This window comes from Mirounga leonina, unplaced genomic scaffold, assembly GCF_011800145.1.
Source record: "Mirounga leonina isolate KUSES-001 unplaced genomic scaffold, KU_Mleo_1.0 Mir_53, whole genome shotgun sequence".
NCBI lineage: Eukaryota > Metazoa > Chordata > Mammalia > Carnivora > Phocidae > Mirounga > Mirounga leonina.
Window position 1 is genome coordinate 32,297,081 of NW_023270807.1, and position 144,179 is coordinate 32,441,259.

A 144,179-nucleotide genomic window follows, 5' to 3' on the forward strand; every position below is an offset into this window, starting at 1 on the left:
ATGAAAAAAAAACAAAGATTTAAATATCCATCAGCAGGGGCGCCTGGGTGGCTCAGTTGGTTAAGCGACTGCCTTCGGCTCAGGTCATGATCCTGGAGTCCCGGGATCGAGTCCCACATCGGGCTCCCTGCTCAGCGGGGAGTCTGCTTCTCCCTCTCCCGCTCCCCCCTCTTGTGCTCTCTCACTCTCTCTCTCTCAAATAAATAAATAAAATCTTTAAAAAAAAAATAAAAATTAAAAAAAAAAAATAAATAAATATCCATCAGCAGAAAAATCAATAAATCCTGATAAGTCAGAATAGAATTTTGTATGGCGGCTTAAATAAACAAACTAGATTTACATTTATCAGCAAGGATTTATCATGAAAATATGTCAGGTAAAAAAAAAGGCAGTTTACAAAATTATGTGTGCAGTATGATTTCCTTTATGTCAACTTCAAACACATTTAGTTGACTCCCACCAAACTTAAAATGTTGTTTACCTCTCTCTACAAAGATTGTGAAGGAAATAGGTGGCGATTTGTGTATGTGTATGTGTTTGCACGTGCAAGTGCAAGTGCACATTTATGTACAAAAAGAAAAGAGTGATATAGGAAGGCACAAAAGGGCTTTAACTGGATAGGTAATATTTTATTTCTTAAAACTAAAAAAAAAAAATGAAGCAAATATTGCAAAATAATAGGTTAAGAATGTACAATACCAAGAGTGAACTCTAATATAAACTATAGACTCTGGGACTCATTTTCCCATAGACTCATTGAAGGTTCACTAATTTTAACAAGTATCCCACTGTAGTGCAGGATGTTGATAGTGGGGGTGGGCTATGTGTGTGAGGTGGCAGGGAGTGTATGAGAACTCCGTATTTTCTGCTCAGTTTTGCTCTGAACCTAAAACTGCTCTAAAAATTAAAGCTTATTAATTAAAAATATAGTAAGTCTAGGTGGTGGTTACATTTTAAGTTATTCTTTGGACTTCATTTGAAAATATTTGAAAAATTCAGTAATGATAACAGAATGTATTGTAACAGTTCTAGATCATTTCAAAACTTTTATTTCATGTGCATGCATTACTGTCATATTAAATATAAATGTAACTAAACTTGAGGATAAACCTTTACTTCTCAAAAAGCTGAGGATGAGTTCTAAGCATTACTTCTTGAGAATAGGACACGTGAATGATCAATACACACATATTTATCATTCTATGTACATATATGCATATTTTGATTTCAGGTATATATTTTTTGTTATTGTAATTTTAAATATTGAAGTTTAAAGTTTTTTAAGTCAAGTATGAGTGGTGGACATGGCAAGTATTTGGGACTTTTGTAAGGAAAATGTATAATTTCTTAAACTTTTTATTGATCTACTCTACAGCCCTCCTCGAATTTTGCAGTTTGTCCCCAAACTTGAATCATTGTTTCTTTCTTGCCAGCTGAACAAGTACCTCAGGATAAAGTTAAAATTACATGTAATTGTTAGAAAAAGCAGGTTTCCTTTTTGTTCATGCCAGAAATGTCACTCAGCTATTAGGAAGATTTCAAGATATTCCAGTTCAGAAGTTTTCATACTTGGCTGCATATTAAAATCATATGGAAGTCTTTAGAAATCCTAATGCCCAGGCACATCTCATAGCAATTAAATCAGAATCGCTAGGAGTGGGACCCAAGGTTTTTTGGGGACTTTTTTTAACTTCTTAGTTATGCAACCAAAGATCTCTTTATATTATGACAACTCAAAACCATACTTTTTTTCTTTCCTTTTAAAGATACCTACTATGAGACTTTACTGTTAGATTCCTAGAGCAGCCATGCTGTGACTTAAAATTGGTTTGGTATTCACAGCTTTAAACCTTAAATAAGGATTCCTGGGTCATGAGTGTGACCCATCATTTTGTCAGAGTTGTCTTATGGATACTGCTTGAGTTATGTCTTCTCTTTGTTGCTAATGGCAACAGCACCAACTGTTTCAAGTTTAGGCCAAAAATAATGTCACAAAAATAGATTATTTTGAAAAAGTGCAAAAATACATACCTACAGGGGCTTTTAAGAACTACCAATTCCTAGATAAAACTGGAAAAAAATTCAGTTAAAAAACACCACTTACTTAAATATCTGGATAATTATTTATAAACATAATATTCAAATTTGTCATTGAACTTTTTATCATTTTGTGGATATCAGGCTTTACGTTTCCTATCATTGATTTATATTTTTGTTCATGTATAAAACAATAAAACCTGAAGAGGAGATGATTAAATACTTTAAAAGGCAAACTATCCCTGGTGTATAATGTATTTCCTGGAAGCCTAGTTACTACTGTTGGATATAATTCAGTTTCCGGAACTGCTGAGTGACTAGAATCTCTAACTTGATGCATATAGTGTTGTATGTTCTTTAGTATAAACACAGGTGCCATGATATGTACTGAAGTATAAAATCTCATCTGCAGTATAATGAGATGCTTTACATATGACCTATTATTTGAGAAAGTGGTCTTGTATCATCACAAGGGTTTGAAAGGTGGGCCGGACATGTGCTGTGGTAGAACATGCAACCACTGATGGAGTGTAAATTATGCTGGAGAGCTATCCTGTCTTCATTCATCTATTCATTGTTTACTAAAATTATATCTTTTGAGTACCTATGTCATACCATATTCTGTATCCTCAGATTATCTATTTTGCAACATTACTGCCCTATCTCTGGAAGGAGGCATTGGATCTCCTTGGCTTCAACTAAGAGAAAATTTGACATGGGCTAATGGAAAATCTTTGTACCTATTTCCATGTTGGCATGAATTTATTTGACAGGTCAATTAGCTTCTAATCAGGAAAACAAAGGTCAGGGAATTGGAGGGGGAAAAGCACAGAGTTCCTTCATCACTCTGTTTTACATATTTACAGATTCTTCCTTTTTGTGAAAACTCTTCCCCTATTCTAATGTGCCCCACAATCATGTTATCATTTTTTGCTTCTATTTTCTTAGTGTTTTATTTTTTAATTCTTAAAAAATATTTTGTTTATTTGAGGGAGAGAGAGTATATACAAGCAAGGGAGAGTATGAGGCGTTGGGGGGAGGGGAGAGAGGCAGAGGATGAGGGACAAACAGACTCCCCAGGGAGCAGGGAGCCTGCCCATCCCAGGACCCCAGGATCATGACTTGAGCTGAAGGCAGACACTTAATTGGCTGAGCCACCCAGGCGCCCCATGCTGTCAGTGTTTTAAAAGAAATATTCTATCATGGTGTTTTCATTTCCTCATTAACAGTTTACTTTCAAGAATTAATTTATTGATTTTATAAGAATGACATATGGTCATTATAAAAAGAAATGTAAGCAATATAAAAAGATTAAAAAAAATCTCATTCCCAACTTTCCACTTCCCTCAACTCACCATCATAAACATTTGAGGAGTATCACACAGGAAATCTCTCCATGCATAAAGCAATAGAAAGAGAAATTTTAAAATGTTAGAAAAACAGGATCATACTATTTATGCTTTTTTAAATTAAAGGTATTCAACTTTTTATTTTTATCAATTTTATTGAAGAATATTCCATGTACCATAAACTGCATTCAATCAACATGTGGCTCAATGAGTTTTGACAGTTGTATACATTCATGAAACCATCAAAAATTGATAGAGCAATTCATCACCTCTGAAAGATTTCTTACGCTTTTTTGCATTCCACTCCTCCCTCTGTCTCCATTCCCAAGCATCCTCTGCTTTGTTTTTATCACTACAGATTTATTTGCATTTTATATAAATGGAATCATAAAGTATATACTGTTCTGTGTCATTCATGAAGAGATTTTTCTAAATATAATGATGTATAAATATCAATTAGATCAATGTGGTAGTGTTTTATAAAGTCTATATCTGCAACTTTTTAGTCATGTTTCTATAAATTGTTCAGATAGGAATGTAAAATTCTCCCTTATTATTCTGTCAATTTTTGCTTCATGTATTTTGAGGCTCTGTTATTAGGTGACACACATTTGTGAATGCTATGTTGTCCTGATGAATGGAATATTTTCTTATTATAAAATGTTCCTCTTTATATTAAATAGCATTCTTTGTCATGAAGTTTACTTTTGAATTTCTCTCTGGTATTATTTCTCTTCAGCCTGATGGATTTCTTTTAGTATTTCTTATAGTACAGATCTAGAGGCAGTCAGTCAGTTAGGTGTCACATTCTTGATCTCAGCTCAGATCTTGACCTCAGGGTTGTAAGTTCAAGCCCATTTTTTGGGCTCCATGCTGAGGGGTGGAGCCTACTTTTTAAAAAATCAATTATAAGATTTGAAAATGTCTTTGTTTTGCCTTCATTCTTTTTTTAAAAACGATTTATTTATTATTTGAGAGAGAGAGAGGGTGGGAGGGGCAGAGGGAGAGAGAGAGAAAGAGAGAGAGAGAGTCCCAAGCCAACTCCTTACCGAGTGAGTAGCCTGATGTGGGGCTCAGTCTCATGACCCTGGGATTATGACCTGAGCTGAAATCAAGAGTCAGAGACTTAACCAACTGAGCCACCAGGCTCCCCTACCTTCATTCTTGATGAATATTTTTTGTGGATTGAGAATTCTGGATCATCAGTTTATTTTCTTTCTGTGCACTAAGGATATTGTTTATTGTCTTCTAGACTCTGGGGCTTCTGATGAGAAGCGTAGCGGCCATTTGAATCAATAATTTTCTATATGTAACGTGTCATTTTTCTCTGATGATTTTCAGTATTTTCTTGTTATCTTTAGTTTTTAGTAGTCTGACCCTGACGTGCTTAGGCATGGTCTTTTTCTAACTAATTAATTCTGTTTGGAGTTTTCTGAACTGCATAAATATGTAAATTTATGGATTTCACCTTTTTTTTTTATGCTTTGAGGTATTATTTCTACAATGTTTTTCCTAGCTTCATTCTCTCTCTCTTCTCTTTCTGGGCCTCTAACTACCCATATGTAGACCTTTGGAATGGTTCCACAGATCCCAAAAGCTTTGTTCTTGCTTAGTATAATCTTGCTGTCTGTATTTTTTCCTCTCTCTTTTCTCTTTCTCCTCCTCTTTTTTCCTACTCCTCCACCACCTTCCTTCTTCTCTCTTTCTTCTCCTTCTACTCCTCCTCTTACTTCTCCTCCTTCTTCTTGATTGAATGATTCTTACTGATCTATCTTCATGTTCACTGACTCTTTCCTCTGGTTTTTCCATTCTAATATTAGATTCCTCGAGAAAAAATTTCAGATACTGTGTTTTTTAGTTTTGAAATTTCCATTTAGATCTTTTTACTACTTCTAATTTCTGCTTAATTTTCCTATCTTTTCATTTATGAGAATATGTTCCTTTACCCCACTGAGCAAAATTATAATAGCTCTTTTGCAGTTCTTACCTGATAATTCCAACATCTGTGTCATTTCTGAGTTGACATTTCTTGATTGTCTTTTTCCTTAGGAAGGGGTCATACTTTCTTGTATGGTGAATAATTTTGTATAATATCATGGTTGATTGTGAATATTATATTGTGCAGACTCTAGATTCTGTTATATTTCTTCAAGTATGTTGAAGTTGTTGTTTTAGTAGGCAACTAACTTGGTTAAACTCAAATTGCACACTTTCATGCCTATAGTGGTTGACAATTCAGATATCACTTCAGTCTTAGTTGCAAGCTGCTTTCTGTTTGTTCCATGAATGTGTAGTAAAGAGATCAGCCAGACTTGAGCTGAACTTAGGCATAGAATTTCAGGTTATGCCTCTTTGGCTCTCCCTTTTCTTAGTTTTCTTTGTACTCTCTCTTGCTTTGAGGCCTTTTCTCCTGGTGTAAGAAAGATGAGAAATGTTTCTATAGGTGGTTTAGCTGTTTTTCTGGTTACTTAAGTTTGATTGTCCAATCATTGTTGACTTTGCCTTTTTAAAAAATCTATTATCTTCTGTTTCACAATTATAAATTCTCATTTTTTCTTTTTTTCCTTCTGCTATCTCTCATAGTGATCTCTTTGACTGAGTGCATTGCGGGGTCTCCAGGGTTAGATGAGAAAACTTAGAGAGTGATTTGTATATGCAAATGTGTATGGAAATACACTAAAGGATTTTCACTGGTACCAGATAGTCTTTCAGAAAAGGTTTTCTATATTGCATGGCTTGCTTTAATTCAGACTATGCATGTGTGTGTCTCAGGCCTGCTTTCTGTATTTCCCATTGATAAATATTTTCTACCCATGGCTCTGGGAAGTTGGCAATCTGTCTTTGCTGCTTTCCTAGTCTAGCACTTTTCCTGTCTAATGCTTTCCTAGGGCCTGGTGTGTGCAGGTTTTCTCATATCTGTTTTACCTAAAGGGCATCCCTTTCTGTTCTAGGCTGCATATCACAAGTTCAATTCCAGCTCCCAGTGACCTTCCTAGGGCAAGTGTTAGTGCCCATCCAATTCTTTTGTTAAGCCTTCAGATTCACCTCCCTATTGCCACTCTGACCTTTTAGTTCAGCTCATCTATGGATTTAATTTTACAGTTGTGGGGCATTTCTTAGTGGCTAAAATGGGAGGGGGGTATTTCACTCAGCATCTTAGGCAAGCATATTAACTTGAAGTCTCTTTTCTATTCTTTCCCATATTGCTGTTAATTAATAAAGAGACTTAGTCATCCCTTTATGAACTTTCCTATATCTAATATTTATTTTTGTTTCCCTTACTCTCCTATAGTCCCCAATCCAGGCTCTTGTCATATAACACTGGATCATTGCATTCAGGTTCTAATTCCTCACTCTATTGCCATTGTATCTCTACCCCAATCCATCTTAGATACTGCTGTCATAATATTTATCATAAAAATTGCCTTTGATCATGTCACTGCTCTCCACAGAAGTCTTTAGTGGCTCTTTGACATCAAGTCCAAAGTCTTGCCAGCATAATATGACTCAAACATCTTTTTTAAAAAAATATTTTATTTATTTATTTAAGAGAGAGAGAGTGCGTGAGCATGCGAGCATGAGAGTTGGGGGGGGGGTGGGCAGAGACAGAGAATCTCAAGCAGACTCCCTGCTGAGCATGGAGCCAATGCTAAGCTTGATCTCATGACCCTGAGATCATAACCTGTGACTGAAACGTCTTTTTAAATTTGTCACTGCTCTTAGCACAAATTCTGGATTTTGGGTGGAGTTTCTCTACTCATTGTCCCCTGCGTTATGCAACTTCTTCTCATTACCACTTTACCTTTGTTCATAACATATCTCAAATGTGGAAAAATGTGGAATGCCTTGCCCCAGCCAATCAGCATACTTTTTCAAATAATATTCTTTCTTTTAAATAAAGTTGAAGGCTCTCTCCTTTCATGGATTTTTTCTGTGATTCTAGTCCATGTAAATTCTAATTCTATTAGTTGCTTCTGCAAATCTTTTAATGCTTGTCTGGGTTATTCATTCGCTCTCTTTCTCACCCTCTCTCTCTGTGTGTGTCTCTTTCTGTCTCCCTCTCAGTATGTAACATCCTTGAAGGCCAGAAAGGAGATAAGAAACTTTATTGTATGATGAAAATTTTATTCATAAAGTTTATTCTCAATAGTTACGAAGTGCCATGCACATAAGTATTTTTTTATCTAGAAAATGAGAAGATAAATTTTGATGTGGGAAAAAGGTACAAAAAGGGACAAGAGGTACAATCATAATTGTCACTAAAATCAAGAAGAAATTTGGGACACTATCTTGAGAATAAAAGCTGCTGAAAACCACAGCCACTTGATTTTTACCTACTTGATTAGCCATTGTGGTTGGGGCATACCTCGGTCACTCCATGAAGTGAAGTGAAGGCATTTTTATTTAAAATAAAACATAACAAAACAAACAACAAAAACCCAGGTCAATTTTAAATCATAAATTATAATTGGTTTTAAACAGTGATTGCTTTTGCTATTGTTATTTTCAACTTCTGTTACACAAAAGATCAAACAAATAAATATGTCTGTTATTGGAAGTGCATTATTTAAATGACACATTTATAAATTTTATCCACCAATTTCTAATCCTTGATAAAACATATAGTTTCTTGCTTTGCTGCAGGCTGTGTAAAAAGTAGCCCTGGATTCTGACTGACCTTAAGCTTAGCATCAGTGCACAGAATGATGTGACAAAATAAAAAACATTTGACTGCACTGAGGAATTCATATGTAGATTTGGGGCCACAGCCTCATGTACCCCACTAAGGACTGTGATCCCATAAGGAGCTTTAAAAAATGGTTATTGACAAATTATAGAATCTTGAGGAGAAAGACAGTTTGACAAATGTGTTGATAATATTCTCATTGCAGAAATGGTGAAAGGAATTTAGAGAGAATTTTCTTTTTTGTAGAAGAGGAATAAAGTGACAATATGTTGTCAAAGATGCAAAACAAAGGTCTCTATGAGATCTTTATAGAGAGGTAGATTTCAGCTCCATGTGGCAACTCTATGGCAGACATTGTGATGCTTGCCAAATATTCAGTTCTTCCCCTATATTTCCTGGTCCCCTTGAATTTAGACAGTGCTTGTATCTTATTCTGGCCAATGAAATATGAGCAGAAGAGATGGGTGTGACTTCTAGTGTGAGATAGTAAGTGCCCTTGATTCTCCAGTTTCTCTCCACCCCATCAAAGAAATGTTCCATAATCGGACCAGCCACAAAACTCCACAGCCTTGTCAGCCTGTGTCCAAGAATAGCCGTGCAAGCAGACACCCCAGAAACCACTAGCATCGCATCCCTTGCTCTCCAGGAAGGACTTGTAGCAACATCCGTGTTGTTCTTTTAAGCCACTGGGATTTGTTACCACAAATTGATATAAACCATGGTTCTCAACTATTTTTCATCAAGGAGGCCTTGAAGACATTTTTTTTTTCTAATCACTGCCCACACCCAACAATGAAATTTTCTTAGTGGTATATATATACATATAAGAATAGTAAGATTTTTGAGGGTACCCTTTAAGAATCAGTTTTCTCTGTTAGGGGAAAATATAGTCCCCATTGAGTATGCAAGATATAACCCTGTATCTTGCATGGTTCAGCAATGGAGTGGACACCTTTGAGATGGGCTTCCCCTAGTAGGAAATGTTCATCCAGAGGCCAGAAGAACATCTGCCAAAGATGCTTAAATGGATGTTTTTTAGTGCAGGAGACTGAACGAGGTAAATTCTTGTGTTCTTTAAAACTCTTATGTGACTTCGTCTTTGTTCCTAGAACATTTTCCTCTGGCTTCTCTCATTATAAGCTTCATAGTTCTTAATATTTCTACATTTTATGTCTTCTTTTTTTCTGTGCTTTGCAATTCTAGTTTTTTTTTTTATGAGGCTTAGTCCCTCACAGTCTGTTTTTCCCTTTATGTGCCTAACTAATTCAGTCTCAAGGTTCACTTTTAGCTCTATTTATATAAATTCCGAATGTATCTCTAGGACTGACCTCTCATTTGAACTCTAATTCCGGATCTTCAGCTGTTCAAGATGTCTCTGCTTAGGTGTCCAGTTATTGCACAATGCCCTCACAGGAGCTCCAATGTCTCTCCCCACTCATTGAGATTTACTGAAGCCATGATCCGTGTGATTTAGCCTGAGTGTGGCATTATGAGTCCAAAAACACACTTCACCGGTCGAAAGTATTTCTCTAATGGTTGCAATAATTTTCTTTTGGTCACTAAACATAATGAAATATGTAGCACTGCACATAAATGCTTTTTAAAACCCCTTGTTTTGTTTTTTTTCCTCTCATCTACTTTGCCTCCACTCCATGCAGTAACACCCAAGTATTTCTTTCCCCAAAAAGTCCTTCAGCAGCTCTAGGTCACACACTAATCTCTCCTCTCCTACTTCTGCATCACAAAAGTCTAAATTGCTCTTTAGCAATAAACTATCCCTCCCTGGAGAATGTGGAAGGGAGAGAGCCTGAGCATTCAGAACTAGAAACCTCTTAATCAAGGAGAGGTGGGGGGTGCGCTGGGCACACGTATATATAAATCTTGCCATTTAACATTACCTATTTCTGTTACCTACTGTGGACAGATTCTGGTCCTATAATCTAAAAGTCTTTTTAAACTCTATTTTTGATTACACTCCTCGTGGACGCCTGTTGTGGCCTCTGACCAGTGCACAGACTCCCTTGTCTGCCTCCCCCCATCACACTGGTGGACTGTTGGTAGCCCATTTTATATGATATAATCACATAGGCCCTGGTCACAGACAATTAGACTCAGACTCAAACTGGACCAATCAGAATCTGCTTCCAGGGAATAGTAAAATATGGTCTCTCTTGCCAGCTGGATCTATAACTTGTAAGCTCAAAAACTATTTGTACTGGCCGATGTTAAGAGGAAACACTCATTCATCTGTAGAACCTCCATACCTCCATACCTCTGCAGGAAGGGCCAAATAGGAAGCCCCATACACTTGGGGTATGTAATATTGTGATCTACAATATGAAATTTATATTTGTTTTTCATACTCATTTCTGGCACAGAGCTTCTAAGATTCTTGGAATTTCTTAAGTGCTGAGAGCAATAAAGGTGCTTTGACATTCCTAACAAACCCCTTTTAACTATAACTGAATTTAGGTTGATGAGATAACTTTTGAAAAGCACCTAAAGATGGTGGCTGGTTGCCAGGGGAACCAACCATGTGATTGGAAGGTTGGAACTTCAGCCCCATTCCCTGATCTCCCAGAGGGGAGGGAGCTAGAGGTTAAATCATGGAGAATGGTCAAATGATTTAATCAATTGTACCTATGTAATGAAGCCTCTGTAAAAAACAGAAGGAAAGGATTCAGAGGACTTCTGAATTGGTGAACATGTGGAGATTTGGGGAGAGTGTCACGCCTAGACAGGGCATGGAAGATCTGTACCCTTTTCTCCATACCTTGTTCTATGCATCTGTTCTACCTGGCTGTTGCTGAGTTTTTACAGTAAACTGCTAATCTTAGTTTTCTCTTTTCAGTAAAATGGCTATAATAATGACTTCCTTCTAGCGTTGTTCTAAGAATTACTAAGTAATGTTGAAAAAACATGCTGAATAAAGACTACCTGAAGTCGAATCTGAATAGCCTAAAATAACCATTTTGATAATCCCTATTAAGTTTGAAAACTGTGCCTAAATGCAATCTCATGCAGAAGCCTAAAATGCATAAAAGTGGAGCTGTTTTTGTTGAAATGAGGGACAGGGTGAGAAGAGAGAATTCCAGGAGCACAACTAGCTCAGACTGGAGGTGCCAGCACAGAGTTTCTAGGGCTTGGCCCAGAACAGTTTGAAACCACTGAGCTACAAGCCATTTTATCCTTGATCTTTTCTATGTATGACCTACCTATCAATTGAAATCATTTACCTAAAAAATATACTTTAGTGCTTCATAAACATGTTTTCACAAGAGGAGGGCTTAACATTTATTCCTTGGCTATCATCCGTGGTTACTAAGTGAAAGCTGGTCATGTGTTAGGTTTTTGGTATTTTTGAAAAACTTTTATAGACGGTAATATATTTAAGTTTTCCTTCCATAAACTTTGAAACAATGTCTTTAGAGATTAGTACTTGGAAACGTTTGTCTCTTTTGAATGGTTGTACTTCCTTTAGTTGGATGATCATTATATAATATATTATGCTTTGTTTTTTGCCTTGCCGGCAAAATTTATACTATCTGCTCTTGGCCTTTTTTTTCATGCTATGACTGTCTTAATATCTCCTTTCTGGGATTATGATATTTTATCCTGATAATTTTAATAGCATATATGTTGTTGTGAACACCTTCAGTTCCTTTTGGCAATAGAAGATATCCGGATAAAAATTACTATGATCTAAATAATAATGTGTAACTAATTGTAGACCAACTATAACTCAATTTTGTTAGATATTTACATTTTTAACTATTTGCAGATGTTTAAATTCCCAGCAAGTGAAACTACTGCTTACATTCTTCTTTTACTGCCTTCTGGGGTGAGGCACTCATTGAGTCAATTGTATACCCTTAGAAACTACAGAAATCTCAGTGTCCTTGTCAAAAGTGCTACACCTGGTCAGTCAACAAAGTGACCTTTTGATGAGAGAAGAGAATGGGAACGGGTTAGATCTATTCTGTTCACTTTGGAGTGATGTTATTTTATTTTAGAATATTTGAAAAACAGGTTCTAATTTTGTAATGCCTAATGTTCATTTCAGAAAAAGAGCAAATGTTAACTTTTAGGACAAAGTGCCAATAAGCAACACCCAAATACGTTGTTTTATTATTGAATCATTTAGAAACTGTACTTCTCCTGACAGTTTGCTGCTAACATACAGTACACCGTAACACAAATTAGTAGTAGTCTAAGTTTATATGAATCTATCTTTTGATAGATTTATGTAAAATGATACATTTTAAAAAATAAGATTATATGACAGATAGCTTTAATTTAATTCGATTGCCATGTAACCATTACTCTAAACACATTTCCCCCTCCAAAAACATTCATAACAAAACCAAAAAAAGAAGTCTAAAACTTTTAAAAATATGGGCACTGAGTTTTGAATTTTAAGTCCAAAAGAAAAAAAAAATAAACAAAAATTAAGTTTGCCAAATAGAGGCATCTAGGAGAAAATTTCAACACGTGAAAACAGATTAGACGATAAAAACTGACATTAGTAATGGATTGTAACCCAGCAGCATATTGTGGCACGATAAAAATAATGAACTTAACACTTCCCTGAATAAATAAAGAAAAAATATTTTGCTTTAAATGGGAAAGCAGAGGAGAAAACTTGACCTTTTGTATTTATTTGAGTAAATGTATATTTGGCACATTTCCAAAAAGACTTTGGATGGAAGAAAAGAACTACAAAAAGGCCTATGTTTAAATATCATGGTTGTGACATCCACTGACAAACACCAGGCCGTTCAGCCTGTCACTCTCCCAGCTGAGAACAACAAAGCAGAGACCTGAAGGAAGAGTGGCATGTCCGTAGGAACGCACAATTTTCTGGCTTTTGTCACTGTGTCACACATTGTATTTCTTTTAAAATTTGCTTTTATATTTTATACAAACCTCTCATGGATCTGGGGCCGGTGACAAGCAGTCTAGAAAATAAAAAATAAAAACAAAGACAGTGGTGAAATTCTAAAATGTATCCTTTAATCAATCATATTAGGTGACGGGAGACATGTCAGTGTAGGCAGCATGCTAATGGTGCTGTTAGGGAGACAGAGCAGAGCCCAAGACTCTAACCTTTAATCAGCTACACTTGCACGTTTTTGATCTGTCTCAAGTCAGAGCTGAATTTTTACAGTTTACTTCTATCTCAATATTTCTAACCGTCATCAACTAGAAAAAGAGTGAGAAACAATAGGAAAAGGGTTGCAAAAAAAATTGCAGCATCAAAAACTGTGTTTGGCCATTTTGGCAAGTGTTTTTCCAAATATTCTAAGCAAGATTGTCTGACCCAGAGCAGTATAACTTTGTTACCGAACATCAAAGGGTAGAAGTGTCTGCTCTGGTAATAACATCAACCATCACTGAAACGCTTTTCAGATTTAATCCTTCTAGTGCTCCTTCTCTAGCATAAAAACACAGATCCATCTAATGAGTACGAGCCTCAGAACGTCTCTGGAATTTTTTGGAAAGAGGAGATCTCTTGCTGCCGGGTTTGCTGAACTGTTGGATGTAAGCCTGGATCTGCTGGTCAATGTTTTAGCCAGTTCATGGGAGAAACCTATCTGCATATCTAGCATAGAGTGCTGTGTACACAGTCAGTGCTTAATAGATACCTGACTGAATTTTCTTGGACTTTGACCTAGGAAACTGAATTAGCCCTCTATGACCTAAGGGCCTCAGTTAAACAAATCTCTTGCAATAACCCACTATTTTGGCAAGTGACAGAGCAGACTCAGACTTACTTAGGGCATTTACTCTGGTGTTTCTGAAAACCTCGGAGAGTTGCAGCCAGAGACCAGATCCAGGTCGTCAGATGCTGTGATCAGCAACCTCTGTTTCTGTATCTTTCAGTTCTGCTTTCCCGTGTTTCCCTCTAATCGGATAGGCTCCGGACGAGCTCTCTCACAGGGGGCACCCAGCAGCAAAACCACACGGGGGAGGCCTGGGGCAAGAAGCTGGCCTCTGGGTGCCGCTGACCACCACGCACTGTAGGTGCTGGACCGCAGAGCTGCCACAAGGGCCGCAGGAGTTGAGGCCCTGGCTGGGAGGGCAGGGTGGCTGTGGGAAGCTGCTTGCCGCTGAGTGCTGCTGACTGCCGTGGCCCGGGGAAGCTGACCCCTGGAGGTGCTGTGCGCACCGCCTACGCCTGCCGCTGGAGAAGCCACCAACGCAGCGGGAACCTGCTGAGCGAGTCTTCCGGACCCGGGAAGCAAAACTGGTTCTCCTGAAACGTCTCTCCAGCAGCCTCTCCTAAAGCCTCAGGGTCAGCTGTCAGAGGGAATCATTTAAAGGGCCCCTATTCATGTCCACAGAGCAGGAAAACAAGGTGCATCTGGAGCCGAGAGGCAAGAAATAGGTAACCAGCACTGAGGCGCTGCAAAGCCGCATTTTGACTTCGGTGCTGTAACATTATCTAAAGTGTGCACATCTTTCGTTTTGTTTTCCAAGTTTCTTTTCTTGTGCGATAGTGAGAGTAAGCATGTGTTCCCGCTCCTCGGGCAGTGTATCAGTGATTCCAAGCATCCTCTGACTAGCGGGTAAGGAAGAACTAGTGAGAGGCAGCATGGGTGGATTTCAGAGACAGGGATCAAGATTCAGACAATTTTTATTTTATATAGTAGTTTGCTCAACCATCCAAGGGAAGTGATTCGTACTTTGCCATTAGAAAAACTGATCCTCAAAAGGTTAATAACCTTTGCCATGTATTTACCTCAGCACATGGTGATGGTTTATTATTATATATTTAGTTTGGGAACATTAAAACAATGATTCATAAACTTCTAAAAATGTGTTTTAAGGATGACTTATAAGCTTATCTTAAGTGCACAACTGATTAATTTTCATAACCTGAACCCACTTGTGTAACTAATTCTCAGGGTTTCATAAACAATTAAGGTGCCAGAAACTACTCTGAGAATCTGAAGCAAGTTGAGGTTTCTTGTTCTTGAATGTGCACAGACACAAAAAGTTTGACTTGAAATGGTATTTTTTTACAGAACCTCAGGCAAGATCCCCTACACAAAACACAAAATGAGTTTCTCCTTCCTATTGGAATAGAACAATTTCTCACTACATTTAGTTTATTAGTTCAAAGAAGAGGAAAAAAAGATAGTAAAGTGTAAATCTCCCATGGCTTTTTAGAATCACTAAATAACTTATGTGTGTTTTACATCTTAATTGACAATGTATATTAAATAATAAATTGGTACTAATTATATTGCCTTGATTAAAAAAGTAATGGCTTTTATTGATGTTTTTAAATGATAAATATATATTTTCGGTTGAACACAAATTTCTCTTGGAAGATGGTTGAAGAAGTACCTTAATTTTTCTCTACTGGATTTTTTTCCCTCTTTTTCAATTCCAGTTTAAACAACAATGTATTAATCATGATATTCTTTGGAAGAGGCTAATCACAGGTAGAAATGGTAACATTCTTGAGACTACATTTATGTTTTAAATTCTTCAATTACTTGGATGCAATCGGACATTTCCAATTCAAGAAAGCATAGTTCGTTCATTAATCATAAACACAGATGCTATTAACTGGAAGTCATTACTTTGACCACCAGATGGAGCCAGTATTGTTTCAGAAATGCAGTGAGTGAATCCTGACATTTTCACTTTTTCCCACTATTTCTCAATGTAGAAGTTTAAAATTTGCTTTTGAACTTGATCAGGGACTTCAGAACTACTATTATTGATTGAATATATTCTTGTTAACTAATAGCTGTTCCCATTATTTCCTATAAGCAAATACCTAAATTTCTTATGTGAAAAATGAAGGGATTGTTTTAGGTGACTTTTATGTCTCTTCCCAATTTAGAATTCTCTTATACATGCTGGAAATGTTTTAAAAGTACCCATTCAAAGTGCATTATGCTACTTAGAAGGCATTCTTTGATATTTTGTTGTTTTTGATATTCATAATTTTGACAGTCAGAACTATGTTACATGTGAGAATTTAAGGCATACTTTAGGGAATAAAATGGAGTGAAATAGAGGTGAGATACAAAAGACTCTTAATGCTATCCATTATGAAAGTCCATCGAATGTCAATACAATGGAGATGTCTCCATAATGTCGAGAGACTCAGTCCAAGAGAATACAAGTTATATATTATATAGATGTTGGTTTCTGCTGCACCTTTGCTCTTCTTTCCTACCTTTTGTGCATAAGAAATATCTGTATTCCAAGACATTGATTCGTATAGTTTTTTTTTTTTTTTCAAGTTTCAACTTCACTAATCTTCTGTTCACATGCTCTGGCCAAATCAACATTGGTGCCAAATATGAAGTTGCTGGTGAAAAGGAAAACTGGAACTGAGAGAAGAAGAAATTCCCCCAGAGTAGCAGAAAAGAGTTAATCAAAATGAGGCCAAGGTATCATCTTAGGAAGATTGTGTGTGTGCTGGTGACCAGGTGGTGAAAGAGCTCAGCAACCTTTCAAAGCCAGTAACTCCGGGAAACGGAATTCACACAATTAGCCTAAGCGTGTAGTGTGAGAATGGATTTGACAACACATGAAAGGCAAGAACATGAAGTTGTAATTGATTTCACTGATAAAAGGCCAGAAGGGAAGCTACAGGTGAACAATAGGAGAAGTTGAATGTTTGATGTTATGTAAACTTAATGGGCATAGTTTGGAAACAGCGTGTGGTTTCTAGGTTACTGTCAATTACAATTTAAAAATAAGGAATGGTGGCTGTTGCTAAGATGGTATCTAAATTGAATTGGTGATGATTAGGCTAATGGAATATAAAATCTGTTTGGGGGGGCACATTCTCTAAATGTGAAATTGGGATATAAGCAAGGATGAAAAGGAATAAGGAATAAGAATACAAACTCAGGGTTGGTTCTACGAGTTCTAATCCTTATACTGTTCCGTCCAAGCTGGGTTAATTCAACTCAAGGCTTGTGTTATCTCGTCTGGAAAATGAAATAAAAGCAATAGTATTGCAAATGGTTGTTGTTAGGATTAACTGAGATAATATGTAACCATAGCGCTCATTTTGTGATACCTGCTTATTAAGCTAATGACTATAATATCTCTAGGCTATTTGTTCCAGGAAATATTTGGATGATACTGAACAGCAGAGGACACCTCAGAGAAGGAAACAGGTTTTGCCAAAGGACTAAGTGCCTCTTAGTATGGCAGGAAAAAGTGTTCTGTTCAGGGAATAGAAGTCCTCCGGGGAAATACTAAGAGGAGAATAGCTGCTGCCCTCCAGGACCTGTATTTACTAAATGAATTGTCTGTGGGTCCACATTCCTATTCTTGTTTACTAGCAGGGATCCTTCAGAAATGTTGCTGAAAAATCTGGAAGGAGTGGACGAGAGTCCTTCCCACTGTACCTCTCTAAAGCTTTGTAACTTGAGAAACGGTCTAATTCTTAAAAGGGCATTTCACTGGTAAGGACATTTTATTTACAGAGGAAAAAGAGATATGCAAATGTAATAATCTGCCAGAAATATAATTCTGCTAAAAGCAAAATGTCTGAAAATTCTTGACTTTTCCATGAGGACATTTTCATTGTTCAGCAGATCGAAGAAATCATTCAATGATTGGAAACTTCAGATTTAATTTATGAACAGATGTGGTGCTATGGATAGCAAGCAATTAGATGACAAGGGATGGTCTTGGCACTGTGGGACCCCAGCAACTCCAGCAGTGAAGAAGGACATGTGAGCCTGGCCCAGGTAAAAGGCCCCTTACTACATTGGGATATAGGCTGATGGAAAATAATTTCTCAGGGGCTTAAGACTATGGAGTATGTCAATCTGGTTTGAAGTCATTCTTTTAAGAAATGTAAGGCAGCAGCAATTTATGGTGTTTTATTGGAAAAATTAAAGTAAACTTATATCTTAAAAAATATATTTTTTCTAACACCATATGAAAAGTGGCTAAAAGAAGCAGCAGTGCGTGTATATACCATGACACACTCCTGTGCTTAAATCTGGTCTTACACTTGTTTCCACAGAGAAACACCAAGGTTCCTAGGAGAGCATGATTCTATCATGAGCAATGCAAAATTCAAAATGAATAAAGAAGCTCTTATTCTTGCTGGAAAGCAAGCAACCTTTTTCAAGGATGATGGGGGTAGTGCTAAAGAATAAGGGACAACTTAATGACACTCCTTTTGGCCAAGGTGTAACAACTTGATCAGAATTAGAGGAAATCTGTATTTTTTTAAAAATATCCTTGAAAATTCAAGAAAAGTTGATATAGAGGGCATAATAACTCCAATAGAAAAGAAAGGAAAATACGGCGGTGTGTGTTTATTTTATTGATTTTAATAAGGAAAGGAATACTTATAGATGGGTATATAGGTGTGCTATTAAATTTATCTGTATAAAGTATAGATATGCACTTCTTTGTAGTAAAAGCTTTTTTTAAATTTTAATTCCAGTATAGTGAACATACAGTATTATAACACATAAGTGTTATATTCGTTTCACCATATAATTGTGGGTTTATTTCTGGGTTTTATATTCTCTTCTATTGATCTATGTATCTGTTTTTATGCCAGCAGTATACTGTTTCAATTACTACAGCTCCGTAATATAACTTAAAGGCTCCGGGTTTGTTTTTTTTCTTCAAAATTTCTTTGGCTATTTGGGACCTTTTGTGGTTCCCTACAAATTTTAGGATTGTTTGTTCTAGTTCTATGAAAAATGCTGTTGGTATTTTGATAGGGATTGCATTAAATCTGTAGATTGCTTTGGGTAGTATGGACATTTTAACAATATTTGTTCTTCCAATCTAGAGCATGGACTGTCTTTCAATTTCTTTGTATCATTTTCAATATCTCTCATCAGCGTTTTATAGTTTTCAGCATATAGGTCATTCACCTCTTTTGTTAAGTGTATTCTTAGGTTTTTTATTATTTTTGGTGCAATAGTGAATGGGATTTTTTTCTTAATTTCTCTTTCTACTGTTTCATTATTAGTGCATTGAAATGCAATGCATTTCTGTATATTGATTTTATATCCTGTGATCCTACTAAATGCAGTTCTAGTAATTTTTTGGTAGAGACTTTCAAGTTTTCTATATATAATATCATGTCATCTGCAAATACGGGAAGTTTTACTTCTTCCTCACCAATTTGGATGCCTTTTATTCTTTCGGTTGTCTGCTGTGGCCAGGACTTCCAGTACTATATTGAATAAAAGTGATGAGAGTGGACGTCTTTGTCTTGTTCCTGACCTTACAGGAAAAGCTCTCAGTTATTCCCCATTGAGTATGAGGTTCTATATGGCCTTTATTATAAGTTTTTCATATATAACCTTTATTATGTTGAGGTATGTTCCTTCTAAACCCACTTTGTTGAGGATTTTTTTCATGAATGGATCTTATACTTTGTCAAATGTTTTTTCTGCATCTATTGAAATGATCATTTGGTTTTTATCCTTTCTCTTATTGATGTGATGTATCACATTGATTGACTTATGAATACTGAACCACCCTTGATCCCTGGAATGAATCCCACTTTATTGCAGTGAATGACTTTTTTAATGTATTGTTGGACTCAGTTTGCTAATATTTTGTAGAGGATTTTTGCGTCTATGTTCATCAGAGATATTGGCCTGTAGTTCTCTTTTTCTGTGGTGTCTTTATCTGGTTTTGGTATCAGGGTAATGCTAGCCTCATAGAATGAATTTGGAAGCTTTTCTTCCTTTTTTATTTTTTGACATAGTTTGAGCAGAATAGGTATTAACTCTTCTTTCAGTGTGTGGTGGAATTTCTCTGTGAAGCTATCTGGTCCTAGACTTTCATTTTTTGGGAGTTTTATGATTACTGATTCAATTTCATTGCTGGTAATTATTCTGTTCAAGTTTTCTTTTTCTTCCTGATTCAGTTTGGGAGGTTATATGTTTCTGGAAATTAATCCATTTCTTCTAGGATGTCCAATTTTTGGCATATAATTTTTCTCATAAAAATCCCTTACAATCGTTTGTATTTCTATGGTGTCAGTTGTTATTTCTCCTCTTTCATTTGTTATTTTGTTTGAGTCCTCTCTCTTTTTTTTAAGAGTCAGGGTAGGGTTTTATGGGGACAGGAGAAAAAAAAAGAGGGAAGCAAACCGTAAGAGACTCTTAACTATAAGAACAAACTGAGTGTTGATGGAAGGAGGTGAGAGGGGGATGGGCTAAATGGGTGATGGGCATTAAGGAGGGCACTTGTTGTGATGAGCGCTGGGTGTTCTATGTAAGTGATGGATCACTAAATTCTGTACCTGAAACCAGTTTTACAATATATGTTAACTAACTGGGAATTAAATAAAAAATTGAAATATAATTAAAAAAAAGAGTCTGAGTAGGGGTTTATCAATTTTATGGATTTTTTCACTTTATTTTATTTTTTTTATTATGTTATGTTAGTCACCATACAGTACATCATTAGTTTTTTTCCTTAATGAGTTCTTTTTTTTATGTTATGTTAATCACCATACATTACATCATTAGTTTTTGATGTAGTGTTCCATGATTCATTGTTTGCGTATAACACCCAGTGCTCCATGCAGAACGTGCCCTCTTTAACACCCATCACCAGGCTAATCCATCCCCCCACCCCCTCCCCTCTAGAACCCTCAGTTTGTTTTTCAGAGTCCCTCTCTCATGGTTCGTCTCCTCCACCGATTCCCCCCCTTCATTCTTCTCCTCCTGCTATCTGCTTCCTTTTTTTTTTTTTTTTAAACATATAATGTATTATTTGTTTCAGAGGTACAGGTCTGTGATTCAACAGTCTTAATCTTTTCAAAAAACCAGCTTCTGGTTTCATTGATGTTCTATTTTTTATTTTTTTATTTTTTTATTTTTTAGTTTCTATATCATATATTTCTGCTCAAATCTTTACTATTTCCAAACTTCTGCTGGTTTGGGGTACTGTTTGTTCTTCTTTTTCTAGCTCCTTTAGGTGTGTAAAGTTAGGTTGTTAATTTGAGATTTTTCTTGCTTCATGAGGTAGGTCTATAAACCTTCTTAGAACCACTTTTGCTGCAAAACAAAGATTTTGGACCACTGTGTTTCATTTTCATTTGTTTCTATGTATTTTTTTTTATTTCCTGTTTGATTTTTTTCGTTGACCCATTCATTGTTTAGTAGCATGTTATTTAACCTCCATGTATCTGTGGTCTTTCCAGATTTTTTCTTGTGGTTGATTTCTAGTTTCATAGTATGTGGTCAAAAAAATGCATGGTATGACTTTGATCTTTCTGAATTTGTTGAGACTTGTTTTGTGGCCTAATGTGAGATCTATTCTGGAGAATGTTCCATGTGCCCTTGAACAGAATGTGTATTCTGCTATTTTAGGATGGAATGTTCTGAATGTATCTGTTAGATTCATCTGGTCCAGTGTATCTCTCAAAGCCACTGTTTCCTTGTTGATTTTTTTGTTTGGGTGATCTGTCCATTGATGTAAGTGGGGTGTTAAAGTCCCCTATTATTATTGTATTACTATCAATTACTTCCTTTATGTTTGTGATTAGCTGCTTTATGTATTTGGGTGCTCCCATGTTGGGCACATAGATATTTACAATTGTTAGATCTTCTTGGTGGATTTTGTCTCCTTTATTACTGTATAGTGTCCTTCTTTGTCTCTTGTTACAGTCTTGTTTTAAAGTATATTTGTCCAATGTAAGTATTGCTACTCTGATTTTCTTTTGGTATCCATTTGCATGAGAAATTTTTCTCCATCCCCTCACTTTCAATCTGCATGTGTCTTTAGGTCTGAAATGGGTCTCTTGTAGACAGTATATAGATGGGTCTTACTTTTTTATCCATTCTGTCATCCTATGTCTTTTGATTGAAGCATTTAATACAATTATATTCAGAGTAATTATTGACAGATATGTACTTATTGCCATTTTGTTACTTGCGGTTGTATTTGTAGTTTTTCTCTGATCCTTTCTTCTCTTGCTCTCTTTCACTGTTTGCTGACTTTCTTCTGTGATATACTTGGATTCCTTTCTCTTTATTCTTTGCAAATGTATTACCAGTGTGATTAGTGGGTATTATTAGATTTTGTATATAACATCTTATGCATGTAGCAGTCTATATTAAATTGATGGTCACTTAAGTTTGAACTCATTCTTTACTCCTCCCTTCCCCACATTTTAGGTATATGGTGTCATATTTTACATCCTTTTATTTTGTGAATCACTTGACTGATTTTTATAGATATAGTTATTTTTACTACTTTTGTGTTTCCTACTTTCATACTCTTATTTATGATCTTTCCTTTCTCAGAATCCCCTTTAACATTTCTTGCAGGGCTGGTTTACTGGTCATGAACTCCTTTAATTTTTGTTTGTCTGAGAAACTCTTTATCTCTCCTTCTATTCTGAATGATAGCTTTACTGGACAGAGTATTCTTGACTGCAGATTTTTTCATTTCAACACTGGAATATATCATGCCACTCTCTTCTGGCCTGCAAACTTTCTGCTGAAAAATCAGCTGATAGCCTTATGGGATTTCCCTTGTATGTAACTGTCTTCATTTCTCTTGCTACTTAAAAAAAAAATAGCTCTTTATCACTACTTTTTGTCATTTTAATTTCTATGTGTCTTGGTGTGAACCTCCTCGGGTTGATTTTGTTGGGGGTTCTCTGTGCCTTTGGATCTGGATATCTGTTTCCTTCCCCAGATTTGGGAAGTTTTTACCTATTATTTCTTAAAATAAATTTCCTGTCCCCTTTTCTTTCTCTTCTCCTTCTGGGATGATGTGAATGTTTTTATGTTTGATAGAGTTGCTGAGCCCCCTAAGTCTATTCTCATTTTACATTTTTTTCCTCTCACCTGCTTGGCTTGATTACTTTCCATACTCTGTCTTCCAGGTCACTAATTTGTTCCTCTCCTTCCTGTACCCTGCTGTGTATTCCATCTAGTGTATTTTCACTTTCATTTATTGTGTTCTTCATCTCTGATTGGTTCTTTTTTATTTCTTTTTTAAGGATCTCACTGATGTTCTCCATTCTTTTCTCGAGTCCACTGAGTATCTTTATATCATTACTTCAAATTTTATATCAGGCACATTACTTTTATCCATTTTGCTTAGGTCTCTTGCTGTGGTTTTGTCCTGTTCTTTCATTTCAGACATATTCCTCTGTCTCCTCATTTTGTTTAACTTTTTGTATCTGTTTCTGTGTATTAGGAAAGTCAGCTAAATCTCCTGCTCTTGAAAGCAATGGTTTTATGAAGAACTGGGTGATGGGTATTAAGGAGGGCATGTGTGGTGATGAGCACTGGGTATTATATGCAAGTGATGAACTGTTGAACACTACACCAAAAACTAATGATGTACTATATGCTGGCTAATTGAATATAATAATAAAAAAAAACAAAAAACAAAACAAACAAAAAAAAGAAGAGGTCTTTTTTTTGTTTGCTGTGCAGTGTCCCCTGTTCCCCAGAACCTGGTGCTTCAGGTGGTGTCTCCTCTGTGAGTTCAGTTGTGTGCAGAGATTCTCTTTGCCTGTTGTGGGTAGTGTTTGGTCCTCAGCTGGGGTGGGGTAAAGTTTTAACAAGGGACCCACTGGTCTGCTTGTGAAATGAGACCTGCTGCTGCCACTGCCTCCAGGATCGGGACCATGCAGAACACGCAATTTTAACAAGGTGTGTCTCGGCTTCTGCAGTGCCTGCCACCATTGCTGCCACCAGGACCAAGGCCCCACAAAATGTGTGTGTGGGTAGATGTGTTGGCAAGGTTTATGCAGGTATTCTGTGGGGGGGCATGCACAGTGCAGGGACTGAGGCAAGCATGACTGGAAATTCCACATCTGCCAATGCTGGGTGTGTGCGGGGGGGTGAGGCTTGGTGTAAGCAAGTTTGGTAGTGAATGTTGGCTCTGCACTGGTTCCTGCAGGTGGCTGTGTGTTTATGCTGGGGGTGGCGGAGGGAAATGGGACCTGCCAGCTCCTTTCCTCCTGGGAGAATCTCCCTCTGGGCATGCTCTGAGATGAGTAAATGGCTCTCCCTCCCATATGGCCCAGGTGTTTTTCAAACTACTGCTTCTATAGTGTATCTCTGTGGGCTGTCTGTTGTGCTGTCTCTTTAGGGGCAGGACTTGGCTTCCTTTTGCCCTCTGGGCTCTGCCAGAGCTGATTTCTCCCTACAGATTTTTAAAATTCCAGACTTTATGTCCCTCTGGTTGTAAGAACTCACAATATTTGACCCATCTCATTTTCAAAGCCAGATGTTATGGGGATTCATCTTCCCTGTGTAGGCTGTCCCGTGTGGTAGTGTGTTTCTTGCCCTTCTCCAGGCCTGCAGCTTCCTCCCACTCCCTACTGTGTCTCTGCTCTTCCTACCCTCTTCAGTGTGACCTCTTCTCCACCCTTAGTTGTGGAGTTTGTTCTGTCAGTTTTGGAGTCATTTTCTGGGTTACTTACACTGATATGAGTATTATCTAGTTATATCCATGGGACGAGGTCAGGCCAAATTAGGGTCCTCTTACTTTGCCATCTTCCCAGCCTATTTAGATATGCACTTTTATTCTGTGTAAGTAGGAAGTGAGTAAGCCAAATACACTTGGGAAATGTAGGCACAGGACCAAGCATCTAGTGCTGGTGAGTATACTAAGCAACCAGGTAGAATGGGGTTTAGCATGTATCAGAAGGGGGGTATCATGTAATTACCAAGTAGAAAAGAATAAACATTGGGGGTACTAGGATAATGGATTAACTAACAAGACATATGGGAATCAATAATAGGGCAAACTCTATATTTTGGAAGATGAGGCCTAAATAGTTCCTCTAATAATATGATATATAACAAAGTGTATGTGAGCTTCTGATAACGCTAACAGACCAGGTCTATACAGCATGATGATATAAATTATAATGAGATGGGTTGCATTAACCATGCAAGAGTTTAAAATCCATAAAAAGGGGTAAGATGCCAGGTTGCAAAAAATGTAGGTGAAAGCATGAAGTTAAAAAGTCTTAGTAACCTAAAAAATCAAGTTTAAGTATAAAAAGCAAAACAAACAAAAAAGCTCAGACAGATGACTACTAGTTCACATGTAACTCACTTTGGAGAAGCAATTAGATTCTTCAACTTCTGCCAAAAATCAATTGGTTGGTTATCCAAATCCTGGAACCTCAACTGATCTGAGACATTAATTGGAGGAAGGGGGAAGTAGGTTAGGTTTCAAAAAATATATAATAACAACAGAAGGTACATAAATAATAATAAGAAAAATACAAAACAATGGAGAAATACTAGAAAAAATAAATCCAGGTCTTAATTCTTACAAAATTGGTGTTAAGTAAAAAAGTAAATTTTATACTCATTAGATTTGTACATATTTTGTTGTTTTTGGAGTTTAAAAATATTCAAAAGAAGTAGTCATAGTAAATTTATAACTATTGTTTACATCATTTAAGAGCTTTTAAAACAAACAGGGTTCTGCAGGGGAGATGAGTTACCCTGGTGATGGGTATTAAAGAGGGCACGTTCTGCATGGAGCACTGGGTGTTACATGCAAACAATGAATCATGGAACACTACATCAAAAACTAATTATGTAATGTATGGTGATTAACATAACATAATAATTTTAAAAAGACTTTAATCAACATTTAACTGTTTAACAAAATTTAATTTTCATAATTTTCTTAATTGGGTATAAGTTTAATATGTTGAACATTCAGTAAAAATGATAGTGGGTATTCCTTTCAAAGCACAAAATATCCTCCTAGATAATAACTAAATTAATCATTAAGTTACATTAATAAAATCATTAATTCAGTAATTTAATTCCAACACTAGGGAATGAAGACTATCAGGAGCAAAGTTGGTTTGTAGTGATCAGTGACCACCTGGTGTTCACAACAAGGGCTCAGATCTGAGGTGGACTTAGGGGGTGGGATCACAGGCAGAGACACTCAGCCCAGTGTTGTAATTTCTGCCATTGTTGGTCAGGATTGGTGAGAAGTGGTGTAAGATGGCAGCTTCCTTTCTAAAAAATCATTTCAAGCTCTTCCTGAAGATGTGTAACAATGAGGGGAGACTTTCTACCCTTTCATGTTTTGTTTATTTCTTGGTTTTTACATTTCTGAACGTGAAACATGGTTCTTATGGATAATATGTATAGGTTGGACTGGGGTGAGAGTTGAAGAGGCAAAGGCTAGTGCTCAGCCAGGGCCCTGTCACTATCTGCAGGACAAGTCTGCGTGACAGGATTTCAAGGTCCATTCCTGAAGCTGCCCTGTATTCTACACAAGCAGCTTTTCAATTCAAATTCTAAATTTAATGCTTGATCTGTCATCCTGACAAACACAGCATCATTACTCACTTTTCTGCCTTGGATTGCAAAGATTTTCAGCAGCTTGAATCAAGTAACATGGAAATTCTTTCCGTTTCTTCACTATTATAATAACCTTATTTTCGTGAGAAAACCTTCAACTTCTCTTTTCTGAGCCCTCTGAGAAGGCAGACGAATGACTTTTTTTGTTCTTAATCCCCACAGCCTTATTTCCAAAATTTGCCCCACAAAACTAGTCTCAGAGTATTAAAATTATTTTCCAATAAAATGGATATGTGGTCAAATAGTTTTGGAAACTACCAGCTAAACTAATAGTGCTTTGAAGGATTGTGTTGAGGGCTAAATGAGATTACACAATGTAAAGTGACTAATACAGTGCCTGTTACATTGTAAGTGTTCAGTAACTAGTAGGTCTTCTTAGGATTTTAATACAATCATAATCCAAAATGTTCTTTTTTGATATGTTAAATGTCCTTGAAAAAAATCAGACTTTCTCAGATTTTCACACTATAGAGCACAACCAATGTCTCTAAATCTAGTTTACTGGAATTAAAGTAATGCAGTTGCCAAACTCTCCAAGATGTTTAGGTGAGTCCTAATTTTAAATGTTTACGTAATTTGATTAAAGAAAAACACTTGGTAAAGTCAGGATATGCCGAAGTGACTAATTGTCCACTCAGGGGGCTTCAGAAGTGGCAGACTTTGGGGGGATACTCTACAGTACAAGTGTACACCACTAAGAATTGATAGATTTCTCAGGTTTGTACTCACAGTAGGAGGGCTCAGAAAGACTCAAGCATGAAACTGGAATAACAACACTGTGTTGGCTAGATTACTAGATCCTTGGGAGTTTTTGGCTGGGGCAGTAGGCTGGAATACTAGATTCTTGGAGGTTTTCAGCTAGACCAGTCTTCCTCTGGAGGTAAAAATGATAGCACAGTAAATCATATTCTAAAGTTGGTTTGATGAGAGGGAATCATAAAAGGGAAGTGGCTCAGTTAATTTTTGACAAGTGAAGCAAGAATATGCAATGGGAAACAGATAGTCTTTTCAACAAATGGTGTTGGGAAAACTGGGCAGTTACATGCAAAAGAAGGAAACTGGACCACTTCCTTACACCACACACAGAAATAAACTCAAAATGGATTAAGGACCTAAATATGAGACCTGAAGCCATAAAAATCCTAGAAGAGAGCACAGGCAGTAACTTCTCTAACACTGGCTGTAACATCTTTCTAGATAAGTCTCCTAAAGTAAGGGAAACAAAAGCAAAAATAAACTGTTGGGACTACGTCAAAATAAAAAGCTTCTGCACAGCTAAGGAAACAACCCACAAAACTAAACAACAACCTACTGAATTGGAGAAGATATTTGCAAATGACATATTTGATAAAGGGTTAGTATCCAAGATATATAAAGAACTTATACAGCTCAAAACCCAAAAAACTAATAATCCAATTAAAAATAGAAGAGGGCACGTATTGAATGGAGCACTCTGTGTTATACGCAAACAATGAATCATGGAACACTACATCAAAAACTAATGATGGGGGCGCCGGGGTGGCTCAGTTGGTTGAGCGACTGCCTTCGGCTCAGGTCATGATCCTGGAGTCCCGGGATCGAGTCCCACATCGGGCTCCCTGCTTGGCGGGGAGTCTGCTTCTCCCTCTGACCCTCCTCCCTGTCATGCTCTCTGTCTCTCATTCTCTCTCTCTCAAATAAATAAATAAAATCTTTAAAAAAAATAAAATTAAAAAAACTAATGATGTAATGTATGGTGATTAACATAACATAATAAAATTAAAACTAATGATGTAATGTATGGTAATTAACATAATAAAATAAAATATAAACAAAACAAAACAAAACTCTTGAAAGTCTTAATTTAAAAATTGCTTTTAGCATTAAAAAAAAAATAGAAGACATGAAAAGATATTTCTCCAAAGAAGACATATGGATGGCCAACAGACACATAAAAAGATGCTCAACATCACTCATCATCAGAGAAATGCAAATCAAAACCACAATGAGATATCACCTCACACCTGTCAGAATGGCTAGAACACAAGAAACAACAAGTATTGGCAAGGATGTGGAAAAATAGGAACCCTCGTACACTGTTGGTGGGAATGCAAACTGGTGCAGCCACTGTGGAAGACATAATGGAGAGTTCCTCAAAAAATTAAAAATAGAACTGCCCTTCAATCCAGTAATCATACTACTGGGTATTTACCCAAAGAATATAAAAACACTAATTTGAAAGGATATATGCACCCATATGTTTACTACAGTATGATTTTCAATAGCCAAATTACGGAAGGAACTTAAGTGTTCATCAATAAACAAATGGATAAAGAAGAGGTGGTATATATTTACAAAAGAATATTACTCAGCCATAAAAATGAATGAAATCTTGCCATTTGCAACAACATGGATGAATCTAGAGAGTATAAAGCTAGGTGAAATAAGCCAGTCAAAGAAAGACAAATACCATATGATTTCACTCATAGGTGGAATTTAAGAAACAAAACAAATGAATGAAGGGGAGATAAAAAGAGACAAACCAAAAAAACAGACTCCTAACTGTAGAAAAATAGATGGTTACAAGAGGGAAGGTCTGTTGGGGGGGGGGGTGGAGGGTGGGAGAAATAGGTGAAGGGGATTAAGAGTACACTTATCTTGATGAGGACTGAGTAATACATGTAATTGTTGAATCACTATATTGTACACCTACACTATATTGTACATCTAGACTATATTGTACACCTAACACTCTATGTTAACTACATTGGAATTAAAAAATAAAAATAAAAACTTAAAGGGAAGTGGCTTATAATGGCCACTTGTTTGATGTCCCCCATGTATGACATGTTTTGCAAACAGTATCTCACTTAATGGTCTCATAATGATCCTGCTTAGTAGATGCCATTTGAGTCCCATTTTATAGAGGATGATACTGAGAAATAAAGTAAATTACCAAAGGAGACATGACTAGGATGGGGTGGAGGTGGGGTTTGAATTCAGTTGTTCAGGCCAAAAGCCTTGTAGTGCTTCTTGACAGCTAGCTGTCTCACACTCCACACCCAGTCTTTCAAGAAGACTTATTTGTTCCACCTTCAAAATATATCCAAAGTATGACTTATTTTCTTTTAAAGATTTTATTTATTTATTAGAGAGAGAGCAAACCCGAAGAAGGGACGGGGCGGGAGGGGGGACAGAGGGAGAAGCAGACTCCACACTGAGCAGGGAGCCTGGCGTGGGGCTCGATCCCAGGATCCTAGAATCATGACCTGAGCTGAAGGCAGACGCTTAACCAACTGAACCAACCCAGAAATCCCTCCAAAGTATGACTTCTTACCACCTTCATTGCTACCATCCCAGACCCTGCCACCATCATCTCACACTTGCTCTGGTTGTCCTTACTGTGGCCTACAGTGATCTCCTTTTGACCTTATCTCTCTTTCCCTTGTGTTCACTTAACTCCTGCCATCCTGGTCCCTTAAAATTCCTCAGATGTGTCAGGAATGTTTCTATCTTCAGGCCATTGCTCTAGCTGTTCCCCTGCCTGACATGGTTTCCCCCAGGTATCCATTTGGATACTCCCTCATCACCTTCAGTTCATTGCTCGAATATCACTTCTGAAGGAGGTCTCCCTGACCATGCAAATTAATATCATACCCTTTTCTTCCTCTAGAGTCCTCTCAATTCCTTATATCTTATATTTTCTTTTTTGTAGCACTTACTGGGTTTCTAACATACTATATGATTTACTTATTTATTATGTTTAATGCTTATTGCCCTGTGACATTGGGCAGGGATCTTTGTGTGTTTGTTCATTGACACATCGTAAGTGTCTACAATTATTGAGAACACAGTAGATGCTAAATAAATATTTGCATTATGAATGGTTTATCTGACTCTGAAGCCCATGATCCTTCCATTGTATGAACATCATCTCAAAATTGAGAATCCAGTAGGTCAGATTATCAATTCAGGGATACCCATTACCCAGAGACTTCTTAAAAATATAATGCTAAGGTTTTCCTTCCTAATTTTGCTTCTATGGCTGATTAGTTCTTTTCTGACATATTCTTCCTTTATATAGAGAAAAATCTTTTAATATGCAACAGCCAATGCTGGTATACCAGGAGCTAGTATTGTTAAGGGGATTTTGTATATTTCTGTTTTCTGTTGAGAGTGATCTTAGAATTCCAGTTTTTGAGGAGAGGGACACATTTCATGGCACCCTATAAACTACCAATATATTAGTGCCCATAAACCATTGAAATATACCAAATTTCCAATATTGTACTCAAACTAAGGTTTCCTGACACAGAAGTAGCATTACATTTCTTTGTCAAAACTTTTGTCCAGGTTTTCAGTATTATAAATATAGTTATTATGCATGTTGATGACTCTTGTTTCTAGGGTCATTTCTTTTCCTTGCACATTTTGAGCAGATGAGAAAACTACTGGTACCCAAAACTTTAAGCTATAAGAAAGTGGTTGTCTGCTCCAATCAGCTAGTGGCTCATTCAAGCAAAGAAGCAGGGACAAGGGAAGAAGAGGATTTTCTCCCCCATGTTAATAGAAGTAAAGATCCAACTGATTTGCTCTAGGAAGCTACAAGAGAAGGAACAGTCAGAAGTCTGACTAATCTCAACATAGCTAGCAGAAGTTACTCTTCAACTATGTTTTTATTTTCCCTACTGTCTGCTTTGAGGATAAGGGAGGCAAAAGTCAGAAAAGCTATTAGGAAATAATGAAAATATTTAGGTAATTTCAGTAAAATAACTGATACTTCTTTTTTCCTGCCCTATATATTCCTTTTTCTGGAGAAGAGCACGAGGATGTCACCCAGGTTGTCCTTCTCTTCCCATATGTGGTAGACAGATGTCATGAGCTGGTTAATCAGAGTATTCTCCTAGACACAGAAATTGGTTCAGTTGTGGGTATATAACTCTAGTAAAGATAGCATCCATTTGGTGGGCTGATACAGACACTGTGGAAAGAGGGGTGTGACCTTTTCTCTGGAGTGTTACTTATAAGGAGGATATACTATTGGTGGCCACCTTCTCTGATGCATGGAAGAGACCTACCTAAGAATTAAGTTATCACTGAGGAAAGCAAAGCGAAGAGGGCAGAGAGAAGGAAAATATTATTATTTGAACTTCCAGATCTGGCTGTGACCCAAAACCCAGCCCCTTAGATTTCCCAATTACCAGAGCCAAATAAATCCTCCCTCCACCTTTTTTTCAAGCTGGTTTGATTTGAGTTTTATTTCTCTTGCAGGTGAAAGAATCCTGACGGTGTTCCACAGTAGAATCACCTCATCATTTTGCATCTTACTCATTTACAACTAGAATCCATGTACAAAACAATGACTTGATGCTCTGGAATAGTAAAAGAAAATCAGTTATGTTCAGGTGTCTTTTTTCCCTCTTCCTCCTTCCGTTCTTGCCTCTCTCCTCCGCCTTTGTCTTTATTTCAAAAAGGCTTTAAACTAGCTGTATCCGTTACATAAAAAGGCAGAAAAGTAGATATAAGAAGATACTCAGTGTCAGTGGTTATAACAACAAATTCTCTGATTATTCATTAATTGTCAAGAAAATTTTAAAAAGCAGCATTCCCGTTTCCCAAATGCCCTACAATCTAGTTAACAGATTTTACTAGCAAATGGGGAAAGTCATTCCATAAAATCTTTTTGCCACTTTGCCACTTACTAGTTGTCTTATGTGATCAAATATTTAACCTTTCTGAGACTTAGTTTCCTTATCTGTAAATGAAAATTATGATATCTACCTGTAATGATCCCAAAGACTAATAATATAATAAGACAATGTGTATAAACTGCCTCATCCAGAGTAGACAATAAATGGTAGATATTTTTACATTATCACTATCACATTAATTTTGCGTGCTATTTTTAGAATCTGGAAGGATGATGTAAAAAGGTGTCCTTATTCAGTCTTTAAGAATAGCTAAGAAAAATAGGACATTGCTAAGTAAGCAGGAAAATCTGTGTCTCCATTTCGTGCCTACATTACCAATAATGTGAAATAGCTACAAAGTTAAGTCTCTTCTTTGGTAACTCCATGTTCTCTATCTTTCTACCAATGATTTCCTATATTCTCCTGTTTTAAAGATTCTATCTGAATGATAAAACCAGTGAGGTGTATCAGCAGAAGTTATAACGTCCTAAGGGAGAGAATATTTTTTACTTACATGCAGATTCAACATGCCTTTTCCATAACAGAGCATACCAAGCTTTACTGGGTTAGCTGCACATGTGACTGCAGATACTGCCTCTGAAGCTAGATTTTTACCAACCATGATAATGGCATCTATTTCTGTTGCACCATTGCCATTCATATATATATATGTATATATATGCCTACACACACACACACACACACATATACTCAATGGCTTAGAATTCTAAGTATGCCAAGTATGCAACGAGGAAGGGTGGGAGGATGTTGAAGGAAGATTAAGATGGAAACATGGCATGAGTCTGTTTTATCAGTTTTTCTTAGGCAAAGCTCTTTGGGGGTGTTTTTTTTCTTCCAGTGATTGATTAAATGTTCATGCCTATGGCAATGGGGATCCTTAAAAATAACTGAATATTGTAAAATACAGTTTTTCATAACCATGCAGCATAGCCTTGAATTAATCTTTTATTTTTCTCATAATAGGTATCAGTACAAAAATGTCTTACATCAGCACAGTGCTCAAGGCTTTACAAAGTGCTTTCATGTGCATTATCTCATTTTATCCTCCTAACAAAATAGTGATGGAGGTAGAGTTTACATGCATCTCCAATTCTCTTTTAAGATTGTACAATTTGAAATCGGAGGGGGAGACAAACTATGAGAGACTATGGACTCTGAGAAACAAACTGAGGGTTCTAGAGGGGAGGGGGTGGGGGGATGGGTTAGCCTGGTGGGGGGTATTAAAGAGGGCACATACTGAATGGAGCACTGGGTGTTATACGCAAACAATGAATCATGGAACACTACATCAAAAACTAATGATGTAATGTATGGTAATTAACATAACATAATAAAAAAAAGAGGAAAAAAAAGATTGTACAATTTGAGGCTTAAAGTGATTACGTATTTTGCCAAAGGTCACAAAACTAGTAAGTGACATATCTGGGATAAATTTTTTGGCCTCAGTGCAGTGCCTTTTTGGTTATACCAGATTTCAAGGGTTGTTTTATTTGTTCAGTGCTCATTTATCTATGTTATTTGTTTTAAAGCTTTGAATTTGAATATCTTTGTGTTAAGAAAGTTTTATTTCTTGGATGAATGCAAGAGAACTCCTTTGTTTCCATCCAAGTGAAGGAGAAAATCAATTTACATTCCTACCAAATCTGGCTCCTATAAGATACTGTTCACCTCATCATCTTTTAATAAGCAGAGAGTGGCTATTTGGGAAGTATCATAGCTGGCTTATAGCACACTCACTCCACTGCCTTATCAACTAAAGTCCTCATTTAAATTATACATCATGGGGGCAAGAGACTGTGCAGCAAGTCCAGCACATTCTTGGGGTGTGTGTTTTAAAGCATTTGTGAATTGGAAAATCCTATGAAAGTTTTCCTGCCCTTAATTATTGAAGACTGATAAAATGGGTGAGAGAGAATATGTGCCACATATGCATTATTTCTTTATTCATCTATTCTTTCTTCTCCTATTGGGTAGTGAGAAAAACTGAATGAAAAGATACTGTGCTGAACTAGAAAACATGTCTGGAAAAAATTGTTTGGACTAAGGGTGCTGGGCTGAAGATAAGAGAAGTACTAAAATTTTTCTTAACCCAGGTTCTGTGCACTATACCTTCCCTGTGCACTCTGCCCCCATCCTTTTTTCCATCCTGCTTTTCAGTAAAGGGCCTTCTGTTTTGATATTGGCCTAATCTCTCTAGCTCCAGCCACACAATATTATTAGCTGCTATCCAAGATTAAATCCAGCCTTTTATCCCAAGACCAAATAGTCTGAGGAGACAACAAACTCACTTGAAACAAGTGAAGGACATTCTACTCATTCCCAATTCACTTGAATGTGCTTGCTCCAGCTCTATTATTGTTAACCTGGTTCATGTGGAAATCACAAGTCCCAAAAAAGAAATGAAAATGCAAGAGATGTGTGAGACTCAGTGAGAAAATCTAACATTTGCATGATTTAAATTTCAGAAGGGGGAAGGGAGAGGATGAGGCAGAAGGAATATCTACAGATAATAACAACAGTGAATCCTCCAAAGGAAGCACTACCATTTTCAGGCAAATTCATGTTATATTAAAATAGCTAAAAATTAAAGACAGAGTTGAAGAAAATAAAGGATCAGGGAATGACTGATAAACAGAACTGGTTTCTATTAAGAAGCATACCGTGTTCTTTTTTTAAAATATTTATTTATTTATTTGAGAAAGAGAGAGAGTGGGGGGGGGGGAGGGGAGAGTGAGAGAGTCTTCAAGCAGACTCCGCACTGAGCATGGAGACTGAAGCAGGGCTCAATCTCAAGACCCTGAAATCATGACCTGAGCTGAAATCAAGAGTCTCATGCTTAACAACTGAGCCATCCAGGTGCCCTGGAACATACCCGGTTCTTAGAGTTGTGGGCCAGACAACATGTCCTGGGCAGGACTGCATAATTGTTATGGACCAGTGACTGCTATGTGCCTCTGTTCCTCTCTTTTTGGAATCCAAGTATCTGGTTGAAGTTATGCTTTCCCTATCTCACCAGTGTATGTTGGAGGTATGAGCAAAAATAATAACTATTTAGTTCACGAATCCATTGTTTAAGAGGGGCTGCTCCCAAAGAGGTGCACTTGAGAAATTTCACCAGTGAAGTCTCCTTTGCATCAGGATGTCATGCAAATGACTAGATTCTGGACTTTGAGCTTTACACAGTAATTGGATGAGATTTTTGGGGTTCTTGGAAGGAGTGAGTACGTCTTGCATGTGGGAAAAATGTGAATACATGGAACCAAAAGAAGGACTGGGAGAGATTTTTACAATAATGTTCCCCAGTGAACCAAACCTTCCAGCATCCAGACACTTATGTATATTTCCCTCCCAGTTGGCTCTGAAATTAGTTGTATGGCTTCTGGCCAGTGGAATATCAGCCAACATGATGCTAGCAGAGGCCCTATGAGAGCTTATCCACTGAAGCTTGCCCTCTTGTAATCTTTGCTGATGGAGCCGAGGTGGAAACTCATGGAAAGATTGGCTCAGCAATCCCACCTGTCACAGCCAAGCCCATCCTCAGTTCCTCACTAGTTGAATGCACCACATAAATAATGTCAGACCAGACCAGTAGAAGAATCAATCAGTCAACTTAGAGGAACTTAAGAAAAAATAAACTATTGTGGTTTAAGTCATTAAGTGTTAGGGTGGTTAATCAGCAATATGCTATATTCAATTAAAAAAAAACTCACTCAAAAAATGCTCTTAGTGGAAGAAATTGTCATAGTTTGTCAGGAATGAAATCTTTTTCAACTATATATTAAGCAAAAGGTATCACAAATCTACATTCATGACTGAAACTTGATAATTGTACAAAACTCTCAGGAACTAGGTCAGTTCGGTAGATTTCAGAGATGTTGCCTTTCCATGATTAGTGACTCTAAGTACTCTAAGAAATCTGAGTTATCACTTAATATGGAAAAAGAAAAACTTCTAGAAAATGCTTTATTGTTACCTCAATTGTTTAGATTTTTTTTTTGTCCCTACCAATAATCACTAATATCCCTCATAATGGGGTCCAGGGGTAACAATCAAGACTGGTTAGATTAATAAACATTTCTATAAAATGTACAGATGGTTTCTCTTTAATAAATTATGGAATTGCATTTTTAAGTTACCAAACCAAGAAAATTATGGCCAAGGAACAGTTAAGATTACTCTAAGACTATTTGCAGCATTTTTTCAAATTAATTGTATATGTTTTCTTAAAAAAAAAAAAGGATACAGGTCTTGTTTAACTTAGATTCCTTGGATTTTAATACTTTCTCAGTTAGTACTAAACATATAGTTAGTAAGAACAGTCTTGTGACAAATGTAAATCCAACCTTAAATGATATATACAGCTGAATCCTATTAACTCTTTTTTTATCATATTTTAAAGCAATGTATATAACCCTAAGTGATTTCACTGCACATTTTACTGCTTTAGTCAAGAGAAAGGTAAGTCTTTCTCTGTTTTAAAATGAATGTTCATTGTCTTTGAGGAGAAATTATCTTTAAAAATAATTGGGCTGAGAAAAACTTCTGGTTTCAGCTTTGACCTGTACGCAGGGTGGAAGTTATTGTTCATGACTTTAAAAAGTTGGACAGATGAAAATGAATGCCTTTCTTGAATTCATCATAAAATTGAAGTGGCAGAGCAAGAAATCTATTTTAATCACGAAGACTCAAATAAGTTAAAAGTAAAGAGATGGAGGAAGGTAAAGCAAGCCAGCACTCATCAAAAGAAAGCTGGAAGAGCTACATTAATATCATACAAAGTTGATTTCAGAACAAAGAAGATCATTAGTGATACGTAGGAGCATTACATAATGTTAACATGAGTCCATTCTCTAAGAAGATATAATAATTCTAAATTACTATGAACCTAACAACAAACCATCAAAATACATAAGGCAACTACTAACACAACTGAGAGAAAAAATGGACATGTATACTATTATAGTTGGTAAAACATCTGTAGAAGTATACACAAATTAATTAAGTGGTTGTCACTCAGGAGGGGAACTGTGCATCTGATGAATAGAGGAAAGGAAAGAAACTTACTTTTTATTTTATGACTTTTTTACCCTTTTAAATTCTGTACCATGTGCATCTATTATGTATTCAAAAATGAATAAATAAAAAATAAGGAAGAAGTCTTTTGAATTAGGCCTGGATTCAAATAGTGCCGCACTATTAACTATTAGTTAATTAGTGCCTCAGTTTTCTCATCTGTGAAATGTGGACAGTAGTATAACTCTTCTATAATTGGTGTGAGGACTAATTGAGATATATGTCTGAAGGTGTGATTACAGTGCCAGATACTTGATAGGCCACTAATAGCTCCTATTTTTGCCTTCAGTATAACTCATGTAAAGCTTGGCTGTGGTTGTTCATCTTGCAAAGTCTGAGTAAGACCTCTGGGCTCTGAAGTTGTCTGGATTTGCTAATTTCTACAGCATATGGTAATTCCTTTACTTTCTATAACTTCTTATGTCGCCAACTGATGTCACTGCATTAGGCAACTAGAACACAAATTACTTTGAGTCATCTTAATTCTTGGTGGGCTTCATTACCCCAGTTCACTGAGACCCTATTGCCACTGCTACCTGCCTGGCACAACTCTTAGTAGTGAACAGCAAATGCCCCTTCCTCGGGTTCTTTTGCTTGCTCAAGCTTTGCAGGACAAAGTTTATAACAAAACTGAGTAGAAGCAAAGAGTGTAGGCAGAAAAGAAAGGGCAAAAAAAAAAAATTGGACAGATTTCCATCAATTCCAAAATCATTTGATTGATGGTTTAGGTGTTGCAGGTCAATATTTGTTTAGATTTGATGTTGTAGTAACTTAATCAATATGTAAATCACTTTTCAGTCTCCTCACTTTTTCCTTTATAAGAAATATAAGAGAGTTATTGAGAGTTAAAATAGTTAGCTGTAATATTCATAGTCACTATCAAAAGGCACAGTGCAGATTTGACCGTGAGAAGGAATGACATCATTTTGATTAAACTTTCAAAGCCTCTTGACATTTTGATGCTAAGAATTCATAAAAGGTCAAAGGATCAAAAATTAATTCTAAATAAAGGTTGATTCATGCATTTTAAGGTAGGTCAGCCTTATATAACATGTACTGTGATGCTGCTAGTGTTGTGGAATGCAATGCCTTAAAAGGAAAGACCTTTGTGTTCTGTTAATTCAGAACCATTCATAAGGTGCTATCTCCTGCTTTTCCCCCCCACTCCCTGTGTCTTCATATTGTCCTTGGATTGTCCAAATTGGCAATTTATTGAGGTTTGTGTTTATATTTGGCAATCTTCTTACTCCAACATATTTAAAGTAACCATACTTCCAGTTAAAAATCAGGAGGAAGTTACACTTTTGACCAAGATATAATAACAGGATCTAGGTTTACTCTCTGGCATGAAACTACAACAAGAAAAAATGTACAAAACATATTGAGACAATGATTTTCAAGACTTTGAAGACTAGGTAATAAAGCACAGGAATCCCTGAGAGAGAGAGCAAATGAACAAGGTCATATGATTACCCCCATATTAGGGCCTTGAGAATGTTTCCAGGTTGCAGTGCAGGCAGGGAAACCCAAGCAGAACCCAGTGAACTCCCTGGGTTGAGGAGACAGTGCTGAGAGTCCAGGAAAAGGTTATTAGAGTTTGCTGGGCAGAATATTGGACAGGAGAGGTCTGTACAGAGAAAGAACTCCAAAGAGCTGTAGAAGGTGCCCCTTGGGAATTAGGAGAGTCCTGATCAGTGTATTCAAGTGAGCAAACTACTTGAGGCCCAGAAAATAACCTCCTAAAAGGAGGTTATATACACTTAGGGCCAGGAATAGTACCGGTTTCTACCCGCCAGACTGGAAAATTTCATAATTATTATGGCATTGGGTAGAGTACACAAAGGCCTTCCTTCAGTTTTGGGAATAATTAGCCTTAGACCAAACACTACTCCAGTCCTTCCTAAAAATCTTGAAAGCTAGATTTGAAAGGGTCAAACTGCTTGCAAGTAACTTTACTGCATCCTAGAACAAAAGCCAAAAATATCTACAAAAATATTCAGTGCTCAACAAGGTAAAAATCACAACATCTTGCATCAAATAAAAATTACAATGCATGCAAAGAAGCATGAAATTATGATCCATAATGAGGGTTAGGTATGGATTTCTTAGATAATACACCAAAATAATGAAAATTAGATTTCATCAAAATTAAAGACTTCTGCTTTTTCAAAGACACTGCTAAGAGATCAAAAGGAAAAGCCACAGATATATAGAGAAAATATTTGCAGATCTGCTGAAAGGTTTGTATTCAGATTATATAAAGAACTCTCAAAATTCAATATTAGGAAAACAACCAATTAAACAATTGGCAAAATGCTTGAACACACATTTCAGCAAATAAGATATAAGGCTGGCAAGAAAGCACAAAAATATAATGTTCAACATCAACGGGACTGGGAATTCTGTGCTGAGTAGGTGAAAAACAGAACAAACAAGATTGAATATTAATACTAATGTGGCCTCATTCTTATCCATGCATGATTGAGGCCTAGGCATATTCAAGTTACAGGAGAATCAAGTGACAAAATAAATGTAAAAGAATTAGTACTAGCCTAACTGTACTAGGTAGTCATTTTCTTGCTTGCTTGCTCTCTTACACATATATAAGAGCAAGATATATGTAATTGTATACATATATTCTCATATTATGATATTCTAATCAGCATTTTTTCCAGGAGAAATAAAATATGGCATAAAAGGTATTAAAGTGCTGGAAAGTCACAGGAAAAAAATGTATTCACTTCTAAATTAGTTAGATTTTTATCACATTTTGTCATATTTTATCATATAAGCTCCATGAAGAGCAAGCCTTTTAGTAAGTTTAATACATGTATCTGATATTCCTTCAATAATTAATAATAAAAGAAGCCTTGCTAAATTTAGTATAATGTCCAGATAGATTTATTACTTTCAAATGTGAATAAGAATATTCAATTCTTTAATTACTTTTCTCAAGTAGGCTGTAGAAACTACATTAATGTGGAACAAAATGGTTTTCAATCTGTATTACACAGAGCCTGAGGGTTCCTCAAAAAGATGTCTCAAGGGCAGGAGGTCTCAGAGGGTTGATGGAAGCAAAAGATACCTTCCAACTTTTTCTGTGATTGCAAGTAAGATTTCATTTGAAAATATGATTCTGCTATTGGAATAAATAAAGGGAACCAAAAGGAGGAGGAATTAGGGGATTCCTTATCAAATTTTTGATTTTTGGCAATCAAGACACTTGGTGTGATGGTTAGTTTTATGTGTCAACTTGACTGAGCCTAGGGATGACCAGATAGATGGATAAACATGATTTTTAGGTATGTGTGAGGGTGTTGCTGGAAGAGATTAGCATTTGAATCAGTAGTCTTGATTAAAGCAGATTACAGTCCCGAGTGTGGTTAAGCATCATCCAATCTGGTGAGGACCTGAATAGAACAAAAAGGCAGAGGAAAGTTAAAATCACTCTATGCCTGATTGCTGGGACATTAATCTGCTCTTGCTTTTGGCACTTCTGGTTCTCAGGCCTTCAGACTTGGACTGGAATCTATACCATTGACTCTTGTGCTCTCAGGCTTTTGAACTAGACCACCACCCTTCCTGGGTCTCCAGCATGCAGAGGGCAGATTGTGGGACTTCTCAGGATCCATAATCACTTGAATCAGCACTTTATAACAAATGTGTACATGTATGTATCTCCTATTGGTTCTGTTTCTCTGGAGAACCCTGACTAATACACTGGGGATATTACCTAGTTATGTGGTTTGGAACAAATTATTTACTTTTTGAATTTGGACCCTCAAAGACTATGAATAATATAGCTTATTTAGCAACCACTAAATAACTCTAGAATAGGTCAAAAGATCCTTCTGTGTTCACCTTTAAAAAAAAAATGTTGATTATCTGAATTTCAAGCCCTAGTTATGTTCAAATGATTACTATTAAAATATTTTCTCTTGGGGCGCCTGGGTGGCTCAGTCGGTTAAGTGTCTGCCTTCGGCTCGGGTCATGATATCAGGGTCCTGGGATTGAGCCCCACATCAGGCTGCCTGCTCAGTGGGAGTCTGCTTCTCCCTCCCCCTCTGCCACTCCCCCTACTTGTGTTCTCTCTCTCAAATAAATAAATAAAACTAAAAAAAAAAAATTTCTCTTAGTTAGATCAAATGTTTGTTTTAAAAATTATGCTGATATCATTACCTTCCTATCAATAAAAGTTACCATTTATCAAAGCATTATTTTGTTTAATTGAATCTTTCCAACAAACATAAGAGTTGGTATTATCTTCATTTTACTAATGAAGGACAATGGAGCTCAGAGATGTCCAAAGACTTGCCAAAATTGCATGGTTCTTCAAGCCTTTGTAGGCCCCAAGTCCTACCTTTCTATCTCACAGGCAGCCTTGTTTTAGGATAGCTTTGAACGAGTGATGGAGATTATTTGTGGTTCAATACCTGAGTATCAGGGATACTTTTGGGTTCTATTATTTAATGAATCATTGTCTACTTGAGTCAGAGTCTAGATAAGACTATGTAAATGGTAATCATGTGATCAAGATTTTTGAGCAGCCTGAATTGCAAGTACTTTCCTCCTTTTGTTCATTAAAGCAGTTTTTCATTAAATATAGCTTACCCAGCTAAGTGAGTGGCAGAGCTAGGATTCAATCCTGATAGGTTTATTCTAACAACTATGCTATTCTACCTCCAAAATACTTTTCAGTGACTTTCAACATACCCTGCAATTAACACTTTAATTTCAAAATAATAATCCAGTTATAAAAATCTAACCTAAAAGAATCTTTAAGACAACGAGCTTCTTCTTCCTCTTTCCCTTTCAGCACTCAACTCATTTAAATGCTTCATCATTAATCCAAACAGAGATTCTGTGTCTGAACTGTTTCAAAAATACCCAGTGTCTGTATTAATACACTCTATAAATTAGTGGTGTCTAGATTAATGAGGTATATTTATATGTACACATAGAGTTATGTAAAAAAATGTGCATCAATAAAATACATTTATACAGTTTATTAGGCATTCCCATTCTTGGATTATTTAGTGGTTGCTACATAAACTACATTAAATGATGACTTTAATTATTGACAATTTGAAACAATGGGAAAACATACACCTCTATTTGAATCATAGTTCAAAGTTACAATGCTCAATTACTGTTTAATGATTGTTACTTTAATTTTGCTTCTGAGGTGGAAAGTTATTTTTCCTGACTGTAAACCAATATTACAGCTGGGTCTAAACTATCACAGATCCCTTGAGCCTAAATATTTAATATTTTAGCCTGGTTAAATGCAGAGAGGCTGAGCTACAGACTGCCAGCCTAAGGCTGCAGTTTGGATTTTCTTTCTTTCTTTTTTTCTCCTATAAATTAAATATTACAGCAAGTGCCTGTTAACATTGGTGATTACTGGTTATGAGATCTTTGTTTTCAGGGAGAAAAAAGCTCTGCACACCACTAGGTATATGGCAAACAAGATTGCTAGATTGCTATAATGAAATATTTTTTAATTGGGTTGTATTTATAATATCCAAAACTGACATAGGAAGAACCGGAGTACAGGATTTAATTAATTAATTAATTAATTAATTATTATTTTTTAAAGATTTTATTTATTTGAGAGAGAGAGAGAGATAGCACAAGTGGGAAGGAGGAGGAGAAGCAGACTCCCTGCTAAGCAGGGAGCCTGATGTGAGGCTTGATCCCAGGACTCTAGGATCATGACCTGAGCCGAAGTCAGACACCTAACTGACTGAGCCATCCAGGCACCCCTAGAGTACAGGATTTTACCCTCAAAATTCAGGATTGTATTAGTTACTAGTCTACTAGAATTCCTATTCCTATTCATGTCCAAAACAATTGTAAATTTATATTGTTATGGCAGCTCTCCTTTGAAGAGCCCAAGGCACTTTGTACAGAATAATTCTCCCCATGCCTCTGGGAAAAGGGGAGGAACTTACCAAAAACTCCTCTCACCCTTATCTTATCCTACAGTCTCAGTGATCTAAATACAGTTGGCCTTTGAACATGCAGAGTTAGAGGCACTGACCCTAACACAGTAAAAAGTCTGAGTATAACCTGACTTTACTAATGGCCCTCTGTTGACTGGAAGCCTTACCAATAATAAAAACAGTTGATTAACATATATTTTGTATGCTATATGTATTATATACTGTATTTTTACAATAAAGTAAGCTAGAGAAAAGAAAATGTTATTAAGAAAATCATAAGGAGAGAAAATATATTTATAATACTATACTATAAAAAAATCTGTATGGGGCGCCTGGGTGGCTCAGTTGGTTAAGCGACTGCCTTCGGCTCAGGTCATGATCCTGGAGTCCCGGGATCGAGTCCCGCATCGGGCTCTCTGCTTGGCAGGGGGTCTGCTTCTCCCTCTGACCCTCCTCCTCTCATGCTCTCTGTCTCTCATTCTCTCTCTCTCTCAAATAAATAAATAAAATCTTAAAAAAAAAAAATCTGTATATAAGTGGATCCACACAGTTCAAATCTGTGTTGTTCAGGGGTCAAGTACTATCTTGGAAGGATTTTATTTTCAACCCTGTTGGGCAATGGTTATACCTCATATCAAATTAATATTATGATATAATTCCATGAGATTGACAGATTAAAATTAATATATAGATTACTTATTAATATTACTAAATACTATTGGGGAAGAAGTTTTGCATGATAGTTCAAAAGTCTGGGTTCTTTTGCATGATAGTTCAGAAGTTTTGCATGATAGTTCAAAAGTCTGGGTTCTTTTTTCAGACTGCCTGAAATTGAATTTAGATATTAGGATGAGACAACTTTGATGGATTAATTACAATGAATATAAATGATCTCTCTCCCTCTCTCTCTCTTCCGCCCTCACTTCTTCTCCCTTCCTTTATAAGGAACGCTATAAGGAACACCCCATTCTACGTCACAGTGGAGTTGGTAAAGCATTCCAGTGATGATGAGGCTACCCAATTTCTAATTGTAGCTCTGCATCTCAACTCACTGCATGATTTTGGCTCCATCTGTAAGATAAGGGAACAAACTGAACACAGCTTTTCTCTACCCATTCTGAACCTGTGCTACCAGTTCTGCTATCCCCTTACACAGATGCTGTAAATATTGCACTTGCATTCCCACAGATTCCTCTTGGTACAAGACAGCATTCGGATATTGCATTGAGATCAGAATCATGGAGTACCTCCTGCTCTGCACTGTACTCCTCTGTTTGTACTTTGGTTTCATCAGTTTGTGATGACAATTATGACAATAACACTACTACCTACTTATTGCAAGGCATGGCACGGTGGATCTTAAACAGCCAGACCAATCAGGACCATAACCTATTCATCCTCAACAACTGCCTTTGATGAGCATTCAAGAAAGTAGGTCACTAAGTATACATAGAGTTATGTGACTAATCACAAGTGGCTACTGTAACAAAATATGTATATAATGTGGTAATTTGCAGCATGCTAAGTGTATATTGTAGGGGCCTGGTGCAGTGGAAAGAAGACTGGGAATCAGAGGATCAAGATAGAGTTTCTACTTTTTTTAAATTTATTTTTAATTTTTAATTTTTTTTAATTTTTTTATTGTTATGTTAATCCCCATACATTACATCATTAGATTTAGATGTAGTGTTCCATAATTCATTGTTTGCGTATAACACCCAGTGCTCCATGCAGAACGTGCACTCTTTAATACCCATCACCAGGCCAACCCAACCTCCCACCCCCCTCCCCTCTAGAACCCTCAGTCCGTTTTTCAGAGTCCATCCTCTCATGGTTTGTCTACCCCTCCAATTTCTCCCCCTTCATTCTTCCCCTCCTGCTACCTTCTTCTTTTTTTTTTTCGATAGAGTTTCTACTTAGCCACCAATTCTTGTATTGAATATGGTCAATTCACTTCACCCCTCTGGGCTTCAGAAGAACAGAAGAAAAACCATGTCAAAAACTGGCTGCAGTTTGAGCAGTAATAGTCATGACTACATATTTCATTCATCTAACCCAGTAGTTGTTAGCCCTGTCTGCACACTAAAATCAGCTGCAAAGTGGCGACTATAGTTAATAATACTGTACTGCTTATTTGAAAGTGGCCAAGAGAGATCTTAGAAATTCTCATCAAAAGAAAAAGATTCTATTAACTATTTATGGTGATGGATATTAACTCAATTTATTGTAGTGATCATTTCACAATTAAAAAAAATCAGCTGCAAAGGTTCTAAGACATACCAACACTGGACCCTTTCCTTAGAGATTCCAATTCAATTGGACTGGGGTTGGGGCCAATCACTGATGGGCTTGAAAGGCTCCCCAGGTGATTCTAATATGCAACCATGTTTAAGAATCCTTGCTTTAAGAGGTCAGTGGAATCCCTCTCCCACTGGATTGTCCCTCAGAGTTGCAGCCTCACTGTGCTCACTTCTGCAACACATATGCAGAGTTGCAGCCTCGCTACGGTCAGTTCCAGTAGCTTGGTACCTTTGTCATTTTTTCTGCTAAAAAGTTTGACTATTACCCCTGAGCATAATTGCTCTTTTCATTTGGGAAGATGATTTATGTTTCCTTTTAATATGAAAATAATAATGATAAAAAAAAGACTCGATACCTAATTTGGGTTGAAGAGGTAAAGACCAATAAAGAGAAAATTACTCTACAGGATAAAGGAATAGGATGCTGAATTTCCGGATGAGGTCCATGTGACTGGTTGGAGGCCTAGACTGGGACATGAAGAGTTGTGGAAAAGATCTTTGGAGGAGACACTGGGTCTAGCAGATGGGAGCAGGTAAGAGCCTACAGAATAAAAGACCAATGAAGGACAAGGAACAGGATCATCACTGCAAGGAAAATATGTCAAGGAACTGAGACTAGTGTGGGAGGGACTGAGGAGTAGGGGGTGGTAGCAGTTATGGTGGTGGTTAAGAATTGGATTTAAAAGTAGGAGTTCAGAGTAAAAGAATATAAATAAACCATTACCAATAGGTAGCTTCTCTCCTAATTATAAGAAGGAAAGAGATAGATGATAGATAGAGAGATAGATAGATAGATAGATAGATAGATAGATAGATAGATAGATAATAGATGATAGACAGACAGGCCGGCACTGGGACCTATATGGTTGTCTGGGATAAACTTAAATTATTTTCTTTGGGAATGAATGGCAAAGGGAAAACACTATTTTTGCAATTTAAGGGGGCTGAACTAGAATCTTTTCCAGTTGTAGAAAATCTTGTAATTTAAATTAAATTTACTTTAATATACATTAGTTTTGTAATTTGAGTCTGGAGTATACTGTCTTCCAGTGGTAGAAAATTTTGTAATGTAGTTCAATGCATTTCCATCCTAAGTTTGAACAAAAACTTCTATTTCTGGACCTATCTGTGTAGTTCCAGAATATTAATATATACATATATATGAATACATATAAAATCAATATTATAAATAAAACATGGTCCTTAAGAATGAATTATTATTAATGTTGTGTTAGACGGCAGGACCAATATTTCAGAACAGTGTCTTATAATGAATAAAATACATTATACACATTACACAATAAAATACATTGCACCACAGAGTAAGCACACAAAATAGAAACACAGTCATACAGAGGATAGAATGCTGAACAGGAATTCCAGTAGCTATATTTTGTAGTTTTGTTTTCCCTTTTGCCATTAACCTGGGATAAATGATTTAATGTTGTGTCTCAGTCTTCCATTTGTGGAGGAAAACCAATTATCAGTCCTGTTTAAATTGCCACATGAGAGTTGTTGCCATACAACTTGGGCATAGGTAAACCATATTCTTAGTAAACCTGAAAACAACCTGAACCTTTAAGCAGTTGAACCTGGGGATAATTATTTGCCTTATCCAAGAGATATTTTATTCTTTTGTTTAACTCCGGATTAGTCAGTGGACACATATATGAAGAAAAATATTGCGGACAAGTATAGTATAGTAAACGTAAATATGCTACAAGACATAGCAGAAGATGCATGCTTCAACACAGATACCAAGTTCTAGAGGAACCGGGAGGGAGAAGTCTCAAGGGACACTTACTATTTCAGTGGCAATATAACCTGAGTTGGCATTATAACCTAATGGCGAAGTAACCTGAGTTGGTAAATTAAAGGAATGATTCACCAATATCAAAAACTGCAAAAAGTTGGGTAATATTGCACTTCTTGAAGGATGCCTCTTGAGATTCTATGAGTTCTATGTTGGGTGAACATAAATGATTTACCTCCCAAACAGGGATAGTTTTGAGAATGAGATGAGGTCTATTAATGATTATTCTGTATAGTAAATGTAAACTAGGATTATCTTGGGCAATCTAGGATATAGTGTTAAGTCTGAAACTGGGCAGAGTTTGAGATATTACCCTACCTAAAAGTTAACAAGTTATATATTTAGTTATATATATTAAATTATATATTTATATATTAAACTATATGTATAGCTATAGTTATATAATTATATACATACTAATTGGTAGAAACACAAGATCTCTGGCTGGATCAGAAAATAGATCTCTTATTTCCTCACAGAGCATCTTGTGTCAGTTCCCCACATGCCCACATGACAGCTCTGGGAGAACCAGGTGGACCTGCATAGGTACCACAGGAGAGGAAAACACTGTGAAGCTCAAGCTTATATAGGATATAGGGCAGCTAGCATGTCTTCCCATCATCCTCTCTGGGAAGAGAAAGAGACAAAGTGGGGGTGAAGGGGCTTTGCTCTGGAACGTAAACAAATGATCTCTGAGGAGGGGAAGGTTTCTACCTCATTACCTTCACCACGCTGGAATGTAAGCAAATAACTCCAGGGAGACAAATTTCTCTAGCTCTCTGGAGGGCTCTATATTTAGGGTTGCTATTCAATCATCCTTTAACCCAGGTGCCAGTGCTCTTTGCTCAGAAACATTACAATATTCATGGAACATTTTCTAACAATAATTATGTTGCCTTAGTTGAATAGCACTGGTGTGCATGACTGTCTTTTCAAAACCAGGCAGTTAAGGTTAAATGCTAGGTTTTCAGTGTGACCTAATACTTTCCTAAACTTCTAAGATACCCTGTTTGGTGTTATATATATGTGTGTTCATATTTGAATTACACATCCAGAGTTTATCCAGTTGAATTCTCCCAAAGAATTCTGGGATGAGAAATACAGACATTAGCTCTATTTTGGGTTGCAAACTACAGAAATCTAACTTAAGCTAGCTTGGGGGAAAAAAGAATTTGCTATAGGGCCACTGGATGCCTCAGAAAACTCAAGGGAAGGAACAGCTGAACTAAGGGATTCTGACTCTGCATCTTTTCCTAGTTCTCTCTGTACCTCTGCCTTATTCCTCTCTCTCATTGCAGATGAGCTTTCTGTGCATCTCTGTCCACACAGTTTCATATGTAAAATATAGGGTGTTTTTGTTTCAAAATACTAACAGAGATCTTAATTGATAATTTACATATCTCCTTGTGTTAGTCTTTGGTTGCAAGAAACAGAGACACCATTGAGTTACTCTGAGACACTCATGTAGTAACAAAAGAGACCCACAGGGGGTCTTAAGGAACACTTGTGGATTCCCAAATAAGCAGGATTCAACACTGTGTTAGAATCTAGAATTAAGTGAACTTTTGTCAATAGAAAGTAAGATTTTGTTGATCTTTGCCTTTACCATGATTTAGAAACTCACCCTCCTCTTGGAACTGCTACTGTGCTAGCCAGCAATAGCTACATCAGTACTAGGCCGTGTTCATGAAAATCATGCCCTCCCCTGGGCACCCCTGGCCTCCCTCCATATGCTTCTCAGTTTCTGTTTCTGGTAAGAACTTTCAAGTCTCCTTTCAGTGACATCTTTAGAATTTGTGTTTAGATGGGGTTTAAGGGTAGCAATCATGTTTGAAGGAGACTTTAAAATGGAGTTTTCATTATTAAGAAAATGTCCATTTTAAGAAATTGAGGTAGGAGTGATGAAGATTATGGGGTAGGGTGAAGCTCTTTCTAACACCAGTTGTCAGAGCTAGAAATGCTCAAATTTCCGAAAGAGAAAATAGAAAGTGACTGTCATCTTTGTTGGGACAGAGCTTTCACACTGCCCTAAAGTCATGTGCTCTCCCTGGCCTAATCAGGGGTGTCAAGGAAGTCATGGCCATGCGTCATGGTCCATAGAAAGAGTTGTTTGGACCATATGACCTAAGGCTCATGTATCATCACCACCAGTGTTCCTCTGATTAAAACAGAGGTAAGCTAACCTGCAAGAGTACCGAGTCATTGACTTGGGCCCATTGGTTTGGAGGGTCCACAATCTTGGGTAATTTCTTTCTTCTCTTTTAGCTTTAGTTTTCTTGCCTTTAAAATGGGGATAATGCCCCTAATTGAGAACTGTAGTGACAAAATAGTGACAATCAAATGAGACAGTGGAGATAGCAGAATTTTGTGATTGGTAAAGCTGTATAACAGTAAGAAGTTAATGCCTGTAATGCTGTAAAACGTTTTTTAAAAAGATTTTATTTATTTATTTGACAGAGAGAGAGCACAAGTAGAGGGAGGGGCAGGCAGAGGGAGAGGGAGAAGCAGACTCCCTGCTGAGCAGGGATCCTGACATGGGGAACATAGAGCTCAATCCCAGGACCCTCGGAACATGACCTGCACCAAAGACAGATGCTTAACTGACTAAGCCACTCAGGCACCCCTGTAATGCTGTAAAACATTTAAAAGACTTGGGTAATATTAATAATTAAATGGCCAACAATTCCTGAATGCTTCTGTTCTAAAAACTTTATGCATGTTATTTTAATTAATCATCATAATTACTCTATAGGGCATGTATTATTATTGTTCCTATTTTCAGACGACCAATCTAATACATGCAGAGGTTGAATAACTTGTTCAAGGTCATACAGTCAATAAGTAAAGCTAAGATATAAACCCAGATGATCTAATTCCAAAACCAGTACTCTGTTCTCTCTAAGTCTGCAATATTGTAATAAAACTCCATGATAATAGACAATATAAAAAGTATAAATTCATCCATTGGGTACAGAAATCAGCTTTCTGTACTGTCCCAAAGAGCTAGTGATAACCTTAAAAACTTAATGAGTTTCTATATGAGAAAAGCCTCTACTTTACACACATCTGATATTGGCCAAAGTTTTGCCACTTATTGGTTTAAAACATTGCCTTCATTTGTTTTACTTCTGTTTCCACACTTTGGTTAGGAGAGTCTCTTTATTCTCTTAGAAGTACCCATTAAGTGTTAGTCAACTCTTTGACCAACAAATTAAATCCCTTGATCTTTTGTAAAGAAAATAGCTCAGTATTTGCCATTTCTGTTTGTTAAGAAATTCAGTTCCTTTCAAACATATGACAAAGGAAACATTGATTTTTCTGAATTCCACGATTTTCTAATTTCCTAGTTAATACTTTGATGTTTACATATAGATTTTCTGAAAATACTAGAAAATTCTATTGCTCAAAACTGTTCCCATTATAATTATGTAGATTTTTATACTGAAAGGTTTGATGGGTAGTTCTTATTTTTTTCTTTTTTAAAGATTTATTTGTCTATTTTAGAGAGAGAGTATGTGTGTGTGTACAAGCAGGGGAGGGGCAGAGAGAGAGGGAGAGAGAGAGAGCATCCCAAGCAGACTCCCCACTGAGCATAGAACCCTACACCAGGCTTGATCCCACAACCCTGAGATTACGACCTGAGCCAAAACCAAGAGTCAGATGCTTAACCAACTGAGCCACCCAGGCACCCCTTATTTTGTTCTTTTTACTTTCACTTATTTTAGTTTTAAAAAATTAACATGCATTTCATATTAATAGCTATTTTTAAAGGGTCTAAATATTTCACATGATTCTCACTTTCCACAAAAATATAGTACAAAAGCAGGGAGAAGAAACAGGCATAATAATGGACTAATAGTGTTATTATTTTAACAGCTAACAATCATCAAGGATTTTCTATGTTCTAGGAACTGTTTTAAGTGCTTTACATGTGTAATTCATTTAATCTACACAACTCTACAGCATTGGTGTGGCAGAGATTACTGGGTTTCTCACCAGTTTTTATTCTCCTGTTTTGATATAGTAATAGAAGTTTCAACAAAAGGCATATGGCATCTCTTGATACTAGATGTGGCCACTGAGTAGGTTCTGGCTGATGGGATGTGAGTGGAAGTGACTTGGGGGAAATTCTGGATCATACTTTTAATGGAAATGAGGGCCTACTCCTTTTTCTCTTACTCCTCTCCTGCTGGCTACAGTGTGGACATCTAGCCAGGTGGGAGCTGGAGTAGCCATCATGGTCCATGAGAAGGAAGCCACATTTTAAGAAGAGCAGAATACAACAGAGGAGCCTAATCCCACATCTCACAGCCTTCTCAACAGCCCTACACTCCATCAGAGAGAAGTAAACTTCTATTTCATTTAGGTGGCTGTTATTTTTTCACTATCCTAACTAATGCAGTTGGTATCAATACCATTCTCACTTTAACACCGGGTAAACTGAGGTACACAGAGGTTAAATGATGAGTAGTAGAACCAGGATTTGTATGACAGTCTGGCTTCAGAGTTTTCCCTCTTAATCACAACATTCTACTGCCTCTGATAAAGTTAATTTGTACTTAGTTAATTTTAACACATGTGATTTTCTGCCATCTGTGATTTAGGAGGTCAAGGAGTTTTTCTTTCTTTCTATATTTTGGAACAGGTAAGGGGTATGGTTGAAATTGTCTGGATATGGCTAGATTTATGCAGGGAAGGTTAGTAAGGCTGACCATGGAAAGCAGAAGAAAGGGCAGAAGATTGTGATAGGGAGGTAATTAAATGGGGAAGTGAGGTTTGATTAAACCATTAAAGAGGTTTGATTCAGGCACAGCTGACATGGTGAGCAAATAGTATGATGAAGAGGAAGGAGATAAAATGAACGTTTTCATGTCCGTGGCTTCTCTGGCTCCATGTCAGTTGAGTCAAGGTTGCCTAGCATCTTGAAGTTGGTCTGATTAGCTGCAAGTTCCATGGAACAAAAAAGATGATCTCCTCCAAGGGCTAGAAGAGCATATGTTGCTCTCAAAACTTGAGTTTCAAGGTGACCTTCTCCATAGCAGTCTCTTAAGTTTTAATGCCTTCCTGGCTTCCTGGAAACCACCAGGAGCAGCATTTCATAGAACAGCATTTAAAGCTACAATTTTACTCTCCTGTCTATCCTGGATTCTCCTCTGTCAGCTTTTTGACAGCAAGGGTAAGATAACCCATGGGATTAGAAAGGTATGATATCTAAAATTAGAAGATTCTGGAACTATTTCAAACTGACCCCTTGCTTTCCATAGAGGTTGGCAGAACAGAAATATTTCCTTTCGTCATATGACTTTTGAGCATGTTTCTTCACTTCTCTGGATTTCATTCTCCTTAAGTGTGAATGGAAGTCTTGGAAAGAGAGTGGAAGTCATTCACAGGAATAGCCCTCCATGGTTTGCTCTTCTCAAAAGCTTTGTGTTCTCAAAACACTGAAAAAGAAGTCCTAGACCATGAATTTCCTGGAATACTTCCTTAACTCTTCACTGCCCCAGTTACTTAGATAATTGGGAGTCTTATGCATTCATGCCTTTGTCTAAGAATCCGTAAAAGAGGAAATGGATGTCTCATTAGGCAAGATGACTTGTATTTGCTTACACTGTGACTAAGGCAAAAAGATAATTTAGGAAAGTGGAATTGTTCTAGGGAGAACAATAAGAAGCTGCATCTGGGCTCCACATTTCTGCCATCCAGGCAAGCCTTCTCATTGAAAGAAGAATTTCCTAACTTCTAACTTCATGAACATTGTTCCCAGAGAGGAGTGGTATTGACCCTCACTAACAGAATTCAATACAATTCAGCATATGTTTGATGCAAATCATTATCAAGTTGATAGGGCTTTATGCGTGGCAAATTGCTTTCACAGTGCAAGGCCCCCTACCCAATGTAGGTGAGACACATGAATAAAATATGATCCCTGCTCAGAAGGGTTCCATAATCCATGGTAGAAAATAGACACATGCATAAATAATTCTAACTCAAGATAGACCCTGATATGTACTTTATTAGAGATACAAAGGAAATGCTAGGAGAACAGTGCAGAGGGAGAGATTACTTCCAATAGGGTTGTAAATGAAGGTTTTTTGCAAAAGTGAGAATTTGTCAGACCTATTGCTAATAGCAAATGTAATTTGTCACCTACTCTACATAGATTATTTCTTTTATGTTTAATTCTCACAATAATCCAAAGAGGAAGTAGAACATGAAGGAAAAAGCTGGAACATACAGGAAATTTATTGGGTTAAAGGTACATGTAGCAGGAGTTGATGCTGCTATTTACCTAGAGCAAACCAGAGTTGCCCATGTGAGAAGCATCTAGATTTTAAATCACTGCCAGTAATTGGAGAGTGTGCCCTATGGCTTTTGATTTGGGGCTCATAAAGCAGATTTTACGCATGTCTCTTAGACTGTATTTTAAGTCTGGTGATACTAACGTGCCTTTCAGATTTGGAAAAGATCCTTCTCAGGATTTTCATATAATGTGGTAGCCAACAAGGGGAAAAATGGAAATTTCATTTTATTGTGTTGAACCCCATGAGATTGTCATCTTTATAGGAATATTGACATTTTCATGTAATTCGACCTAAATGTACATAGATAACATTAGGCAGCTATTATTTGACTTTAGGACAGAAGGTGACATGATCAGATTTGGGTTTTGAATGGGTAAGCATGGGAATTTTAGAGGGTGTACTGGCCTGAAGGCAGGAAAGACCTAATACAGTGATATTGGTGAGAGATGATAAAGCCTGAATGAGTCTCCTGCATTAGGTGTGGGCTTCTTCAGGGCAGATACCATGTTTCTTGTAAATGTCTACTAAGAATGGAATACGTGCCCAAAAGAGAATTATTAAGTGAATAATGAGACGGTAAGAGTAGAGAGGAAAGAAAAGACATAAGAGATATTCTCCTTGTAGGATCTACTTGAATGTAGAGATAGGAACAGGATGAAACAAAATAAGAATGCTTTTAAGTTGTCAAGGAAATGTCAAGAAGAAAGGAAGAATCAGCAAATAATGTCAGTGGTTCACCTTCTGCTAGTGATTTCTCCAGGCTTCTTCCATTGGCTGACATCTCTGACAGGGAAAATTTAGAATTTTGAAATGTTATGTTAAACCAACACTTCAAAGATATTGGGGGATGGAGTTCTGAATGCTTCATTTCCAGGTGTAGTTTCCAAGTGCAGAGTTCCTGGCTGTCCCCACTTGCCCTCTCACTTCTGGCCTCTCTGACCTTGGAAGCTCCTTGTCTTCCAGTGTCTTTTCCTAGTGGCGACTGCATGGCAAGGTAACCAGGTCTAATAATGTTGTCCTTTAAAATCTAGCACTGGAATTAACTAGAGAAGTCAATGCAGTGTATCCCAAAGTTTGTTCCTATTCCAAAAGACATTAATAAGTGTAAAATATATATTTTTAAATTTTTATGTACAAATAAACTTAGGAAATATTGAGTTAAATAAAATTTAAAGAACTTTTTCCTTTCTTAAACACTGCTTCTCTCAGATTTTTGCAAAGTGCGTGGTGAATCTCCAAAATGGGATGAGACTCTGAAATGTTCCCTAAACTTCATTTACCACTAAACCTTTTTCTTAATGAACATTTCATGTGTCTAGTGTTTTATGGCATACACTTAAGGAAATGTTGATCTAAGACTGTTTATCTGATGTATTTATTACTCTTTTAGTTCGGGGATGTTCCCTTATTGTTGGCTAAATTTTTAATATTAATTTTGGGTAATTACAGCAGAAATCCACCAAAGGTTTATAATTAGGTATCAGTATAATTATAATATTTTTTTAAAGCCTAACTCTAGGAAAAAACTTTAAAAGGAATCATTCCACATTATCAGCAGTAGTCATTTTAGTATAGTGGGAATATATAATTTTTTCCCTTTATTTCTTTCCCAAATACTATTTAAGAATATGTCTTTAATATAAATAGGAAAAAAAATTAAAAGGAAGAAGAATAGAAGAGAGTGAAAGGAAGACAATAAGACTCAAATTTATGAGGATATTTTTCTTACATAGGTTTCTTCCATTTCATTTTTTATGACTGAATATATTGCAGTTCTTACCTTGATCCTTCAGATTGCATATTGCAGTTATTAGTAGGCACTGTCAGGTGGTAGAAAGGACCTGGGATTTGGAGACTTAGAGGATTTAGGCTTTAATCCTAGCTCTCCTGCTTAAAAAAGAAAAACAAAAAACAAAACTTTGGTAAGATGTATTTCTGTGCATGCCACTGTGTTCTTCTAGTTTTTCACTATAGTTCTGTGATTTTTTTTTTTTTTAAGATTTTTATTTATTTATTCATGAGAGACAGAGAGAAACAGAGGGAGAAGCAGGCTCCCAAGGAGCGGGAAGCCCGATGCGGGACTCGATCCCAGGACTCTGGGATCATGACCTGAGCCGAAGGCAGACGCTTAACCATCTGAGCCAACCAGGTGCTCATAGTTCTGTGATCTTAATAAGCTACTTAACCTGAGCTTCAGGTAGCTCATCTGTTAACTCTCAAAGGATTTTATAATACCACCCTGCTAAACATAAAATCTAATATTTATGTGAAGTAGCTTTTTAAAATATATTTTCTTCTTTTTTAAAAAACTATTTTCATTACAAAAAATACATTTTTATTGTTGTATGTGTTTGTAACTTACAAAACACAGAGAATTCATCATAAAATCATAAACAGCATCTATGACCTTACCACCCAGCAATATCTACTTTGTTAAATCTGCTTCACATTTGCTTGTCTGTATCTTACTACACTGTAAGAAAGGTAAAAGCAGGGACTCCACCTGCTTGTATCCTACTGTGTGTTCCAAGCACATGGCAAGGTGAGGAGGTACTTAATAAATTTGTTGAATGGATACGATGAAAGCATGGCCTCTTTATCATCTTTCTCAAACTTCTCTTATATGTGACTTACGCTGGATCTGTTCCATGTCTGAAGAACAGGCCTTCTCAAACTTTATACCCTTCTCTTTTTTTCAGAGCCTGGCTGCTCTTTGCCACCTGGTCCCTCAACCACCTGGGGAGGCTTCTGTGATAGCCTTCCACCACTCCAGTGCACGCTTGTAGCGTGATAGAATTTTAGATACGGGTGGATCCAGGGAATTTCCTGTTCTGCAGTTTCCAAGAGGGAATTCTGAGGCATCAAGAAAGAGGTAGGTGAGAGTGATAGTGATGGTTCTTAGTGGAGAGTGGACTCATTTTAAAACTCCTCTAGCCCCTACACCAAAATATAACATTTAGAACTTGATTGTACACTCTTCAGATATTCCTATCCACATGTAGAGAATTCAGCTTGAGGAGGACTTTAATTTAAATCCCTGCTCCAATTTCTGAGGTATGTCTTTGCTTCTACAAGGAGTGGCTTAGGTTTTGTAGGCTTTCCTCTCTGCTGACACTACCAGGAAGAGAGCCCTCAGGGGTCATCTTCACAGCTGTGACATTGGCGTCCATTGATTTCAGTTTTCCTCTCTGAATAATCTGGCCTGCTTCCTTCACATTCCTTTCAGTTTTAATGTTTTTTAAAATATGAAATGTTCTATTATATAAACAATGAGTATCATCTATGTGTGTTTTTATGAGCATAATCTTAACAGGAGCCAGGGAAGCTGAAGGAGGCCAAACAACACCCATGTTACAAAGCAACTTGTGAAGCCTAATTACCTAGTGTTCTAATAACTCTTATTAGTGCTTGAAACTACTGTGTCCATTTAAAGGAATTGGTGTGGTTTTGGCATAAATCAATGTTATTTTGGTGCTCAGCTCCACAAAAAATTTCCCCTTAAAATTGATAATAAGTTTTCACATTCAAGAGGTTTAGTATGGAAAGACAGGAGAGTCTGTCATGTCTTCATGCCTAATTTTCTGTTGTCTATTATGAAGCCAACAGTCAGTTTAGTGATCTTCATCACAGGATTCTCAAGCCCCCAGCATGGCTGGTCACATGAAAACACACAATGTGGACAGTCTGGGTTCTAAACAAATGCAAGAATTCTGGGAAAATTTTAGAAACATTTCTGCATTGCAAACGGCTCCAATCACATAACCTCTCATTTCTAAAGCATTCTTGCCTCCTTTTGTACAGCAATCATACTTGTATGAATTTTTGTGCAACTTGTGTGTTTTTATTTTTCAATATGGTGCATTTTCATGCAATGTGTAGATCGTTACTGTAGTCAAGGTGTCAGGAAACAAGTAAGCGGTATATATGGTGGACCACACATCTTCAAACACATTATACCCTTCCCATTATTTCCCCTCAATCCTAGGGATGGCCAAAATTAATTTGCATATGTAATGCATGCTTTAAAAACAAATAATAAAAAAGAAACATGGAGAAAATCTGGCGACATCTTTAAAAGGGGCTTTTAAGGCAGCAAACAGCAATTGCAACACAACGGTGGCCATGCACACATCAACCTACACACCTGCCGACTTGCTGTCCAGGAGCACCGGTGGCCCGGGCGCCCTCTGCGCTCTGCGCGCAGCCGCATGACATTGCAGGCACCCAGGCCAGCGCGCCCCTCCGCTCACCGAGGAACCTGCGCCCTCCTTGCTGGTGCGGTCCACCTGCGGACCCCGGGGCCCAAGAGCACTTCTCAGGCCGGGGTTCGCCGCAGAGGCGGTTCCGAAGGCAGGAGAGGAAAAGGGGAAAGGCCCGTGACTCCACTTGGATTCGCCGCTGGCATAGCGGCGGGACGGATTCCAATCTCTACTGCAGACCCGAGAACCCTAATCCTGGCAGATCTCCCAGGGTGGGGCCAGAGGGGTGTTCTTGTCCCTGAAGCACCCAGGGCCAGCAGGAGTCAGGTGCAGTGGGAGCCCGCAAGCCTGTTCCTCGCCCCGCAGCACAGCTCAGTTCCACACAGTTCTAATCCCACTTTCAAGACCTGCTACTGGCATCTGTTTATTATCATTCACTAATTTTTTGTTTCAAACCAGCAGTATTATTTTCCCACTATTGCCACTCCTAAATAAATAACCTTTTATTGTGGAGCATTGCACCAGATTTTGGGATCAAACCTCCCCAACCTACCTACCTACCCCCTCAGTCTCTTATTTATGGTGTCCTATAGTCCAAGGTGCTAAAAATTTCTCAAAAACACTGCTGGCTCTTTATGCAGTGTAAAGTATTGCTTATCATTTAGCCTTTTCTTTCCAATTGTATGCAGCATGAATCACACTGAGAGCACAGCTTGGAAGTTACAACCTTGTTAATTAACATATTTTCCTCATCTCTTCTGTGAGTCACAATCACGTGAAACCTGCTGAGAGTTAGAAATAATGTACACAGCACATACCTTTTCTAAATGGAGATGAAAATAACTAACTAACTAACTAACTAACTAACTAACTAACTAACTAAATAAATGGAGATGAATTCTTCTCCCTCCATCCCAGTTTCTACCGGGGATTAGTGAGTAATACTTTAAAAGTATGCAGCTATTAGAGATGGGGGCATACCAATGGAAAAAGTTGCTGATTTGATTCGGTTCAGTGCTCCGTCAATTCAGCTAATTAATAAAATAATAGTAATAATAATAATAATACAAAGTGCAGAAATATAATGACTGGTGCCTTTTCCTGCCAGGGAGCAAGGCATAAGTGAGGTGTGGCCAAAGATGAAAGGACACAGGTAGAAGATGGAGAGCCAGGGTTCCATATTGGAAGGAAGGGCCTAGAGTTTCCAGCTCTCTTCCCTTTTCCTGAAAGGGAAGTCAGCTGAAGATGTCTCACTGCCTGCCCCATCTTTGGGGTGGGCACTGGGGAGCTCCCCTTCCAAGGTTGTGGGATTCCAAAGAACTTCCTACCAGGATTAACTCCACCTAGCAGTTTCTTCACAGCTCAGTGCCTCTCACCTCTCCAGCTGGCCACATCGCTCCGCCCACCCCTCCCTGGTCCACAGCCAGGAGGGGTGCTGAAGCAGCAATGTCTTCCCAAGTTTCCTGGAGCTGAAAGGTGTCAGTATTCCAGCTTCTCCTGTCTCCAAACAAGTGTCTGGGCCTTTAAAATGTTTAAAATTTTGAAATATCTCCCCAACCCCAGCCTTACCATGAAAATATAGGAAATGGGGAAGTTACACTATTTTTATATAAAATTTACCTGGAATCTGATACAGTGCTTTGGACTTTGGTCCAAAGTGCTTTGGTCAGCTTCTAGTAGAAATATGAATATGACTTCTAAATAAATGCTATTTAAATTTAGTCATATGAATATTGAGAAGTGGCATAATGATGCAGTTGTTCAGAGCATGGAGTTTGAGATAGGCTGCTGGGTCTAAGCCCAAGTGTAGCCATTTTTCATCACATGTCTGAGAAAATCGGTTAGCCTTTCTTTGCCTCAATTTCTTCAAATGCAAAATTACATTAGTAATAGTAATAATAATAGTTATTATACCCAGCTCATAGAGGATCAAATGAATTAATATATGTAAACTACTTAGAAGCATGCCTGACATGTATAGGGGTTCCATAAATGTTAGCCTTTTTATGATCCTGGAACCTTGTGTGTGATGAAGACAGAGGACTGGGGAGGGTAACTGGAAGGAACTTGGAATTCTGCATCCCTAGGCTGGCCTTATCACTTATTAGCTGTGTAGGTATGGAAAAGTTACAAACCATTTTAAGTCCAATTTTGTACATTTGTAAAATGGCAGTAATAGAAGTATGTATTTCATAAAATTGTGGTGAGAAGTAAATAAAATATTGTATATAAAGCCCTGATACCTAATGAGCTATCCATAACTATTACTTCTTTTATTTCTCTGGCTCTACTTACAAGCTGCATTACTTTGGGCATAGTTCATTCATGGAGTGGGGAAAGGGAGGTAAACTAATACCCATTGTTAGAGTTGCTGTGTAGCTTCAGTTAAAGAATGACAGGCACTTAGAACAAGGCTGGGCAGATAGTAAATGCTCAGAAACGTTAGCTTACTTTATTCTATCCAGAGATATTTAGATCTGGACCCTGGATTAGTGGAAAAGACAGAAGGAAAACAGAGAAGAGGTGCCCAGTGGTGAAGAAAGGAGCACCCAGACTTCATTCAGGTTCTCTGGGAAGCTCTCTCCTCAGAGTCCACTATTTATTCCAGCCCACCTCCCAGGCTTTGCCATATATCTTAGTCCATTTGGGCTACTGTAACAAAAATACCATCGACTAGAGCCATCCACACATTTAATGCAATCCCTATCAAAATTTTTCATCAACGTTTTTCAAAGGAATGGAACAAATAATCCTAAAATTTATATGGAACCAGAAAAGACCCCAAATAGCCAGAAGAATGTTGAAAAAGAAAAGCAAAGCTGGTGGCATCACAATTCCAGACTTCAAGCTCTATTACAAAGCTGTCATCATCAAGACAGTATGGTACTGGCACAAAAACAGACACATAGATCAATGGAACAGAATAGAGAACCCAGAAATGGACCCTCAACTCTATGATCAACTAATCTTCGACAAAGCAGGACAGAATGTCCAATGGAAAAAAAGACAGTCTCTTCAACAAATGGTGTTGGGAAAATTGGACAGCCACATGCAGAAGAATGAAACTGGACCATTTCCTTACACCACACACAAAAATAGACTCCAAATGGTTGAAAGACCTAAATGTGAGACAAGAATTCATCAAAATCCTTGAGGAGAACACAGGCAGCAACCTCTTTGACCTCAGCTGCAGCAACTTCTTCCTAGAAACATCATGAAAGGCAAAGGAAGTAAGGGCAAAAATAAACTGTTGGGACTTCATCAAGATAAAAAGCTTTTGCACAGCAAAGGAAACAGTCAACAAAACCAAAAGACAGAATGGGAGAAGATATTTGCAAATGACATATCAGATAAAGGGCTAGTATCCAAAATCTATAAAGAACTTATCAAATTTAACACCCAAAGAACAGATAATCCAATCAGGAAATGGGCAGAAGACCTGAGAGGCATTTCTGCAAAGAAGACATCCAAATGGCCAATAGACACATGAAAAAGTGCTCCACAGCACTCGGCATCAGGGAAATCCAAATCAAAAACTCAATGAGATACCACCTCACACCAGTCAGAATGGCTACAATTAACCTTAGCTCAGGAAATGACAGATGTTGGCGAGGATGTGGAGAAAGGGGAACCCCTCCTATACTGTTGGTGGGAATGCAAGCTGGTGCAGCCACTCTGGAAAACAGTATGGAGGCTCCTCAAAAAGTTGAAAATAGAGCTACCCTACAACCCAACAATTGCACTGCTGGGTATTTACCCCAAAGATACAAATGTAGGGATCCCAAGGGGCAATGCACCCCAATGTTTATAGCAGCAATGTCCACAATAGCCAAACTATAGAAAGAGCCTAGATGTCCATCGACAGATGAATGGATAAAGAAGATGTGGTATATACATACAATGGAATATTATGCAGCCAACAAAAAATGAAATCTTGCCATTTGCAACCATGTGGATAGAACTTTTTTTTTTTTTTTTTTTTTTTTAATGAAGCTGCTTGTTCTTTATTTGGAAATAGAAGCAAAGCTCTAAAAAACCAGGTCATGATCACGGCCAGTGGCATTGGTTTAGCCACAATGTAAAAGTTTTGAGGCCGTGCCTTAGGTTTTCCCAGAATGCCTTAGTGATGCCATCCAAGATCATTAAGCACTTGTTTGTTCCTAGACTGAGGCTTTTATCCGCCCAGGCACGGCCTCTGCAACTGATGGGTGCTCTGACCACAGACATTCTAGTGCCTATGACAAGGAACTACAGCTTGTAACGGAATTTTCAGCTTGCTGGCAACTTCCCAGAGGCAGAAATATCCTTGGCAGGAAACCATCTCTTCTGTCACCTTGGCCATGAGGGCCTGCTTCAGGCCTTGAGTCAATATCCATAGCAGTGGACACTTCCCCTGTAGTCATTCCCCGCCCTGAGGAGACAAGAGAAGAAGGGGGCATTTCTTAGGAGGCCCATTGGTGCCCCACTATGTCCACCTGTGGCCTGGAGGTGCCAGTTCTCGGTCTTCTGGTGCCCTGGTGGTGGGCCTTAGGTCTGGATGCCTACACAACACCCTGGGCACCGGAGGTCAGCCTCCCTGGCAGCTTGGATGCTATAACCAACACAGGCCACATGGAACCAGACATCACAACCATCACATTATGCTAAGTGAAATAAGTCAATCAGAGAAAGAAAAGTATCATATGATCTCACTGATATGAGGAATTTGAGAAACAAGACAGAGGATCATAGGGAAAGGAAGGGAAAATGAAACAAGACGAAACCAGAGAGGGAGACAAACAATAAGAGATTCTTAATCTCAGGAAACAAACTGTGGGTCCTGGAGTGGAGGAGGGTAGGAGGGACAGGGTGGCTGGGTGATGGACATTGGGGAGGGTATGTGCTATGGTGAGCACTGTGAATTGTGTAAGACTGTTGAATCACAGATCTGTACCCCTGAAACAAATAATACATTATATGTTAATTAAAATTAAATAAATAAATAAATAAATAAATAAATAATCACCAAAGCTTATAATCAAAATTAAAAAAAAAAAAAAAAACAAGCAAACAGCAAAAAAAAATACCATCGACTAGGTGGTTTAAACAACAAACATTTATTTCTGATAGTTCTGGAGGCTGGGAAGGTCAGATTTGGTGTCTGGAGAGAACCCACTTCCTAGTTCACAAATGGCTATTATTGGCCAATGTTTTAAGGTTAAAACAGGGTATGTTTTGGCCATAGGTGTCTGAGAAAAAAAAATCTTCCAACAAATTTAGTTTCTGGGGAAAAAAATCTGTTTTTTTTTTAAGGATGAGGAAGGATGGAAATGAGGACTAATTCCCTAGACTGCCTGTAGGATATGAAGACCTGCTTCCTAAGCAGAGGCAGGCTGCTGAGCATTTTAGATCCACTGATTACACAATCTGTTGTAACATAAGCAGATATCAATTTTAAGCTCAAAATGGATTTTCCTAGTGGGTCATGTGTAAAAGCTCTTTCCAAATGAAAAATAAAAATCTGATTGTAGTTAACTCTCAACTATTTTAGCTGAATAGAACTACGAAAGAGATTGATTCAGGTAGAGAAGTTAACTGGTTTTCCTTTTCTTTTCTTTTTTTTTTTTTTTTTGTCACCAAAAGCAAAAATAAGTATATGTGGTTTAGTTACCTGATTAATCCAGGGAGAGGTCTCAGTTATGCTGGTGATTGTACTTGCATTAAAATGGTTGAGAGACACTTTTTTATGTTAAAATTATGGTTTTACTTTCATGGAAAATAACCCTGTACACACTGAATTTGTTTGTTTGTAGGCAAGATTTTAATTAGCACTATAGTAAGAGAGATTCCTGGAGGGGGCCTGGCAGAGAGTGCTGGGACCTTCAATACATTCATACATTTACTTACCAGATTCATTTATGACATACTGCAAAAATAATAGGAATCGTGCAGATTATTTGGAACCAGCACTATGGCTAATTTCCAAAGAGAGGAGTAAAAAGCTTTGAGTTCCTGGAACATTTGTGTGACTGCTAATTTGAATTCCAGAGATACTTTTGCAAAAGGTAAAAGGGCTTTCCCCATCCGCACCCCATCCTGCAGCTTCTATTCACTGACAGAATTTTGAAGTAACATTAAATAATTTATAATTTTCAGCCACATTTAATTAATTTTCCACCTCATTACTGTTTACAAATGCTACCGCATATTGAATAATGACTGTTTGTTTGCTGGATACACTATTATGGTCAGAATAAAAGCTGCACATTTGCAAATATAAGGAAGTGTTGTTTAAGGAACCAAAAAAGGGGGAAGCTTCACTTATTCTATAGACTGTAATTGCATAATTAAGAATTTTCATAACAATTTAAAACAGAAGTTCTTAACCTGGAGTCTCTGAATTATAGGTCAATTCTTAGGCTGCAGGGTCTCTGAATCTATTGATATTGTAGGCAGAATTTCAAATAAGTGTGCATATATGCTTTTTACCAATTTTTTCTCACTTTTGTCAGATTCCCAATAGTGTTCAAAATTCAAAAAACCAATTAAGAATTATGCTAAATTGTAAATAAAAAATCAATGAAGATACAGATAATTTTTGAAAGCTGCCTTAGAATTAATTTTCTCCCAAATGATAACTTAAGGATGTTGGAGTGCAACTCTCCAAATGAATATATTTAAGTGCTTATTACCAGCAAAGAATCTTTTTTACTGTTCACTGCCTTGGTATAGACTTGTTCTACTGTTTAAGGCATGGTTTTTGTCCTATTGAATAATGACAGCTATTTGTAAAATTGATGATGTGAAAAAATAGAACAAACTTGCTATTTCACAGGGAATCAAACATTTTGGTTGTCAAAACATTATCTTATAAAACTTAATAAACATGGATAAGCAAATTTCCAGCAATTTAATACCATGTTTCTCTGTCGCTTTTGTTTAGCACTTTAGTTTCCCAATTGCTTTCATACGCATTATCTTGTTTGATCTTCACAACTATATTTTGATGCATATGTGGCAGGAATTATAATTGTTGTTGTTATAGGTAAGCGAAGTGAAGTTGTTGCATAAATTGACCACAGCTAATAGGAGCGAGATTTGTTGCAGGTCTTTTGACTTATAAAAATGTGTGTGTGTGTGTGTGTGTTATTGCACTGCAACATGTTGCTTTTCTATATGTAACAATGACAGGTATTATTCTTACCCTAATGATTCAGGTTATGTTGATTATTCCTGTGACTATTGCTATCACTGTACAGTTCAAAATAAAACCTCTCACACATTAAGCCTTCTAATAATTTGGATTCTAAATAAGGTGATATAGGCTGTCACAATATTATTTTCTAATAATACAAGTGGTTGTAGATCACAGTTCATTGTACATAATGTGGCATGTTTCAGGGTCATTTTTAGTCATATCAATAAAATCACTAACTTTATCACCTAGTCCCTAACTTACATAGCTAACACTTTTCTATGTTTTGTTTCTTTGTCACATATAATAAGAAAGGATATTAATTTCTGCAAAACAGCAGCATAAAATAAATGTTTATGGGATAGAGATGTGGGAAAATTGTTCAGACGATATACATATGCCTGTTTTGTGTTATAAAATTATAAGTTTAGTTCAAAATCATTGACTGAGTACCTAAATTGCCAGGCACAGTGATAGATTCTATGGATAAAATGGTAAATATGATGAACTCTGTCCCACCTCTCAAGGAACTTGTGTCTAATGGAGATTTGGATTGTGTCAATCCACATTTTAAAAATATGCACTATATATGTGTAAAGTAGTGGAAGCCAGGATATCTGGAGATTGGTATAAATCTCTTTCCACCAACTAACTTCATGTTATGGATAGAAGCCACAGAAAGTCCAGGTTTGGTCTTTCTAGTTATCAGCACTGCAAAGATGGAAACGTCCCCCCTCTTGAAGATAGCAAGTTCTTTGCTATGAAAGGTCTTCCAGCAGAGATTTGAGGAGCTCTTGGGAGGATTGGAGAGCAGCATTTAAACATCAGTGAGTAGTCATCCTAAAAAAAAGGCAAAGTTTTCTTCCAAGCCTGAGGTCTTGTGACTTAACAAATGCTTTAACTCAATGTGCCTTAAATTTCTTCACCTTTTGAAATGAACTAAAATATTTTATCTATCTACATCATAGGATGGCTTTCTAGATACTTTGACAAATATATAGAGGTGTAAAATTGCTGAAGGTGAGTAATCTGTCTTGCAAATTTTTTGCTTACTTATAGTTTTGTTTTTTAAAAAAGAAAATCAATTAGTTTATATACTTCTGCAAACTAAAAAAAGGCTTGAGTTGGCTTTTTCTTGATAAAATTTCTTGTTACTACTGAAAAAAATCATTAATACAAACTCATTAAATTTACTTTTGTTATTAGTTTATTTAAGGTAATCTGGAGGGAAAATAAAAATAGATATTCATATAGTCCTTTTAGGACAGACTTATTGGGGCGCCTGGGTGGCTCAGTCGGTTTAGGGTCTGCCTTTGGCTCAGGTCATGATCCCAGGGTCCTGGGATCAAGCCCCAGATCGGGCTCCCTGCTCGGCGGGAGGCCTGCTTCTCCCTCTCCCACTCCCCCTGCTTGTGTTCCCTCTCTCACTGTCTCTCTCTCTGTCACATAAATAAATAAAATTTTTTAAAAAAGACAGATTTATTATGGCCTATTATAATTTATATACAATAAAATCCCCCTTTATGACAATTAAATGAAGCAAATTTACAGAATTGTACATTCATAAACCAAATCTAATTTTAGAACTTTCTACCACCCAAAATATCCCTCAAATCTATTTGCAGTTACTCCTTATTCCAAACCCCAGGCCAAGAGAACCACTGATTTACTACTTACTGTTTTTATAGATTGATTCTTCCTGGAAGTTTCAGATGAATAGAGTCATATGCTCTAGTCTTGAGAGTATGGCTAGAGAATCACCTATGTTAGAACATACATTCATATTTTACTCCTTTTTATTGTTGAATAATATCCCATGTATGGATGTGCACATTTTTTTTGTCCATTCATCACTTGCTAGATATTTGCATTGTTTGCAGTTTTTGACTGTTATGAATACCAGTGCTGTGAACATTCATGTGCAGATCTTTTGTGGACATTTCTTGTAGGTAAGTAGATATCTAACAATATAATTACTGGAATGTATGATGAGTTTATGTTTAATATTTTAAGAAACTTCCCTATATTCCAAAGTGGCTATACATTTTACATTCTCACCAACAATGCATGAGGGTATTGGTTTCTCCACACCCTTACCAGCACTTGGCCTTGTCAGTCTTTTTGATTATAGCAATTCTAGTTGACATGTAGTTATATCTCATTGTGGTTTTAATTTCCATTTCCCTAATGACCAATGATATTGAACATCTTTTCAGTACTTATTAGCCGTATATATATTTTTTGATAAAATATTTATTCAGATCTTTTGCCCATTTTTTAATTGGGCTGTTTATGTTTTTACTATTAAACTGAATAACTTATTTATATATTCTGGATTTAATTTTCTTAACAAGGCCATTGAGCAGAAGTTTTTTATTTTGATGAAGTCCAATTTATTACTTTCAGTTTGGGGAATTATGCTTTTGTTGTCTTTATTCAATCCTTACCTAACCTTGAGTATCACTGATTTCTTGTGTTTTTTTCTCTTAGACATCTTATAGTTTTAGGGTTTACATCTAAGTCTGTGATCTATTTTGAGTTAATTTTTGCATTTAATATCCAGTAAGATTTAAGTGTTTTTTTCCTGGTTTTATTTTTTGTTTTTGTTTTTGTTTTTCTTTTACATATGGAAATCCAATTGTTCTAGCACTATTTGTTGCAAAAAAATCTGTGCTATCTCTACTCAATTGCTCCTGCACCTTTGTTAAAAATCAGTTGTCTGTAAATGTTTGAATCAATTTCTGGTCAATCTATCATGTTTCATTGATCTATTTGTCTGTCTTTATGCTAACCCCACACTGCTTTACTGTAGCTGTATAGGAAGTTTTGAAATTGGGTAATGGAAGTCCTCCTATATTGTTCTTCTTTGTCAAATTTGCTTTGGCTATTCTATGTCAAATTTGCATTTCTGTACAAATTTTAATATCAACTTGCCAATTTCTAACAAGTTTTCTGGGATTTTTGATCAGGATTGTGTTGTCTATAAATTAATTTGGGGACAATTGGCTTCTTATTATTGAGTTTTCTGATTAATGAACATAGTATATTCTATATTTATTTAGGTCTTTAATTTCTCTCATCATTGTTTTATTGCTTTCAGTGTACCAGTCTTTCACATTTTTTGTCAAATTTATCCCTAAAAATTTCATATTTTTAGATACTATTGTTAATGGCATTAGTTTTAAGTATTAATTTCTGATAGTATTGTGCTAAAAGGTGCAAGTAATATTTTTTTATGTATTCCTGTTGAATCCTGTAATTTGCATAAGCTCACTTACTACTTTTAGTAGTTTTTTGGAGATTTCATCAGGTTTTCTACATAGATGATCATGCCTGTGAATAAAGAAATGTTAATTATTCCTTTCCAGTGTGGATGCCTTATATTTCTTTGTATTTCCTTATTGCACTGGCTAAACCCTCCAGTAAAATGTTGAATAAAAGTGGTTAGAGCAGATGTCCTTGTCTTATTTTTAATCTAAGGAGGAAAGTACTTAGTCTTTCACTGTGGTAGCTATAGGCTTTTCATTGATGTTCTTTATCAGATTAAGAGAGTTCCCTTCTATCTCTACTTTGCTGAGAGTTTTTGTCAGGAATGACTGTGAAATTTTGTGAGATGCTTTTTCTGCATCTATTAAAATGATCATTGTGGTTTTCTTTTTCTTTTCTGTTTTTTCTAGTTTGTTAATATGGTGAATTATATTGATTGATTTTGAGATGTTAGTCCAACTTTACAGTCTTTAGGATAAACCAGTTGGTCATAATGTATTATGCTTTTTAGATATTGTCAGATTCAGTTTGCTAAAATTTTGATAGAAAATTTTTATTTATGTTTATGAAGGATGCTAGTATATATATATTTTTTACAATTGTTTGGTTTTGGTAGCAGGATGTAGTATGAGTTGGGAAGTATTCTCTCTTCTTTAATTTTCCTGAAATAGTTTGTGTAGAATTGATATTATTTCTTTTTAATAATTGGTAATATTCACTGGTATGCCATTTGGGCCTGGAGTTTTCATTGTGGGAAGATTTTAAACTATAAATTCAATTACTTTAATAAAAATATGTAATTATCCATGTTATTTTTTACTTCTTGGTTGATTGTTGATGGTTAGTATCATTCAAAGAATTTGTCGATTTCATCTAAGTTGTAGATTTTATTGCCATAAAGTTGTTTATGTTATTTATGTATTAATGTTCACACATCATCATTTTAATATCTATAGAGTCTATTGTTACTAACCCTTTATTGATCCTGATATTGATAATTGTGTCTACTGTCTTTTTTTCCCCTCATCGTTCTGGCTAGAGGTTTATTAATTTTACTGATTTTTCTCAAAGATCCAGCTTTAGGTTTTATTGATTATTCTCTGTTGACTTTTTGTTTTCTATTTCATTGTTGATAACATTGATAACATTCATTTCATTACACAGTTTTCAATTAGCCCTGGCAGCTTTCTTTTCTCTGCTTTTCTCCTTTATAACTCGATCGCAGTGCTGGCTAAGAAGTTCCATTCCTTCTGGCAAAGATGCCTCTGTGCAAAGGTTTTTGGGGATGACTAGCCTAAAGATGGTTCCTTCCAGCTGCAGTTTAAAATGTTGAGCTGAAAAGAGAGCCTAATTCATTTGATTTCTGATCTCTATGATAGCATATCCCTCCCTAAGCAGTGGGAGAGTCAAGGTCAGCTGCAGCTAATCATCGTAGGATTTGAACTTCAAAAAAATGGAAATAGAAGATTTTCACAGAGAGCCCTTATATCCTTTTGCTTCCTTTCCAAGACTTACAAGAGCTTTTTTTTTTTTTTTCTATCTCAGGGCAGAATGAAATCATTATTCAGCCTTATCCTAAGGGGGTAAGAATCTAGCTAAATATCCATTTAAAAAATATTTCCTTTTCTTAAATGTATATTCCTCAATGGATTTTGTGAAGATTACTGAGCTCCTGTTTTTGTTTTTGTTTTTCATTTTTCCTTTTTCGTAAAATAGACTAGGCTCCTTAGAGGAAAGTAATTCAATAAAATACTTGTCTAAAGTGTGAGGTTTAGAAGACATCTGTTTAAGAAGGTTAGACAAAGAGAAAAGGGAGGAAATGACTTACACATCAAGGATACTACATTTAAGCATGCCCACTCATTTTGTGGATGAAGACATACTGGCAAATCTATTAGGCCTGCAGAGAAGGCTTTGGGCTCTGGGTCATGTTGCCTGGATTCAAATCCTGGTTCTTCCCTTTACTGGCTGAGCAATCTTGGCCAAGTTACATAACTTTTCTTTGTCTCTATTTCCCCATTGGTAAGTGGGAGTAGTGGTAGCACCTCTTTTATAGGTTTGATATGAAGATAATTCAAGTTAATATTTATAAAGCACTTAGAATAGTTCCTGGTATCCAGAAAGTACTATATAAATATCATATAAAATATGCATTTTAAAATATATTTACTGGGAAATATAACCGTTTGCTGACCCAAGAATCACTCCATGTTCGGAATTGTCATTTTATGCAAATGTTATGAAGGTTGAGCTCTATTGGGAAATGTAGTTCAAATACCTGTAAAAGGACTTGCATAGAAAAGTTTCTTGTCTCCTACTACAATACATTAACAAAGCATTTTTTCATGAAAAATGTATTGAGGGCTTCCTGGATATTAAGCACAATGTAAGGTTCTAGGAATTTAAAGATGAAAAAAGCCTGAGTTTCACTTAAGGAGCATTGTAGTTAGCAGACCAATATGTGGATCATTTTAAAACAGTGTGCAGATGCAGTAGCAAGAATATCTCTAAGAAGTGCCAGATAAAAGTTTCTAACCCAGGTGTATGTGTATATGTAGAGGCAAGGGTTTGGAAAGTAGGTCAACGAAAACCTGCTGGAGTTGGTGAGTGTAAGTCAATCAAGCCATTAGGAGGGAAAAGGTGTTCCTGGCAGAGGGAGAGAAACAGCACTGTGGTTCAGGGTACAAAGTAAGTCATATGTTCAGCACTGCTGGAGCTTAGTAAGAAAGCTGCAGCTCTGCAATTTTGGGAACATTACCCTCTTTTGCTAACAGTTTTTACCAGTGATCTCTTTAGATAGGGCAGTGTTGTCTTTAAAGAGCTAATAAGCAAGTAAAGGACAGTGGTTGCCAGGGTGGAGGCTGGGTCCTGCAGGTTGACCATATCCTGTTGGGTCATTCTAGGTTCTGGAACTGTACTCAAGCTCTGAAGTTCAAGACACAATTTTATTACATCTCTGACAGCTGAACTGAATCTCAGGGTTGATACATAATAACTAGATTCATAAGAAGCTGATTTTCAACCAGATGTCATATTATGAATACACACAGAACTCTAAATCTTACACATAGTAAGATTTAGCCATCCTACCACATGGTCAAAGTGCTTCCAGTCCCCACTGTGTTGGGAAAATCCATTTAGGAAATCAGATTAGAGATCAGAATGCTGACTGGTCAGCATCATAACCGAACAAAGATCATAGACATTCTTGGGGGACATTTCAAACACCCTAGATTAGTGGAGTACCCACTCTTTCTTCGATCTGCAAACATCTCTACCTCAATGACATATATTGTTCCATGAGTGTGGGAAAAAGCAACTTTTTCTGAAGACAACTGAATAAAATTTCATAATTTATTGCTTCATGGCTTCCTAGTTTTAGAAGTGTGCAAGATAATGGACTTATTTTAACATGACCTTATCTCTATTACAAAATCATTGACTTGGCAACAGCTTTTTCAAATTATGTATGTTGTGTTGTATTAAAGAAACACTGTGGTCTTCTTGACTTGATGTGGGGAGGAAGAGTTTCCTTTGTTTCTTGACAAAAAAATATAAAACCTCTCCCATTGTAAGTTACCACTGCCATGTTGATATTATTCATCATCTGTTGACTTTTTGTTAAATTTCAAAGGATAATTTTTTCTTCACCTCATCTCTCAATTCAGAGGCTTTTTTTTTTCTTGGTAGATGACTGCTTACTAATTATAGTTTTTACATGTACTTCTAGAGCCAGGCAATGAAGGGACTGCTTAAACATGCATCTCTGGGTAAATAGAGAGTATTAGGATGAAAGCTGAATGACAAAAACCAAAATACTATGAGAAATTTACTACACTTCATTTGCAAACTTTTGAAGTAGAAGAGAAAAACTGAATATACTATATTTTCATTTTTTTTCTTTTTTTAATGTGCAAGTATTTATTTTAATTACTCCTATATGAAGGTCCTTATTTTTGGACAACAGCAAGGCATTTTATTATCCACTCCTTCCACTCCTTAAAGGTTTCCACAGGTTTTGGTAAATTCACATTATCCTCATGACTGTAGTTTGTACTGACTCCAGGGGTGTCAGCAAATTCATCATCAATCTACTTCACCAGCACTTTGTACACTGCAACTTGTATAAACAGATAGGGCAAAGGTTGAGGGGTGCCAGTCAGCTTCTTCCAAGTGTCTGGAGTCTTGCATTAGTCATGCAAGCCCCTGGCAGTGTTGAAGTCCAAATATGTGCCAATCTCATGGGTTAAAGTCTTAGAGGAGTGAAATAGCAGAACACTAGTCACTTCAGGAGTATAATAGTTATCAAAAACTGAATAGTCACTTGAAGATACTTTCTACAGCTTGTTTACTTTGTCTTCATAGCATAAACAATCACTGCCATACCTGGCAAAACTGAATATCCCCATACCACCTGTCAAAGAGGCCTGTCCAGTGACAAAATTCCAGGAGTCTCCTGGGTAAAGGTCAATCATTGTTATTCCCATAATACAGAAGGCATCTCCAGGTTTCTTCCTTTTTAAGAACTTGGGGATGTGCCCTGCATGAATATGTAGGTTTTGTGTGTTATCATTGACTCTAAGGGAATCCCTCCTTATAGAGACAGGAACCATTTCTAGGAGTTTTACTGTCAAACCATAGAAGAATGCTTCACAGTCGCCCTTGAGCCATTTAATATATTCTTCACTGATAATTCTGATGTTTCCTAGAGATCCAATGCACTGTATATAAATACTACATTTCCCTGGAGAGGGTGCCTTTCTGAAGGATCACTGAAAAATTGTTCAAAGTCTTGGGAGCCTCAGGACGGGAGATGATCCAACTGCGAATACAAGTTAATGGTCCAAAATGATCATTGTCTGGCTTGAAGGTTTCATTCAGCAAGCCAGCATCTAACTTATACTGTGAAACAAGCATTGGGTTTTTTGAGATGAGAACTGTTTTTAGTGTCTGTTCAGAGTGCCTGACTGTTTGCATAACGACAGGTCTCTTCCGTTCACATCATGTTTCTGTGTAGAGCTGTCATCCTTCCTTCTGAATGTGTCAAACAGCTGTTCCACCACTAGGCTTTAGAGAGGAAGGCACCCATTGAAGTTTTTGCCATACAAGGACGGACATGCCTGGACCTGGTTGAGAAAGTGCTTTGCAGAGTGCCTTCACCCTTGCAGGGCCTCCATGCCACCCCCCTCTTACATTGGCCTCTGTGTGCCTTATATTTTCATTTCTTTTTCTTTCTTGATATGTCACTTAGGACAAGTTAATACCTTGATCTCATCAACATTTTGAAGTCAATCTCTTGCCATATGAATTCATTGAATATTTTACATCGTTTGAATTTTGTACCACTTTATTTTATTTTTATTTATTTTTTTATTAATTTTATTTTATTATGTTATTCACCATACAATACATCATTAGTTTTTGATGTAGTGTTCCATGATTCATTGTTTGCGTATAACACCCAATGCTCCATGCAATACGTGCCCTCCTTAATACCCATCACTGGGCTAATCCATCCCCCTTTGCAGCACTTTAATTAATAAGTCAGTAACGGTTCCCTGAATCTTGCAGTGTGATACCTACTATATGGGACAAATAATTATCTATAAAAAAACATAGTCTGAGACAAGATACAATGCATGGAAAAATATCAAATATATTTTTTATTAAAAATCAACATGTGGGGTGTCTGTATGGCTCAGTAGGTTAAGCAGCTACCTTTGGCTCAGGTCATGATCCTGGGGTCCTGGGATGGAGCCCTGCATCTGGCTCCCTGCTCAGTGGGGAGTCTGCTTCTCCCTCTCACTCTGCTCCTCCCCGCCCCACTCGCTCTTACTTTCTCTCCCTCTCTCTCAAATAAATAAAATCTAAAAAAATCAACGTGTAAAAGTTGTTTTACTAGAGAATAAAATCATGAATTTTGAAAAAGAATTATAACAAGGATTTAGAGCTGTTAAGATTTATTGATTCAGGTGGGACTTGTGATGACTCTTAAAGAATGGGTAGATTAATCAAGTGGTGACACAGGAGACATTTTAGAAAAGGAAAAGTATGAGAAAAAGCAGAGATGAGAATGAGGGATATATGTATGTGTTGTTGTTGTTGAAGAGCAACCTATAATAAGAAGTAGTCCTATTGGTAGGGAGAGTGTTCCTGTTATAAAATATAGGTAAATATGTTTGAATTGGTAAAAACAGCTATCACATATAAAGTCCTTATAATGCTAAATGTCCTGCATCAATTATCTCATTTAATTCTTAATCAAAAACCTGTGAAGTGGGTACTACTATTTTCATCTCAATTGTAGAGATGAGGAAGCTGAGGCTTAGTTCCTAAGGTCACACAACCAATGAATAATGGAGTCAGGATTGGTATGGAGAAAGATTGGCTACTGAGTCTAAGCTACTTCCACAAGAGAATCAGGACACATATTTCAGGGTCTTAATTATAAGAAAGACAAATTCTGACTTGCCTTAAGGTGACAGAGCTCATTATAGTTCTCAGTGATTTGGGATGAGCTCATGAAATCAGTGGGAAGAAGGGGATGAATGTGAGGACAAGTCAACAATAGAAAGTATCACCATTTCTTATCTGTCCCTGCATTTTTGGCTTTACTACTGACACATGTTTTGGATATGTAAAAAGTTGAACAGCATAGACTGCCCTCACCCCAACAGCACTCATTTTTCCCTCGAGATCTTTCTGGCTTAGCTTTAGGAACTAGACTGGGCCCTATTTGTGGGCATTTTAAGAGGTTTAGGTAATTTGGCCAGCTGAGAGATTATTTTGTAAACCAAGAAAGGAAGTGAATAATACCCACTATATCTGGAATGGATGTAATTTGCTCCTGAAACATGTATCATACTTACCTTAGGTCTTATGTGAACTGGCTATAATTCAAGATATGCCATCATTTTTATGAACACATACCATAACTTCGAACATGTTTCCTATCTGCTTAGTATGACAGTATGATCTGACATCTGACTTTCTGTTTTCTTCTTCCACTTATACCTTAGCACTTAATGAAATCTCACTACACTGATGGTCTTTTTGGATGATTCATGCTTTTAATTTTTCTCAAAGATTCAAATATGCTTTGACATTGGTAGTTCCATAAATCAATAAAAGAAGTAGACAAATTAGTCCAAGCAACAATTTTGACTGCAGCAGACAGAAATAGTTTACTAACTTTCTAGTCAACCCAATTCAGAAAAACATATTCTTGTTTAAAAAGGAAAATGACATATATACTCCTTCTCTTTAGTTACTACAGTCTCTGAAATTTTCTGTAACAAGAACAACAAAATAAGCATGCTTTTGGTATATATATATATATATATATATATATATATATATATATATATATATAGCTAAACCTTAAAACTCTATGAGCAGTATTATTGCCAAGAGTAATTAAGTTATTCAGATTTTGACCATATGGAATATAGTTATAATAACTGTTTTAATGTTCTTTTTCTATGAATTCTTTCATCTATGACATTTCAGAGGCTGTTTCTATTGATTAATTTTTTTTTCCTTCAGAATGGGTCCTATTTCCCCACTTATTTGCATATCTTTAATTTTTGATTGAATTCCAGACATGAATTTTATGTCGTTGAGTACCACTATTTTGTTTTCTTTTAAATATTCTTGAGCTTTACTTCAGGTTGCAGTTAAATTACTTAAAAAAAGTTTGATCTTTTATGATGTTCCTTTTAAGCTTAGTTAAGTGAGATCAGAGTCGCCTTTAAATGTAGGTCTGAATATTCCTCACTGCTAAGGAAATACTTTTCTAAATACTCTATGTAATGCCTTTTGCATTATGAGTTTTTTTTTCTATTCTAGCTGGTGAGATTATGAACTATTTTCAGCTTTGTGTGAACTCGAGATTGTTCTCCCTGCTCCTTTCTGTGGCTCTCTTTCTGCTTCAGGTGGTCTCTTCATACACGGGTGCCCATCAGCACCTAGCTGAAAAGTCAAGGAAAACCCTCAGTAAATCTTCAGATATCTCTTTCTCTCCTCTCTATCTCTCTCTTTCTCTCTCTTCCTCCCACCCTCCCCCTCTCCCTCCCCTTTCACCCTTTCCCTCCTCCTCCTTTCCCTCTCTGCAGGTCTTCTCTCTTTGTGCACTTTTTCCTATCCAGTATTTTTCCCTGCAAATTCTATCCACTGTGTCTTCTCAATTTCTTACCTCTGTCTCCTAGTCTCAGGAGGCCCTCAGACTCACTGCACTGTGGCCTGGATACACTCTGATGGCAGTAAACTGGGGAAATCCCATGGCTCACCTTGTTCCTTTCCCATCTCTCAGAGATCACTTTTTTGTCCTATTTGTTGTTCAAATATTTGTTGTTCAGTCTAAAAGCTGTCCCATATATTTAGACTGGTCTTTTAGTTGTCTAAGGATGGAGAATAAATCTCGTCCTGGTTACCTGTCTTGGTTGGAAGCAAAAATCCAGTTATTCAGATTTTAGATCTGCCAAACTATAATATAAAAATCTGAAAACTTATGGAGTGTACAGTAAATTATGAGAGACTTCATTGTGCTCAAAAGTGTATCTGGAATCATTTAGATGTTTTATAAGCCCTGTGAGCAGAAATGTGGATCTCTTCTAGGTCCTATTATGTCTCTGCATTGCAAAAATTGATACTCCAAAATTCTGTTGAACTACAAATCAAATTTTTGCAAAGAGGAATGAGCCAAAAACAAACAAACAAACAAAACTATTAACTACATTTGGAACCAAAACAGTGGTGATATATATGTTTATATACATGCAAACATGTACACATTTTGTTTTGAGTGGTGTTCTAACTGACAACTGACAATAAAATGTTTGGGTATAATAGATCTTATGATTAGTTGGATTCTTGTTTAAATTAACATTAATTTGATATGTCTTGTTCTATGCCTTGTGTTGAAAGTCTTTCTAATATTTTATTTATTTACCTGGTAAATAAAGAAAATTCAGGGGCACCTGGATGGCTCAGTCGGTTAAGCCTCTGACTCTTGATTTCAGCTCAGGTCATCATCTCAGGATCATGAGATTGAGCCCTGTGTCAGGCTCTATGCTCAGTGTGGAGTCTGCCTGAGATTCTTTCTCTCCCTCTTCCTCTGCCCCTTCCAACCCCATGCACATGCTCTCTCTCTTTTGCTCAAATAAATAAATAAATGAATATTTTAAGAAAAGAAGAAAATTCAGTGTAATTTAGTATTTCTCATGTATCTATGATTCTGGCAGTATTTTCAGGTCATGGTGTTGAATATTAATAACCACTTTGTCCTACTGTAGATGTAGCCAATATAGTTTAACAGGAGCTCAACTGTCAATGCACTGATTGGATAAAAGATATTTAGCATCTAGAAAACTGAACACAAACATATTCTTGAATAAAGCCCAGTGTATATTCAAGGGAAGGTCCCAGGAGAGCCAGTAGAAAAGGTCCTAGCTAGTGGGGATTTGACAACTAGGAATCCAACAGAATGCAATAGGTGATTTGCAAGTAAAAGGAGATTGGCAGTAAATGGAGAAATGTTCCAGATCCAGGAAGAATGTGATCTTTGGAAGGTCGGGGTATAAGTCATTTGGGCAGACACATGGGAATTAGAACTTTAGTCTCTGAAGAAAATGGAGTAGAGAGGTACTCATTTCTGATCCTTTGTACATGGTAGATCTTATATGTCATGCCATGAAGGGTCCCATGGGACTAACTGGTGTGTGTCCTTTAACCACTTGATAAGCAGTCTTTGACCCTGAGTTATATACTAGAAATGACTTGTTGAATAAATCCCTGATATGGATCTGTTCTCTTTCATGCAATTCAATTCTCTTACATTAAACATCTCTTATGGGCCAGGGCACAGGTCTACATGAATGATTAAGACTTAGTCTCCACAACTGGGAAGGTTGGAGCCTTAAGGTGAGGTACACACAGATAACAGATAATTACATTAGAGTGTGATGTTTGCTTTGAAGAAATCTAGGGTGTCTTTGCTAAGAAGAGGAGGGCATTTAACAAAGGAAGGAGACATTTATCCCAGGTGGAGGGTAAAGGGAAGGGTAGAAAGCATAGGGGTGAGTGATCTTGTCATTTCTTTTTCTTAACAAAATGAGTGCAGATAAAGTCTCATCAGATGAAGTTTTACCATATGATCATAAGAAGTACAATTAAGTATAAAATACTTTAAGTGGGCAATTTTCATCACACTTTCATCTTGGGGTGTGGTTAGAGCCTAGTTTCAGGAATTATCACCCATTTATGGCTCTGGATATAATTTCTAGCTCTGCAATTTAGTGGCTGTATTCACTTCTCTGAGCATTGGTGTCCCCATGTGTGATTATAGATAATAGTTTCTCTGCAAGTGTGTCAGTTATCAAGTTAATGTTTCTCAGTTCCATATGCATCCTTTAATACATGCTCTGTGATAAAGAGATTCCTTTAAGCATTAAATTGGGCACAATGTTAAGTTTTCTTGATAGAGGGTGTTAGAAGGACATTGAGGAAGAAGAGGTTTCTTGGGATTTCTGGTGTGGGCTGGGGAGATCAGCAGTGTGGATGTGATGCCATCTGCTGGAGCCTGTCTCAGTGACAGGCCCAGAATGCCATCCTTTTGTGATTTTGCAGCTCTGGGTGATGATATCCTTTCTGCAGACCTCTCCACATGGAACCCGGAGCTCTATGCAGGCTGCATGCAACCACCATGGACAGAGCATCACATAACAGGTAGTGTTCCTTCTGCAGGTTTCCTGCATCCCTCATACTCAGAAGGCCTCTTCCTTGGCCAGCACCTAGACTCCCATTGCATCCCGTGGCCAGTTGCTAAGAGCCTGCTCTCTGCCCGTACTCTGGAAGGTGTTCTGCTGTTTGCCCAGCAGCTCCAGACCTGCTCCAGCCTGGCCAAGTCAGCAAATTTCTCTGCTGTCCTGTGACTAAACCACACCTACTCCAACAAGGTCTGATCTTCCTTCAAGTTTGTCCTTCCTTGGATACTCTCCCTCAGTCTTGGGATACTATACAGGGTTTCTTCTGATCTTACAGTTATTCTTTTATCTTAGTTTAATTATCCTTTATATCAACTTCCCCTGTTTAAACCACTGTGCTGTTTCTGTCTCCTGATTGGACCCAGACTGCTACAGCAGCAAGTTTATCATAAGGATTACATGAAACAACATTTGGCATATAAATGATAGCAATTATAGCTAATCATGTTTCTTCTTCCCTCTCTCATAACACAAACCCAAAAGTTTTTTTAATAAGAATGTGTGTGTGTGGGGTGGGGGTTGTGTTGGGGGTGTGGGGGAGGGTGTGTATGTGTATTTGAGATCTGGTATGTATGTGTGAGACTCTGTTTACAAAATGCTAGCTGTGCTTCTCCTTATTCAGTGTTCTACTGTCAGTTATTACAAGAAGTGTAGAATTTAGATTTGGAAGGCAGCTTTAAGATCATCTAGTCCAATTGCACATAAAGAAATTGATTAACAGGAGGCTAAGAGTCTTTTTCAAGGTCACACAGTTAGTTCTGGGTGGAACCTGTATTATAAGAAGCCATCAATCCTAAGGACGTGTCCAGGAGTTTTCTCTATAGCTGGAATTCACTCTCCAAACAAGTTTAAAATACATCTAGAGTAATCTAGATGGCTGTATTAGTTTTCTAGGGCTGCCATAACAAATCACCACAAGCTGGGTGGTTTAAAACAGCAGAAATTTATTCTCTTACAGTTCTGTAGGCCATAAGTTCAAAATCTGGCAGGGCTCTGCTTTCTCTGCAGGTCCAGGAGAGAATTGTTCTTTGTCTCTTCCAGATTCTGGTGGCCATCTGCATTCTTGGGCTGTGGCTACATCACTGCTTCTGTCTTCATATTGCCTTTTCTTCTATGTGTTTGATTTCTTCTCTTTATGTCTCTTATAAAGACACTTGTCATTGAATTTAGGACCCACCTGCATAATACAAAATTATCTTCTCAAGATCCTTATTTACATTTGAAAAGACCTTTTTTCCAAATAAGGTAATATCATAGCTTCTAGGGTTTGGGACATAGACATATCTATTTTGTGGCCACCATTTAGCCCACTACAATGTTTTTTAAAAAAATAAATTTAGATTACTAAGTCACCATGATTTATTACTCCATTAGCTCAGTTAATAAATCTAGATATGTTTTTCTAATAGTTATTTATTCCATGGGCATATTACTTAACGAAGTGATTTGCTTAGGTCTTGTAATAACAATCATGCTATGTGAACTTTACTTGGGAAACATTTAGTATTTTCACTATTATACATTATAGCCAAGTGTTTCATGTTACAACAGGCTGATCCTAATACAAACTCATGTATGAGGGGGGGAGTAGGAAATGACAAAATGTAATATACCCTAAATTAATATTTTCCCCACACAGTCAGCCAGGTGCTTCCTTCCACTAAAATTTGGGGCTGTTAATATTTAGAGAATATACTTGAATCTCTGAGAGCTTGCATGGGGTATTAAGATATCTGGGAAGAATTGGTGTCAGTGATCACATGGACTAATCTGTTTGGTATATTCTATAGATGTTTAACCACCAAATTCCTTCAGAGGTTCAAACATAACCCATTATTTCTGTACGTGTTAAACTGACATGCTATAGAAGATTTCCTCCTATATTCCATAGTTTTTCCCCCTTTTTTCCTCTTATATCACCTCATATTAATCCCATTTAGGTAGAAGTGTTTTTTAAATTAAATGAGGTTTATTTTGAACATAATAATTGGCACTGCTTGAGCATTAAGACTATGTGCTCTGGTTATGAAAGAAGGAGAAAGACATGTTTCTCACATAGAAAAATTGGTTAAAAGATATATTTTAGATTCAGGAGAATACCTCTATTATTACTAATTAATTCTGGAATGTAGACAGCTGGGAATGTAAGGAAACTACCCCTTCCCACCACCCAAACTGGGTACAACTCCATAATATTGTGTCCCTTATTAGGTCATTTTGTTCTATTTCTTACTGGTACTGGTGATAAAGAAGGGGTGTGATTTTTTAAAAATTTATTGGTGGCTATCTTTTCTTCCCCATATGTTTGTGTTTATTATTTGAGGATATACTGGGAGTGGTGACTTTTTCTAAGCCAATTTTAGGACTTTTAAGATACAAATTAAGTTGAATTGACCAAAAACTAAATTCAGATGATTGTATTTGTCAAACTAAATGTCAAAGCACAAAAAATTGTATCTTCTTTTCTTGCAATAGCTAAAAACAAAAACTAAAACTAAACCCTGCCTTCCAGAAAACAGAATTCCCTACATAGAATATTTCCCAATTTTTTTCTTTCTAACAGTTAGATGACACTGAATATCACCAATTATTCTTATATATGTTTTCTAACAAGAAAAAGTCAGAATCTCTTCTCCATGCACATAGATTCAAAAGACCTCAATAAAGGACAAAGCCATGAGTATTTGTTCTTGACACACAAATGCCTTGGACATCTGCCCTCTTTCTGGCTAAGGGCTCTCTTGAAACACAAAGCCCTTTTGCTTTCCTTTTGCCACTGCATGCTCAGATTTCAGAAAAGGCTTGCCTCCAGTGTCCTCCACTATGGCAAAACAAAGGCCTGGTTGAACCCCAATGAGAGCAATGAAATCGCCAATGCCAACTCCTGTCTCCTGTCAGCAGATCTGGAAACTGAACAAAGATGGACTGATATCTGGAAGCTTGTAACTGTCCATTGCCAGGCTTGGTGCCAGAAAAACACTTTGGCCCACCAGAAGGCAGGCATATGGGCATTGGTAAGAGAAAGGGTAGTGCCAAGTCTTGAATGCCTGAGAAGGTAACCTGGATGAAAAGGATGAGAATTTTGCACCAGCTGCTCAGAAGATACCAAGAATCTAAGAAAATTGACTGCTGTGTATCACAGCCTGTTCTTTTTTTTTTTTTATTCTTATGTTAATCCCCATACATTACAACATTAGTTTTAGATGAAGTGTTCCATGATTCATTGTTTGTGCACAACACCCAGTGCTCCATGCAGAATGTGCCCTCCTCAATACCCACCACCAGGCTAACCCATCCTCCCACCCCCCTCCCCTCTAGAACCCTGTTTGTTTTTCAGAGTCCATCGTCTCTCATGGATGGAACTGGAGGGTATTATGTTGAGTGAAATAAGTCACAGCCTGTTCTTGAAAGTAAAGGGTAACGTATTCAAAAGCAAGCAGATTCTCCTGGAACATATCCATAAGCTGAAGGTAGACAAGGCTCAGAAGAAGTTTCTGGCTCACTAAGCTGAGGCCTGCAGATCTAAGACCAAGGAAGAATGCAAGTGCTATGAAGAGCAGCTTCAGGGCAAGGAGGAGGAAATTATCAAGATTCTGTCCAAGGGGAAGAGGCCAAAAAATAAAACTCCCTTTCTTTTGTCTGTATATAGTGACCTCAGCAATTACACGGATCAGTTACTTAATAAAACAGACATTTATCTGGGGAAAAAAAAAAAGAGAGATACAAAGCCCTTTTAATTCTTATGATTTCAGATGGAAAGTCTCTATCAGGATGTTCTCTAACATCTGCAAATATCTTTTTCCACAGGAAGATGTTGACAGACAACAGCAAAAGCAGTTAGTGAGAGATTGGAGGGAGCAGCTACTTGTGTTTCAGAACCTGAAAGGCTTCTTGGTCTTGTCATGTTCACGGCTCAGTTGATGAGTGGATCTCCAGGAAGATGAGAAAGGGATGGGTCAGAAAATAGAGGTTCTTCAGCTTGACTAAAGGATGCTGGTTATATTTTCTAGTACTATACTCTTGGACCCTTGCCTTCCCCTTTTCTTTGGCCCTATCTTTTTCCTTTTCTATCCTGGCCATAATTCTTCCACATAATCCTTCCCCTTCCACTGCACACTAGAAAACTCTAAGCATTCATTCATTCAACAAATATTAATTGGGCTTAATTAAGTTCTCTATACTATGTTAGATGATGGATATGAAATAATGGATAAACAAAATGCTAGTTCACATGGAGCTTCTGGTCTAGCAGTTAAATTAGATTCTGAACTAATAGTTATGTGTTTCACAAAGTGGAAGAGTTTTTCACCAGAATTCCAGAAGGCTATTCCCTATAAGGGAAGATCCTCGGTAAAGTAGACTAGATTCCACAGCTAGGGCTGAGTATAGGAGGTAGGGTCCCAAGCAGAGTGGCAAAGTAGAGGGGGCAGAGCTAAAAAGGAAGCACATAAACAGTAAAGGGACTGGGAGAAAGGAAAAATTTTGTAGCTGCTTAAATTGAGAAGTTTTAAAGAGATAGACAAGTATCTAAAGTGTTTTTTTGGAAAGCTCTCTGCATGACACACTATATAAATCCCCTGGGCTTTTAAGGTAAAGCAAATAAAAGTAGTTGTTTTTAAAACTGTTCTTCCAGGTTTCTACATTGCGATTTTCATTTGTGTTTGTGTTTCTGGGTAACAACATAAGATGAGTGCAATGACTAAGAAAAATACAAACTCTAGACTAGCCCACAAAAGGTAGGGTTGGGGGGCCTATCCCCCCATCAACTCATCATCTCTCTCTATCTTCATCTCTGGTACATAAATGTGTAGAACTTTGTTATACAATTGAAGTAAATTGTTATCAGCTTAATATAGACTGTTTAAACTATAAGATGTATTATGAAAGTCTCATGGTAATCACAAAGCAAAATCTATAATAAATACAGAAAATAAAGACAAAGAATCAAGGCTAACACTACAAAAATAATCAATTCATAAAGAAAGACAGTAAGGGGGGAGAAAGAAACAAAAGAACTATAAAACAATCAAATGGCAATAGTAAGTCTTTATCTATCAATAATTACTCTAAATGTAAATGGCTTACCTTCTCCAACTAAAAGACAGAAGTGGCCGAATGGATTTAAAAACTCAACTATATTCTGCCTGCAAGAGACTTACTTAAGCTTTAGGGACACTTATAGGCTGAAAATGAAGGGATAAGGAAAGGTATTCCATGCAAATGGAAACCAAAAGAGAGAAGGAGTAGCTATACTTATATCAGACAAATGGACTTTAAGTCAAAAGCTCTAACAAGAGACAAAGAAGGTCATTATATAATGATAAAGGGGTCAATTCGTCAAGAGGATATAACAATTTAAATATGTATGTACCCAATATTGGAGCACCTAAGCATATTCAACAATTACTAACAAATCTGAAGGCAGAAATAGACAGCAGTGCAATGATAGTAGGGGACATCAATACCCTACTTTCAACAATGGATAGATTATCCAGACAGAAAATCAATAAGGAAACAATGGACTTGAACTACACTTTAGACCAAATGCACCTAACAGACATATACAGAATATTCCATCCAACAAGCCCCAGAATACATATTCTTCTCAAGTGTACATGGACCCTTCTCCAGATTAGATATGTTAGGCCACAGAACAAGTCTTAAGAAATTCTCTCCACCTCTACTCAGCATAGTACTGGAAGGCCTAGCCAGAGCAATTAGGCAAGAAAAAAAAAAATGAAAGGCATCCAAATTGGAAAGGAAGAAGTAACCAACTGTTTGCAGATGACATGATCTTATATATGGAAAACCCTAAAGGCTTCACTGCTACAACTAATAAATAAATTCAGTAAAGTTGCAGGATACAAAATCAACATACACAAATCTGTTGTTTCTATACACTAAAAACAAACTATCTGAAAGAGAAATTAAAAAAGCAATCCCATCTATAGTAGCATCAAAAACAATAAAATATTTAGAAATACATTTAATCAAGGGTGTTAAAGACGTGAAAACTATCAGACATTGATGAAATAAATTGAAGAAGACACAAGTAAATAGAAAGAAATCTCATGTTCTTAGATTGGAAGAAATAATATTGCTAAAGTAGCCATACTACCCAAGGTGATATATAATGCAACCCTTACCAAAATTTCAATAATATTTTCCCCAGAAATAGAAAAAACTATCCTAAAATTTATATGTAACCACAAAAGATCCTGAATAGCCAAAGCAATCTTGAGAAAGAACAAAACTAGTAGCATCACATTTCCTGATTTCAAACTGTATTACAAAGCTACAGTATTAAAAAAACAGTATGGTCCTGGCATAAAAACAGGCACATAAACCAGTGGAACAGAATAAAGAGCCCAGAATAAACCCATGCATATACAGTCAATTAATCTTTGACAAGGGCACCAAGAATACACAGTGGGGAAAAGATGGACTTCTATCTTATACCACTCACAAAAAACTCCTAGAAGAAAGCATAGGTGGTAAGCTCCTTGACATTGGTTTTAGCAATGATTTTTTTAAATCAGACACCAAAAGCACAAGCAACAAAGGCTAAAATAAGTGGGTCTACATCAAAGTAAAAAGCTTCTGTGCATCAAAGGAAACAATCAATTAATTGAAAAGACAACCTATAGAATGGGAGAAAATACTTACAAACCATATATCTGATAAAAGGTTCATGTCCAAAATGTATAAACAACTCATAAATCTCAATAGCAAAGAAGCAAATAATACAATTACAAAATAAGTAAAGGACCTGAATAGACATTTTTCCAAAGAAGACATAAAAGTGGCCAATGGGTACATGTAAAACATGCTCAACATCACTAATCATCAGGGAATTTCAAATAAAAGCTACACTGAGATATCAGCTCACACCTGTTAGGATAGCTATTATCAAAAGACAAGAGATAACAAAAGTTGGTTAGGATGTAATGAAAAGGGAACCATTGTGCATTGTTGGTGGAAATGTAAATTGGTGCAGCCACAATGGAAACCACTATGGAGTTTCCTCGAAAAACTAAAAAGACAGCTACCATATGATTCCCATTCTTGGGTGTATTTCTAAAGAAAATAAAATCAGGGCTCCCGGGTGGCTCAGTCGTTAGGCGTCTGCCTTGGGCTCAGGTCATGATCCCAGAGTCCTGGGATCGAGTCCCACATTGGGCTCCTTGCTCTGCGGGAAGCCTGCTTCTCCCTCTCCCACTCCCCCTGCTTGTGTTCCCTCTCTGGCTGTGTCTCTCTGTGTCAAATAAATTTAAAAAATCTTTAAAAAAAAAAAAAAAGAAAATCAGTATCTCAAAAAGATATCTGCACTCCCATGATTCATTGCAGCATTATTCACAAGAGCCAACATATGGAAATGACCTAAATGTCCTTTGACAGATGAATGGATAAAGAAGGTGTGTACACACACACACACACACACACACTAACAGTGTTAACCTCCAATGATCTCTTGAATCCATTCACTTCTCTGCCTCCATCGCCACTGCCCTCTCTCTCACCAGTCTCAGCCCTATCATCTCCTAGAGGCTCCTGCAGAACCTCCAGACATCCACCTTCACACCCAAGATGGTCTTTGGGAAATGCAAATCCCATCACTAGACTCTCCTGCCGACAAATTCAGTGGTTTCCTTTGCTCTAAGGGTATAGGGAAAATACTGCACATGGACCTCAAGGCCCACTCTGTTTATTTTTATTGTCTCACTCTGTCCTTGCTCTTGCCAGCGTTCAGGTTTGGTTTCCAGTCCCTGGTACTCACTGTGCTCCCCCTTGCCTCCAGGGTTGTGCATATGTTGTTTTCTCTGCCCAGGGTACAGTTCCCGCATCCTTTTCCTCTAAGGGACTCCTACTCAGTCTTCAGATCTTTGTGTAATCTTGGCTTCCATCCTACCATGGGAAAAATATATCACTATTATATGCTGTTATAGCTCCTTCCTCCTTGCCTTCCCAGTGGGTTCACTATTGCCATTTTCCATTTATTTGTGAGCTAATTTTATTGATGTCTTGTTTCAATTCGACTGCAGGCTCTAGTTTTGCTCCTAGAACATAGAAGATGCTCAGTAACCTTTTGTGGAACAAGTAAATCAATGAATGTGTATTTAATATTCCACAAGAATTACATTTAGATTAGACAGCCACATTTGCTTCTCTTGGTGCTTCTTTTTGGGGAAGGAGCTGACTTCCATATAAGCAGATATTTATCCTTTAACTTCAGGGAAATGTTGGAGAAAATCATACAACCATGTGGGCTGTTGAATCCCAAAATATATACTATGGAAGCTCAGTTGGATGCTGAGTGACACTTAGCAGTTCCTGGCACACACTTGTGCAGTACACTCTTCCATTCCCACAGCTGCTCATCCACATTGTTTTCTTTAGCTTGACTACTCTGCCCCCACGGACTTCGTCATTCTCAGCTGTAGGTATGGAGAAAAGGGATTCTATCAGGTTTGAAATCCCTCCCTATATACACATTTAACACTTGTTCCCGCCTTTATTCCCTTCCCTCCTGTCCGAGACTCATCTGTGCACTTCTGTTCTAAATCCCACATCCTCCCATTCCCTTTAGGGCCTCACTGGGTCGATTTATCAGTCTTTCTTTTGTATTTTCATCTCCTCTTGCCACTGGCTTCAACCCTCCAATATACACATTTTATAAACACAAATGTTACAAACAACATGTAATATATAAATACATCATAACAAAACCAGAAACTCCTTTTTGTAAAATGTCAGAAAATTAGATGTACCTTATTCTAAAGTCTGAACATTTGAATTTTGCTAAAACCATCTACACCAGTAGTGCTGGTAATATTTTCTCTCTCCTGAACCTTCCAGCTTCTCTTCCCCACTCTGTCTTCTTAGTCATTAACTCTATTTACTATTTCACAGAGAAAAATGGAAGCCAGCAGAAGAAAACTTTCAGAAATTCTACACTGTTGACCTATCAGCATCTGAGTCTATAACACTGCTTACTTCCCAGTAAATAACTGTCCTTGCTCCTATGTAAGGCCAATGCCCCTAACTTGTGCAAAAGATCCTGTCTTTGCTTTCTTTAGGGACATACTTTTTTTGAATAATCATGTTTTTTTTCATTTTTTATTTATGCCCATAATCTGGGAAATATTTTTGGCAATATCTCCCATCTTAAAGAAAAACAACAGTAAATTCTCTTAACTTCACAGAACTAGCTCTCACTGAGGCCATTGCTGACCTCTGCATTACCAAATGCAATGCTTGATTCTCAGTCATCCACGTCCTTGAACTATGAGTAGCATTTGATAGAGCTGATCACTTCCTTCTCTTTGAAACATTTTCTTCACTTGCTTTCCAACACACTGCTTTCTGAGTTTTTCTCTTACCTGTATTCGTAGACTCCAGTGCTGGTTCCTTCTTATCCCCCACCCCCCCAACCTCTCAATACTGTGGTGCCCTGTGGCTCCATTCATGTACTTCTTTTCCTTACCATTCACCCTTGCACTGGTCAACCTCATCTGTCACTATGGCTGAGGATAACAACTGTATACCAGTGACTTCTAATTTTACATCTCCAGTCTCTTCAATGATATACACAATTAGTAACTACACTTGGATGTCTAATAGCAATCTCAAACTGTATCTGGTCAAAGCCAAATCCTTGATTCCAACCCTCCCTTCCTGAAACCTGCTTTTCCTCCAGTACTTCTCACTTTTGCAAAAAGCAATTCCATTCTTCCAGTTGTTCAGACCAAAAGCCTTAGAGCTTTCCTTGCCTTCTGTTTTTATCACATCCCACGTATGATCGATCAATAAGCCTTTTTGGCTAAACCTTTAAAATATATTGACAATCTGACCACTCTGACCACTTTCACTATTACTACCTGTCATCTGGATTATTATAATAACCTTGTAAGTGGTCTCCTGCTTTTGCCCTTCCCCTCTTTACCCAACACACACACACACACACACACACACACACACCCATCTGGTCTTCACAAAGCAATGAGATGTATTTTTTAAATATTTATTATAAAAATTACTGATACAAAGATGTATACAACACAATTTGCAGACAACAATAAAATATACACAGAATGCTTTTGATTTTTGCCAAAACCAGTAACTACTTGGTATTTTCACATTGTTAAGACAAGTTAGTTGTCAAAGTCCAGATGAGGTATAGCAGTGATAAAGATGATTGAGTCATTTAATGCAATGTCTTATTGTACTAGGAGTTCCCAAATTACAGGCAACAGACCAGTTGTATCAGAATCACTTAAGGGCCGTAAGAAAAGATAGATTCCTGGGAGCCACTCTAAACCTGCTGAGCCAGAATCTCTAGGGTTTGGGAACTAAGAATATGTATTTATTTTTTTAAGGTCTGTGAAAAAAAAAACATAGCTGTACACCATGTCCCAGTGACTGTTATCCCAGCCACTATCTGAAATACCATAGTAATAAGAAACTTGATCAGAGAGACTTTTTAAAACATAAGTTAGATACGGTCACTCCTGTATTGCAAATCTGTCCAATGGCTCTCTGTGAAGTAAAAGCCCAAGTTCTGAGTTGGGATGCTCTAGATCCTTACTACTTCTCTGGTCTCATTTCCTTCCACTTTTCCCCTCACCCATTCTGTTCCAGCCACACTGGGCTCTTTGCTGTATCTTGAACACTCTGAGCACAGCCTCAGCCAAGGGCCTCTGTACTTAGTGATTTCCTTTCCCTGGAACACTCTTCCTCTAGGTAACTTATTGCCTCTACCTTCATTCTGCTATCTTTTCAAATGTCACTTCATCAGCAGTGCCTTCCATGACCAACAGATATAAAATAGCCCTCCTCCCACTCTACCCTCAGGGTATCCTGATTCCTCCTTTGTTGCTGCTTTATTTTTCTTCACAGCGTAGCGTTTGTCCTAAGCTCACTTCTACTTGCTAATTGATGAGTACCTTCTTATTCTTAAAACTACTCCAGGTCAAATCCTGGAATTGAGAAATCCTCTTCTGTACCCACACCCTCCCATTTTTCCACTAATCATGTCTTTTCATAGTTCTTTGTGGTGACACCTCCTATTTCCACATTCCATTTTCCCTCCTGTTTGGACTTAGCTACTTGGCTGACTCCCACATATAACCTCTCTCTTACATGCACCCCACCCTCACTATTTGTTTCCCCAGTGTTGTGCTCATGAGCATTCCTATAAAAAAGTCCAGCCAGAATTGTGCCCATTGTCTCTCCCCTTGCAAATCAGTGCTTGCCGTGAGGTGGGGTGCATGACCCTTCTCAGTGCCAGCCAGTTCATCTCCCTGATTCACTGTAGCATCCTTTTCTTACAGTGACTACTCTCAACCCTTCTCACTCTCCTTAAGTATTCATTTCTACTCCACTGTTTCTGAAAAGGTCCCTTTTGCTTTACCTCATGGGTGGGTAAAGATCACCAATCCCTTGCTTTCTTTCTTCGACACAAAATAAGATAACATACACTAACAAAAACAAAAACAAAATCTCTTGATATTTTCTCCTCTCTGTTGACTGATACCTCAGTAGAAGCTGTTTCCTGTGATTTGTTATCACATTCTTTGATTATCTTGTCTTTTTTGTTTTATTCTACTCTCAATTGCTTTCTTACCACACTGGTTCCTCTTCACAACATTTGGAGGGATATTTTTAACAATTAATAAATAAACCAAACCAAAACCCCAAACCAAACAAAATTCCAATATGTTCTCTCCCATATGGCCAAGGGGATTTTCCCCAATACAGTCTGGCCATGTGTCAGATTTCCCTTCCATGCACCTCATTTCACTTCTCAGGGCTTAGAACGCGTGTGAAACTTTCACAGGCTTGGTCTCTCTGGCCTCTCTCTCCCCAGTTCTCCTCCTTTGTCAATTCTACACCCTTCTGTGATAGCCTAACTTCTTAAAAGAAAAAGTTCCACCTTCTAACTAACCTCAATTCCCACTCCTTCCTTCCTCTTTCCCCTCTTCCTTTCGTCTTTAGCATTCCACAGAGCCTGCTCTCAGAAAGGTTGCTATCGATCCCAAAGAATGAGTCATAGCAAATCTGGTGATGTGTGCTCTATTCTCACCATTCACTGTAGCGTTTGATGACACTGTCCAACTTTCCTCCTAAAATTTTCCTTTTCCATTGATTTTCAAAGAATGAATTACTTTTTGTGATTTCTCCTCCTATCTCTGAGTTTACTCTTTTTATGTCTTCTTTCTGGGTCATCTTTCTTTTTCTACCCCATAAATATAGATTTTTTCCCTCAAAGTTCTCTCCCATGTACAGTTGACCCTTGAACTAAGTGGGAGTTAGGGACACTAACCCCTGTGTGGTCAAAAATCCACATATAACTTTTGACTCCCCAAAAACTTAACTACCAAGAGCCTACTCTTGACTAGAGGCCTTACTGGTAACATTAATAGTCAATTAACACATTTTTTGCATGCTATATATATATTAATATACTGTATTCTTACAATAAAGTAAGGTAGAGAAAATAAAATGTTATTAAGAAAATCATAAGGAAGATAAAATACATTTACAATACTGTTTTGAAAGAAATCCATGAATAAGTGAACCTGTGTAATTCAAACCCATGTTGTTCAAGGGTCAACTGTATTTCACTATCTACACACATACCTGGATCTTTATTGCCTTTTTGTACATCCAAAGGCCTTTTCTCTAAAGGGATTGCACTTGGTCAAATCAAGTCTGCCTTGTGATAATTAGTTCTAGGTACAACTTATTCCCTTCATTTCACTCCAAGACTCTTTGCAGAAGGAGTTGAGCATTAATAACATTTATATCATCTTTCACAACTATCAGTGTGCATACATAAGCTAGATGCTTAGTATTGTTCAAATTGAATTAATGGGTCCTGAGAAAGGCAAGGTTATGGACTACTGAGCACCATCCTCTTCTGTGACCATAGACCGGGCCAGGGGTTTCAAGTTTTTACATTCTCTTGAGACAGATTCTGGAATGGGTAACAAATATGGACAAATTAACAAAACTTAATCATAGATCTTGACAAAATAAATCAAAATCCTGTGTCCAAAGATAAATCACATGTACAGCCTATAGTCAGCAGTCAAATTTCATTAGGATTTTACTTGAAAAAACTGCATATCATTTTTCTATTATACAGAATAGATCTCCATTATCACTTGATCAATCAACCAGCCAAACCACAAGGTTATTTGTGTGTGTGTGTTTCTTTTGCTTTTACTATTATTTTAGCTCTCTGACTCAGTGCTGCTCATTAATCAAGGGCTAGGAGATATAAAAGAATACTATTATATCCTAGCTACTATACCTATATCCCAGGCATGGGCAGAGCAATTCCATTTAATCTTTTAATGCAGCATGCAGATATTGTAATTTCCACTTTACAAATGAATAAAATGAGGCTTAAAAGGTTGGAATAACTTGCCCAAGGTGAAACAGCTAGAAAAGGCAAAGCTTGAATACAATTGGAAGCTACCTGACTGCAATGCTCATGATAGAGTGTGCTGTCTAAGGTAGGAGTCAGAAACCCAGGGGCTGAATCCTTCTTTGCAGAAGTATTCTGTTTGGTTGTCAGAGTGTTTACATGTTTCCACTTAATTTGGATACCTTCGGGATGGGGGATCCTCCAGGCCCAGGACACCCTCACTGCTATCAACTACTGATTCACACATTTGTGTTACTCGCCTGACACCTTTAATCATTTGGACTCTTCACATCGATGATGAAGCATCCTCCCTGCCCTTACTGAATTTATTTTAGTGTAGGGAAGGGAAGGATCAGAATAGAAACCAAGAAAAGATATGCGATATTACAATTGTAGAAGATGTTAGGAACTGTTTTAAGTTTCCCTGTAAGTGCAAGAAATGTACAATTCAGCTGTAGCTCACATTTATCAAGCACATGCTGCAAACCACTGTTTTTCAATCATCATTTGATTTATGCTTCCCAATAACACTCTGATGTGGGGCTTTTATAATCCCCAATTTACCGATGAGGCACCTGAGATTCAGAGAAATTGGGTCATTTCCCAAGGCCACACAGCAGGTAACCGACAGAGGCAAGGGCTCCAAAACAGGCCACTGAACTCCAAATCCGAAATGCTTAACCACTCTTCCATACTGCTTCTGATTTAACTCATTATGGTGAAAAATAAGCCTGTGGAGGACTTCTAATAGGATTTTTAATAATAGCATTTTCTCAAAGCATAATTTACATACAAAAAGATGCCATCTATCAAAAGTATGAATCACAGTGAATTTTCACAAGTGACCGTACGCAGTTAATCAGGACCCAGATCAAGGAAGCCCTGAATTCCCCACTTACCCCCACTCTCAAGGCTAAACACTATCTTAATGTTTAATAGCATAAATAAGTTGTACCTATTTTTCTGATAAACGGACTCATACAATATGCCCTCTTTTATGTTTGACTTCTCTCATTTATTATGTTAGTGAAATTCATCCATATTGTTGTGTGTACTTGTAGCTCATTTCTTTTCATTGTGGCATAGTTTAATGGAATTTTATTACACACTTTGTTTTTGTGTTAAAGATACTGTCGATTTTTTTTCTCTCCTAACACAGAAGAAAAAATGATATCCAACTAGAGATTCCCAAAATACTATCATTTAAATAGAGGCAAGAAAGTATTACAAGGTGAAAGCAGATCATGACAAGATAGTACCCATATGTGTTTGTAAATTTATAGCAGTTTTGATGGGGAATGCCATGTTCTATTTTGGAAGACTATAAGTTAACACTATTTTCATAACCTGCCATGCATACTTGTTTTGTTTAAGAAGAATTGTTTATTCATGTATTTTTTGAAAGAGGCTTTGTATTCTGAATGAGTCATATATAATAGAATGGAGAATACCCAAAACAAAATTAATCATAAATATTTAAATAGTACAGTAAATCTCAAATCCACGTTTTAAAATAAATTCTTTAAAAATAGGAATGGTAAAGATAGAAAAGGAATGAGTGATACATTTTTGTTTAAATTTCTCAAATTTTATAATCATTTAAATTATTTTACATTTTTCGGGCGCCTGAGTGGCTCAGTTGGTTAAGCGACTGCCTTCGGCTCAGGTCATGATCCTGGAGTCCCTGGATCGAGTCCCGCATCGGGCTCCCTGCTCAGCAGGGAGTCTGCTTCTCCCTCTGACCCTCCCCCCTCTCATGTGCTCTCTCTCATTCTCTCTCTCAAATAAATAAATAAAATCTTTAAAAAAAAATTATTTTACATTTTTCTAATTCAAAATTTCCTTAAATAGTCCTTAAACTACCCAAAAATGTATCTAGAGGAAATGAAAGTCTTATATTTCATCAGCAATGAAATTTTTCTTTCATTAATATGCTCTGTCCTCTAGATCTGTCTGTGACTCTAGACCTCCACTCCTCCACAAGAAGGTCTAAGCTTAAACAAAAACAATAGAAATAGATCTCCTGGTTGTAGACTTTTTTTTTTTAGCAACAACTCAGTAAGGCACAGAAAATGCACAGGACACAAGAATTCCCATTTTAAAGTAATGTCTCCATCAATTACCCTATTTTAATGTCTGGTGCATGTCCATGATCCAACATGAACCTCTCTCCTAGTTCAGATCCACAGCTGTTGCCTTAGTTGCTGGTTTCCAGAGAGCATGTAGGCCAGGCTTGTTCCTACTCTGCCTGTTCTGGGTTAGATCCTCTGCCATGGCCGCAGCATCCTCTGCTTAACCCGGGTCCTTTCAACATGATGTTGGACTTCCCAGCTCTATCAGCCCTCTTCTTGTCCACAGCCCAAAGGCAGCTGATCAGTTGACAGGCTGGGAGTTTGGTTTCCTTCAGAGATGACACAGGAAGTTTATTCTACTTGCTTGTCACACTGGAGCAATCATTCTCAACGCTGGCTTGTGATTATAATCACATAAGGTGTTTTTTAAACATTCTGAAGCCCAATCCCAGATATTCAGAGTTAATTGATATGGGGTATAGCCTGGATATTGGGATTTTTTAAATGTTTGCAGATGTCAAAGACAAACAAGTAAGGTCCGATTGAAGAGTTCAGTGTGAACAGAACTCAACTTGGATTTGTATAGAGGTGATTGGGCATTTTAAAGAAAGAGTGAATGAATAGTGAGGGGGTGAATGGGGTCTTAGTAAACTTAAGGAAGCAAAAATTACATAAAGTGGGAGGCAGGGGTTGGTCCACATGAAATCTATCTGGCTTTGTTAACTGGCTCTTACAGAAGTTAGATTCCTACCTTCCCACAGAGGCCTGGAGACAGGGGCCCTATCTTTAGGTGTTGGCTGTAACAAACAGCTAATTAGCTTGGCAGCCTTGAGTTTTCTCAGATAGGCACTTTATTTATTTTTGTTAATCTTTTTTTTATTATTATGTTCAATTAGCCAACATATAGTACATCATTAGTTTTTGGTGTAGTGTTCAACGATCCATTAGTTGCATATAACACCCAGTGCTCATCACAACATGTGCCCTCCTTAATACCCATCACCCGGTTACCCCATCCCCCAACCCCCTCCCTTCTGTAACCCTCAGTTTGTTTCCCGGAGTCCAGAGTCTCTCATGGTTTGTCTCCTTCTCTGAGTTCTTCCCATTCCGTTTTTTCTCCCTTCCCCTGTGGTCCTCTGTGCTATTCTTTATGTTCCACATATGAGTGAAACCAGATGATAATTGTCTTTCTCTGCCTGACTTATTTCACTTAGCATAATCCCCTCCAGTGAAATAAGTCAAGCAGAGAAAGACATGTTGATGCAAATGGTGGGTATTCATCTTTTCTGATGGCTGAGTAATATTCCATTGTATATATGGACCACATCTTCTTTATCCATTCATCTGTTGAAGGGCATCTCGGCTCCTTCCACAGTTTGGCTATTGTGGACATTGCTGCTATGAACATTGGGATGCAGGTGCCCTTTCTTTTCACTACATCTGTATCTTTGGAGTAAATATTCAGTAGTGCAATTGCTGGGTTGTAGGGTAGCTCTATTTTTAACATCTTGAGGAACCTTCATACTATTTTCCAGAGTGGCTGTACCATCAGACAGGCGCTTTAAAGGGACTTGGGTCATCCTAGGGGGGCGGCCTTAAGCTGTTAGAAACATGTTAGTGGTTTAGTTCAAGTTTTTATAGGTCAAGGTTGAGGTTATTAGAGAAGAGGGCTCAAAGGAGCCTGGCTAGAGTTTGGTTGAGAGAATCTTTCTCACAGCCAAGTTTGAGAAACACTGATATAGAATTGTCACACTTGCCCCTCCCTGTGCCCTGAAGTCCAGGCTATTCTAAATATGGAATGGGTTGAACCTGCCATGACAAAGCCTTTGGGGAAGTATTAAACTATTTTTTTGTTTGTTTTCTTTTTCCTCTTCTTGTCTATAAATTTTTTTTTGCCCAACTATGATTAAGAATACACTTGTCTTGTCACCTAAATTTCTAATCTTGTTACCTCCTGTTTGGACTTCCCTCCCACTGCCTTGTTCCACTGTAGGATCGCACTTCGTTCTTCACACTTTGACCCTTCCAGGGAGCACCCACTTCCTGCTCTCACTGTAGACCAAACCCTGATTCCATACTTGTGGCTATTCTGTGAGCACTGGCCTCCAGCCACTGAACTTTCTATGCTATGGCTTAATGAGGTGGGGAAGTTTTACGGTCCACCGTAGAACCATGAATGTGGAGCTTCTTACTAGGGCTTCTCTGGACTGTTGTGATTACCTGCTGGTCACCTTTCCTTCTAAGGTAGCACCTTACATTGACAGTTCTTAACAATATCAATTTATTAATTCATTAATAAATGTTCATTGAATGTCTTGTGAGTATATGCTTGGTTTTATAAAATAATCAAAAGTTGATAGTTATTACCTTTTCACCTAGAAGCAAAGAAATCCATCATGAATAAACATCTTTTCTGAGTCAGTTAGCCTATTTCCAATTAAAAAAATACAACAGAAGGGTCATCAATATCCTTGATACTATCAAAACATATTCTAGAATCTGGACTGCTTAGGCAGGGTAGAGGTTAATAGTATTACAAAAGGAACATAACCTTTTTTTGTTTTGAGTATAGATCACATGGCAGATGTTTCTGCTCTTAAAAATATAGTCAAGTGTGATATGCCGGCACATAAAAAAACAGTACACAGAATATATGACACATGCACATATTTATGAGAGAGGGAGGTAGCAGGTAATGTAGAAACACAGAATCTCACAGAAAGGAACTCAAGTGAGGAGTGGGGTATTTAGAAAAGTCTTACTTAGGGGCGCCTTGGTGGCTCAGTCAGTTAAGCATCTGCCTTTGGCTCAGGTCATGATCCTGGGGTCCTGGGATCGAGTCCCCTGTGTTGGGCTTCCTGCTCAGTGGGGAGTCTGCTTCTCCTCCCTCTTCCCCTTACCCCTCTCGTGCTCTCTCTCTATCAAATAAATCAATAAAATCTTAAAAAAAATAAAAGTCTTATTGAGGAGGCACCATTTAAATTGTGCCTTGAAGAGTGAAGAGAATTTTATCAGGTGTGAAAGTGTGACATGGACATTGCAGACTTGGAACACCAAGTTTAGGGGCATAGTACAGCAGAAAGGCTGATAGGAGAATTTCAGTGTGCTAAAATATTAACATGAGTGGTTTGAGAGAAATATGTACTCAGTGCATAATACAGAGTAGGTGTCGCATAAAAGGCTGTCAAATGAATTGAATGGACTGGTAGGAAAGATTCCTTAAGGAATTCACTAGGTGGCGCTTTTTCTTCTTTGGCAGTATCTTTATAGTAAGTGGTAGAATATTTGGAATTATTGCTGAATTTTTGTGTTTCCTCCAGATATATTGTGTAAATAGATATAAGCTAAGGCAGAGTAGCCTTTTTGTCTCTGTGGATGGTTCGGGGAATTCTAGGTATGAGGATTTTCAAGTAACATGGTAAACACTAACATAATAATTGAGATTCTTCATGTGTGTGTATTATAGTCTGGAATTCTTTTTGCCTAGCTAATTTTTGTCTCTATTCATGAAACTTCCATTTCAATTCTTTGTTTAAGGCTTTCTACTCCTGGGGAATGATTGTAAAAAATTTTTGTGTATCTTGCATTTGTTTGAAACTCATCTACTGAATCTGCTAGAATTAAGATTTATATCACCTTCCATTTTGGAAATAGGAATATTAAAATCTAAGTTAGTATAATCTCAAAACCATACAGTAAAAAATATAATAGAAAAGTATTTTTAAGATATTTGGCTAATAACTTTTAGTCACACTCAACTTGATGTGTCCTGGAAGTAGCTGAAATATATAAAATCCATAAATAAAATTATAGATATACTGGGTCACATATTAATTTTGAAATATACAACTTCTCATATCAATTCATCAGGCATTATTTTTTCCATTGATTTTGACATCTTTGGGGAAAGATTGGCAGGTATTTTAATAGCACATGCAGTGAGGTGACAACTTAAATCAAAATTCTCTGGAATAATTACACTTCTAATTATCCCTATTAGTACTATGGAGCACATTTTGTTGTTGCTTCTTAACGAAACAAGAAACATTATCCTTATGTGCCCTTTTTAGGTTCTTCACCTACTTAAATTTTATTTTTTATTTATTTATTTTTTTAAGATTTTATTTATTTATTTGTGTGAGAGAGAATGAGAGAGAGCACATGAGAGGGGGGAGGGTCAGAGGGAGAAGCAGACTCCCTGCCGAGCAGGGAGCCCGATGTGGGACTCGATCCAGGGACTCCGGGATCATGACCTGAGCTGAAGGCAGTCGCTTAACCAACTGAGCCACCGAGGCGCCCCACCTACTTAAATTTTAAATTTTTATCCAGGAAAAATATTTTTTAAATTAGCTATAATAGAAATTCACATTTTAGCAAGACTGTGTTTTTATGGAATTCTGATAAGAAAGTAGCAACAAAACTTCAGAGGATTCACAGATGAATTCTCCAATATTCTCTTCATTGAGGACTAAAAAACACTTGAGGCCAGGGGGACAAAGATGAAAAAAATAAGCAAGTACCAAACTTAAAGAACAAGTCTATGAGTAGTGTTTCTATGCATTAGATCCAGGATTATGCATATGATTATGGTAAATTCATTACATGTAGTTGAATGTAGTAAGCATTGGTGAAAGGAGAAGAAACTAACAAAATAAAGTATACAAGTTTCCCCTTATCTCTTTATTGTTTACACCTAGAGCAAATGTTAAAAGATTGATTGCTAACTTGTCTGGAAATACCCTTGAGATGGTGTACTGACAACTATTCTGAAAAGTAGCTTTTTTTTCATATTTCGGGTAATACAGCTGACTTCCTCATTTCTGACATGTAGCCTCTCACCGCATGTCCCTCAAGATCACTGATAGATGCATGCTAAGCTATGCCTTGGACATCTCTTTTTGAGGCTTGGAATGCTGTCCCTGATTTCCTAGTGAATTCTTCTTCGAGGCTCAGATTGAATATTGACTTCTAAAATGTTCTGAAACTCAGCTCTATCCTCCCCTTGCTGCTCCCATTCCACCAAAGCGTATCACTTGCGATAGAGGCAAACGCTAAAGCTCACCAACTTCAAGCTTCTTTCCTTCTTTCTAGGGGCACACGAAAATGTTTCCTAGCTTCTTACAGTTTAGGGGGAGCATTTTGATTTGCTGGCCAATTGTATATGGATGGAAGGGTAAACGCTACTTGCATTGTTTGCTTCATAAAAAAGTTCTCACCCGCAATATTTCACTCTCTTACCCTTCTGTCCCTGGAGACCATTTATTGAAGCTGGTGGTGCCACAACATGGGAGAAGTCTGCATCCATGTGCCACTGGCCTCATTTGAGACAGAAATCCCATGTTCTCCCCCAGACCTTTCATCCAATCAATTTTTAGTACTATTCATTCCATCTCCTAAATCTCTCTCTGTACATTGATTTTCACCCATCTTGACAGCTACCACCGTGTGCACTATCAGCCTCTCTCCCTAGACCTCTACACTGGTGCCCCAGCATTCGAGGTAGTCTTGGTCCATCCTGGATCAGGATGGTGAAATTCCAAAAATGCAAATCTGATCTATTTAAAACTCTTCAGTGATTTCCCTCTGCCCTAAGGGGAAAGCACAATACTTTGCTGGCTTTATCAGGCCTCCCATGGCTTATGCCTGCATACCTCTCCAGTGTATCCCTCTTCCTGTTCTCATTGTAGGCCAAGATAATAAAGTTTTCTTAGCTCTTGCTTTGTGCCAACTCTGTTGAGCCTCTAGGCCTCCACACATGCCAATTCCTTTGCCTCAGATCTGGCAAAATCTTCGTCATTCTTCAGATAAAAGCTTAAAGATAATTTCTTCAGGGATGCCTTGCTTGGTCTCCTAGACTATGTCTCTCCCCAACGTGTTCCTTGTGTTAAGTTTATATCTTTAGTAGTTATACTCTCCACTATTAATTCCAGAGCTTTGCATAGTGCCTAGCACAACGGATAAAAATAAAGGTTACCTAAGTGAATTACTTTACTAATCAGGCAGTCACAGAAACATTATTTTCATGTATCTTTTTTCCACTATATTTTGAAGTCTTAGAAATCATAGGCCAGGATTTCCATTGCTAGCATAGTGCCTGGTACAGAGTTGGTGTCTAAGAGCTTTGAATGAATGAATGAATCAATCAATCAATTAGCAAGAAAGGTGCCTATGCTTGGTCCTTCTACTAAGAGCTAGAATGTGACAGTTAAATGTGATCAGGGCCATGATGGTAGAAGCACAGAGAATCTTGATAGCTGTAATCTCTGTGTGGGCATGAATGCAAGTCTTCTCTAGAGCTTTAAGCATCACCTATATAAAACAGGAACATAAACCACATATGTATGAGTATTCATGGGCTAGTTTTATTTCTGCTCCTTTGAATAAAGATATTGTTGGAGAAACCGGGAGTGATGAGAAAGCCTGAATTGGCTGGGTAAGAGTAAGAGCTTTTAGTGGAGAGCCGAGAATGAGGTGTAGGGAGAGAAGGTTTAGGATAGATAGGAGATAAAAGACAAGTGCAGAAAGAATGTGGGTGGAAGAGGGAATTTTAAGAGGGTGTGGATTACAAATTCATGTTCACTGAGGAGCACAAATAACAGTTTAAATAAATATTTAATTATTCTGGTTGTTGGACTCCACACTGCCATGGAGCTACATAGAACCAAGAGATTTATTTACGAAAGAAAAAAAGTGCTTTTTATTGATACTATTGCATAGATATCTCATTTGATCTGCAATGAAATCCCATGAGTAGTTTGGATAAATATTATTATAACCATTTTACACATAAACTGAGACTTCGAGGAGTCTGTTAGAGACCTAACCAAATTCACAGCTAGTAGGTGAAAGATGGAACACCAGCCAGGTCCTCCAACATTAGTCCCACACACCACATGCTCCCTAAAGTCCTTCCACCCAACCACTGAGAAAAAGCAGACAGAATATTTTATTCATTATTTTATAATTAGGCTTTTAAGAACAAATAATGGATAACACCAAAGAAATCATTAAGAAAATAATCTTATAAAGTTTTTACAGAACTATAATAGATAAATAAATCTTGTCTTTATATACTTTCAATGTCAAGTTTATGTGCCTATTTGCCAACAGAAGAACCTGTATTTATGTTTCCCACAGTAGGCTACACCATTAACTAATTTTTTATTTATTCATTCATTCATTTATTAATTTATTCAACAAACATGTATAAGCACCTACTAATTCTAGCCAGGAGCCTGAAAGGTAAATAAGGCACAGTCTCTGTTCTCAAGGAGTTCACTCATAGTAGGCAAGAAGATGCATTAATAGAAAATGAAAACACAATGAAATTAAATGCAATGATAGAAAATAGACACAGTATTATGGGAATACTAAAATAATAAATAAAATAATTTGGTCAGGAGGGAGGATTAAGAAAAGCTTTCTAGAACTTGACTTGAGCTGAGTCTTATAGTTTGAGGAAGAATTTCAGACAGTGGAGCCAACATAACTATGGACTGTAAATGGCAGGACACTGTGTGTGTGTGTGTGTGTGTTATTTGACTATAATCAAGTACATGTCTTACTGAAGCATAGTTACTTGGTAAGGAGTGAAAACAAATATGACCGAAAATGAAGGATCAAAGTGTTCAGATTGTGTGGTACAGGTAAACAATGAGGAACTCATTCAAGAGAATGCCAAGATTCTATCTGCACTCAGATAGGTGACCCTGGATGATGGGTGAAAGATGGATTAAAGAGCAGAAGACCAGAGGTATTTTATTTCATTATCTTTAGACCAATTTATCCTAGGAAGCAAAGACCAATCAAATTCATATATTCATGAACGAAGCAGTGGTAAAGAAAATGAATACCAATAGCAAACTACAGGAAGAGAACATAATTCAATTTTCTTATGTTATAAAACTATAAGGTTTTGTTTACATAAATAGTGCCTGAAGATTTTGAGACTTTAGATTCTTTTTATTTATTTTTATTTTTTTATTAATTTTTTTTAAAGATTTTATTTATTCATTTGAGAGAGAGAATGGGAGAGAGAGCACGAGAGGGGGGAGGGTCAGAGGGAGAAGCAGACTCTCCGCTGAGCAGGGAGCCCAATGCGGGACTCGATCCTGGGACTCCAGGATCATGACCTGAGCCGAAGGCAGTCGCTCAACCAACTGAGCCACCCAGGCACCCAAGACTTTAGATTCTTGACACACATTTCAAGTTCCCAGGGTAAGGGTGAGGAAGCCATCAAATGATGGAAAAAATTCAATATAAAATCTCAATGAAGAGAAATTAACTGCACAATATAGAAAAATGATTTTAAAAAAGGTGTTTCTGAAAATAAACAGCAAAGAAGAATTCACCAGAAAGATGCTGAGAGCCCATGATATGAGGCAGTGAGTGATCAAGGTTGACAGATGGGGCACACTAAATTGACATAGCATCTGGATATTTGGACCACATGATCAAAGGCTATTATTTGACCAGATTTCTGTTCATGAGAGAGAGCCCTGGTATCCCCAAATGATGGAGGATTAAGAACCCAACCAATGCTTTAAAACCAGAGGATCGAAGCAGTTAATATTATGGACAAAGATCTATTTTTCTTGTATTTCTCTTACATAAAATGATGAATATAGATATACCTTGGATTTAAAATCATGCAAGGAAATTGTACTACTATATTTGGGATGGCAAATTATTTTCTATTGATCAGTGTTTCCGGGACTCAGAGAAGTAAGGGAGAGAGATCAATCTCAAGCTTTAAGGGCTAAGACTGAATTTCTGCAGATGGTTTTAAGCATCTTTCTGAATGATAATAGTTACTCTATTATAAAAAGTGATATTCTTAAAAATAGTCCAAAAGAAAAAAAATTGGTGAACTATTTCTCCAGCTTGTACCCCAAGGATAACTTTAGCTCTGCATTGGCTGTCAGGCTCCCATAAAAGCTAGAATCTTAGGATATAGCGGTTTCCAGGGAGTTCTTCCTTAGCTTGTTCTATGGATAGAGTCAGAGGCCTCAAAGAGGAACTTTTCTTTCAAGATGCTGCTGAAAGGACAAAGCAGGTAGAAGATTTTTAAGGAGAAAGACATATTCATTCAAAACGATGTTTTAAAAATTCTGCTATATCCAGCCATTCTGACTTTTAACTGTTCTTAAACTTTGTAGGAATCCAAATCACTTCAAGAGCTTTATGAATAAATGTCCCTGGGCTCCCCCCCAAAACTACAGAGTCAGATATTAAGGGGTGTCTCAAAATTCATTTCGCTTTGTGAAGTGTACAGTGAGCAAACTCCTTTTCCATGGGTGAATTACGGTACAGTGCAATAAAGTGAGTTTTTAAAACTGATGGTTACTCTCTCCTGCTTTCTCCCCACTAACACATACCTACTTCTTTAGTTTTGTTGTTGTAATCCAGGGAAAGGAGAGATCAGTATGAGTTGGTATAGTCAAAGGTTTTATTAATTATGACAGGCCTAGTTAGTTTAATTCAAGAATTGAGTTTTCCAAAGAGAAAAAAATAATCATGGTTATATTTGGATCTTTGCAACAATTATTATCAGAGACCCACTCTTTGTAGAAATCTAGATCTGAAGTGGGAGGAGTGGTCTAAAGTCTGTAGCTCTGGACTGGAACTACAATAAAGCAGAAGAAAAACTTAAGAGATTTTTATAGTAAATACAATTTGAAATTATTGGCACAGACATTTGGGAGTTGGGAGAGAGAAATGCCCAAGAGTATTAAGATGTTTTTCCTTTCTTTGGTTACCACTGCACTCTGTGGTGGAGGGACCCTTAAGGAGCTCCTGAATACAGCTAACTTTTGGGGACCCCAGGAATTAACCCAGTTTTGTTTTTCTTTTTTTAAATATTTTATTTATTTATTTGACAGAGCGCGTGCGCAGAAGCAGGGGGAGCAGCAGGCAGGGGGAGAGGGAGAAGCAGGCTCCCCGCTGAGCAGGGAGCCCAACACGGGGCTCCATCCCAGAATCCTGGGATCATGACCTGAGCCTGAGCCGAAGGCAGACACTTAACCGACTGAGCCACCCAGGCACCCCTTAACCCAGTTTTCTAATGAGAGTTGAGTTTCTCTATTTAGGAAAGCTCAAGGATTGTCTTATAATTTCTTTATTCTTTTGGATTTTGGATTCCACATTACATGAAAATTGATTCATATATTAGTTTCTTTCAAAAATTTTTCTTCATTTCTTTTTTTTTTAAAGATTTTTATTTATTTATTCATGAGAGACAGAGAGAGAGAGGCAGAGGGAGAAACAGGCTCCCAAGGAGCAGAAAGCCCGATGCGGGACTCGACCCCAGGACCCTGGGATCATGACCTGAGCCGAAGGCAGACGCTCAACCATCTGAGCCACCCAGGCACCCAATTTTTCTTCATTTCTACTTAGCGCAGAAAATGAGATGAGTTGAAGATTGTTATTGATTACATAGTTATTCTTTGCTAGGATTGATGTCTTTGGTATTTTAGAGCTCCTCCCCCAAATGATGAGTAAATAAATACAAGTCAAAAGTAAAACTTTCAAGAATTCACAGAATTGGGAATTCTGGACTGCCTTTATTTACTTTTAAGAGATGTATACATTTGAACATAAAAATGAATTTTATACAAAGTTTTGTTCTTCTCAGTATATGTTCTTTAACCAACATTGTATTTGCATGATATTTGTGATAGAGGAAATTGATTAACTACTTAAAAAAAAAGAATTGATATACTTTCTAGAACACTCTGTCATGGCTTTTGGGTTGTAGAACATCAAGCTTGCTTTTACGATGGAAACTTCATTTCCTGTATCAAAAAAAAAAAAAAAAAAAAACTAGACCACAGTACAATGACTCCAGGGGTGGGCTTATAAAATATAGAAGTGTCTCCTAAGTGACTTTTAGTGTTCTTGTAAGAAAACATAAAGTAAGAAATAAAAACTTTTTATAATCACAAATGCATTTTTAAAAAATTTCATATGTTTTACTAGTAATTTATTCCAGTGTATGCAGGAGGTTAACAATCATGTATTTGTACTTCTTCATATACTTACACAGAGGGTAAATAAGGAAATTGGTTGGTTGAACAAATAGATAACATCCATCTACATTAAATATGTGGTACCTCTTTTAATCTCACTGAATGATTTCCACTTTCCTCATCCCTTAAATAAAGAATGAGATCATTTCACCTTAGTATATTTTGGAGTACTTTGGTTCACCCAGTTGCCTTCTCTGGTATCCATTTGTCACTCATTTGACTTCATATAATCAGTGACTGTCATGCACATATCTCCTTGGGGATTAAAGTTTGCAGTAGTTCAGGCCTCCTGATAATTCAGACACCAGCACAACAGCATTAACAGCATGGAGGCAAGATATTGTGGGAAAATGTGGAGAGCCAGAAACAGGGAGCAAATGTCTATGTTGAAAGAATAGATGAGTTTAGGGGACTTAGTCAAAGGTATAGCAATTGAAGGAGTAAGAAGATGCATGGAATGACCAGTGCTAAAGAAGGTGAAAGCTCGAAGTCTTTTATCCTCATGAAGCCCATAACCATATTTGATATAACAATGCCAACCTGTCCCCAGCAACACCCTCGCCTTTGGCACTTGGTATTCTTTATTGTACCCAGGAATTGCCTGTAGGCACATCCCTTTTCTAGAACAAGCAGTGGTAAAAGGGTTCCTCAGGTTAAATTGTCATCGGACTTGTCTTACCAAATTCCATCCTCCTTTGGCTTTCACGTTTCCCAACCAGCTTTCAAAATGAGAGTACTATAAGGCCAGGCTCTACAAACTTAGGTACACATACCTCCTGAGTTGTCAAGGTTTCAAGGGAAAATCTAGTACAGCATCAATTTTACTTTAGGAGAAGGAAGTTAAGCATTAAATTACAGATTTATTAATTTATAGAATAAATGTTATTACATAATATTGTATAATAAAAAATACATATGGGATATGGGATAAAATGCATAAATTTTAAGACAAAACAGAAAACTTTAAAACATTTTAGAAAATAAAATTTAAATTGGGAATTTAAAAGACCAAAACTAAGGAAAGAAAGAGTTGGAAGAAGAATAACACACTATAAAATAAAATGCACTATAAACTAAAGCCTAAATAAGAAGACAATAGAGGCGAAGAGAGTATTAAAAAATATATTAAAAGCAAGCAAATGGTATTAGTCCTTATCTGAACTTAATTCTTTGTTTTGCTATTATTTAACTTTTCTTTTTCACTGATAATGTATCTATTTTGTTAAAGACAGTTTTGTATCTTCATTTTCTCTGTGTATGATCCTTTTGTTTTCAGATTATATTTTACCCATTTTTCTTGATATCTGATTAAAGAATTGTACTTTTATCTCTTCCTTCTTTTTGTCAATTAATTTTGTATATTCATGTTACCTTGTTTATTTAATTTCATTTTCGAAATGTTGCTGGTGTGTAAAGGAACAAATGACTTTGTTCCTAGCTGTGTTGCTAAATTCACTTATTATAAAGTTTGAAGATTCTTTTGCATTTTCTATGTCTATAAAATTATTTTTAAATAATAAAGGTTTTTTTCTCCCAAATTCTTTCGGATTTACATTTTTTCCCAAACCTTAGTGGACTGACCAGGATCTCAGATATAATTTTGGAAAAAAATGGCAAGCACAAGCATACTCTGTATGATGGCAATTCTTTGACATTGTTTTTGAAATTTGTTCTATGATTCAAACATACAGTCAGGTTGGGAGTCAACATACTATGCATGTTTGAGAAAAATGCAAATATCGAGGTCAGCGTTCTGAATATTTGAAGACAAATTTCCTAATTTTGTAGTTCAAGTTTTCTGTGTCTTTACACTTTTATATCTGTTTGTTTTATCAGTTATCAAGAGAGACATATTGAATCTTCCAACTGTAATTTTGTCTATTTTTTCTTTTTTAGAATTTAGTCATTTCTCCATTATTTATATTGAGGCTAGAATGAAATATGCATACAAATTTATCATTATCATATCTTCCTTATGGATTGAATATTTTACCACTATGAAATATACTTCTTTATATTTACTAAAGATTCTTGCCTTAAAGCTTACTTTGGCTGAAATTAATACAGATATGTCAGTTTTCTTTTGCTTAGGGTTTGTATTTTTTTCCTTCAAAATCTGATTACCATTATACTCATTGAAAAAAATTAGGTTGGCACACTTTGTATTTTATTTAGAATATTTAGCTCCTTAATTTAAATGTAATCACAGTTATATTTGAGTTCAAATTTACTATCTTACTATTTGTTTTCCACCACCAGTTCTATTTCTGTTTCCTTTCTTTTTCTTCCTGTCCTCATTCTTCTCTTTCTCCTCCATCTTCTTATTCTTCTTTGAGTCAAGTATTTTTGTATTATTCATTTTTTCCACTTTATTAATTTGTTAGTTATACATTCTTTTATTTTCTTTTAATAGTTACTCAGAGACTATTAAAATTATCAGAGTATAATAAAAATTGGTATTTGATTGCTTTCTACACGATGCAAAAATCTTAGATCATTCTAACTCTTTTAACTCTCTTCCACCTTTTGGGCTGTTTGTCATGCATTTTCATTCTAAATATAATTTAAAACATACAGATCTTAATAACATTGCTATAAAAACAAAATGTTGATTTAGATTTACCCACACATTTAACGTTTCCATTGCTTTTAGCTCCTTTCTACATTGAACCAAGCTTTCACTCGGGTACATTTTTCTTTTGCATAAGGAGCTGGCTTTCATCTTTATTTTAGAGGAGTTATACTGTAGAAGAGTTTTCTTAGTTATTTTTCAATTTTGCTTTTATTTTTTGAGAATTTTTTTTTTTTTGCAGCATGTGGAATTTTAAACAATTATTTTCTTTAATCCCTTTGAAGGTATAATTCTATTTTCTTCTGGCTGATATGTCTGTTGAGAAGTTAGCTTTCAGTATTATTGTTGCTCATTTGAAGATAATATAACATTTCTCTTTGGCTGCTTTAAAGATTTTTTTTTGTCTTTGATTTTCAGAAGTGCAATTATGGTGCACATATTGTGATTGATCAATCTATGTATCTATCCATCCATCCATCTTGGAATATGTAGAGATTCTTGAATCTGTAGTTTGATATATTTCATCATTTTGATTTTTTTTCATTTTGAAAATTTTTTGATCACTGTATCTTTATATATTGCTTCTGCCATTATTCTCTGTCTACTCTCCTTCTGGGACTTCAGTTGTTTACTTACTAAAATTATGTGTCTCTCATGTTTCACATGCTATTTTTTATGTTGTATATTTTCTACTTTGCTTTAATCTGGATGCTTTCTATTGACCTACCTAACGATTTGTTATTCCTTTCTTCCGCTGTATGTAATCTGTCATTAAATCTATTTGTTCCTAAAAAATCAGCTATTGCATCTGATTAATTTTTAAAATTTTTTATAGATTTGATTCGATTTTGTAATAGATGCCAATGTTAGGGTGAAATTCTCCATCTTTTCATCTATTTTTCTGAGCATTTTAATTACACTTACTTTAAAGTCCTTCTCTGATAACTTCAGTATCTTGATCACCTATGCATCTATCTTTATTGCCTTTCTTTTATCTTGGCATTTATCATTTTGTCTTGTCTCTTGGCATTCCTAAAAGCATTTGATTGAAGGTTGAATAATATGGATGAAAATATGAGGGCTTTGGCTGCTGTTTAATTCCTTCTGGAGAGGATTTACTTTACTATCTCACAGGCAGTTAGAATGCAGGAACCTGGACTGGAATTGATGCAGTTTTGTGCGATCTACTCGAATTTCTTGTTATTCCTATGATACTGTCCTGAGTCTCACCTGGAAATTGTGGCTGTTTATCAGGAGGAGACTCCCCTCTTCCTTGGTGGGCTCTGAACTCCAATTTTTGTCTCTGTAGTTTTATGATTTTTGCAAGAATTCTGCTCATCTTTCCAGACTCCTAGGCACACGCCCTTCATGTATTTTGTTTCTCTGTGAGATAATTTCCCTTCAAGTCCTGCCTGCCTTGATAGCCCTGAGCTCCAACATTTGCCTCCCCAGCCTTGGGAAACTGCCAACAGCTCGTATTAGGTTCCTATGTTGGAAGTCTCTTTCTACTTTCCTGTTTTCAGCTTAAAAAATCAGCAAATGTCTAAAGTGGAAAAGTGGTACAGAACATAATGTTTACCTCAATGTATTTCTCTCCTCTCTGGAACTCTAGTTTGTCAGGTTCTATCTCCTTTGGTATCTCACTGATACCTTCCAATAGATGTTTTTGTGTCTTTGTCTAACTTTTCTAATTGTTCTGGGTGAGAGTTTTGGTCATCCCCAGCTATCTACCAAATTGGAGGTGGAAATCGTTATTACATATTTCTTTTCATTATATTTTCAGTTCTAAAATTTCCGTTTGGTTCTTTTTTTTTTTTTTTTAAGAAATCTTTACTCTCATTTAATTTATTAATTTAATTTATTTTTTAAGAGTTTATTTATTTGAGAGAAATAGAACGAGCGAGAGAAAGAGAGCACAAACAGCGGGGGCAGGGGGATGTGGCAGAGGGAGAAGCAGACTCCCCACTGAGCAGGGAGCCCAATGTGGGGCTCGATCCCAGGACCCTGGGATCATGACCTGAGCTGAAGGCAGATGCTTAACCGACTGAGCCACCCAGTCTCCCCCATTTGGTTCTTCTTTGTATCTTCTATTTCTTGGCTGAAAGTTTCTATTTCTTTTCCTTTTTTTTTCCAAGAGTTATCATAATTATTCATTGAAGCTTTTTTTTTTTTTTTAACCATAGTCACTTTAAAATCCTGGTCAAATAATTCCACCTATGCCATCTTGGCACTGTGTCTGTTGGATGTGTCCTCTCATTCAACTTGAGATTTTCCTGCTCCTTGGTGTAAGAAATTATCTTTTATTATATTTAGATAATGTTGATCATTATCTAAATGATCAGTCATACCAGGCTAGACCCTGCATGAGCAAGCACACAATCTCTGCAGACACCTACCCTCCACGAGGGGGAGCCATGTCATTACTGCTGGGTTGTAGTGGTAGTCTAATCTCTGCTCACAGAGCCCTGACATCAGCTGCCACAAATGACAGGCTAAGGAAGGCACAATTTTTTCTGGGGTGTGTCTGATGATGTCCAAAAGGTTATGCCCTACATGGCCACTCCGTTCCAGGTCCTTTGGTTAAAGAGGCCAGGCTTTTTATTTTGTTGTATTTGTTTGCTCATGGATTTTGCCTGTACGTGCTCTTCTTTCCAGCCTGTGAAATTCCCCAGTGCCCAGGATGGGATATAGAAGAGGCAGAAAAAACCCAAAATTTGCCAGCTCATTCCTTGAATCCCAAGGTCCTTATAAATGCTCTGGGTTTTTTTTTCACCTTTTAGAATCTTCTGATATTTATTTCATGTATTTCGTCCAGGGTTTTTAGTTGTAAGAGGCAGAGAGGAATAGGGTGAAATGTCTACTCCATCTTATCTAGAACTGGAAATCCTCATTATCTCTTAATATTTATCTCCCATTTAAACATTATTTTACAACTTTTTAGTTTTCTAGCTTCATGCAGAATGAAGTTCTTACAGTAATCATGCTCCTGAGCAGAAGGAGCAATTAGGACAAGGTGCTATACAAATGACTTAGATTCTGGCATCTCAGCTCATGCCCAGAGAATTGCACTCTGGTGACCAGAGTTCTTTTGTTTCTTTTATAAAATGAAGTTCACTGTCCTTATTTTTCTGAATATAAAATAAATCTTTGTTCACTAGAGTAAATTTTTAAAATTCCTATTGTTTTTATTTAAGGCTTTAAAATTGCTCCAGATCCCAACTTGCAGGCATAAAAAATATTTTTTGTTTTGGTATATTTCATTACATTATTTTTTTAATTATTGAATAATTTTCTTTTCATTGTAATATGTAATGTCTCGATAGCTTTCTCATTCAAAATAGACAACCACAACAAATTTCTAGACTTCACATTATTCTTTAGCTACCACCTATCTCTTACTTTACCTGCCAGACAATTTGTCAAAACACTTCAGTCTCCACTTCATCATGTGACACTTCCCAAGCTGTGGCTGCCTAGTGCTCTCCATACAACTCTGACTCTGACCTCCACGAGGTCACTGACGACCTCCATGTTTCTGGAGGTAGGGGGCACTTTCTGGACTTTACCTTGCTTGACCTCTGACCAGCAATTGATTACTATTTGACATGTCCTCCTCCTCTTCCTTTTATCTGAAACAAAAGCAACATCTCTATTTTTTTCCCAGATGATTTTTTTTAAGATTTTATTTATTTATTTGAGAAAGAGAGAGAGAGAATGAGCAGTGGGGTTGAGCAGAGGGAGAGGGAGAAGCAGGGAGTCCAATGCAGGGCTCCATCCCAGAACCCTGGGATCATGACCTGAGCTGAAGGCAGATGCTTAACCGACTGAGCCACCCAAGCGCCGCCCCCAGATGATATTTTTAATCTTTCTTTTTCTCTTCTTACTATATCAGAAATACAAAACCATAGAAAACCTTCAAATTATACTTAAGGAAAACTGAAATTTGCTTTCCTTATCAATTCTCAGTGTACTTCTCCAGAGGAGGGCATGGTTAGATTACTGCTTATAATTTCACCAAATAAAAGCTTTATATTTGACATGATAATATTTTCATACACTTCAAAATGCATTTATAATTCGTAGTAATTCTTTTATTGTCCTTTAACAACCCCCCTTCGGACAATGCTAGCCCATGTCTTAAGAGAGTAAAAGAAAAAAGAGAATTAAAAAATCATTCCCCAGTTTTCTGAGTTTCAAATAGACTATTAAAACTTATGTTAGATAGGTGCCTGGGTGACTCAGTCAGTTAAGCATTTGCCTTCGGCTTAGGTCATGATCCCGGGGACCTGGGATCAGGCCCTGCATTGGGCTCCTCGCTCAATGGGGAGTCTGCTTTTCCCTCTCCCTCTGACCCTTCCCTCTGCTCATGCTCTCTCACTCGAGCACACACTCTCTCTCTTTCTCTCTCAAATGAATAAATAAAAAGTCTTTAAAAAAAAAAAAAACTACGGGGGCGCCTGGGTGGCTCAGTTGGTTAAGCGACTGCCTTCGGCTCAGGTCATGATCCTGGAGTCCCTGGATCGAGTCCCTGGATCGAGTCCCGCATCGGGCTCCCTGCTCAGCAAGGAGCCTGCTTCTCCCTCTAACCCTCCCCCCGTCATGTACTCTCTCTCTCATTAAAAAAAGAAAAAAAAAAAAAACTACGTTAGAGAAATAGTTTTGAGAAGAAAAGATTTTGAGTTTTGAATTCATGCTCTTTGAGTTATATACTTTTTCAGTGTTTTCTGTTTCACCCAAATGGTGTCCATCTATATAATTGTGCAATTCAGAAACCAAGAAGTCAGAAACCATCCCAATATTCCACTCACTAGAGTCCTATCAATCATATTTCCTAAACATTGCTAGGTTATTCTAGTTTTTTGTCCTCACTACCAACACCCTAGTCTAAACTATTAGCATCTCCCCTCTGGACTTCTTACTATTGTAGATACTATTCTCATATATCTTCACCCAAAACTTATCACACCTATCTATGTGGCTTACCTCAAAATGGCTTCCACATTTGCTGCTGGAATATCCTCATGGAGGGCAAATATTATCTTATGGTCCTTTCAAATGCCTCAGAAATTTTTCATTGCTTTAATGGAGAAAAAAATATGAATCACGGTTTACAAAGCCCTACATGTTATGCCTCCATTTTAAGCCTCCAGCTTCCTTTTTCATTCCCAATCCCTCACGCTCAACTTAAGCCAGGCTGGCTTCTCAGTTCGCTTCCTTCTGGTATGGTCAGGACCCATTCACAGTCACAGAATCCACTTTCTGTGCTTCCTTCAAACATTTATTCTTACATAATTTATCTTTTCTGATTTTTTATTATATATTCTGATGATTTTTTTAATTTCCCAAATCCTCTTATTGCTTCGTTACTTTCTAGAATGATTTCCTGTAATTTTCAAATGTAAAATCATATCATTCTTAAGTAATAATAAATTGTGTTTCCTACTTTACAATATTGATTCTGCTTGCTTTTTCTTCTCTTGTTAAATCGCATTGGTTAATACTCTCACAATACTCTGTCATAGTGGAGAGAGCAGGCATTTATTCTGATTTTCTAGTGTTGTGTCATCAGCCATGATTCTGACTTTTGATTTTATCTCTCTTCCAAAAGTCACCCCAATTCCTAATAGCTTTTTTATTCCATGCTAGTTTCACTCCATATGTATCACAAGTAAGGGGGAGAATAGCTGAATATATTCAATCGGGATAATGACAATAATCAACAGTTGATTTCTGTTTATTCAAAATGATTTCTTTATATTAAAATATCTCTACAATAACCATTTTTCTACTTCAAAGTCTTTGTGTGCATTTTAAATGATTTCTTCTTAGGGTATATTCTTAAAAATTATGTTCTATATCAAATATATGACACTTTCAAAAAGGTTATTGATAAATACGACCAAATTGATAAATATGGCCAATTGCTTCCTGGAAATTTTCTACTAACTAATAATTCCATCAAAATGGGCTTAATTTTCAAGCTTTTCCTACAATAAAGGAGGTAAACAGTCCTAGGCTGCTAGGTCAGGCTGGCTGCTCATCCTCAGCGACAGTTTTGCGTCTCCTCCCCTACCTGTCTTCACCATCCATAATGGTGCAAACAGGTCAGGCATGGTGGGGATCCTGGGCTTGACTTAGGAAAACTGTAGACACAGAAGAGCATGCTGACTCCCGGTACATAATAACAATATCGGTGTTACTATTTCTATTCCTGTTTGCTTTTGGCACAAATGACAGCCAGTTCTGGAAGGGCTGAACCTGTTTTCCACTGCCAACATGTTCTACTAATGATCACTGCAAAAATGCCAGCTGTAGCTACAGAGGGGAAGATTTTTCCGATTTTCTTGCCTTCGGGGACAGAAAGGGGAAAAGAAGGGTACTAAATGAATGGGATTTGGAAGCCAGTTACTTAGACATTCTTCCTTCTCTGGTTTTATACCTTCACCCAAATCTCTTGTGCTGTACTGCTCAAGATAGAATTTCCCTATTTGCTCTCTAACCAGGTTTTTCTGCTTGGATAACAGATAACGTGGATAACATCCTCATTACATTCAGAAATGGCGTGGGCTGTTATCATTATATTCATATGAAAATAGGAGAGAGGTGCCAGCTTCCCTTCTCCTAAACCGCTCTGCTCGTTTGCATTCTTTGGTGTTTCTGAAAGGTTTGCTGGGAGAATCGGTGCCTCAGACAGTCTCCATTTCATGTTCTCTGTTCTCTGGAAGTGGCTCTGGTCGGGACCACACTTAGGGAGCACAAATGCTGTTTGGAATTAATATCCAGACCCAAGCTCAGCCAATGACAAGGCAACTACCTCTCTCTTGGAGCGTTCTGTGAATGGCAGTGAGGAGGTTAATTGCACTCCACAATCCCCAAGGCCACCTGGCCACAGTGTTCACATTTATTTCCGCCGTGGCCCTGTCAGGTTGATTACGTAGTTAAAACCAAGACTCTTCTGCATAGGTTTCTACAGCAGTTCAGCTGCTGAGCTGCCTGGAAGCATTAATGACCTGGGATCAGAGTGACAGGAGAGGCCCAGGCCCCAGTCCTCTACTGGGAGCTCCCACCAATGTCTGTCTGTCTTTGAAAGAACAGCTAGAAAATGTGAAATTTGCTCATACCATGTCTTCTTTAATAATAAATATGTGCAGTGCTCAGTGAGGGCTTACTCTTTTCTAGAGGCCATACATAAATGATCTTCACTTCTCACAGCCTTGCTAGATAGCTATTTTGGTTTTTATTTTTGAGGTGAGGAAAGCGCAGCTCTGAGAGTTTAGGGGTTCCACCAGGCCACCACATGAAAACGGACAAAACCAAGATCTGCTTCAGGATTGCCTGACAATATAAGGTGGGCTCTTCCTCCCAGGAAACACTTTCTCACAATCGTCGTTAGCAGCTCCGTGAGAGCCGAGAGTGCATCCTGCCCAGTGTTAATAAACAACACACAGAGGGAAGCACAGCGAGCCAGGGTTTGGGCCATGGAGAAAGGCAGCGGAGTATGTTAGCCCTGGGAAAGAGACATGGTATTTAAATTTAACTAGAGATTTTAACATGAGAGAAGTTCATTACACTTAAAGCCTATTATTAGTACTTCACAGCAAAGATCTAAACTGCTCCGCTTCCTCACTGGCTCAGCCCCTCTAACACCTCTCTCATTCTGTTCCACACTGGGAGCGATGTAGGGCCCTCCTCAGATTGTGCCAATCAGATTATGTCATTCCTCCACTTACAAACCTTTTACGATTTTTCATCACCTTAAGGACCAGTTCCAAACTCCCTAAAGTGGCAGATTGAATTCTTACCTTTCACTGCTCCCCTCTATTTCCCCATCCCATCTTTGTCTCCCCATATGAATTTTCTGGAGTTCCTTGAGCAAACCTTCCTTGCCTGAGTCTCTAAGACACTGTATAAGCTCTTGCTCCTGGCAGGAATGTCCTCTCTCCCTGAATTCATCCTGCACTCCTACTACTGTTTTCCATAATACAGTAATTTAGGAGTCCCTACTCTCAGAAGCCCTCCCTGACTGATCATCTGGACTGAGCGGCACACAGCATGCTGAGCTGTGATTTGGTTTACTTGAATTCTCTTGGTCTAGACTATGGAGTCCTTGGGAATGTGTACTGCTCAGGAGCACATATTAGGCTGTTAATAACACTGAAGAATCAGGCAAAGGTTGAGTGACCTAATACCTAGATTCTTATTTTCCTTAGTTCGAAGAGGTACAAATCTTCTGGCTTACCACTTTTCCTAAAAGGGATAATTAATTTTGAATCAGTTCAACCTCAAGTTATTATTGAGCTTTTACTGCAAGGTCTCTTGGAGTCCTGTTTCTCCAGGGTAAATAAAAATGGTATTGGTTATCTAAAGAATGGGGCTTCAATAGACAAGGTTACAAGCTAAAGTTTTTGAAACAAGAACTTGCTTCAAATAATGTGAAACATGTACTGTATGCCAAATTGATCATATTCAGCAGTTTATAACATAAACTAAAGCCCTGATTCAGTTTGTAAACTGATATTTGCTGTGATACCAGGTGCGAGGAGTGAATGCTAATGTCCTCTGGAGGAGTTAAACAGTGTAAGTCAAATATCTGCTTAAAATGTATCTTCATAGGAAACAAACCTTTGAAAACAATATGGTTTAGTTGGCTTCAGATATGTTCTTTTTAAAAATTTCTTCTTCTATATGAAATTAGAGAAAATAAAGTATAGGGTTGGTTTAATGAAAAAATTCAGTTGAGCCTGAAATTAGCATGTACACAATTCAAAATGCCTTATGGACAATACTCTTGTGTCCTGTCATAGATTTAACTTAAGTGATCTAAAAACATAGGTGCCACTGTTGGGGCACCTGGGTGGCTCAGTCGGTTAAGCATCTGCCTTTGGCTCAGGTCATGATACCAGGGTCCTGGGATCAAACCCCGCATCGGACTTCTTGCTCAGCGGGGAGCCTGTTTCTCTTTCTCCCTCTGCCCCTCCTCCCTATTTGTGCTCTGTCTGTCCTCTCTCAAATAAATAAAATCTTTAAAAATAATAATAAATAAATAAAAACATAGGTGCCGTTGTATTATTTTATACATAAATGTCAAATAGAAGTGGTTGAACCACAGGATTGGACTCCAGGAGGAAGTCTGGATCTTCAGTGCATATACTACCACAGACTTAGTGGTACACAAACAGAATGTGGTATATACTCCACAAGTAAAGATAATGACAAGAATAGAGTTTTTCTTACACATTCATGGAGAGTCTGTTCACTCTTCTAATTCACAATGTCCTTTTCTTTGGGAGAGTACTTTAACTCCTTAATGCAGAAAGGAAAGAATAGTTTTATACATACATTTTTCACTTTCAGAATAAATTTTCAAATGTTAACAAATTAAAATAAATATATGGATTGTTTGTACTGGTATTTCACATTTGTGAGTTTAAAAAAAAATCTTGAGAAAGAACAAAGCTGGAAGTATCACAATTCCAGATTTCAAGCTATACTACAAAGCTGTTATAATCAAGACAGTATGGTACTGGCACAAAAATAGACACATAGATCAATGGAAAAGAATAGAGATCCCAGAAATAAACCCAGGCTTGTTTGGTCAATTAATCTTTGACAGAAGCAAGAATATCAATGGGGAAAAGACAGTGTCTGCAACAAATGGTGCTGGAAAAAGTCACAGCTACATGCAAAAGAATGAGACTGGACCACTTTCTTTCACCACACACAAAAGCAAACTCAAAATAGATTAAGAACCTAAATGTGAGACCTGAAACCACAAAACTCCTAGAAGAAAACAAGCAGTAATCTCTTCAACATTGGCCTTAGGAATATTTTTCTAGATATATCTCCTCAGGCAATGGAAACAAAAGCAAAAATAAACTTTTGGGACTGTATCAAAATGAAAAGCTTTTGCACAGTGAAGGAAACCATCAACAAAACAATAAGGCAACCTACGGAATGGGAGAAGATATTTGCAAATGATCTATCTGATTAAGGGTTTGTATCCAAAATATATAAAGAACTTATACCAAAAAACCACAAATAATCTGATTAAAAAATGGGCAGAGGACCCAAATAGACATTTTCCCAAAGAAGACAGATGGCCAACAGACACATGAAAAGATGCTCCACATCACTAATCATCAGGGAAATGTAAATCAAAACCACAATGAGATATCACCTCACACTTGTCAGAATGGCTAGAATCAAAAAGACAAGAAATAACAAGTGTTGGTGAGGATGTGGAGAAAAAGGAACCCTCATGCATTGTTGGTAGGAATGCAAATTTGTACAGCTACTGTGGAAAACAATTTGGAGGTTCCTTGAAAAATTAAAATAGAATTACCATATGATCCAGTAATTCCACTACTGGGTATTTCATTTACCTAAAGAAAATGAAAACACAAATTCAAAACGATATATGCACCCCTATGTTTATTGCAACATTATTTACAATAGCCAAGATGTGAAAGCAACCCAAGTGTCCATCAATAGATGAATGGGTAGTGTAGATGAAGATGGGATATTTATACAGACACATAATTAAATATTTCTCAGCCATAAAAAAGAATGAGATCTTGCCATCTGCAATGACATGGATGGACCTAGAAGACATAATGCTAAGTAAAATAAGTCAGACAGAGAAAGACAAATACCATATGATTTCACTCATATGTGGAATTTAAGAAATAAAACAGATGAACAAACAGAAAAAAGAGACAAACAAAAAACAGATTCTTAAATACAGAGGACAAGCTGGTGGTTGCTGAAGGGTAGTTGGCTGGGGGGATGGGTGAAATAAGTGAAGGGGCTTAAGAGTACACTTACTGTGCTGAGCACTGAGTAATATATAGAATTGTTGAATCATTATATAAAGAGCTTCTTTCCATATGGTTTAACCCATGTTTCTCAACCTTATGATTAACCTGTATGGTTAATCACCATACATTACATCATTAGTTTCTGATGTAGTGTTCCATGATTGATTATTTGCGTATAACACCCAGTGCTCCATGCAGAACGTGCCCTCTTTAATATCCATCACCAGGCTAACCCATTCCCCCACCCCCTTCCCCTCGAGAACCCTCAGTTTGTTTTTCAGAGTCCATAGTCTCTCATGGTTCATCTCCCCCTCCGATCTCCCCCTCTTCATTCTTCCCCTCCTGCTATCTTCTTCTTTTTTTTTTAACATATGATGTATTATTTGTTTCAGAGGTACAGGTCTGTGATTCAACAGTCTTACACAATTCACAGCGCTCACCATAGCACATACCCTCCCCAATGTCTATCACCCAGCCACCCCATCCCTCCCACCCCCCACCACTCCAGCAACCCTCAGTTTGTTTCCTGCGATTAAGAATGCCTCATATCAGTGAGGTCATATGATACATGTCTTTCTCTGATTGACTTATTTCGCTCAGCATAACACCCTCCAGTTCCATCCACGTCGTTGCAAATGGCAAGATATCATTCCTTTTGATGGCTGCATAATATTCCATTGTATATAGATACCACATCTTCTTTATCCATTCATCTGTCAATGGACATCTTGGCTCTTTCCACAGTTTGGCTATTGTGGACATCGGCCCACTCAGCTAGGAAGATTTTATAGAGCTTAACTTTCTGCAGTTCGCACTGAGTTCAAGCTCACATTATTTGTTTCTCAATTATAACAGTATATTATTAGATATGCTTTTGCGAATTGCATAGTACCATCCTCTTACCTACCTTGAAAATCACATGTCAGCTTTTGTATACACAGAAATTTACCACCACTTAGCCAATCACCAGACTTCAAAAGATATGCTATAGATGAGAAATACTTTGATGAGGTCAGCTTCTACCCAGAGTCATGATGCAGTTCTTGTCAAATGGTTTATTGAGGGAGGGAAACCCCATTCTGCAGGAGGGATTGCATGGAGTGACTGACAGGAAAGAACTCATGATATATAAGTTTACTTACTCAAAGGGAACAGAACATAAATGGAAATTTGGGAAAGCCATCATTTTACAAATGTAGTTTCAGCTTTTTCCTTGAACTTCAAGAATTTTGCTTTGTCTCTATACATGCTTATATAAAAATATTATGTCCGTATAAATCTTCACTTCTAAATATCATAAAACTATTGCTATGTTTTAAAAGATAAAATATTTTAAAAACCTTCATGCTCTATACTTAGTTACATGGTAAAACTTCATTAAGCCTTAGATAGCTAACAATTGTGATTAAAGATTTGAAATTTGAGGAGCGCCTAGGTGGCTCAGTCGGTTAAGTGTCTGTCTTTGGCTCAGGTCATGATCTCAGAGTCATGATCTCAGAGTCCTGGGATAGAGCCCTGCATGGAACCCTGCATGCGAGCTCTGCATCTGGCTCCCTGCTCAGGGGGGAGTTTGCCTCTCCCTCTCCCTCTGCCCCCCCCCCAACTCATGCTAGCATGCACTCTGTCTCTCAAATAAATAAAATATATTAAAAAAAAAGATTTGAAAATTTGTAAAGATGAATATTTTAGCCTTTTTCCCCCTTGGGGTCTTTTAATTTGGTAATCTGTTTACTGTTTCATTAGGTGAGCGATGTAATCAGAGATCCAAAGTTTAATGATTCAGGAATTCCCCTGAAGTGAAAATAACAACTAAACTGAATAATCTAAATTGATTAGTTTTACTTGTATCATAACAGCTCTTGGGACCATAATATTAAACCTATCACTTCAGTATTTTCCATTAATTCATTTCATGTATATCCCAGTATCCAAAAGCCATTCTACAAATGCAGGTTACCATTTAATTTTATTTTTTTATTGCTTTTGGCTTTGTCCTTTAAAGAGTTTTATCTTTTATAATGCAAAATCATTATGTAAACCTCGTAACAAAATAAAGAGTTATTTCCTTTATCAGGGCCATCTCTCTAATTCCTGAATTATACACTGAAGCACTGTACAGATTGTACTGGCGTCTGTCAGTGAGTCCACTCTGGCCATCTTATCAAGAATACAGTTGTTAGGCATTGTGAATGATCTGAATGTGTGAGGCAGAAAATCTGTCCTTGGAGAGTTTACATTCTGTGATTTTTGAGAAGACAACATATAAGATAATTACTTTTGAAAAAAGTGTGGCAGGTTGGGGTGATTAAAATATAAAATATAATTTATACATTCAAAAGAATTACAAAACCACATAAGAATACCTGTTTCTTGCTAACACTTTTTTTAAACACGAAGATACTATTGGCTAGTTTGATTGACTTAACTTTTACTGACTTTTAACTGTCTTGAAATTACATTTCTCACCCTGAAAATGTTAAAATTATACATATATGCCCAAGCAGATGAGAGCAATTCCAATAAAGGCATTACCAATATAGAGTTACCTTAACATAAATGTATGATTTTTTAAGGTGAAACATTTGAAGGAAAGTACACTAATGACTTCTAGTATATCTGTTTAATATATATTTGTAATATTTGCATTAAATGTGTATATATATATATATGTAATGTGTACATACTTGTATGATAAAGTACAATATTATATCATAGGTACAAATAAGATTCCATAGGAACGGGATTTGTATAACAGAAGGAAGGGATAGGGCATTCCTGAAAGAGAAAAAAAAAGCAAGAAAGAAAAAAGAAAAAAATGGAAGGAACTAAATGATATATCCAACCACAGGGAAGAGACCAGTGAGCCCTTCAAAAGATGATTGGAAAGTGATGGGGACACATTTGATGCAGAGGGTAAAAGGAGGGGGAGAAAATCAAACAACTGAAAGTTTTCTAGCTTGGGTTATTATGCCCATAACAGAATGAGAGGTGTTGACTGCAAAGTAAAGATAGTGAGTTTTGTATTTAGAAATATTGCATAACATAATTTGGAAGCTATAAAAGACTTAGTTATTACCTAGTTAGAGCTCTCTCTCTCTCTCTTTTTTAAGAAAACAAATAGAGAAGATATTTGACCAAAAACATAAAGCCAGCCAAGAGAGGCAGAAGCCAACCCTTAATAATATGGAATAGGAGTATACCTTTCAGAAGAGAGGAGACATTCTAGTAGTGGGAGTGGCGATTTGGAGTAAAATAAAAAGTTGGACGGGAGAAGTTTACCTATATTCATTGGTGAAGGTAGAAACTCAGAGTGTCAGAACTTCCAGAGGGTAGGAGATTGAACAACTAGGCAGAGCGGAGGCCCAGAACACTGCCACACCTCCTAGAGAAGAAAGTGGAAACCATGGAGTCAGATCAATAACTTTCTTATTTTAAAATTTAAAAAAGATTAAAAATTAAAATATATAGATGTACACATCCATAAACACAAATAAAATAAAAACACTAGAACAATAATAATTCTATAATATTAAGGAAATTGAATTTATAATTTTAAAACTCTCAACGGAGAAATCTCTGGGCCCAGATGGTTTCACAGGTGAATTCTACCAAATGTTTAAAAAGTAATTAACATCAATTCTACACAATCTGTTTCAGAAAACAGAGGAGAAGGGAACACTTCCCAACTCTTCTTATAAAGCTAACATTTACCTAATATCAAAAAGAGACAAACTACAAAAAAAGAATACAGATCAATGTCCCTTATGAATAGAAGTAAAAGTTCTTAAAATATAAAAGTAGAATTCAGCAACATATAGTATATAATATTAATAAAATAGTTTGTAATAAGAATTATTCACCGTAAACAAGAGGGGTTTATTCCAGATATGCAAGACTGCTTCAATATTCAAGAATTAACCAATCAATGTAGTCTATCATAGTAACAAGAAAAATCACATGATCCTATCAATCAATCCAGTAATTTGACAAAATTCAACACATATTTATGACAAAATTCTCAGTTAAAAAAAAAGGCACAGAGGAGAATTTCCTCATCTTGATAAAGAATATCTATTTTAAAAAACCCTACAGCTATCATTATAGTTAATGGTGAGACTAGATGCTTTCCCCCTAAAATTAGGAAGGAGGTCAGATGTTCATATTACCACACTCATTCAAAATAATACTGGAAGTTCTGGCCAGTGCAGTAAGGCAAAAAAAATGGAATAAAAGACATATGAAGCAGAAAGGAAAGAATAAAATTGTTCTTATTGTTCTTATTTGCAGATGGCATGATTATCTACATAGGGAACCACAAAGAATGAACAAAAAGCTTTTAAATTTTGGTCATAAGCTTTAAAATTCGTATAGATATGCAAAGGACCCAGAATAGTAGAATCAATCTTGAAAAAGAATAGTGTCAGAGCACTCACAATTTCCATTTCAAAACTTACTATAAAGCTACAGTAATCAAGCCAGTGTGGTACTAACATATAGAAATCAAGATCAACAGAATGGAATTTAAAGTCCAGAAATAAACCTTTACATTTATGGTCAACTGGTTTTCAAAACAAGAGTGTCAAGATAATTGAATGGGAAAAGAATAGTCTTTTCAACAAATGGTGCTGAAACAACTGAATATATGTGCGCAAAAGAATGAATTTGGATCCCTACCTTCCCCCTACCTCATCATACACAAAAATGAACTAAAAAATGATCATAGCCCTAAATGTAAGAGATCAGGCTATGAGCTATTTGAGGAAAGCATAGGATTTGTGATCTTGGATTAGGCAATGGTTTCATAGATACTATATCAACTTACAATGACAAAAGAAAAAGTAGATATATTGGAATTCGTCAAAATTAAAACATTTGTGATTCAAAGGATGCTATCAAGTATTTGAAAAGATAACCCACAGAACTGGAGAAAATATTTGTAAGTCATATCTGTTGAGGGACTGATATTTGGAATATATAAAGAACTCTCACAATTCAACAATGAAATAGTAATAACCCAACTAAAAAATGGGCAAGGTGTTTGAAGAGACATCTCTCCAAAGAAGATACTATACAAATGGCCAAGAAGCAAATGAAAAGTTTCTTACTGCCATTAGTTTTTAGGGAAAAGCAAGTAAAAGCCATAAGGAGATACCACTTCACACTCACTAGGAAGACTACAATAAAAAATATGGGACCATAACAAGTATTGACAAGTATTTGGAGAAATTGGAACCCCCCATACATCATTTGTGGGAATGTAAAATGGTGGAGCCACTTCTAGGTATATACCCAAGAGAATTAAAAACATGCCAACACAAAAATTTGTACACAAATGTTCATAGTATAGTAACATTATTTATGATAGCCAAATGTGGAAATAATCCAAATGTCCATCAATTAATGGATAAACAAAATGTAATATATCCAAACATTGGAATATTATTTGGCCATGAAAATTAATGAAGTACTAATTCAAGCTACAATGCAGATGAATCATGAAATATTATGCTAAATCAAAGCAGTCAAACACAAAAGGCCTCAATTATATAATTAATTCCCTTATTTTAAATGTCCAGAATAGGCAAATCCCTAAAGACAGAGTAGATTTGTGGTTTCCAGGGGCTCTAGGGAAGAAAAGATGAGGAGTGATTTCTAATTAAAGTGTGGTTTCATTCTGGGGTGATGAAAATGTTCTAGAACTGCTGAGTGGTAATTATTGTACAACTGTATGAATATACTAAAAATCATTGAATAGGACAATTTAAAATGGCGAATTTTATGACATGTGAATTGTATCTCAATATGTTTCATTAAAATAATAAACTTACTCATATAGAGCCTTTAAAAATACTCAATTTAAAAATTTTTATGTAATATCATATATTAATTAGAAGACTAACATGAGCTGCCTGTGGTGTAGACACTCCTCCACATCTAATCTTTCCACATTAGAGAGAAAACATGAGTTGTTGAATTAGATAATTGAAAACTTTATACAAAGAAACACTAAGCAATACAAAGGTCTATTTATATTTACCAAACAATTGTTACTGATTTTAGTTTCTAATATCTTAGAGTAAAATAAAAGCATTGTAAATTTGGAATACCTCATAATACTAGATTTCCAATTTTCAAATTAACAGTAAGCTAATTATAAAACATCCTGAGCAGGACGTCTGGGTGGCTCAGCTGGTTAAGCATCTGTCTTCAACTCAGGTCATGATCCCAGGGTCCTGGGATCAAGCCCCGCATCAGGCTCCTTGCTTGGTGGGGAGCCTGCTTCTCCCTCTGCCTGTTGCTTCCCCTGCTTATTCTCTCTCTCTCTCCCTCTCTGACAAATAAATAAATAAATCTTTGAAATTAATTAATTAATTAATTAAATAAAACATCCTGAGCACTGTAAGTATCCTACCTTTTTAAAATCAGTGGGAATCTGGTAAGTCAATACATACTTTCATTATTTCAAACTTTCACTTAAGAACTTTGAATATCTTTCTGGCACGAACAGATTCAGAGTTATGAACATTTATTAGCATATAAACAACGAACAGATGTTATAAAAATGTACGCACATCTTCTCCAGATTAGATGAATCTTTCTTGCCTCATGAAAAAGTCCTGTGCTGAGGTGATTGTATTTCTCATGATGATAATCATATTAATAGTTTTGAGAGATTATGATAACCAAAACAAGCCTTCTGTGTTGTTCTTGATCTTTGTTTTTTCTGTTAATTTGTTTTACTGTCTATTATGTGAAAAGAAGGAGAGAAGGAACTGGCATAATTGAGTTGGTCAGTAGTTTGTTTCACTGCCACAGGCCTGCTATTTTGGATTTCAGAAGAAACCCGTGTGCCTCCATTTCTGTTGGCCTAGTCTATGTAACTAGGCCAGCATTTTGTTTATTCTTTTTAGTGTCGAAGTCCTTCCTGGATAGCAAGCCCTGCTCTTCACATCTTGCTTAACTCTTACAAGTAAACATGAAAAAATATTGATCTCTGTTGGAACCAAGTCTAAATTTACAACAGCCCTGAACAGGATTCCTGGTAACCCCTTGCATCTTTGTTCTCCTTCCATGTGCTCCCCTCAACCCCCGCATGCATGTATATGCGCGCGCGCGCACACACACACACACACACACACACACACACCCTGACCTAGCACAGTTTCTCTGTTCTTCCTTATTCCATCTGCTTTCCTTTTCTTCTTCTTTTTTTTAAAGATTTTATTTATTTATTTGACAGAGAGAGAGAAAGCACAAGTAGGCAGAGAAGCAGGCAGAGAGAGAGGGAGAAGCAGGCTCTCCATTGAGCGGGAAGCCGGACGTGGGGCTCGATCCCAGGACCCAGGGATCCTGACCTGAGCCGAAGGCAGCCGCTTAACCGACTGAGCCACCCAAGCACCCCTCCTTTTCTTCTGATCCATTGTTTCAGGGATCAAGTACATGTGGTAGTTGTTTTCTAAGTATTTCATTGTTTGAGATGTTGTCCACACTCTTCCCAGTGCTCTCCATAAATCTGTGCAATGTCTAGTCAAGTTTAAGGCTGTTGTAGCTGAGACTATTTTACTTCATGAAAGAAGTGGTATGTTTATTGGATGTCAATGGGCTTATTCCATCCAGAGATGTGGAGAAGGGTTTATACTGTAGCAGCAAAAGTCAAGATATGGGAAGGCCCTTTGCAATTTTTAAGAAAAGAAAGTAACTTTGTTAAAGCAGGGACTGGGTATGTTGGACACTAGAAAAGCAAGCAGGGACAAGAGTGTTGGGGACAGCTTTTATCCCATGCTGAGAAATGTGGGAAGGGGATCACCCTTAAGCAGTGGAGGATCTCTGAGTGTTTGGTAACAGTCAAATATAACAAGAAGATATTTTGTCTCTGTATTATTTTGGTGCTTTTTGATGGTTTCTAAATCTATTCTCAATTTGAAGCATATGGTCACATGAAACTAATTTTCTTCCCTTGAAATGATCATTTCATGTTTTAAAACCATCATTAATCTAATTTTATACAATTCTAATGGTTATCATGAATCACATTCATTATCACCATTTTTATTATATAAGTTTTGGGGTTAAATATTAACTAGGCTTTTAAATTTCTAGCTAAATGTTTTATCGCAGACTTTTTGATTTCATGGTAGTTGTTTCATGGTAGTTGTTTTGCAGCCATGACTGAGCAACCAGAATGTTTCAAAATTTTTGGCATAAAGGCTGCATAATTTAGAGAAAAAGCTTCTTTAAAAATTAAAAAAAATTGACAATCTACAAACATAAAATTGCGAAATGAAACTAATACAAAACTCTTAGGAATCACAGTGATCAGATTGTCAAGATTGATTAATTTGCAAATCATAGCCACATAAGCAAGGTGTCTTTTAGTCATGGGCTCCCTGTCATATTTCTTCTGACACAGTTTTAATGAGATTCTGACAGGATCCAGAGAATCAGTTTCGATCACTGCCACTCTATTTTCCCTTCAACCCATTTAGGTAATTATTAACTTAGCTATGCTAATTATCTTCACTCTATTTATGAGCAGTCTCTAGAACATTCTCAAATGGAAATGATCTTTACCTCTCTTTTTAAGTCGCAGATGTTTCAATTGTCACTCATTATGTCTTTTGCTTCCTACTTAGTGTCTAGTATAGCTCATATGTACACCTTATATCTTTAATTATTGATAAGCTACTTAAAGTCCAGATCATGTTTTTTTTTCCATCCCCCATTGTGCTTAGGAGAGCATCAGCAAAGAGTAAGCACTCAAGTGTCTTTGAACAAATGAATGATATATTTTTCTCATTATCCTCTTTTAAGATTCTCTTTTACAGCAACCTTGGTTAAAATTCCTCCTTTCAGCCATGCACGGAGATTCCTTTAGAAATTATTAGCACATATATATTTCAACGTAAATTAGTGAATATCTCCTTGGAAAAAAAGAAAAGACCCTCAAAGAGATAGATAGATGATAGATAGATAGATAGATAGATAGATAGATAGATGATAGATAATATATCTGTTGATAATAGTAGATTATTTGTAATCTTTCAAAAACAAAGATCATGAAGTTAGAGATTGTCACAGATATATCTTACACATTTTTGTTACTAATTTTTGAAAATTGAACTAAAAGAAATTTTCAAAGAATGACTAGAAACCCATCTATTTCAAATAAGCAATCTCGGTTTGTCTGTTTTCACAAAAAAAAAAAAGAAAGAAAGAAAGAAAAAAGTGTCATTTTTGTGCTACTTTGATTTTTTTGAAAGAGAACCTTTTATGACTTTTGTGTACAGAAAATTCAACAGCATACAATTAGCCCAGTTTGGTGACCAGTTCCTTAGCCCTTGCCTTTTCCAACTTGGCAATGTGAGCCACTGCCTTTGGACTTAGAAAACTGCCTCCCCAGTGATGGCAGATCTCATCATATCTGTCACTGTATTTGGCCCTGATAGCTTCTACCTGCTTAGTCAGAGTTCCTTTGTCTTCCAAGTTAACCTGTGTGAAGGTGACAGTGGTTCACGTCTTCCTGTGGACCAGACACTCCAGCCTGGCCTTCCCCTTGATAAGGCAGTAGGGAACCCCCATCTTTGGACACAGGACAGGCAGGAAGACAGCCAGCTCAATGGGATCCACAGCGTTTGCAGTAACTACCTGCTGAGGCTTCTTGTTTTTCACAAAGGTGGTAACAGTATTAACCCTAGCTCGAAGGATAGGTGGCTTCTTGGTGGGGACACCCCGTTTGCCAGCAGCTTTCTTCTCAGCCTGGGGCAACAATCTCTGCGTCTTCTCTTGGTTGTATTTGTGGGACAGCTTAAGCAGTTGAGTAGCTGTTTGGTGGTCCAGGGCCTGGGAGAACTGGTTAATCACGGGAGGCACTTTTTGACTTATATAGAGAATAGCCCTTTGCCACTGCAGCCAGATGCAGCGGGGCCACTGGACAAATCAGAGGAGGATGAGGTTGCTTTGGGGCTGGATTTCCTGTCTGATGCCAGATTTCTTGGGTCTTTTCTCAAACAGGGGATTGACCACCTTCTTGGTCTCCTGCTCCTTTACGACAGCAGGGGTTGGGGCCACCTTCTTTCCCTAAGCCTTCTTTCCTTTCAGCATCTTGGATGGCTTGAGCCGTCTACTTTGATTTTTAAAAATTTTTCTTACTTGAATATAGTTGATATGCAATCTTACATTAGTATCAGGTGTACAACTTAGTGATTTAACAAATTCATACATTATGCTATGTTCACCTCAAGTGTAGTTACCATCTGTCCCATTAATCACTACTACAATATCATTAACTGTATTCCTTATCCTCTTTTTATTCCCGTGACTTACATATTCCATAACTGGAGGCCCTTTCCCTGTTTTGCCCAACCCTTCTCTCCCCGTTGTCAACCATCAGTTTGTTCTCTGTATTTATAGTTATGATTCTGCTTTTAGTTTATATATTCTTTATTTTAGATTCCATTTATGAGTGGAATCATATGTCATTGTGCTACTTTTGACTGATATCGTTAACAGATGGGTTTCTTTAAGTTAGGGTCACAGATCAAACTTATTCATGTTGCTTTCTCTAATCGAAATTTTGATTTTAGTTGACAGTTTAAACAACTATTTATTTTTAACTTATTTAAAGGTTGGTTGATTTAACTGCTTCAAACTTTTGAAACTCTCAGTTTCTATATAAAGTATATGGCTCATGATCTCAGGGTATATCCAGCTGTTGGAATTGTTTTTAGTGCCTCATTGTCAAGTGACATAGAGGAGGAATTTGATGGCAGGCTTTGGAATTCTTTTTCTGTAAACCGATATGCAACACATTCCAAAATAAAATATCTAATATGCCCATAACTGGTAATGAATTTAGGGTACACAATATTATTGCTACATTTATAAGTTACCCAACAGAAGGAAGCAAATTCTAGATCTTACTGATCTTCATTAAGATTTAATAGGTAACCTTGTTGCCCCAGGGCTTTCTTGGCTGGTGAATAATCTTGGCTGATGGGAAAAGATTCCTTTGAAATGTGTGGATTTGTTTCATAATTTAAATTAGTCAAGGACAAGGAAGGATTGAAGACAGAGGATAACTCAGTGAAGAGATGGACCATTGTAAAGGAGGAAGAATCTTACAGCATAACAATTCTGGGAAAAAAGAAACTTGAACAGGTCAGGCGGTATAAACCCAAGTATTTGAGGATTTCAGGTGTGAAATAAAAATCTAAGAGCAAGGACAGACCCTTTCTGAATGGTTAATCATAAAGTACAAAAATTAGTTGAGTTCAAAGTCATTGCTGAAAGTAAAAAATGTGCGATCTTTTAGGGGGTTAAAACCTGTGGCAAAATATCATGAAACTTGGAAAAAGCAGCAGTATTTTGGTGCTGCCAGGACAGGTGATGTGGAGAGGGCACCTGATGGTGGGGTGCTCCTCTTATAGCCATGTGCAGCAGCCTCCTCACATTAACAGTCCTGGCCTCCAGCCACACACTTTATTCATTCTCCCCATGAAGAAGGCATGGAAGAAGGCATGCATTATCATTCTGATGGATCACAGGTGTTGATTCATTTCTCCACTGGGGTGGGGGTGGGGAGAGAATCTGTTGAAAGGCCATCGTTTGGTGTTTGGTGATTGCATTTCTCTCCTCTCCACTCGGATGAATGTGAGATAAAGATCCTTTATTCTTAGAACAGAAAAATTATTTTTACAGAAAAATTACAATAGTATAGAGAGTTCCCACATACCCTACACCTAGTTTCCCTTCTTATTAACTTTTGACAGTATTATATGGTACATTTGTTACAATTAATGAACCAATATTAATACATTATTATTAAATAAAGTCCATACTTGATTCAGATTTCCTTTTTACCCAATGTCCTTTTTCTGTTCCACTGAGAATATCATGTGACATATAGTCATCATATCTCCTTAGGCTCCTCTTGGCTCTCACGGTTTCTCAGACTTTCCTTGTTCTTCTTTTCTTTTTTTTTTTAAATTTATTATGTTATGTTAATCACCATACATTATATCATTAGTTTTTGATATAGTGTTCCCTGATTCATTGTTTGCATATAACACTCAGTGCTCCATGCAGAACGTGCCCTCTTTAATACCCATCACCAGGCTAACTCATCCCCCCACGCCCCTCCCCTCTAGAACCCTCAGTTTGTTTTTCAGAGTCCATAGTCTATCATGGTTCATCTCCCCCTACGATTTCTCCCCCTTCATTCTTCCCCTCCTGCTATTTTCTTCTTCATTTTTTTGTTTCAGAGGTACAGGTCTGTGATTCAACAGTCTTACACAATTCACAGCGCTCACCATCACACATACCATCCCCAATGTCTATCACCCAGCCACCCCATCCCTCCCACCTGCCTCCACCACTCCAGCAATGCTCAGTTTGTTTTCTGAAATTAAGAATTCCTCATATCAGTGAGGTCATATGATACATGTTTTTCTCTGATTGACTTATTTCACTCAGCATAATACCCTCCAGTTCCATCCATGTCGTTGCAAATGGCAAGATTTCATTCCTTTTGATGGCTGCATAATATTCCATTGTATATAGATACCACATCTTCTTTATCCATTCATCTGTTGATGGACATCTTGGCTCTTTCCATAGTTTGGCTATTGTGGACATTGCTGCTATAAACATCGGGGTGCATGTACCCCTTCGGATTCCTACATTTATATCTTTGGGGTAAATACCCAGTAATGCAATTGCTGGGTTGTATGGTAGCTCTCTTTTCAACTTTTTGAGGAACTTCCATACTGTTTTCCAGAGTGGCTGCACCAGCTTGTATTCCCACCAACAATGTAGGAGGGTTCCCCTTTCTCCGCATCCCGTGCTCAACATCACTCAGCATCAGGGAAATCCAAATCAAAACCTCAATGAGATATCACCTCGCACCAGTCAGACTTTCCTTGTTTTTCATGATCTTGATGGTTTTGAGGATTATTGATCCAGTAATTTATAGAATGTCTCTCAGTTGGGATTTACTGGTGTTTTTCTCATGACTACACCAGGATTATGGTTTTGGAGAAGAAGATCACAGAGATAACATGCCATTCTTAACACATCATATAAAGGGACAAACTATTACCATGACTTTTCACTGTTGAAGTTGACTTTGATCGCCTGGCTGAGGTAGTGTTTGTCAAGTTTCTCTGCTTAAAACTTGTCTCCTTTCCTTAATGTATTATTTAGAAGGAATTCATTGTGCACAGCTCACACTTAAGAACTAGGGAGTCCTGCTCCACCTTTGAGGACTTACTATACATTCTGTTCAATGTTAAGATTAAACATTTGATACACATATTTGTTGCTGAGCAACATTTTATAAGGGAGTTGTGCTGTTCAGTTACTGGAGATATTTATGCGCTTATAAGGCAACTGACAGAATATTGTGGTTTGGGCAAAGTTGCAGAAATGGGTAAAGAAAGAAAATATATTCTTTCATTCATTGGACATTTTTTGATCACTATGACCCTGGCTTCAAACTTGATGTTGTGACTATCAAAGGCTTGCTCTCAGGGAGGTTATAGTTAAGGACAGTAAACAATTAAAAAAACAGCAAATTATAATAAAACATGTGGGCAAAATTTAAGATAAAAACATTTTTGCTACCTGAAGGCAAATTTCTATAGAATAGAGCAGTGTTTCCCAGGGCTTAGTGGGAATTTAGTGCAAATTGACACAAAAAGGCAGATCTTTCAAGGAAGCCAGAATATGATCAACAATATGGTTGTTGTTGTCCTAGAGAACTAGTGTGGTACATAACTCTCAGCCTTCACAGGTGGCTCCCCACAGTGCCTGAAGGCAAATGATCCCCTGTGAGTTAAACAACAAAATGGCCAGGCCAGTGAAAATCACCCTCTCATCTTATCCAAATGAATTTTTCACAAACTGCCAATTTATTCATATCACTTCCATTTGGATTAAAATATTAATTTAACTTCACTCCTTTAATTATCATTTGGGCTTTAGAGCGTCACCTATATAGCCTAGGCAAGAAGTTGCCAAAGAATATTCCAAATCACCAGGTCACAGGATGTGTCAATAGACAGTACACACAACATTCTTAATCTTGGAATTCATTGGGTTTAATGAAATATGAGGTTTATTTTCACTCTTTTCTTTGTATTAATTTGACCTAAAATAAACATGGTTGAAATCAGGAGTTTTGTGAGTATCAAATTATTCATTTTCTGCTTCCTCCATGTTGAAAGAGCCCCAATATTGCATGGTGTCCAGCTTTGCCCAGATTGGTTCCTGAGTAAGATCTGATTGTTATAAATCTATTACAGTGATTCTATTCTAGCAGTTCGTTTGCTTAGGGTGAGTTCTACCCCATTTCTGACTGAGATTTGAGAGAGGTCTACTGAGAATAGGGAGCTTTGGGAAAGAGTTTGCATCACTTCTTAAATTAGATGAACAAGGAAGAGACTTTGTATATTTTCCTATATGGATCGAGTCCCTGGTCTGTGGCCATTTGTGAGCACAAAAGGTGCTAGCTTGGGATAGTCAGACATGCTAAGAATGGTGAAATAGTCAGATTAAAAGAACTTCAGTGCCATAATGTCATTGAACAACTCAATTAACAAACCCTGGATCATTTGTTTATGAGATGACAAGTTTTCTTCCTTTTTCTTTAAGCCAATTGAGTCAAGGTCATTTGCTATTTGTAACCACAGCATTCTGTATGATACTAGGGTTATATACATAAAACCACAAGAATGCTGGGTGCCTGGGTGGCTCAGTTGGTTAAGCGACTGCCTTCGGCTCAGGTCATGATCCTGGAGTCCCTGGATCGAGTCCCGCATCGGGCTCCCTGCTCGACAGGGAGTCTGCTTCTCCCTCTGACCCTCCCCCCTCTCATGTGCTCTCTCTCATTCTCTCTCTGTCAAATAAATAAATAAAATCTTAAAAAAAAAAACCACACAAGAATGAAAGAATTTAGGGCTATTTAAGATATTTCAAAGGTAATTTTGTCTTTAAATGGTTTTTCAATGTTTGACTTTAGAACCTAATCCCTGCTAAGAGGTAATTCCCCAGAATGTTTATTGATAAAAGACGGCAATTACCCCTTGGTCTAGCATCTATCTTGTTGTCTTATACATATTCTGAATTAATGCCCTAACTTAGGTTTCCCTTGTCTGGGAGTTCTTCACCCCACTCATTGCGTGGACTTCATTGTATCTCAATATCCTTAACCTCTAGCTATCTTTTGGACAAGGATATGGATCTGGCCCATGTCAGGCCACTTAGATGTTTTCTCCAGACTATTTGGATTTGGGTCTGTGAGACATGGGTCAGTCTTTTTTAGCTCTTTACTGAAAAAGGATACAAATTAAGATCTGAGCCAGCCATAATGTTTAGCTTTATGCATGCCAAAGTAGAGAAGGCAATTAGGCAGAAAAAGGGAAAAATTGAAGGGGGAGAAAGAAGCAAGAGTAAGAGACCATGTCAATCTAGAGAGACAGAGAGAGTAATTTTGATGTCCATTTACTGGATCTATTTGCTTCTGAGGGCTGGCCTTGGATTTCATGAACTAAATCTATATTTGCTAATATTTCATTCTTCTTGTTAAAAGAAATTGGGCAGAGGGGGAGCACCTGGGTGGCTCAGTCGTTAAGCATCTGCCTTTGGCTCAGGTCATGATCCCAGGGTCCTGGGATCGAGCCCCGCATCGGGCTCCCTGCTCGGCGGGAAGCCTGCTCTCCCATCTCCCACTCCCCCTGCTTGTGTTCCCTCTCTCGCTTTGTCTCTCTCTTGCAAATAAATAAATAAAATCTTTAAAAAATAAAATCGAGGGGGTCTATGTTACTTGCAACCTTTTGATACTTGACTAAGGTACTGCTGAACTAAAAGAGAGTTAATTAATAGGATTTGATTTTTCCTGTTTTGGTAACACTGTAACAATTGACATTCTTTTATGGCACTGATTTCAATCTGCCTTGTATTAGAGAAACTTGGTGACTCGTGTAATCTACTTAGTGTGTAAATTTAAGAGCAAAGATTAGACTTATTAATTTTTTAATCCATTAAATCATGGAGTATTATCCTTTGCCTATAATAGAAATTTAAAATATTTGTTGAAAGAGAACTATATAGCTTGAAGAAGGAGTAAATGGGATTTTCACCCTTCTAAATTGACTGTTTATTTCAGGTATCTTAGGAATACCCTGAACCACTGAATAAAGACATATCCAAATAAGAATCATTTTGTTTACTCAAAGTTATTCAATACAATTAAATCGTTTTCCGCACTAATCAGCACTGTCACCCTAGGAATGTTTCAAAATCAAAACAAATGCCATTGTAAGGTTTTTTAATATTGTCAGAAGTTAAGTAGTTCTTTTTAAAACAAACATGTTCTTTTTAATTAATTTGAAGACAATGAATTCTGAATGTGATTTTATTGACAACAGTCTTAAAAACTTTTATTAAGAGGAGGCATTGATGTAGGGTTGGCATTGCTCTAATGACCCTTCTTTTAAATAGTGCATGAATTATCCTCTTCGAATATTGAGGGTCAAGAAATCCTCTAAATATTCTGACTAAGATGGCTCAACTCTAGGCCTCTGACCTCTCTTTTCTTAGAGTATTTACTTTGAAAAACTTGTAATTGCAAATTCTCTGCCTCCTTTGAATTGTATGTAAATCTTTTCCCTGCCTTTTGCCAGTATTACCACCAGGAATGTCTTTCTCAAGGACCTGGGAGCCATGGCTTTGAAGTGTAATCATCAAAGAAGATAGTGCCTATATCATTGGCTATCAGATATCAGGTATCTCCTAATATCCTGGGAGAATAGGAGCCAACTTCCTTGGGCACGTTGCTCCAGATTGTAAAACTACCTCCTGACGTGAAAATATGAGAAAATTACCTTTCCTTTGGGTAAGGCCAATTAGCAAACACAGGTTGTCTACAGTTCCCTCGACCTAGTTCTTAAAACCTCTCCAGTTTCTTCTTTTCAGCAGAATTTAGTTCAGACTGAGCTCTGGTCTCTCTCTTATTACAATAGTCTGGAATAAAGTCTCCTTTGCCTGTTTAATTTAGGCCTATGAAGTTTTTGCTTTGACAGTTTCAATGAAAGGGAAAGGTAATTTCTCTCAAAAATATTTATAAAATCCTATTAGGAAACTATCAGTATTGCATGTCTTCAATTTAAAGATATTTATTTGCCTTAAAAATTTTAAGGTAATAGTAGATTGCCCTTATATTAGAATATGCTGATAGGCTTTGTGTCACTTACAGGCAAAAAGCATCCTACCCAGAGTTCCTTCTGTCTAGTTTCATGGGGGGATGGTCCTAATTCCCTGTTAGTTGTGGGGAATCTGGAAATTCTGGAGTCATTTGCTTCTAAGACTCAGGGAGCACTTAGAGAGATGACTTTTGTAATAAGCAAGGATTTTTCTTTTGAAGGTTGCCATTCTATGCTTTCTGATTTTTGCTGATTGCAACACTTACCTCCTAATGCTTCATGCTATCATAATTCTTGATAACAGACCTTTCCATCTTGTGTCAATTATTTTCTCCTCCTTTGACAAGAGCATCTTTTTAGGTAAGCACATGTTAGGGAACCAACTGAGGTAAATAACTGAGCTGCTTTCAGTGCTCTTCTCTTGCCTTCCAGCTCTGCTCACCTCCCCAGGCACTGTGCTCCTACAGGTGGTCCCCTTTTCCTGAGATTTTCCATCAGGGAGACTTCTAGGGACTGTGCTGGAGAACTGTTCACAGATGAGGGGCAGGAGGAAGAAGAAGAGGGTTTGCAAAGGAGTGTCAAGGAAAGAGGAGTTGAAGGATAAATGAGCAGAAATTTCCTGCATGTCACAGAAGAAAACAATGAATGAGTAAGTGGAAGGAAACTTTGACCTCAAAATGGTAAAGAAAATAAAGAATTTTGAAAACAAGTTCTTTTTTTTTTTAAAGATTTTATTTATTTATTTGACAGAGAGAGACACAGCGAGAGAGGGAACATAAGCAGGGGGAGTGGGGGAGGGAGAAGCAGGCTGCCCGCCGAGCAGGGAGCCCGATGTGGGACTCGATCCCAGGATCCTGGGATCATGACTCGAGCCGAAGGAAGACGCCCAACGACTGAGCCACCCAGGTGCCCTTGAAAAAAAATTCTTAAATGAGGGAAGACACAAAAGAAAATAAGACAGGCACACATATTCTCACCACTCAAGATTATCAGTGAACATGGGATCACTTTTTTTTTGTGCCTACCACTGCACTCAAGAATGGAATTGAATTGAATAAATTAATTAAATGGTAAACATGCCATATCTCTTCCTGTGATACTAGCTATTCCACAGTCTATTAAAGAGGAGGTCTAAAAGAGTCCTATAAATCTGAGACAGGAATTATGGGATCATTAGAATTAGAGAAAAGTTCTTAAGAAACAGGTATTAATCCCTGTTTGAATATTTAGAATTTGTTGAAGGTTTTCCTAAATTTTTATTTATTTTTATTTATTTTTAATTTTTTTTAAAGATTTTATTTATTTGTGACAGAGAGAATGAGAGAGAGAGAGAGAGCACATGAGAGGGGGGAGGGTCAGAGGGAGAAGCAGACTCCCCGCTGAGCAGGGAGCCCAATGCGGGACTCGATCCCCCGACTCCAGGATCATGACCTGAGCCGAAGGCAGTCGCTTAACCAACTGAGCCACCCAGGCGCCCGGTTTTCCTAAATTTTTAAAAACTATTTTTATTTAGAATCTCCAAATACCAGAAGTGAGTTCCTTTCTACCTATCATCCATTTTATTTTAAACTAATTGCTATTCATGAGAAATTTTAGACATAATGAGCTATCAGTATTTACTTGAAAGGTGACCTCTCTATTGTGGTCTGGTCATACAAGAGAGAAATGGCTAAGTGTAGACTGGGCATATGGCTGTGCATATGACAGGGAAGATCTGTGTGCAAAGCCTTGGGGAGGTACTGGTTTGCAGAGGTCAAGGCCATGGGCTGGTGGAAGGTCAGAGAAAGGTCATAGGAACCCTGGATGGTAGTGTGGAAGAAGAATGATTTAAGGAAAAACAGAAATATGGAATGTAATGTTAATCAAGCTCATTGATATGGGGTGTGCATTTAAGCCCTCTCTATTTCTCCTCAAAATCTTCAGTAGAACGTACTAGAGAAAATCATTAGGAAAAATCCACATTTCTTACAGCTGTTTAAGAGCTGATTCTTTATGGTGAATAAAGAAGGGCTAAATTTGGCTTTAATAGAGGATCACTTGAGCCAGCCACATCAGGCTCACCTCTAAAAGACTTTATGCAGAAGTCCTTTACCATGTACAAATGGAAAAACAAATCAACTGCTAATGTTTAATGAGTGTCCACACTATGTAGATCTTGCACTAAAATGTTAATTGAATTTTGTATCTGATAAGAATTAACAAACGTTATTGGCATTGTCCATTTTACACATTGAATAAGATGGTTTGTTCCATCATTTTTACACAGCCTGGCTAGACTTAAATATATAATCATGGTTTTATTATTCCTTCATCATGAAATTACTCATTTACTTAGCTAACATTTATTAGGCAGTATTATGTTAGAGGCAATAATGCCAGAGATGGCTTTTCTTAAGTTGCTTCTGATTGAGGAGCTGAGGCAGACATCTAAACAGATGATTATAATACAACACAACCTGTGCAGTAACAGAGGGATTTTGTAAAAGTGTTACTTAAGCAGGGTCCTGGGTGGCACAGTCTGTTAAGCATCTAACTCTTGGTTTCAGCTTAGGTCCTGGTCTTGGGGTCTGGGATTGAGCCCTGTGTGAGGTCTCCCCCTTTGACCCTCCCCCCTCCAAATAAATAAATATATTTTTAAGTGTTACTTAAGCATAGGAAAAGGGAATGAGTATTATATGGATGCAAAGCAGCTTAGGAAAGATGTCAGAGAGTATACCTGCAAATTCTATTATCTTCCATACCAGAACTTTCCTACAGAATTTTATAAAGGCTTTCCAATTGTGGTTTAGGGGCAGGAGCTGATCTAATAACATGGATATAGTTTACTAGAATGTGATTTTGTTTTGTTTTGTTTTCTGGTCAGTTAACAAACATTGGCATTAATGTACTAGCTATAGAACCTGGCACCCACATTTTGGAGTAGTTGAAAACAATTCAAAGCAATCTGCTCCAAAATGAAGCCAACAAGGTATTTCTGCCAAGAGATGATGGCAGTGTTCTAAATAGAATCATTTTGTGATGGTAGAACTATTTCTCATTTTCCTTTCCTTCATAGCATATCTTGTTTACATTTGGTTAATAAATGCAAATGCGGTTATTACCACAGAGAAGGCCACTTTAAACCAGTCTGTTTCCAGAGACTTTCATTTAGGTTATGTTTGACTCACATTTGTCTATGGAATTCTGTCACTGTGTTACTGACTTTGAATGCATCTAAGTAGCACCTAGATGTAACAGGACCCACTGAACACATATTTGAGTTTCATGTGAGGCATATATTCATTTAGGCAGCTGCTGTGGTTTCTTTGCTATCAGTGGAATTCTATAAAGTATTTAAGGCAGTGTGTACAAGCCCAAAGACCTAAAAACCAGTAACCCAGTAGCTCTCCTTTCAAAATTGAGGCAAAAGAAATCCTCTAAGATAAACAGGCTGTACACGTATTCAAGTATTTGAAACTGAATAGTAGCAGTAAAAATTTTTATTTTAAAAAAAGGTTTAGGAAAAATTGTAGTATAAGTAGATTATAGGATCCCTGCTACAGGAAAACACATTGGAATCTTGGATGGAAGATAACAGGTGGAGAAGGAAATGTCCTCTCAGTAGGATACCATATTCAGATGTGGTTGTTGTTTGTTTGTTGTTACTGTTGGTGGTGTGTGGCGATTTTGCTTTCCATAGGTGTATTGATGCCTACTTTAGAGAATTTAAAGTTCATCCTAATCCTTCAAAATTTTGTACCTGTACCCCAGGGTAGGGCCTAGGAAACTATGTTCCTATTAATGTCCCTAGGTGATTCTATTTCTATTTATGTTAATTTTTTGATATACATTTATATATGCCACTTGTGTTCTTTCTTTTGTAGATTGCTGCTTTGTGTCCTTTGCCAATGTTTTCCTTTCCTTTTTTCAAAACTGATTTGTCACAAATCTTATGTATTTATATATCTAAAATTTTGATATATATCTTGATATTTATATGTCTTAATATAGATAAGCTTTGATCTCTTATATACATGGCAAAAATGTTTCCCATGTGTTTTAACTATGTGCTTGAGTGTGTTTTGGTAGGGGGATTATATGTGTGTATATTAAGGAAGTAGTAACTGACATGGATTCTTGGCCCCATGATCTATGACATATTCCACCACTAAGAGAAGGATAACTTGAGTAATTGGTTTCAGTGGCATTATGTTTTTGAAATATAAACCAAATTTTAACCAATGTCTGCTGGCTTTTGCTATTCCCCTTTGTCCCTCTATCCCCGATCAAGGCAAGAGGTTATCCTGGACTCATTACTTTGGGGAGAAGTTGTGTTGGCCAAAAACAGCAGAGGAGGAGCTACTTCTGGCTTTTAAGTTTCAAAAGCCTAGGCCCTGCAAGTAATAGAAAGGGTGAGGGGTAGCAAATAATAGATTTGAGAAGAAAATATGAGTCAGACCTAGTCTTTCTGCCCCAAACTTAGGAAAAAAAATTACGTTCGTTTGACTAGAGGGAGAGGTCATTTGGGAGGGAACCTAAGGGTTCTGAGATCTGAAGAGGCTGTGTGTGAGAAGTGGCTTTGTTCCCTTTCTCCCTAGGGAATATGTGTAGGAACAGAACCTCCTGAAGGGTCAGTGGGCTCTGAGGAGGAGGGCACCTATGGCCCCCTTTCTTGGTTGATTTTTTAGTAGATCCCTGGGGATATGCAAGTCCCAAAAAATAGTTTCTATGATGTGTTTAGGGACACGGACCCCAGATAACTTCATAGAGTTTCTAGTGCTCCAACATGATGGGGGAACAGAATGTGTCTTTTATGCCTGAGAGTTGAGAAAAATAGCAAAGGTTGATATGGATTTGTAGGGAATTTGCAGATAGAATTAGGAGATGATTCAGTGGCTAGTTCCCCCTGCCCCCTCCTCCCCCACCCCAGTGGCTAATTTTGTGTATCAATAGTTGGGGATCTAGGCCTTTGTAGTCCCTTCACTTTGCATCTTATGGTTGTGCAACTTGATCCTCCGGGTGGATACAGAGGCAATCTCAGAGAAAAGTCAGAGGGAGGTGTCAAAATATAAGTTAAATTGTTTTCTGAAAAATATGTTTCTATATACTTTGTATACACCCACTTTGTGTACAGTTCCTGGTCTGGTAAGATGTCACCATGGAGCCCATGCCCTGAGGCCCGTTGCAGTCACTGTAAAGGGAAAGCCAAAATATCCTCTATAGGCTGCTCTGGACTAGGGCCACCGTACAGGCCAGGTGTAGACAAGAGTCATGTATCAAAGAAGCACTCTTGAGCCCAGGACAATTGATTTTCCTCCAGATCATCCCCCATCTCAAGACAGCTTTGTGTTAGTGGTGCTCTGGAAGTCCTTTCTTTATCCTAATTATCAGTGCGGAAGAAAACAGAATGAGGTTTGCAGAACAGGATGCCACCACCTTTTGCAGTGAGATTTTTGTCTACTAGTTTCCCCTTTGTGACCCTGTGCAGTCAGTGGATATACACAGGGTGAGCTGCTCAGTCTCCTGCATCATCTTCTTTTAACTTACTCTTTCTTGACTCTTCTTTTATTGGGTCTATAATTCTATAGCACAGGTTCAATTTAGCTGCTCTGACTTTTTAACCAGGGGGCTAGCTTTCCAGCTTCTACCCTTTGGGTACATTTCCTGACCTTAGATCAACTGTTGGAAAATGTTTTCTTCATAGGGCCAGAGAGGAAATATTTTAAGGCTTTGCAGGCTGTTTGGAAATGAAACTTTTTTTTTTTTTTAAGTAGGCTCGATGCTCAGTGTGGAGCCCCACATGCAGCATGGAGCCCAACATGCAGCATGGGGCTTGAACTTACAACCCTGAGATCAAGACCTGAGCTGAGATCAAGAGTCAGATGCTTAACAACTGAGCTACCCAGGCACCCCTTGTTTGGTCTCTGTTGCAGCTACTTGACCCTGCCATTGTAGCACATAAGCAGCCATAGATGATATGTAAATGAGGGGCATGGTTATGTTTCAATAAAGCTTTACAAAATAAGCAGCTGACCAGATTTGGCCACTGAAGCTAGTTTGCCAACTCCTGCCTTAGACTGTGGCTCACTCCACTTTTTGTCTAAGAATCTGCTGGTTGGAAATCAGGATTTGGACTATGGTGGGAGGGGTAGTTAAGCTAAGTCTTTTATTTGCCTCTCCAAACAATGTACAGGAATAAGTTTGCATAGCATTGTGTAGACTAGACTGTTGGTATTATTAAGACTGAGGAACCCAAACTTTGAGAAGTGGGCCGTGAGCTCTGGTCCTAGCTATATGAGTCAGATAGGCCACATTGGTAGAGAATAAGATTGCCAAAAAATGCAGTGGATTTTCTCCCAATCAGCCTGGGGCAGGAAGGACAGCATCTTCTCAATTGGAGTGTGAGCACGTGGGTGATGGGCTTGGGTTATACCTCGTTTCTGAGGCATGAAGAGTCCTGTCATTACGGACTCTTGGGAGCCTGATAGGTCCTTAAAGCTGGGTTTGGAAGACTTGCAGTAATCGCACCCTCTCTGCTACACTTCCCTTGTCCCCAGGCTTTCAGAGAGACTTCTGTTGTTTTGGAGAGACATGGGAGGCAGTGTCTCCTCCATAGGGCCAGAGGGAGCACTTCAGTGGTGATCACTAGTCATCTGCAGCTGTGAAAGAAAGAAGCCAAGGGGTTCACCTCCAGCATATGAGTTAGTGGTCACAGACACTCCTAGAACAGCTGCTAGGAATGTTGTGAACAAGGCAAACCTTTGACAAATGCACCAATGGGGACTGGGGTTATGATAGTTGGAGTGTACAAAGAAATATAAACTCCTTTCATATTTGGCAGCTGATGAAGCCACTAACATAGTTTACAACTGATTTCTAGCCCACCCACATGCGCTTATCAATATACATATATTCTAAGGTTGCCTTTTTATGTGCACCTTATTTATGATCATTTTTATTGTTGGGCTTCCTCCAAATATTTAGAAAGGTTCAGACTTTCTACTGTTATAAATACCTTTTATAATTATCTTTGTGAATAACATGTAGTCTGTGTTTTTCAAACGATGTTCTTGAGATATATTCCTAGAAAGAGATTTGCTGAGTCAAATTGCATGAACGTTTTTAAAGTTCCTGGTACATGCTGACATTTTGCTTCCAACAAAGTGTGAAAGTGCTTGTCTCATTTAACTTTTACCAACACTGGGTATGTGGGATATGGTTGCCAATTCAACAATTCTTTTAATTTTATTTATTTGATTACTAATTAAGTTGAATATTTTATGCTTTTATTAACCATTTTTATGTTATTTATTTTTTAATTGGCAAGTATCATTATCTTCATCCTCCAGACGAGGAAGCTGAGACTCAGAAAGCTTAAGTGACTTGCCTGGGTCAAATAGCCAGAAAATTGCAGGCATGGTGCTTCATCCTACATCCTGGTTCTCAGTGCTTATTCCATTGTATAATAATGTCCTGAAAGAAGAGGAAATAGGGCTTTCATAATTTCTGTTTATGATTCTAGCAAAGTATTTTGTTTTTATTAATTCCTGGAAATTGCAACTGATACCAAAAATCTCTGGAGAAATTTATTGTAAGAGTTTGTGAAGCCTCATTCAAAGATGAAGGTCAACAGAGACAAAGTGGATCCAATTTTAATCTGTTTTAATGAATCGAGCCTGATAGAATTAATTCCTTTTTGTAAAGAAAAAAGAGGCTGTTGCTGAGGTTTCTTTTCAAAAGATTTTATTCGTTTTTTGATTCGACTAAGCACTACCTAATATAGTTGTCCTCCTTATGCATGGATTCACTTTCTGTGGTTTCAGTTACTCGGGGTCAATTGCAGTCCAGAAGCAGATGATCCTCCTTCAGACAAATTATCAGAAGGTCAGTAGTAGCCTAACACTACGTCATCAAACTTATGTCATTCCCCTCACTTCATCTCATCACGTAGATATTTTATCATCTCACATCATCACAAGAAGAAGAATGGTAAGTACAGTACAGAGACTACATTCACATAACTTTTATTACAGTATATTATTATAATTGTTCTATTTTATTATTAGTTACTGTTGTTAATCTATTGCTGTGTCTAATTTTTAAAATAGACTTTATCATAGGTATATATGTATGTATAGGGAAAAC

General features: G+C 37.2%; 1 long non-coding RNA gene and 3 pseudogenes across 1 annotated transcript; 2 read left to right on the plus strand and 2 right to left on the minus strand.

Moving 5' to 3' along the window:
- The first annotated feature begins 17,471 nt into the window (after positions 1-17,471).
- On the plus strand, positions 17,472-66,852 carry LOC118001258. Its single transcript, XR_004676662.1, has 4 exons — positions 17,472-17,804; positions 56,234-56,406; positions 65,876-65,927; positions 66,833-66,852. It is a non-coding gene; the product is annotated as an uncharacterized LOC118001258 (long non-coding RNA).
- A 5,106-nt stretch (positions 66,853-71,958) lies between these two features.
- LOC118001253 lies at positions 71,959-73,240 on the minus strand (annotated as a pseudogene).
- A 7,292-nt stretch (positions 73,241-80,532) lies between these two features.
- On the plus strand, positions 80,533-83,042 carry LOC118001255 (annotated as a pseudogene).
- Positions 83,043-128,163: 45,121 nt separating this feature from the next.
- LOC118001254 lies at positions 128,164-129,212 on the minus strand (annotated as a pseudogene).
- Positions 129,213-144,179: the final 14,967 nt, after the last annotated feature.